Source organism: Peromyscus leucopus, chromosome 10 (assembly GCF_004664715.2).
Source record: "Peromyscus leucopus breed LL Stock chromosome 10, UCI_PerLeu_2.1, whole genome shotgun sequence".
NCBI lineage: Eukaryota > Metazoa > Chordata > Mammalia > Rodentia > Cricetidae > Peromyscus > Peromyscus leucopus.
The window spans coordinates 14,438,220-14,582,398 of NC_051071.1; the positions used below are offsets into that span (position 1 = coordinate 14,438,220).

At 46.7% G+C, this 144,179-nt stretch overlaps 2 protein-coding genes across 6 annotated transcripts; both read right to left on the minus strand.

Annotated features, from left to right (window-relative positions):
* Positions 1–4,618: 4,618 nt before the first annotated feature.
* Positions 4,619–119,524, minus strand: Sertad2 (SERTA domain containing 2). 5 transcript variants are annotated; one of them, XM_028876318.2, is made up of 2 exons: positions 119,457–119,524; positions 4,619–9,840 (listed from the first exon to the last, which is right to left on the minus strand). In XM_028876318.2, the coding sequence occupies exon 2, from the start codon at positions 9,834–9,836 to the stop codon at positions 8,886–8,888; it is 951 nt and encodes a 316-aa protein (XP_028732151.1). In that variant the 5' UTR covers positions 9,837–9,840; positions 119,457–119,524; the 3' UTR covers positions 4,619–8,885. The 5 variants fall into 5 exon arrangements, with proteins under 5 accessions (XP_028732151.1, XP_037064856.1, XP_028732147.1 ...); XM_037208961.1 differs by lacking the exon at positions 119,457–119,524 and adding an exon at positions 69,082–70,345; XM_028876314.2 differs by lacking the exon at positions 119,457–119,524 and adding an exon at positions 27,487–27,617.
* A 10,206-nt stretch (positions 119,525–129,730) lies between these two features.
* LOC114697924 (vegetative cell wall protein gp1-like) lies at positions 129,731–130,360 on the minus strand. The gene has a single exon (XM_028876310.1). It carries the CDS (start codon positions 130,358–130,360, stop codon positions 129,731–129,733), a length of 630 nt encoding a protein of 209 aa, XP_028732143.1.
* Between the last annotated feature and the right edge of the window lie 13,819 nt (positions 130,361–144,179).

Here is a 144,179-nt window from a genome sequence, read left to right on the forward strand (position 1 = left end):
CACAGCACAGCAGTGGGTCCCCAAGGTGCAGGAAGGAGCCGTATAACAAGTCTGGATGTCTCCCCCATGGCGGCTGTACCTTTACCCAACCTTTCGGGATTTGGGGTTTTCTGGTTTTTTGCCTCGGAAAGAGGGTGACCTGAGGCTGAACATGCTTTCCAGGGGCAGCTTTGCCCGCTTGTCTCCCCAAGGACCCTTACCCCAGCTGCTGACCCCACTTTTTGCAAATCCTGCAGCTCAAGATTGTACTATCGCCATGGTCTTCTACCCTCTTACCAGCAGGCGCTTCTCCACAGAACCCAGCACCTGCCGGTGCTGCCAGTCCAGCGTGGGCAGCCTCTCTGCCTAGGCTCTTCCTCCATTCCCTCATTCCTGTAAGTCCGAGCTGCTTAGACCAACCCCACAACAGGGAAGCCGTCTACCACACTGCCGGGACAGCTAAAGGGCCGAGGAGCTCCCAAGGAGGGCCAGGCGCTCCGGAAGCATCCTACCAGCCATGAGTCCTCCTGGGCCTCTCTCACGGTGAGTGACTCAGAAGTCCCCAGACCTCCAAGAGCCGAGCTCCAGCTCTGCTCGGCTTCCCTGGCTCTATCTCAGAGCCCAGAGCTGAAGGCCAGTCCGCCAGACCCCCAGATACAGGCCTCCTGAGGCAGAGGGCAACCCAGTGTCCCGTGGCAGCAAAGTTCGCTTCAGATAGGCCTGCGTGATGAAGAGGAGGGCTGGCTGAGGGAGAGAGGCCAAGAGAGGGGAGAGCGGTGGAGAGTGGGGCTCCCCACCACCAGGACTGGCTGGGGAAGACCTAGGCTTTGGCTCCCAGTAGGTCCTGGCTCTCTGGCTACATTATTCGTCTCACAGCCGGGACATTTGCATCCCCTCAACTATGGGTAGGCATATGTTTAGAGAAAGGGCGCTTCTCCAGGGAAAGGGCTAGAACCATCTCCCAGTGCTTCAGCCGTCCATGCTTTCTGTTGCAGCGCTCCAAGTGTGTGGCCCCGTTTCTGTACCTAGCAGAGGAGTCGGCTGCCTCAGGATTCAGCGGAGTGGCTGAAGTCGGTGCCCTGTGGCCCATAGTTCTGCAGTGACCTTGGGGGTCCCTCTGCCCCCGTGTACCCCCCCCATGCACTACCACCCTCTCTGAATTGTCACAGTCGCAGCTGTCTGAGAACCCCCAGAGCTGTACACACAGAGACTGCCCTGTCTCTGGACCCCCTCCAGACCTAACGGGCACACCGCACAGGAGACCACAGACCGGGCAAGGGCAGGCCACAGGGCACCGACCTCAGCCACTCCGCTGAATCCCGAGGCAGCGACTCCTCTGCTAGGTACAGAAACACACACTTCCGCATTGCATGGTCAGGAAAGACATCTGCAAGGAAGCCTGTTGGACTGTGAGGGAGGGAGGGACTGACTGTATGAGGGAAGGGCTGGGTTTGTCTCAGGACTTCTCCCCGGAACGCGGGCCAAGGCTAAGGGTGCCGAGAGCTTCCTCGGCCTGCCACCCCTCCCCCACGGTGCCTCCAGCCTTTCTCCCGTCTGCGCTCGCAGCCATTTCTTGTCACTGCTGAACAATAGGCCTTGCTGGCAGCTGGCAGCTTGGCCCTGCCTGGGAGGTGGGGGAGGTCTGGAGAGCTGCGGGCCGAGACAGGCAGCCTGCCGCAGAGGGTTCCCAGCTCCGGGGACAATATCACCATGTGTCGCCCCATCCCGTCCTGCACATGCCATGCCATGCCATCCCAGATGCCTTGAAGGCTGGCACCTCAGGGCATTCGGGAGCTTCTGCAAATCCTTGAGGCCTGTAGCCCAGGGCCGGCCCTCCCACTGTGATGAGAAACTGGGAGAAGCCAGCTAGGCAGTCTCCTCTTGCCCTCAAGGGGAAGTGACTAGCCTGAAGTCACACAGTAGGGCACGAGAGCCTGGCAACACCTGGATTGTTCAGCCCCGGTAACCCCCCCCCCCCCCAATGATGTAGGTAATAGTCAGGACGGACGGACACACACACACACACACACACACACACACACACACACACACACTGGGAAGGAGAGGAGTCTCCAGGCCTCCAGACTGAAGCCAGCCAAGGTGTGCAGTATTGAAGAGACCTCGAGACTGACAGCACCCACAGTCTGGGCAGCTCAGGAGGCCAGGACAGAAGCGCTTAGCTGCGGGATTTGGAGACCAGCCGGATAACAACCGTTTCAACGCCCACAAATCAAAACAAACTCCGTTTAGGGCTAGAGGGAGCGGGGTGAGCAGGCTCGGGATGGTGACGATGGTGACAATGGGTACAAACGACACAGACTCAGGTAGTCTGCTGAGGAGCCAAGCCGAGTGCTGTCCCTTTGCGGCCTCGGCCCCGTCACGTCCCTTTTCTGTCCTCACAACCGTAAGTCAGGCTCCTCTGAGCAGACACCCCACTCCCAGGCCCCTTACAGGTCCTGAGCTTTCCGAAGATGTCCGCTCCTATGTGACTTTCCTGACTGCTGTCCCCTTTGGCCCCTCCCCCCAGCTCTTGGTGACCCAGGCCTCCTCTTCCTAGAGGCCCCTTTCCTTACTGAAAGCCCTGGGCCTGTCTTGTCTGCGGCTGACACTAGCTTAAGCGTTGTGTGGGTTGTAAATGTCAGAGTCTGGCAAAGCTTTTCTGGAAAGGGCCAAACGGCGACTCTTTGAACTATGAGGGTCCACTGAACAGCGCAGCTGTGCTGTGGAGGCAGGCACCAGAGGTGACCCACAGTTAGGCATGACCATGACCTAGGACCCCTTTACCGCTTCTTAAAACAAGCCATGTGTAGCTCGTGGGGGTATGGTGTGCCAAACTCTGGCAAAGAGGATCGTCCCAGGGGTTCTGTTCTTTAGCACTGCCGTGTTGCAGAGAAAACCTGTAAGACAGGCCAGGATTTGCCAGTGCCAGAGCCCTGCAGGAACTCAGGGGACTGGCTCTTAGTAGCGGGGTGCAGAGAGGCATTCATGGACAGGCATTTGAGGTTTTGAACTGAGGTTGTTCCGCACAAGCGAGTGGGAGCAAGGGCAGAAAGGTGGGGTGCCGCTGTGTGCCAGAGATGGGGCTGTGCTGCTGATGAGCAGGGACCTGGGACAAGCAGAGGTGAGGGCTAGGTGCTGGGCTTCTCATTCTGTAGAGGAGCGAAGAGCTCCCCGTCTCCCCCCAGCCTTCTCCACCTGTTTCTCTCTGTTTTCCAAGACAAAGTCTCATGTATCCAAGGTGGAACTCAAACTCTGATCCTACTCTGCTGCTACTTCCTGGGTGCTGGGGACAGAACTCTGGGCTTCACGGACGATCTCTTCCAACTGAGGGACATCCCTAGCTCCTCCTGGAACCGCATGCCAGGAATAGGTCCTGGGCACAAAGGGCAGACAAGACATTCTGACCTTACTATCTTAGTCTTTAAAGGACTTGGGAGGCAGCATGGCTGATCTTGCCCTTGTATACCTGGACGCTGAATGGCTTACCAAAGCTGCATCACCGGTCAATAGCAAAAGCCCATCATCTCAGGTTTGAAGGGGTCTCCACTGGACCACCTGACCTTCTGTCCTGTGGTACTTTGCCAGGGTGTCAATAACAAAGGACCCAGACCAGGTAGACTCAACAAGAGACACTCACTTCTCTGGAGGCTAGAAATCCAGGATCAGGATGGCAGTAGGTTGTTCCTTTGACGGCTTATTTAAGAAAGGCTTCCTCTGTGTCCTCACTAGTGGCTTGCTGGCCACCTCATTGCTCCTTCATTTGTAGAAATAAATACTGCCCCCATCTCGGCCTCTGTCTTCACACGGCATCTCCACATCTGCATGGCTGCCCCGACAAGATTCCTGATCTCACTTATCTCTGTAAAGACTGATACTCAATGAGTCCCATTCTAGGGTACTGGAATCTAACCTCCGTGGAGAACAATTCAGTTTACAGCCCACCCCCAAGCCCTGCCTTCCACATTCCCAAGCTCATTTAATGGAGCACGGATTTTTCACTTCTCTCATACCTACCCCTGCTGCCTCACCAGCTAGCAGTGGCCCAGCTGTCAAGGAGTGCCTGGACACCCCCACCCCAGGCAGCCCCTGAAGATGGCAGGGTAGCCCAGACTGTCACTCACACATGACACCCAAACCACCAGGACAAGGAAGACCAGTGACGCACAGACACGGGACACCAGGAGGAGGTGAGGATGACAGAGGGTAAAGGTGTCAGAGTGGACAGAGAGGCTGGAACTGAAGGCAGGCTTACTGTGTGGGGCAGAGTTGAGCCCGAGGGGCCCAGGTGGCCTACTGGAGGGCAGGTGCCATGGAGAACGGCCAATAGAGAGACAGACACTGCACCTCTGCTAGACAGTCAGTCCAACAGTGGAAGGGGCAGGGGCTAGCCACAGGTTTTCAAGTCCCGGGTGGGGGTGGGAGATCGGCTCAGGTTACAGACAGGGTAGAGGTCAAGATGATGTCTGGAGAGAGCTGGCGCAGAGAAGGAAAAGGAAGTTAGGAGGGCCTCGAGAAGCCTGGGGAGCCGCAGGACAGGAGGAGTATGGGCAGAGCACACTGGGAGTTGTACCTCGGTGGGACCAAAGAGACACAACACAGGCCGGTGGGACTCCAGTCAAAAGAAAACTGTAAACACGTCTCATCCTTTAACTGTTTATTGTATAATATAAAACTACAAAAGACCGCTCATTTCCATGTACATTTAAATCTGTCCAATTGTTTAGAACACAGCCTGAATGAACCTACATTGAACACAGCCCTCTGGGTTCCGATGTGACATCTGTAATATTGCATAGAGAAGGCACAGCTCAGGTCTGTGGGGAAGGGTCACACCTCCTTTCGAGAAAAAGCCTTCCTCAGAATCCATGCACCCAGCATGTCCCTATGGACACTTTCCATACTTCAGTTGTACATACGGACTACTTTTCCCTTCCAAATTCCCCCAAAAAAGTCCAAAAATTGTATTGGCTTTGTCTGCAAGAGCATTTGATCCTGGCTAATTTTCAGGAACCATGTAGACTCATTCTTGGAAGCACTGGAGACAACGGCACACGGGCAGATGCACAGCCCGCTGGCATCCAGGGGCGGGCCAGCACGAGAACTAACCATTTACAGCTAGGACAAGTCAGATACGCTCTCTTCTTCCTGCGACTTTCAGAAACGTATAAAGGTCCAATTTGTAAGAGCAAAGTTTCAAAATTAAGACAATTCACACAGAGGTGAACAGTGGCTGCACACGCAGGCTCTTTTTATGCCTGTCATTTAAGAAGGCTGCCCTTGCAGTATTCATAATTCATTGTTTACCGCAAAGGTGGTTAATAAATTTAAGCTTTAAAAATGATCCGTAAGTTGATACTTTGGCTCTTTGGAGCTTACTTCGTTAAGAAATTTTCCTTGATTGACCTCAGGATGGTTGGGGCACTTCAAGGGGCCATGGCGGTAAAAAGCTCAACTGTTCAAGACACCGAGCGGTTGGGAGGCTGTGGCTGTTTCTCACCCTTTGGTATGAAGGTAGGTGCCTGTGTGTTGCCCCTTCTGTCATAAGCGAAAGTGCTACTAAGAAAACTTTAAAAAATTGTCAACCCTTTTATGCTTGATTTTCTTAAAAATTTAGAGGTATTAAAGCACTCCTCATCTACACCTTTTGCATATTTTAAATAGACCCATATTGGAGATGAGAGTGAAAATGAATGTGGACTGTGTATGTGATGGTGAGACAGGGTGGGGCTGGCTTGGCTCCCCTTTTAATACAGATTTACATTCCTACAAGAAATACATTCCTACCATACATTCTGCATCATACCACCCAGATGTTGTTAGAGCGCCACAGTAAAATAAATATATTTACAAAGGAAAAAAAAGGAATAAATAACTTATGGGGAAACCACCACTTTAAATCTCTCAGGATTCTGCTCTCAGCTTGTCACTTCATTGCACATCACTGTCAACAACTGCCTCTCAGGCCCCGGCACCCCAGGCTACCTGCCTGGCTCTGGAGGCCACCAACTGTCTTTGAGAAGGCAAGCCACCACGGCGGCCAGGGAGCACCTGGAAGCGAGTCCCACACTCACACTGGGACTGGGAGATTGCACTCTGGCTCTGCCTCTTTCTTCCCTGTTGGGACATCACTTAATATAAATAGGACACAAAGTCAGTCTGAACTTTTGATGGGCTTGCTCTTTCTGAAAACGGGCCGTTAGTTTCCCATGCACGTCCTGAGACTAAGCACGTGCCTGCCGCTGGTGGGGTGGCTGTTTTGATTTGGAAGCCCGGCCTTACGAATGCACTGGAGTCAGAGAACTACGTTTGGGCCACGCTTCTCTGTGCTTATTTGAACTGTTGCCCAACATATGGGATCGTTTAAAGACACGATTTGCTAATCCAACAAAAGTACAGTTGTTCTAAGTTACTGTAGATCAGTTTTTGACAATGGCAATCAACTGCTTTGTGCCATTTTTGTTGGGAAGAAGCAACACTACTGTATATGCACACGTATGCAGATGTGTGTGGCATGTGGCCAGTTCACAGGGTCCTCCAGTTCTAAAACACAGACGATGGGTAGACCTGCTTTCTTCAAGGAAGTAAAGTTCCTAAAATGGACCAGCACAATGAGAGCTGGAAGCATCACTGACCCTCGCCTTCTCCTGGTCCCTGCTCCTACACCAAAGGAAACACACACACACGTGCAGGGTGAGAGGTGCATGTGCAGGCTGCCTGCAGCGGACAGGCACAGCTGGATGGGCTGCTCACTGCTCCACAGCTGGGCAGCAGCCTTTCAAACACACGCACACGGGAAAAGGTAAACCAGGATGTGAAAGGACAGCCAGCACACCACACACAAATCTTCTCTGTGGATGAGCAGTTCCTTCATCACAAACACATTTGCTTGCCATGTGCATTATAAAAAATAAAACTATCTATGGCTTGTTTAAAGTGCCATTTATAAACTTATCTTTTTAATTGGCCAGAAAGACCCAATTTTATCCATGGCAAGAAGCGAGCAGAACTGGTGACTGAATATTGACAAATGACCGACAACAAAAACAAAAACAAAATCCCATAATTTAAAACGTTTTAAATAAATATAAAAGTTACTCCTAAGGAAGCCATCTGCATAACGATCTAGGCTGTAAGCTGTACTGAACAGCTGACGCCGCGACAGGAAGCATGGCCCACAAGGACGGCAGCGGCGGCGGCGGCGGCAGACCTCAGCAATGGACGTGACACCTGAAACACACCAGGACGACTTGGGACAGCACTGGGAAGAAGAGCCGCTTCAGGGGCCGGAGACCCCCGGGGGAGGGGGGCCAGAACACGCTGAGACATTCCCGTCCTGTATTCGGGTGTAAGAGCTTTGTGAATGAAAGAAAGCAACCAGACTGGACACCGTGACATGAGGCGACAGACCGCGGCTCCAGTCACAGATGTTGAGAGTGCATCCCGGCTGGCTGAGGTGAGCGGAGGAGCTCACGGTGGTGATCATGAAGATGCCATTTGTAGCTCTTAGTAACAGAGGAAACGAAAGCTCCGGGTGTGGAAAGGACACCGGGAAAGGCAGTTCAGCAACATGATGGATGCCTTCTGGGGAGAATTTCTTCTTTATGAGCCCTAAGCACTGAAGTAGGGCTCAGCTCCATGAAGAGGTCGGCTGCTTGTAAAACTGTTATGTAAAATTGTGGTCTCATCATAAAAGCTATGCCCAAGGGGTAAGACCGGGGTCTGCATTTTACAAAATTAAAACAAAAACGGTTAAAAGAGCAAACCTGGCATAAATACAGTCTTTTTCTTACTTCCCCACCCTTGAGACAGGGCTCTCACTGTATAGCTCTGGCAGGACTCGAACTCACAGAAATCCACCTGTCCCTGCCTTCCAAGTGCTGGAATTAAAGGGGTGCACCACCACACCTGGCCACAAGTACGCTCTTACATAAACAAGATGCTAGAGCCTCTGCTCTGAAGAGGAGATAAGGAGACCGTCGTAGCAAGCCCAGGACCCATAGCCATCTCCCGACATCTGCTTACTGCCAAGTGTGATGAGCAGACAGGGCTCTGGCCGCGGAAGTCACAGTACTGGCGGGTGATCGTGCCAAGGGCTGGTGCTTGTGAAATTTGGGTGTCAGATCACCTGGCCCTTTATTAAAGCGCGGTGTGTGTTTGCGTTTGGGGACGTCAATCTTCTCTTGCACCATACACATATAAAACATTATAAAAGTACAAGTGCAACGTGTACAGCTTATGTTTGCAGGAACTATGTGAGCAAATCCTATCAAAATAGCTATCTCATATGTATAAACAGCATTTGTTTTTAGAAAAACAATATCATAAACTGCAGAATCTGTACAAAAATATAAAATAAATTTGGGCAGCAGTTTTCTAAACAGCCATGTGAATGCAACACTTACGAGTAGTTAATGCCTCTAAAAAGGCGGAATTGCCAAGTCAACTTACACAGGGCAAAACGCCAGGAAGGTACTGAGATTATCCAAATAATATAGATATATACTCTTTTTACCTCTTGCAATAAAACTTATAGAAAAAATAGACAAATATGCACATGCAATTTACAGCTTTTCCAACCTAACCCTTGTGCTTCGCTTGAACTGTTCGACTGAACAGCTCTCCACTTGAACCTTTCAACATGAGCAACCCAGTCTTCAAATGTCGTCTCTTCTCCTGCGCCAGGGCAGCGGGTCTAGGGGGAGCCCGCCCAGAGAGTGTATTAAAAGTGGTCATACGCGAATGAAGGCACTCCAGCTCTGCTCAAAGGAAATACTAGTGTGATCCTTTTGTAAAAGTTTCTTTTTCTCTGAAAAAGGCAAGCAAGGTTCCATGCACAGTGAGGACAAACTGTCGGGGGGTGGGGGTGGGGGTGGGGTGGGGGGGGGTTGCGGCCTGCTTAGGCCGTCTTAGGACCCGACAAGCACCTCCATGATGTGGTCCAGCTCTGTGAGGTCCATTTTGAAAGGCTGACTCGGGGCGACAGGCTGACTGCTGTAGGGGGCCAGGGTCTTGAAGAGGTCATCCGCCGACACGGGGGCCATTTTTGAGGCTGTCCCCGAAGCAGAGGTGCAGGGGTCAAAATCGTACATGGATGTGTCAATGTCAGCAAACAAGATGTCGTCCAGGGTCAAGTCTGTCAGGAAACCTGTGGACGTTGTTATTTCAAAGTTCCCAGGCAGAGAGTCCATGAATCTCGAGTCATCTGTGCGGCCTTCCTGGGGCCCCTCAGGTTTCTGGATGCTGGACTCACCGGAGGTTCCTTTTGGGCTGCCGGGCGCCACTGACGCCAGGGCAGCCTCTGTGGAGGTAGATGTGGGACAGAGCTCCTCAATCTCGTCCAAGGCGGAGGAGAAGCTGTCCTTTTCGGGAGGGAGGGCTGGAGAAGAGAGTCTGGGGGGAGCCGCAGGCTGTGCGGCCTGCGAGGTGCAGAAAGCGTCATCGTCATCCTCTAGCAGGGAGGCGGGGGTGAGGCAGGCCTCCAAGGGTGTAGTGCTTCCTAGGTCACAGGGGTGAGCAGGAGGCGCGGCCAGGTGGGAGAAGGCAGGTGGGGCCTCCCTGTAGCTGTCGCCCAGCGAGTCGCTGGGCTGGGGAGTGGGGGTGAACGCAGGCCTCAGGCTGCCTTCCTGCTTGAGTTCCTCCTGGATCCGCCTCAACATGTTGTTAATTAAGACAGTCTTCTGCAAGCTGGGCTCCGTCAGAGGCCTGTGGTTATAGAGCTTCATAAGGGAAATGTTGAAGACAGTCTGACGCTGTAAGGTGTAGGACACCCTGGATGGACCGTCAGAGGAGGACACGACTTTGCCTTCCAGCCCATCTTCATGCTCCTCAAACTTCCGTTTTCCTCCTCTGCCCAACATATATCTGCGAAGGAGAGAGACAGGGAGCAGCGTGAGTCACAGGCAGGCTGACATGCATGGCTTCCACCATGGAAGAAGGGGCCGACTGAGAGGTCAGGATTAGAGGTTGGGGTTGGCTGCGCAGACTCCCGCCCAGGTTACGCAGAGAACAGGGGATTCACTGGGGGAAGGCTGCAGACAGAGAAGCAGGACATCCACCCTTGGACGCCTGCAGAGCGATTTTTATCACTAGGTAATCCTGGCCAATGTACTGTGTGAGTAATGTGTACAACACGAGGCAGAGAAGTTAGGCATTGCCATGGAAACCATGATTTTTACTTTCTCAGCTCATGCGCTTGCGTTCGCATGCCTAACATTATCACACAGGTTCAGGTTCCTCCCCCAAATGGATTTATTTTTAAGCTCCAGAACATACAACGCACAACCTCGGCAGACAGAGGTGTTACAGCTGGAACACGGCTCAGACGGTCAAAAGCATCAAGTGAGAGAAGGGAGAACACACACAATTTAGGTAGAACCGTGTGTGCTTTCAAAATGTTTTTCCTTCCTCATTATGCACAGAGCCTGCCTGCCTGCCTGCCCGTCGGGTGACACACGCGTGGTGAAGCTAATGACCACAGAGACTGAGCCACCGCCGCTGCCTTTCATTCTAGACCATGTGGAACGCCAGTCTCCCAGCCCGGGGCTCTGCCTGGCTGACCACACACGGCTTTGTATGAGCACACCTGCCTTAGTTTTAAAGTGTCTGCTCCGACTCCAAGTCCTGCCACTTGGACACCAGCACCACGTCATAACCAAACACCTCCTGTGACTGACTCCAAAGACACCTGGGTATCTAAGAGATACGGACTTTATACCAGCCCTCGGGACTCGGAGGAGGGTTAGAGTGAGGTCCCTTTGTGACCCCTGCTGCGCGGCTGGTGGTCACGCTCGTGGGGAACAGCAGCCCCCCAGTCCCCACAGGCACTGTCAGCCCCTCAGAAGGTCTGCTGCGGAGCCAAGCTCCCAGGACCAACCCTTGCCCACAGTGCTTACTGTCTCGTGTCTGTTTTACATTTCGAGGCAGGCTTTCAATATCAATCTTTGGATCGCGGTTCTTGGGTGGAATTCAAAATCCTTGCCGGGCGGTGGTGGTGCACGCCTTTAATCCCAGCACTCGGGAGGCAGAGCCAGGCGGATCTCTGTGAGTTCGAGGCCAGCCTGGGCTACCAAGTGAGTCCCAGGAAAGGCGCAAAGCTACACAGAGAAACCCTGTCTCGAAAAACAAAACAAAACAAGAAAACAAATCAAAATCCTTGTGCCTCAGTCTACCAGGCGCTCGGTTTACAGCCACTCACCGCCGCGCCCAGCCCAACCTGGCTTCCTAAGAACTCGGTCAATAGAGCTCTGCTTCTGTGGTTCCCGCCCAGCCAGGTCCACTGCTCGCTCCGCTCCGCTGCAGCACGCCCTCCCTGACCCACGGGGCCCTCTCCACAGGTGCCTGGGAGTCACTTCATTTTCCTCTCACTCTTAGGACACGTCACTCCTTCTCTAACACGCACTCGGCATCCACAGTCTCCCGGGTGGGAGCAGTCACCACGTGAACCTCTTCGTTTGAACTTCAGTCTGGTCCTGAAGGGGAATGAACACACTTGGGTCTTTCAATCCTGTCTAAAGGAAGGTCATGCTGTCCACCCCACAAAGCAGACAGACAGACACATGGGAGGCCAGGGAGTCTGGCCATAGCTGCAGCCTACCCATGCCAACACTGGTTTGAGATCTGTTGATGCTCATAAAGAATGTGGAATTACTTGTATGGAACCATTTCCCTCATTTCGTAAGCATTAACAAGATGGGTGTCAATCATCAGGACCAAAGACAGCAAGCAGCCGAGTGTTCTGAGACAGGAGGGTCTAGGAAAAACAACTGACCTATCCTCCACCTCTCTCAGAGGGTGTCTCCCCCCCCCCCACACACACTGGTGAGTCTCACTTGTACGTCTTCTTTGCATTGGATATTTCCTACCTGGAGTGTCTGTACTCATTTAAACTTGATAAATCAGAGAAGAGACAGTCTCATTTCACTCTGCAAAACACACTGCATCGGAAGCATTACCGGACAACTGGATCTTGAAGTGTGTAATTGTATTCACATTTATATGTGTATCTGCTTACAATTCAAGCATTTAATACTCTCAGAAAAAATGTTACTTTGGCTAAAGAGCTTGTAAGTGCATTTAATTTGCACAATTATGTCATGCACATCCTAGACCAGCATTTCTTAAACTACAGTTCATGGGCTAGCCTGTGAATGGTACCCATTCTGATGACGTACCCATTCAGATGACGTAAGCAAAGATACCGTATTACTTGGTGGGGGGGGTCACAGCAAAATCACAAAGTAACTGTTAGGTCTGTGAATCTAACACAAGCTTTTACAGTCTTTTTTTAACTTCACTTTTCAAATAACTGTTTTTATGCTTTACTGAAATTCACAACTGACTGGGCAGGGAGTGGGGCTATCTACCAAGATGGCCTATCAGCACAGAAGTTTGAGAACACTAAATACAGCCGTGATCAAATCAGAAACTCGCTGCCACTCTGCACTTTTACAGATTTTCTGCGGTAAAGATGACCTTAGGTAACAGGGTGTAGACGTCCAACCATTCATATAAAACTTGAGGAAAGGCTTGTTACCAGAGTAAAAGGTAACGTCTACACTTCTGTTTCCTCCCTTTGTTTCTCCCTCTCTGTTTCGTCAGACAGGTCTCTGCTGACCAAACTGAACAAAACTTCTGACTTAAGCAATCTGCCTTTCTTAATCTCCTAAGTATCTGGGGGACAGATCCACTACCACAGTACTTGTTCAGTAACACACTTCTTTTTAAAATTAATTTATAAGGCTGGACGAGGTGGTACATGCCTTTGAGCTCAGCACTCAGTGAGTCAGAAGTAGGTAGATAGTGAGTTCCAAGCCAGCCAGGGCTCCTTGGTGGGACCTTGGGGTTTTGTTTGTTTAGGTAAGTGTATGTGTGTGCGTGTGCATCTGTGGCGGTCGGGGATGACCGGCTGGAGGGAGTTCTACCCTTCCACCACGGGTCACTCAGAGATGAAGGCTCTCTCAACAAGCCATCTTTAGAAAGAATTGCCACTTCTACGGCAGTCACACCTACGGCTGCAGCGATGACTCAGGGTCAAGAGCACTTGTTACTGCTGAGACCCAGGGTTCAGTTCTTAGCACTTCCACGTGATGTACAACATCTGTAACGAGTTCCACGGAACCGGATACCCTCTTCTGACCTCCTAGAGCACCAGGCACACACATGTAGGCAAAACACACACACACACACACACACACACACACACACACACACACACACACACACACTAAATCTAAAACAAAAGAAACCCACCCCGGGCTGTGGGATGCTGCAGGCAGTTAGCACAATCCCCACAGCTGAACAGCATCTGTGGGGATGTTTTCCATGTGAGAAGCAGCGAACTTCCAATTAGAATGAGCATCTGGCTGCAGCTGCATGCTAACCCTGGTGTTTAGGAAAGCCTATGGAGGTATCTGTAATGCTGCCTTCAACAGGAGGGTGACAGGTCCCTGTAAGCAAAATCTGTGAACAGGACCAGGTAGACAAGTTGAATCTTGGGTGTTCTTCAAGTGTGTAAATAAGGACCTCTGGTGGATTATGTCTCAAAACAGACTGTCATTTTTCTTTTGTATTGGAAGCAAATAAAAATGGCTCCACACACCCAATGAAACTGCAAAATGTCCACAATCTAGCTAAGCCATATAGAAAAACAAAAAAACGCAACAAAACCAAGGGAGGATTCCCCAAAATCTGATTAATACACGGTAACAGCCTCACGCCTTGACAGCTCCACAGAGACCGGGCTTTGTACGCCCCGATCTCCTTAAGCAAGACGTAACTCAATGAAGACACGGCGTGCCCTCAACAACCGGTCCGCACACGGCAGGTGCATGGCCCCTTCTGGTCGATGGCTCTGGGCCTGGCTCAGGCTTACTGGGCCAGGGTGGCCAGCTCCTCAGACACTCAGAAAAAATAACAATAGCTCCTTGAGGGCGGTTGAGGAGGCACACGTGACCTTTCAAAAGGCCTCACACGGGCAGCCTGCCGAAGCAGTAGCAGGGGCTCATTAAGGGATTCCTGGGAAGGCTGGGAAGGGCTACCACCCTCCCGGGTAGAAGGGCTCCAGAGTCATGGCCCTCTGAAGAGGCACTGGATCCTAGCTTGCTTGCTGAGATACCTGGGCTTTGGTGCTGTACTTTGTCCCCTCTCTCAGCTTACAAAGAGCCAAATCTGCCCAGAGACCCGGAGAGCCACTCGGCGAAGTCAGGTGGATGGTCCTTCCTTTCCTCTCCCGCTACCCAAGCCTAAAAACTACCAACAGCTGCTTTTCTGGCTCTTACCGCCAGGTCTGAGATAGTGTGGCCCCTGCCTAGTGGTTAGGAACAAACTCTTGACATTGGAGCACTCTGCTGGGTATGTGCCTAGTCAGTAGTTTGTAACCCTGATCTAGGAAATACTAAGCACAGCAAACTAAAACGGAATAGCAAAGAACACGCATTGGTAGGAAAGCAAACAAAAATGAACTGTGTTTACGGGACATGGTCTCTACTGTCCAGCTTCGCACAGGATGCCCCTAATGCTCCAAAGCCTCATTCTGTTTACTCCTGGACTGGGAAGGCAGAGGCAGTGATCTAGCCTGTCCCAAACAACCAAAACACTGCAACAGAAAAAAAGACATTTTGTTGAGGTTGATGCCCCCAAAGGGACAAGAGTCAGGGCAACTTTTCTCAAAAGACAAAGGTCTAGACTCCAGACAGAAAGCTTTTACCTGCTACCCATGGTCCCACCATTCTGGGTCCTGAGGAATTCCCACAGTGTGGGAGTGTGACTTGTTGCCTGAATGATCGGCAGAGACCCTCTGGAAGCTGGCTTGGCAGTGCCGTGGCATGTGTGTCAACTACCTCCAGGCTGGAAGGCCCCTAGGGGCACAAGACATCTGTTTTGTTCACCTCAGTACTCTTAGGCCAGGGCCCCTCCCTGACACCGAAATAGTCCTCAGTAAGTGAACCGAGTGGGAAGGACCAACAGACGCAGGGGAGCAGCAGAGACGTGCGAATCGGAAGCAGAGATGTCTGGGTGGATGAGCTCCTGACGGGCGGGAATGAGAGGGGGACGCTTCACCCCTCAGCGTGGGAAAGAGAGAGCGAGCGAGCTCTAGCCTGGAGACCCCACCTGTGAGCCCCTCACACTCAGCCCAGTCTCCCACTCAGGCAAGCGCCAGCCTCAGCCCTGGGTCTGGCCAAGCACAGGCGTGGGCTCCTGGAGTCCCCAGGAGATGCTGGGTTGTCATCTCTGAGAACCACCACTTCCCTGGTCTTTGCCAGGCCACCTCACACGGCCTGAGCACACCCTCCCCACAGGCCTGACCGTGAAGGCCTCCCTTTCTGTTTCTAAGCAAGCAGGGCAAAAAGCAACGACCAGCACTTGATGATGACAGTGGACAAGCAATCATCTAGACTAGTCGGAATGCCGCATGCCCAAGGTCCAAAGATTAGGTTGTCCCTGTGTTTAAGGGGTGACACCCCAAAGCCTTTATCATTAAGGCATCCAGACTGCCCCCCAATGCAATGTGAATTTAAAAGTTACCTATAATTCTTTTCCAACTATTCAAAACCGATATCTTCCTTTTATTTTTTAAATCACTATCCTTCAATGTTATATGGACTGTCAAAATCAAACATCTATGACTTTCATGGGACAAATAGAAAATCTTACAAACTAACATTCGCTGTCCCCCTCCACCCCCTCACCAAAACAATGGCTTTCACCTGCAGGATTACCTCAGCCCATGGCCCCAGGGCTGCCTAGCTGACACATGCCAACTTCAGCATGGGCTGCACTATGAAGCTTTCTCCTGCCCAAGAAGACTGGCAGACTCTGTGCCAGTCGAAAGGAGATGTAGAAGTTTGTTTTAACTCAATTCATTCCAAACAGCAGTCATTATACCCGACAGGAGAAACACACTAAGATTTCTTTTACTTCTTACTCAAACAGGATCAAAACTGGTACCTGAGCCCCAATTTCAAAGAAAGGAGGTGACTGGACAAGATATAGCTAACCTCATATCCAATTAAAGCATCAAAGAGTTCCTAAGAGTGAGCAGATGGAGCACCTTATCATCAGATGGGGGCGGGCTAGGGACTGCTTCTGATGAGCCCAGCACCATCTCGAGCAGGACAAATGTGAGCATGCGTAACATCCACGATGGGGCAGGTTAGGATAAAAGGGGAGTTGGGCAGTCATCAATTACCACGAAATACCCTAGGGCTTAACTGGTACCTTGTACACATTTTCAATAGCGTGGACCAATTTCTTCCTGAACTTAGAAACTCAGGGTGTGCATTTCCCAGGGATATAGCATAATTAAGTAACATGGTCTTTCTTTTTTCCAATATGTATGAGTGTGTTGCCTGTACATATGTCTGTGAACCACTTTCACACCTGGTACCCAAAGAGTCTAAAAAAAAAAAAAAAAACGCTGTCAGATCTCCTGGAACTGGAGTTACAGACAGCTGTGAGCTGCCATGTGGGTGCTGGGAATCAAACTCAGGCCCTTTGAAGGAGAAACTATTGCTTTTAACCACTAGGCCATCTCTCCAGCCTCCTGATATGGTTTTTCAGACGTCAGTTACTACACCACACTAACTCATGGGGTCTTCAGGAAGTCACTTCAAAGAAGTTACAAGGCAGGCATGTAGGTCCTGTGAGGCTGGCCACATTCTCTGGTTTGTCCCCCTTTCCTTGTTCAGGTCCAGTGTGGCCACTCATGTGACCACGGGCTGCTGGAGAGACCAGCAGCACCAATGCTGACCCCTCACCCCAGGCCTCTATACCAACTGACTACTTCTGAAGAACAAAGGAGCCAAGAAAGAGAGGGCTCCCAAGAGAATGTGAGAGATTCCTCACCTGCGTCTGGTGCTGCCAGAGCCCTGGCTCTTGCCTAACTAAATCAACTGCATGGCAGGATTCCAGGTCTCAGAGGCAGAGTGGGAGAGGCAGTGAGGGCCGCCGGGTAAGGGGGACCTCCTGGCAAGTGAGTAGCACCTAACATTCCAGTTGTGCCTAAATCACCTGGCCCCGGACCACCTCTAGGAAGGGCAGCTCATACCTTCCACGGCAGCACTCAGCAGGCAGACAGAGCTCTGTGAGGACAAGGCCAGCCAGGAACTCCCCGTGCAGACCAGGGGAGTTCCATACATGGTGAGGCGGTCTCAAACAAACAGCCAGAGAGATAGGCAGAAGAATGGTTCCCTTTAATGAGATACTGTACTTTTCTCTTCCACCTCCCCCACCCCAGCCCGGCCCCTCCCCGCCAGCCACACTGGGTCTGCCGCCATGTCTGAGACCAGTCAGGAAAGCAGGACTCTTCCTCTTTTTTTCTGCCTCTCTTTCAGAGGCTGGTCAGAACCTAAGCATGCTTTTTCTCATACTCAGGCTTCCTTACTCTCTCCAAAGCCTTCCTCGTGCCCTGTGGCCACTTGTCCGGTGTCTGACTGCCATCCAGTGTGAGCCAGGGCTTGGTCACCTCTCTTCCAGTCTCCTCCTGTGGGCAGCTGATGACGTTTACAGCTTCTCGGCCTGGGGGTTTCTTTTAAACTCTGGTAAGTGTCCTTAAGCTTCCTCTGAACTCACTCTTACATTCTTTACTAAGGGGATGAAGACCCCACTCTATCAACAGTGGCTAAAGTTGGGCTAAGAACTGTGTGGAAACAACTTCTGAAACAGAATCTTCTCAGTTCCTTGTCTTCACTTTGGTGTCCTGTTTTGAGGTGGTCCAAATGAAGAGCTCTGTCCCTGACAGAGCACCCCTACCAGCCTGGCCTTCCCTGGCATGTGTCATAGGGCCGTGGTGGCAGCCGCTGGCAGAGAGGAAAGCCCCATCCCGTTTCTATGGGGAACCACACCGGCTTAGGTAGCTTTCCACACTTAACATGTTACACCCTGAAGAACACACCATACCAAGAAACCCGATCACATCTAAGCTTTTCACACTCTGCTTCCCCTCAAGGCACAAAGCCGCGCCAGAACAAAAGGGGCCCACGGCGAGGAGGTGGTGCTCGGGACGAGGCTGGCAGAGGGGTCAGGAGAGGTGGCAATGGCATCAGGCAGTCTTCAGACAGCAGTGAGGGCCCTGGTGTGGGAGCGGTGGCGGCGACAGAGAGCAGCCCACAGGGAAGGAGCTGCCTCCTGCACCCGGGAAGGACAGCAGCTCTCCTAACCCTCTCCACCACGCTAGAGACAAACTGCGAGGCTGTCGGAATCGGGAAGATATTATTTTTAAACTAAGGCCTACCCAGGGTTTCAGAGGTCTCTGCAGTAACATCCATGCTAATTGGTAAGTAAGACAAAGCCTCCCCTAACGAATCAGCGAGGTAATTATAAAGCCACTCTCTAGATCAGCCAGTCCCCCGTGCTCACCCAGGCTGCTGAAACCCGACACCCGCCTGGCGGCTCCACTCAGCCTGGCCCGCAGTCCCGCAGGCCAGCCCTGCCCACCCAGCCCCGGCACACTCCCAGCCCTCCTGAGGGCCACCATAGGCCAGGAGATGGTTGGGAGGCCGGCCTCCATGTATGTTTAGACAAACAACTTTACCATGGGGTGGGGGGTGGGGTTTTTAATGTCCACATTTTAATAAATTTTAGCTTTTTTCTTAGTGTTTTCACTTCTCTATTAAACTGGGTACAATTTCTAATGTTGGTTTGTCAAATAGTACCGTTCCCCTTAAAACAAAAGGAATTTTAACAGTGACAACCAGTCACACTGAGTAAACAAGAGTCAAATTCTAGAAGTCAATCTTTAGAATAAAGAAGATACGGACGAATGAAGATGTCTTGTTGGCAAAACTCTGGAAAGCAAAACTAGCTTTTAGAACATCAGCAGTGGAACATGTTCTGGTACCCTGACTCACTGGCTTTTCTGTCCTTGGAAACTTCGGGCTGCAGTGCCAACCCTGACGGATCGAGGACACTGGTCATCGTGGAAGGATGGCAGACGTGCTCACAATTCCGCTACTGCAGCCCCACAGCCCTGGCCAACGGCCATTTCTGAACTTACAGTTTCACAGAAACATACCCAACATGATTTGAGGCCTCAGGCTGGATAGAAAAATACTCCAGAAACAAGATCAACAGAACGGTGGTCCCTCTGAAGCGGGTGAGGAGCACAGGCTATGCACTGTACTTTAACTTCTGAGTCCGTCTGGAATTTTCCATCAAAGTTAAACAATACATTAAAAAAAAAACAAAACACCTCCACAAGTAAAAAAAACATCAAGTAAGCACAGCAAATTTCTCACAGGAGAACCGCATTAACTCTATAGGCATGTTTACACAGAAGAAAGCTCCTGATGTCCTATGTAAACAAGCATGCCCAGCGCAAACTGGAATCCTATAAAGCTGAAAGATAGCACCACATACACCCACAAGGGGGCGCCACAGAGCAGCAAGGCACCTTACAACTCCGTCAGTTCCCACCTACAGCATTTTTACATTTCCAATTCCAGCTCTGATTCAGGTGTCCACAGGACAGTGCTAAACGCTAGAGGCCTTGCCAAGACCAAACTAAATTATATTATGCTATTGCTTGTATATAAGTAACACCAGTGCTTCAGAAACCGTGGACCATAGAACCCCTGGAGGATTACTGAATTGAGAACACACACAAAAACAGGCACCAAGTCACGAAGCTGGACTTTGAGGAGGTGCCAGTTCAGACTTCCAGTGCGGGCTCTGAAGTTGACTTTAACAACACAGCCAATCACCTATGTCTACAACTATGAATTTTACCAGTATAGCCACTTTCAATAATCCTATTGCATCTTAATAACAGTAAATTATTTCCTCACCAAACAGATAATGCTTCAGGTAGCAGGTATTTGAGAAAACCCTCATCATGAACACGGAGGAGAAGCCACTTAATTGTAAAATGTAAGGTAGTTAACCTCAGGGATAGTGAAGCAAGTGACTGTGTAATAGCTGGGATCCCCTCTATCACAAGCTCAGGTTGTGTGATGTTTGTTCAGTAATAATGCTCTTAACAGATGAGCTAGTCTCCTCTTTCCATTTGAAAACCAGTAACTATAAACATATTATAATGCTTTACAGTATGAAGCTACTCCAATCATCCAATGTCCAGGGTACATCTTCAGCGTCCTGCATCCACAGTCTCATCAGCATCAAGGAATCCTCAGATTTGACTCTTTTTCCCACAGGACTGCGTGCCAGGGAAGCTGATCCAACTTTGCCCCCTCCCCCATTCCCAGGCATAATGAAAATATTTTTTTCTCCTGTATTTATAATTGCTTAGCTGGGATTCTGGTTTCAAGCCTCTTGTAGCATCTTTTCCCTAAAGATGCCTTGTTTTTCCCTCACTTGAGTGATCCTTAATAAACGATGTCAAGGGAAAATAAAGATGAGTAGAAACCAGATGATTTGTCAAAAAGCATGTGAAAGTTTTCCTTTTTGCTTAAAAAAAGGCTCACCAACAGCCATGCTAACACAACAACTTCAAGGCCAATTCAGTGAAAAACAAAAACTGCATTTTAGTTAAACCCAAAGGTTGCTTTCCAGGTTAGCTAACTACCCTATCACTAAATAAAACGGAAGAATAAAACTGAAGACTGCAACCACAGGAAATATTTATATCAAAGTGCTCCTTAAGTGTTCAAAGATTAGCCAGGCGGTGGTGGGGCACACTTGTACACTCAGGAGGCAGAGGCAGGTGGATCTCTGTGCGTTTAAGGCCAGCCTGGTCTACAGAGTGAGTTCTAGGACAGCCAGGGCTGTTACACAGAGAAACCCTGTCTTGAAAAACAAAAACAAAGACAAACAACAAAAAGTTAACAGATTTAGTTGAAAGACTGGATGTTAAATTTGAGGCCCATGTAAGTGACCTACATTTTCAGATATTTATTGTAATTACCTTTATGAATTAAGCAGACAAGGGCTGCAGAGGCAGCTCAGTGGTTAGTAGCACTGCCTGTTCTTCCAGAGGCCCTGGGTTTGATCCTCAGCACCCACATGGTGGCTCAGAACCATCTGTGACCCCAGTTTCAGGGGATCTAGGTACACACAGGTGCACAGACACACACGCAGGCAAAACACCCATACACATAAAAAACAAAATAATTTCAAATGGAAGAACTGGGTTGGTAAGGTTTTATAGAGGCAATTTCAATTTTGTATCATATATTTGGAATAGTTCACTTAGTAGAAAAAGGTAATGAAAATACAAACTGATACTTTGTAAAAACAGTAGTCATTTTTTTCTAGGCTGTTTTGAGATTAAAAAAGGACTTCAAGGACCTCAGAAATTCATAACTTATTGAAATTTAAGCAAAGTCAATTAGCTAAATAAATCAAAATAACCAGGGTGCCACATTAAATATAGTAAATATTTATTTCTAAAGAAAACAGTCAATAGCTCCACGTCCACCTCTTGGAGGGATCAACCCTTTCGGAAGGCTTTCCTTGAGCCCACCCAGCTAACCATCCCTAATGCTGTTTGTCCCGCTGGCCTTTGGGAGCTTTATGGAAGCAGAGGGCCATCTGAGAAACTGCACTTTAGACTTGTAGGTCAACTGCTGTCACACAGCTTAGAAGCACTCCCAGCAGAAATCCACTTCATTTTGTATTTCTGTTCATAGTAAAATAATTTTTTAAAACCAGGGCACACACCTTTAATCCCAGCACTTGGGAAGCAGAGGCAGGCGGATCTCTGTGAGTTCAAGGCCAGCCTGGTCTATACAGCGAGATCCAGGACAGGCGTAAAGCTACACAGAGAAACCCTGTCTCGAAAAAACAAAACAAAACAAATTGTTCTGTGATTACCTAGCTTATGTAAGACCCAGGGTTCCATCCTCGGCATTACAAAAATCACTTAATAGTCTGTCCAGGACTCAGCAGTCCTGGCACTTTCCTAGCCTGCCTGAGTTCCATCCCTGGCACTGAGGAAGAGGGGCGAAGACACACAACTTCAGAAAGGCTCACCACATTTCCCCAGCAGAGAGTAAAAATGTTCTGCTGAAGCCGTAGAAGCCAGCTTCTGCCAGTCAGGCTTCAGGGAGAGTGAAGACAGACCCAAGGACAGAGACATATGCAGGCACACAGTGCTCCAACAAAGTGTCCCCGTCAAAGAGGAAGAGGAACCTCAAGAGCTAGCACCAGGCAGCCACCACCTGAACGTCTCATCCGCGTGGCTACAACTGTCGGCAAGCCTGTTCTGGTTCAGAGATGACCTTGGGACTTTCAGATTCCCTGAGCCTAACGTGGGCAACGCTTCACAGCGCAGGGTGGGGGGCCCCAGCAGTCTCCTCCAAGCTCAGAGCCAGCATGGGCTGGGACGGTAGATAAGCAGCTGGCCACAGAGGAGAGCACAGGGCTGGAAAGCAATCTGCAGCCAGGGACCGTCGTGAGAGCTGTGTGAGCACAGTCCAGTTGTGTACCTTACTATGACACCAGCGTCCAGAGCCCACTGTCATCCCAAGCCTGTGTGCGTGTCCTGGCGACAGAACCCCCTTCCCTCCGCCAGTCTAAGGGAAACTCCTCAGAAGAAAATGAAGTGTGGGGAGCGGGGGCGTCTCAGGGAGTTGCTCATGAAGGCTTTTAAAGGTCCAAAGGAAAGCTTAGGTGAGTTAGGAAATGGGCGAAGTTTTCCGCAAAGACACAGCTGTAGTATTGCAGATGTGCCTGAGCTTTAAGAACTTAAGTTCGCTGCTACTTAGAGTTACTGGAGAAACAAAGCTGCCTTTGGGCACCTTAAACTAGTCAGACTGGCTGTAGCAGTTGTACAGCCTGCCTGCTGCGGCCTCCTCCGCCCTCTCCCTCCAGCCCCCACCCCCACGTGCCCACACAGTTCAGTCCACTCCTGAGGCAGCGCCGCCAGCTCCACCTCACCCATCCCTGCTCCTGCCATGCCTGCTGGGATGCAGGGCCAGCTCCACCGAGAGAGGCCAGGCAACGCCACTCTCCACAGACAACTGCAGCCGGGCAGCAGGCAGCTTGGGCCACGCTGGATTTCTCCAACAGACCTAGAAAGCCATGGTGCTTGCTTCTGCCAATCACAGCAAGGATTTTCAATTGAGTTCAGATGACGGACAGCGGCCCTGAGAGGGGACAAATGAACTTTCCCGGCTTGTAGGACCCTCAGACTGCAAACGGTCACCTTTCCAGAAGCAAGTCTGTACGGTCCAAGAATGTATTTGTTTTATTCCATTAAAAATCATGTATTTTAAAAGATATCATGCTGTTTGTATCTTGAAATGTAATTTACACATTTTTCAAAGGAAATTTTTGGACAGTCAAGCATGTTTTTGTCTCATGATCTTGGGGGGGGGGACAACAACAACAATGAGTCTCTTTATTACCCAGAATAGGAATGCTGTCTTATTAGGCTGACATATGCCATTCACAGACTCATACAAAGAATGAACTGCTAGTCAGTGCTAATGGAGAAAGACGCAGCTCCACACAATGAGTGATGGACGCTCTGGGACAGTTGTGTTCATACGGCTTCCCAGTATTTGTGCAGGACAAGTTTGCCTTTAATACCAACTACACTGGCTAAGACATTTTTTTTTCTCTTTAAAAAGCAATCCAACTTTGGTTGGTTGTTTCATTCTGAAATATTAAAATCAAATTAAATACCCAGACACTTCTTAACAGAAGTCACAGCCTGTTAAGTTTCTGACAAATGTTTAATGGATATTCATTCATTCGTGGCCGACAGAACATGCATGCATTACTGTGCACATGCAACGGGCACAGTGTTTTCAAACTTTCGTGTGTCACTGCTCAGAGCTAACCGCTGAGCCTGAGAGAGCTCAGATGGTAAAAGTGCATACCTCTCTAGCATGGAGACCAGAGGTCTCCCCAGAACCCAAGCAAAAGTCGGAAGGAAAACTGATTCCACAAAGTTGCCCTCTGACCCCGCATGAATCCTTCCTCCATCACACACACACACACACACACACACACCCCTTTTTAAAAAATATCTAATAGAGAGATGTGTGAAGGCCGGCATGACCCTAAGTGGCAGACCCTTTTCACTTAAACTGAAGCTTTGTCTTCTGGTATCTTTAACATAGGTCTGATCTTTGGACTCAACAATCAGACACGCCCCTCCCTACCTCCTTCAACTAGAGCGCTCTCTCTCTCTCTACAATATGCCAAAACAATTAAAAAAAATATCCACAGCTGCTAAGTTTAGGAATTCTCCAAGTTCACTCTTCTGAATACACACTCACCTACTGTTCTCTAAATAACACTGGCTAAGTGGTCTTCATTTTGAAAATACAAATAAAATTACAACAAAACTCACACTTTGGCCGGGTGGTGGTGGTACACACCTTTAATCTCAGCATTCAGGAAGCAGAGGCAGGCGGATCTCTGAGTTTGAGGCCAGTCTGGTTTACAAAGGACAGCCAGGGCTACACAGAGAAACCATGTCACAAAACAACAAAACAAACAAACAACCCCCCCCAAAAAAAACCCAACAAAACTCATCCTTTCACTAGTGTTCTTTAATAAGAAACCACAGCAAAAGGAACCTGCAAACGTGTGCGGCGGCTCTTACCTTTCTTCGTCTCTAGAGTCTAACACATCTTAAGTGAGGACATTCTTGAACTATGGAACCCTTTACCATCAGAGCACTGTTTAAAGTAGTGGCAGCCATAAGATATCAGCTGTCACACATAAATTTAAGTGACTTAAAAACAGAAAAGCATATGTTGCTTACTATGCCGTTATTAATAATCAAGTCTTAGTGACTGGGTAAATTTTGTATTTCTGTTCCTTAATTAAAATTAAAAAAGCTTTTATGCAGGATAATTCAGCAATGGCAATGTAAAGATTTTCTAAATCGGAGTCAAAATCCTTCTCTCAGTTCTTTACCAGAAGCTGGTCTGAGCAGCTGTTACCTAGGAGTCCGTGATACCCGCCTGACAATGAAACTCTTCTAGGACCCCTCCTGCTGTGTAGTGGATGTGATAAAATGAGTCCCTTCTCCTACCTGTTGAAATAAAGTAAGGAAGAGAGCCAGGTGGGGACGGGGGAAGTAAGCTACCGAGTCCATTTCCTAAGACTTCTCACCAGAGAGCACACACTGCTGGACATATTTCAGTTAGGAGAGGAAAGACACTGAAGGCCTCTTAACCTGAGACCAAACACTTGCTGGCCTGGAACTCACTGTGTAGCCAAGCTAGTCTTCAACTCCCACAGACCCACCAGTGCTGGGGTTACAGGTTTTTGCCACCACACCCAGGCCAGCTCCATAGATTTCTAAGCGAAGAAACGTACAAAAATCCATCAGGAAAGTAAGGATCCACGATTATTCTTGTTCATGCCAGAGTTGGGATCTTAGTATCTTCCCCCTCAAATAAAAATAAAGTGGTACTAGAGGAGAGTAGCACCTAGGGTGAGGTAAGCAGAGTTTGTTCGTACACGTACGTACACACACACACACACACACACACACACACACACACACACACATCCCATCCCCCACAGCAGAGCAGCCCAGTGCTCTCAGGTGTGTAGCCCTCCAGGAGTTAAGTAGAGCCTTGGTCTATCTCACTCTTGTCAGTAACAAAAACTAGAAAAAGCAACTTTGAACAGCTAGGGCCTTGGCAATCCTACGGGTGACTACAATTTCCAGGCTCTTGACACAGGTTCTGAACACTTAACACATATTGGGAAATCAAAAGCATGTTTCAAGAACAAAGCTTGAAAACACTGACCCTCCCTTAAGGTCAACTAAGGTTTGACCAATTCTACTCAAATACAAACTGCTATTTCTGAGGGTGAGTGTCTTAACCTGCTGCCTGGAAAAACCTACTTTCCACTCCTAAAACTACTTACTTACAAGCAAAAAGTTACTCTAAAACAGACCAGACCGCCTCATCCTTTGGCGAAACTTAACATTCAACTCTCAACTCTACTGATTGCTACTGTTTCTGCTAAAGCTAAGACAATTTATGGTCAAGAAAAAATATGAACAATTCAGGACTTTCTCCCGACGCAATGGTTCTCTGAAGGGTGCCCAGTGTCAATGGTACAAAGTCTACGCGTCGGGACAGCTGGCTCCCCTCAGCACCGCCCCCCCTCTGCCCCGTCATAGGCGGTTACCACCAAGATGACTTGTAGATTTCTAATTTAAAAACCAGGGAGGCGTTAAGTTTAATATACATTTGGTTCCAAAATCAATTCACTTAGGTACGGGGAAAAAAGAGGGTGAAGAGAGCTGTTTTAACCCATGACCACTGGGAAACTCTCAAAACACAAGATAGCAAGTTGGATGCAAACTCAGACACGGAACTCAAAAGTGAAGCAGCCTCCGGGCCAGCAACGCGAATCTTAAAAAAAAAAAAAAAAGTCTCGCACGTCCGCAGCACCACAGCCACCCCAGCGAGCACAGCCACCCCAGCTAGCTATAAAGGCAGCAGCTCCCAGCCCCGGCCCCTGCCCCGGGTCGTGACAGTCGGGGTCTCCAAGCGGCCGGCGGGTGCGCCCCAACCTGCCCAGCCCGGCCTCCTCCGCCTTGGGCTCCCGCCTGGCCCAGCCCAGCACCGCCCCCCGCCCGCCGGAGCCCAACCCCGGGGAGCCTCAAGCTCGGCCGGGAACTCACCACAGGCAGGTCCGCCCGGAGCTAACGCATCCGAGGGGTTTCCACCCACCCCTCAAGCTATGCCCGCTCCATGCGAGGCGCCCCGCCACGGGGCCGACGGTGGCTGGGAGCGCGCGGAGAGGCCGGAGCTACCACTCCGGCGTCCTCTGCCTGCGCGTCAGGAACATTATACAATGGTGGAGGAGGCGGCGGGCAGCCGGGAGGAAGCAGGAGGCGGGCGGAGGGGACGCCCGGGCCGAGCGAGCCACGGCTCGTGCTCCAGCACTAGCCGTGCAGGAGTGACGTCCGCCTGCGAGCCTCCGGCGAGCTCCAGCCAGGCCCCGTAGGCCCCGCCCCCCGCCTGGCCGGGCCCCGCCCTGGCAGCCCCGCCCCTGCAGCCAGGCCCCACCCTGCCTCCCTCCCACCTCAAACCGCAGGCCCCGCCCCGCCCCTGCTCCACAGGTCCTGGCCCCCGCAGGGCCCCGCCCCCAGCTGGTCCGGCCCCGCCCCAGCACCGCAGGCCCCGCCCCGGCCCCGCCCTCCACGGGCGGTGCCATAAATGCAGATTCCGGCCCGGTGAATGCTCAGGAAGGGGCAGGCGGGCACCAAGCTTCTGCAGGCAGCTCTGTGGACAGAAAGCACAAACAGGAGAGGAAGGAACCGGGGCGCTCAAGCCGAGGGGCCACTACTACCACTATGGAAACCCCCACACACTGGGAAACAGGCAGATGAGGGAGCGGGTGGGACAAAGGCGCAGCGCAGGCAACAATCCGTAGAGGAGCGAGACCACAAATATGACAGGCATCTGAGCTATTCGGCCCTTGGGCCGGACGGCGGGAGGGTAGGGTCCACCAATGGCCCCAGATGTCGGAATGGGGGGAGGGGTCAAGAGCTCCATGTGGAGCTGGCGACGGAAAAAAGTTCGACAGTCGAAATGGGTCACCAAGTAATACCTTTGGAGCGGGACAGACCTGAGTTGCATTCTGTATGGAGACCCAGCAGCTGGGCGGAGGGAAACCAGGCTTGGAGAACACGGCGAGCCAGAGGCGTTGTCCTCTGCCCACAAGTTTCACGCTGATAGCCTTAACGTTCCCCTTTAAGAAACAAAAAACAAACAAACAAACAAAAAACAACCTAATGTTTTTAACTACTCAAACTTATCAGGGGACTTTGCATTGTCCTTAGTATTAGTATGGAGTGCATGTGTCTAAGTGCTTCGAATTTAAGAGCACTAAGAATTTAAGAGCTCAGCTGGAACATTTATGATTGCTTTAAAAATGACAGGTACATTCTGCATAAAGATATTACAAAAGTAATTCAGGCACCTTAAATTTTTGGCTGCCACCCAATCAATACTTTCTTCCCACTTTGCTGTTTAATGGTCCACTACACTAGTTATATTTAAGGATAATAAAGCTTTAAGACTTAACATAAAGGTCTTACACATAAAGACACATTTGGACCAACTGTTCTGTAATGATTTATCAACCAAGTTGATGATCTTATCAAAATTAAACATGAGTTAGTGCCAGGTGTGGGATACCTACACTAGGTAGGCAGATCTTAGTTCATGGCCAGGCTGGTGTGTGTGTGTGTGTGTGTGTGTGTGTGTGTGTGTGTGTGTGTGTGTGTGACATAGACAGTTCTAGGCCAGCCAGGACTGCATAGTGAGAAGCTGTCTCAAATAATAATAGTAACAATGTGGGCCAAAATGTTAAAGGAGACATCAGATTTTATCAGTAAGGGAAGTAAAAAGGTTTTGTTTGTTTTTAGTGAACTCTTGGCATCATCAAAATCTCATACAGATGTTTCATTGGGTATAACCAATATCAAAAGCTAACTGTCTATCTCTGGCAAGTCATTATAATAGCACTTAAAACTGGCATCACAGAAAGTATGCTCATGAGGCCCTATGAGGTCTTGTTTGGTTTATGCCTAGGTGGCATAAAATTTTCAAACGTTTTGCTAGAGAGCCAAGCTATTTTTCATTTCTAGAGTTCTGCCTTTGAAGACAACATAACTACTCACAGCTCCCTACCCACCCACTCAGACTTTCAGCGCTCACTTTAAGAAACAGCCATTGAAATAGACGCCGCAATAATCTCTTCCTGTGATGTCTTTGTGGGAGGCCAGAGGTATTTAGTTCTGTTGAATTTAAAATGAATCGAAACTGTTATTCATGAAGTTAAGAAAAAGACACAGAATTTTATACCACTTGGCTATTTCCTAGCAAATGGCTTCCCATATACAGTGGTCCTGTACAAAAGAGCCAAATGTGAAAGTCACATCTTTGCGTGTCCACAGAATGAGCACATGGTTGCCTGGAGTCTACTCTGGGTGCTCAGTAAAAGTTGGGGTTCTGAGGAAAGCAGCCCACGGTTGCTTCTGGGGTGAGGAGCTGTCCAGGTTGTATTTTTGAAGGCTTGATAGCCGAACAGTGCAGGCATTACATTTTCACTTTCCCAACTTTTAAAATCTGGTGGATTTGCCCAGTTGGTCAGAGGGTGACGTGGCAGCCTCACAGCTGCCGGTTTGGTCCAGCACCAGTTACCCCTTCCCTGCTCCTTCTAAGGCTGAGTTCCACGGAGGCCAGCACAGCAATCCCTGCCTAGTCCCAGACATTCAAAGATAAAGGAAGAGCCTCCCTGTATTTAAGAACAAATGATTGCTGAGGAAGAAGGTTAGGACTGCATATATGTTTGTGAACAATGTGCATGCCCCGGTCCTGTGGAGGCCAGAAAAGGGTGTTGGATCTTCTGGAGCTGGAATTACCAATAGATAGCCGTAAGCTGCCATTGGTGCTGGGAAGCAAACTGGAGTCCTCTACAAGAGCAACGCGTGCTCAACTGCTGCACCATCCCATCAGGCTCCCTTCCCTGAACTTATGAAGTACACACAACGACCAGTTTTTTAAAGACAGTCTCTGCACATAGCCCTGCCTGTCCTAGAACTCTGTAGCCCAGGCTGGCCTCAAATTGAAAGAGATCTGCCTGCCTCAGCCCCCAGAGTGCTGGGATATAAAGGTGTGCACACCACAGATGGCCTAATTTTATTTTTTAAAGAAAAATATTAGTTATTCCTACAAAATGATGAAAGAAATTCTAAGGGAAATATAAGTTTGGACTATACATTTAAAAAGTCCATTTAAGGGGCTGGAGAGATGGCTCAGCAGTTAAGAGCACTGGCTGCTCTTCCAATGGACTGGGGTTCAATTCTCAGCACCCACATGGCAGTTCACAACTGTCTGTACTTTCAATTTTGGGGGATTTGGCATCCTCACACAGACATACATACAGGCAAAACCCCGATGTACATTAAAAAATAATTTTTAAAAGTCCATTTAAAATAATCTTACTCTCAGAGCTTCAAGAATTTAGAATTTCTCCATCACATGTTAGGCAGTCACATTTAACTATCACACATCTGTTTAGGGAGAAGAGAATCACCCCTTTCCTCATCCCAGACAGTGGTCAATTCTGAAAACTGTGAAATGATAAACTCATCCAGAGAGGTCCTCTCACAGTAGCATCCTAGATGCTAGTTAGTTAACAGTCCGTGCTTCTCTTGACATTCTGTGACCTGATCCCACAGACTAGTCTAGCACTGTACTGACCCAAGGGTGCTCTTAGCATTCCATTAGCATGGACCAAAGAAACAAGGGACAAGTCAGGCGCACCAACAAAGACTACTGATTTATTTGTGTCTACATAGGATGGTCTGTGTGTGGAGGGGACAGGACCCAGGGCCTGCGGCTCACGCTGGGCAAGCCCCCCCTCCTCCACTGAGCTATACCCCCAGCCGGAAAAAACAAAAACAAGCTTCCAAAATTTTACTTACTTTTTTTCTTTCAACTTACTTCTATTCTAGATCTGAGGCTAAAATACTAGCAATTATCTGTCTATCAACATTCTTAGTCTTGGTTTTAATGTCAAAAAAGGACAAATGTTTCAATTATTAAGCCACTGTATAGAACAAGATGGGCTAGATGTCTTTTCATGGAAAATATGATATCAACTGTAGAATTACCATAATAACAGAAAATGAGATAGATTTCCAAAATAAAATTCTGGAAGTCACATCCCTTACCTGAGCCGCAGGGAACTTACACAGGATGTGAGTGAGGCCAGGAAGCAGCTAGTCGCACACAGATGGAACCTGATGACACACTAATCTACTGCAAGCTTCTTCATTCCACCTCTTGGGCCTTGTCAGGCCTTTTCCCTGCGTCTCCCTCAAGTCTCAATCCACACAAGCAGAGCTACTGCCCCAAGCTAAGGCCCTTTCCCCAAAAGTTACCACGTTCTTAAAAACTGGGTAATGGCAGCCAGTTTGGTTCACAGGTACTTCATTCTTTTTCTTTCCTAAAGATCTGACAGCATCTAAATCTTAAAAACAGTATTTTGGGGGTGGGGAAGTGGGGGCTGGGAAACCAAACGTTTCCATTTCTCAATCTAGCACTATCCGGCTGGTCTCCACACACTGGCGTTCTATCACAGGAGGGGTCTATAACTACCTACCCTGAGCAGGTAATACACCTTCTGCTCACACCCTCAGAACATCTAGCTCTCACGTTAGAAGGCCAGCCTCCAGGCTTTTCTTGTCCTAGGAACCAACTCGGTGATGAAGACTCTTGACAGAGAATCTGAAGATCTACAAATCCATTATTGACTTACACATTTTTAGCGTGTGTGTGTGTGTGTGTGGTGTGTGTGTGTGTGTGTGTGTGTGTGTGTGTGTGTGTGATCCTGCCGCATGCAGAGGTAAGAGGACAACTTCTAGAAGTCTGTTTTCTCCTTTCATCATGGCACCCTGGGATCAAACTAAGATGTCACAGGCTTGCCTTATCCACTGAGCCATCAAGCGGCCCAACCTGTGACTTGTGATTTCAGTGTCATTTACTGTGTGTGTCACAGATCTCAGGTCAGTGTGGGTTCTGCTGAAACAAGCCCAGGGCTGTATCAGGTCATTCTGGGTCTAGCTCCCCGCCCCAGCCCCGGGAGGCAGAATCCGGCCCTCAGCAGCACAGGGCTGACTTCTGCACCTTGACTCTGGTTTCCGGAGCCCTTTTAGAAAAGAGCTAGGAGTCTCTGAAAGGGGAAGTTCACTCAGGTGCTCGTGGAGGAATTCTAGGGCTGAAAATGATACAATACTTCATAAGTTGCTCAACTTGTCCAGAAGAATAGAAAACCAAGTCCATATTCACACAATTCTAAACGGAAGTAGAAATATAAGTGTTCTCTTCAGTAGGCCATGTTCTCAAAACTTTTCATGTCCAGATGACTCAAGCCATTTTCTGGTTTCAAAGTCTAGAGGAAAGTAGGACATTCTCCAAGGCCTCCCACATGAACCACGGGCTCATCTCGGCAGCACACGGCTGGGCCGGACACAAGGAGGGCAGTTGTAGCTCTCCAGGTCTCCGCAAGGAGGAAAGGAACTCGGAGAATGGCCCGATACTGGTGTGTACCAGAAACTGCATATCACTTAGACCCGACTAGAAACAAAGATATAGATAAAAATAATTCTTTTACCCCAAACTCCAACCCTGCCTATCCTTGGCCTTATTTGAATCCACAGAATAAACAATCCCTAACCACAGAACAACAAATAAATAGTTTCATATATCTGCCAGCCCTTCACTCATCTCCAGAATGCCCATAAACCAGCCATTTTTAATCACCCCATTGCTAGCCTCCAGGACAGGAAGCAATCATTAGGTATGTACTGGAGAAGTACTAGAGGAATGAGTGGGGAAATTAAGGAGTTAATCCTTTACAAATATAAATTCATAAATAAACTGGTTCTAATCTTTTACATAACCTAGTTTCAAATTTGTGAGCTCATGTGTTCCTGCTACCTCTGCCTCCCAAATAAGGAACCACAGACCCATGCCACTATGACTGATTTTGACTGTGTTCCCACTGTGTGTGTGTGTGTGGAACCAAAATACTCATACAGCTTTTTCCAACTTTCCTAACCACAGATCACTTGTATTTCTAACGACTTTTCAGCCTCTCTGTACTATATATACCACTCAGGTGGAACCTAGTTAAAAGAGCTAACCAGCCTTACAAAGCACACTCTTGAAAGTTGATCTGTACAGACTTTCTATTGGGGAATGACCTTACTGATAACCACCAATTTACTGCTATCATTTTGCCACTGAGTACTTCCTTAGAAGATTTTTCTGTTCTACTTACCCTAACAAAGTGTCAATTAAGCCATACATACAAATACAGCATTTGGGGGCTGGAGAGGTGGCTCAATGGTTAACAGAATTGGCTGCTCTTCAAGAAGACCTAGGTTCAGTTCTGAGCTCTCACATGGTGGTCCACAATCATCAGTAACTCCAGTCCCAAGTGATCCAATGCTGTCTTCTGACCTCAGTGGGCACCATGCACACATGTGGAGCACAGATGTATGTGGAGATAAAGCACCTATCCACATAAAATAAAAATAAATAAACCTCAAAAAAATTAAATGCCAGTAACCAAACATGTACTAAAAATTAACAGCCAATTTTAGGCCAGCCTGATCTACATAGTGAGTTACAGGACAGCCAGAGCTAGACAGTGAGACTCTGTCTCGGGCGGGGGGGGGGGGGGAACCAAACAACAACAAAAAATTAGCAGTCATTTTAACTGCAAAGAAAACTTGCAGCCGGGCGGTGGTGGCGCACACCTTTAATCCCAGCACTTGGGAGGCAGAGGCAGGCGGATCTCTGTGAGTTCGAGGCCAGCCTGGGCTACCAAGTGAGCTCCAGGAAAGGCGCAAAGCTACACAGAGAAACTCTGTCTCGAAAAACCAAAAAAAAAAAAAAAAACTTGCCTAAAATGATGACAGAAGAAAAATTTTTGTAAAAGCATTACTCTAATGCCAGATGCTTCTCATATTTCAAAATCAAGCATATTTATACGATCAGCTAGACTAAATTATACTTTCTGTAGTATATTTTTCATCTCCATTGTAGTAACTGTCTAGGATCATCTTCAAACCATCCATGAAACTCAGATGTGGTAGGGCACACCCAATCTCAGCCACCAGGAAAGTGATAGAGAACTTGAGCCAGGAGTTCAAGGTCAGTCTGAGCAACACAGACAAGTCAACAACAAACAAATGAAAAAATATTTGTGAATAAGGAGGCCCTTCGAGGAAGAATATGTTGATGTTAAACTACAGCTATAAAATTTCTACTTTGAGAAGTTGAAAATTCAAGACTTCAATGGAACTGTCTGAGAAAAAACACAGGAGCAGGATATCTACAGCCCCTCCCATTTTTGCCTTGCTGGGGACTGAACCAGGGCCTCACGCATGCTAACTAGGTAAGCCCTCCACCACTAAGCTTCATCCCGTCTTACGGTTATCTTTACTTTAGTCATGGACGTAGAGTCGTTGTTTAAACAACTGCTAGCTGGGAATGGCGGCGCAGGCCTAAAGCCAGAACACACACAGCGATCCCCCAATTCTTCATGCCAGCACTTGGCAGACAGGGACAGTAGGTGCATCTCTGTAAGTGTGAGGCCGGCCGGCCAGCCTGATCTACATAGTAAACTTAGGCCAGTCTGAGCTACACAGAGAGACCCTGTCTTAAGACAGCCGCCACCAGAAAAATAAAACAAAGAATAACAACAAATATCCTATTGCCAAATGAAGGAGACAGTTTCAAAATTATCCAACATCTGGACCAGGGAGCACACCTGTAATCCCAGCAGTTCGGAGGTCAAGCCATCCTCAGCTATGAATTCAAGATGAGTTTTGGCCATATAAGACCCTGTCTCCAAATTAAATTAAATTAAGTAAGCAACTGTAGTCCTTTGCTTGAAATCAAAAGTTGTGAAACTATATATATTTTTTTATATTTGAAACTTCAGAAACACATAAAATCAACTAGGGAGAAAGAGAAGTAGCCCAGACACCAATAGTACATTATTGTCTGGTTAGCCAGACAAATTTACACATGCTTTAAATAGCGAGTAAAAAAATTTAATCTTGATAAGGAATGATTGTTTCAAAACTGTTTGTTTGTTTGTTTGTTTTACAAATCCCACTTATGTCATAAGAAATTCCTTAAATGGGCAATTATCAGAAAAAACCTGTCTTTAAGGAGAAGAAAACAGCAGCAAATGATCTATGTACAACTTTACCTTTTAAAAAGAAGTTGAAAGACAAGTGGCCAGCAGCAAACCCTGAGGCCACACGCTACACGCTACACCCAAGCGCATGCTGTCACCCCTCTGCTCAAGCCGCACATGGACGGACATGGACTTAGTCAGCCCAGCAGCACTCAGGACAGTTTTTGAGAGTCAGTCCTTTCCTTCTACTGCGTGGATCTTGGCTGGGGTTGAACTCAGGCCATCAGGCTTGGCAACAAGCAACTTTACCCACTGAGCCATCTCGCTGGCCCAAATTCAAGGCTTTCTGATGTATGTTTCACATACAGAACTGTTCCACTAACAAGCAAAGAATCATCAAAACCTGCCTAGGTGGGTATGTCATTGTATCAAGGTGTCTGTTAGTAAATAGGTCACTGGACACTAGGTTAGCTCCAATAAGAAATAAAACTAAGGTAAGAAAAAAGGAAGCCGGGTGGTGGTGGTGCACGCCTTCAGTCCCAGCACTTGGGAGGCCGAGGCAGGCGGATCTCTGAGTTCAAGGCCAGCCTGGTCTACAGAGGGAGTCCCAGGACATCCAGGGCTACAGAGAGACCCTGTCTCGGAAAATGCAAAAGAAAAAAGAAACTAGGTTAAGAAGAGAAGCTCACTAACAAGCGGCAGGGTGAGGATCAGAGCAGCGCTCAGGGGGAGAGGCACTGGCCATGAAGCCTGATGACCTGAGTGTGGTCCCCGGAATCTACACGCACGCACACAGGCGCGCGCGCGCGCGCGCGTGCGCGCGCGCACACACACACACACACACACACACACACACACACACACACTCTAATATTTTCTTAAGAGGCCAGGATCCAGCTAGACTGATGGCAATGGTGGTGCATACTTCCAACCCCAGCACTAAGGAGAGTGAGGCAGGAGGATTGCAAGTTCGAGGCCGGCCTGGGAAAGCAGCATTTGTGAGAGTAACCTCCTGGGTAAGTTCCACACCATGTCCATTCCTGTGTAACTGCTTTAAGAGATTAATGCCCGGTCCAGGTGTGGTGGCGCATGCCTTGGATTCCAGCTCTCGGGAGGTGGAGTCAGGGAGTTCTGAATTTGAGGTCAGCCTGGCTTACAGACTGAGTTCCAGGCCAGCCAGAGCTACACAGCGAGAGTCTGTCTTTTTTTTTTTTTTTTTTAGGAAAGGAAATTAAAGTCTAAATTACAAAGAAGATTAGAAAAAATTTTAACTAATTACATATCCATCTTTAATCCATTTCAATTTGTTATAACGTTAAAGTTGTTGAACATTTTGCTTTCTAGTTTTAATGATGAAAATTAATAGCTATGAGGATAAAGTCTAGAATTACTATTTCTATATTATAACCAGAAATGAAAAGTAAAATGAATAAATGCCTTTCCCAAGTTATCAGATGAAAGGATCCATAATCAGACCCATGACGTTTTATGGACAAGAATACTTCATCCTATATAAATGCTAATGTTCCCCTACACCCATGAGAACATTAAATGCAATTCCAGTTTTCAGCCTGAGGGTGCACTACGGTGGCAAGGGGCTGGCCTGCCATGCGGGGCCTTGGCTTTAGCACCTAGTACCAAACACTTCATTTTTTTTTCAATTTTGTGTCGGGATGCGGCTCAGTGGGTAGAGGGTCCAGTTAACATGAAGCCTTGCCTACTGCTTTGCAATCAGGCTCAGCAGAGAAGGCAGCAGCAGGTCACTGGGTCAGAGGAGAGGCTTGGGTCCCCTCACTGCGCCTGGCTGGGCCCCACTGGTGGTGGCCACCTCTCCGTCAGCACAGCTGCTTCTGTGTGGCCCTCCACCAGGCCGTCCAGCCTCCCTGCGTTTCCTGGAGGCCTTTCCCCAACATCACCATTCCCTCCTGCTTCCACTCTGCATGCAACCACTCTCTTATCACTGACAGTCCACGTCTCCACTGTCCCAACTCTGTCAAAGTCCTCTCATTTACATCTCCTTGGTTGAGTCATTTATGTAGAACTCCAAGAGAAGATACTCAAAGCACAAACTACAGAGAAAACAATCAATAACTCTGATTATGTTAAAAGTTAAGTATCGCTGGGTGGCGGTGGTGCCACACGCCTTTAGCACCAGCACTAGGGAGGCAGAGGCAGGGGGATCTCTGTGAGTCCGAGGCCAGTCTGGTCTACAGAGTGAGTTCCAGGACAGCCAGGGATACACAGAGAAACCCTGTCTCAAAAACAAACAAATAAACAAAAAAGTTAAGTATCTGTTAAACAAAATAAAGCAAGCTAAAGATTATCAAATAATATGTGAGGAGGTTCACACACTCAACAAAAGTACTTAGAATTCACAAAGAATACTTGAGCTAATTTTTAAAATGATAAAAAAATACAATAGTAGGAAAATGGATAAAACAAAAAATCGAATGTCAAATAAACATGTGAAAAGTTAGGAACTCTAGTAAAATAAACATGAAAACTATATAAAAATAAATGTCATAGATTTTAAATTGGCAGAAAGCCAAAATATAATGAACAATTAAGACAAAAAAACGGAATCTCAGAACTGAGGAGATGGATTCAGAGGGTAAAGCACAGACCTATGTTCAGATCCCCCTCTGTCTTTCTTTAGCCCCAGCATCGGGGAGCCTCTAGACATGTGGGTCCCTGGATCTTGACAGGTAGCTAATCTAGACAAAACTGAGCTCCTGGTTCACTATGAGAATTTTTCTCAAAAAATAGGGTAGAGGGGCCAGGCGTGGTAGAATACTTCCTTAATCCCAGCAGAGGCAGGTGGATTTCTATGAGTTTGAGGCCAGCCTGGTCTATACAGTGATTCCAGGACAGCCAGGACTGGGAAGACGGCCTGGTGGATAAGGCACTTGATGCACAAGTGTGAGGGGCAGAGTTTGGGTCCTCAGAACCCATGTCAAATATGAGCAGGTGTGACAGTCACCTACAATCTCAGCCCTCAAAGGCAGAGACACGAAATGCCCAGAGCAAGCTGGCCAGCTAGAGCAGCTAGACAGAAAGCTCTGAGCTGGGTGAGAAGCCCTGTCTCAATGTACAAATTAGAAAGTGATCAAGAAGACAGTGACTGTCAACTTCAGGTCTCTACATGTGCTCACACATGCACCCCCACCAATCAATAAGGTAGAGAGGTAACTGAGGACATTCCAGTGTCAACCTGTGCGTTCCAGGAAGGGCACAAAGCTAAACAGAGAAACTCTGTCTGGAAAAACCACACACACACACACACACACACACATGTGTTACAATTTAAAAATTCTAATTTACTAGGTTAAAGAGATACATTTTCTTTGTTTTCTTCTTTATGAATCCCACAAAGCAGAACTTAGGAGATTTTTAGCTACAGTATCTAATGCCTGTTTAAAAGAAATGCTAGTCCCGGGGTTAGAGAGATGGTTCGGGGTTAAGATCACTTGTTGCCCTCATAAAAGAGCCAGGTTCAGTTCTCAGCATCGATGTGATGGTTCACAATTATCTTCAACTCCATTTTCAAAGGTACCAGGCACTAATGTGGTTCACAGACATACATGCAGACAAACACTCACCCACAGAAAATAAAAAAACAAATACCGGATATATATACAGAACTTATCCATTATCTCCCATGATTTTAGTAGCAATTTAGTCTTCTCATTAATTTTGCAGTATTACCCTACACTAAAAACATAATTATTATATGTTTATATATTATAATAGTATTATATAAGTATTCTTAATAAAGGGCTGAGCAAGAAGCCTGGTGTCACATGTCCGTAATCTGAGTACCTGAAAATTAGAGGCATAAGGATGTTAAGTTTGAGGTCTGGGTTACACAGAGACACCCTGATTCAAAACAAACAACAGCTAAGCTCAATGGTGATGTTAAAGTGACCTAAAATTCTTAATGAGAAGGCCGTCCAACAGGGTTCATAGTTATGTTGGAGTGTATTTCTTGATTGCTAGCTAACTTCTACCATGCCAGAAAGATTACAAGCTTCCTCGAAAAATCTGAAGGTCATTTGGTTGCCTCCTCAACACTCCAAAGAACTTACTTAGCACATGAATATATACATACATACATACACACACATGTATGTATATGTATGGATATATATATAATTTATTTTGTGATACTGCGGTTGGACTAAGGGCCATCCAAATGCCAGGCGAGCACTTCACTGCTGGGCTGTATCTCTGGCACTATCTTTTAAAAAGTTTTAGTATCGAGACAGTCTTGCTAAGCTGTACAGGCTGGCCTCAATCTAGCTATCCTGCTGCCTCAGACTCTAGAGTGGCTGGGATTACAGGTGCATGTCACTAGATCCAAGTTGGTTTTCAACGTAAACAAGATCCTGCTGTTACGGGATCTTGATGTCCGCGCACATCATACAGTCGGAGTGCATGAGCAGTGTGAGTCTTCTTAAAAGAGACTGTCTGGAGACAAGAGTCTGCTCTAAGTACACACTTCCCTCTGCAGCGAGCAGGCGTTCTGAAGCTAGGTGGGTCTAAATAAAGAACTCTAGTCAACAACAGGAAGCGACCCCCACAGAACGAAGGGCAGCACACAGACTCTTGCCGAGGCTCACACACAGCTCACAGCAGCCTTTTGTTCTTCGCAGGCCGGGCCTGGAAGCTCCAGTGTTCAGGTTGGGGCCTGTGCGGAGCTGTGCAACGCTTCTGATTCTCCTGCTGGTGTCCTTGCTCTTTTCCCTCGGAGGAAGTGAACCCATAAAAATTTCTCACTCTTGCCTTGGTGGGAATGGGGGGTAGATTGGTGGGGAACGCTGGGGGTGGGAGGGACAGGGGAACCCGTGGCTGATATGCAAAATTAAATTAATTATAAAATAAAATAATTAAAAATAAAAATATATATCCAAAGAAAATTTCTCACTCACTGGGAGAGAGCAGACCAGAAACAAGGCAGTTTTTTATTCTAATGTTGCTTTCTTTTAATGGGACTCCTAAAAAAAATGGTGGTTTTTTTTTTTTATTTTCCTTAAAATTTGAATTTTTCAGCTAGGCTGTGATGGCACACGCCTTTAATCCCAGCACTGGGGAGGCAGAGGAAGGTGGATCTCTTGAGTTCAAGGGCAGCCTGAGTTTCAGGACAGTCAGGGCTACACAGAGAAATCCTGTCTTGAGAGAAAAAAAATCACTTTTTTACCAGGCATGACGGTACACACCTTAAGCTGACTAATTATGTCAACTTGACCCAAGCTAGAGTCATCTGACAGGAGAGAATCCTCGACTGAAAAAAATGCCTTTGGAAGCTAGGGCTGCAGACAATCCTGTAGGGCATTTTCTTAATCAGTGGTTCATGAGGGAGGGCCCACCTCATTGAGGTTGGGGCCATCCCTGGGCTGGTGGTCCTGGGTTCTATAAGAAAGCAGGCTGAGCAAGCCATGAAGAGCAAGCCAGTAAGTTGCACCTCTCCATGGTCTCTGCATCAGCTCCTGCCTCCAGGTTCCTGCTCTGTTTGAGTCCCTGTCATGAGTTCCTCCAAAGATGGACTACAATGTGAAAGTGTAAGCCAAATAAACCCTGTCCACCCCAACCTGCTTGTTGGTCATGGTGTTTCATCACAGCAATAGAAACCATAACACACATTACACAGTTGTAATCCTAGCGCCTGGAAAGCTGAGGCAAGAGGATCATGAGTTCAGGCCCACCTAGACCTACAGATGGAGAAAGTGATTCAAAACCAACAAATAAACAAACAACAAAACCCCTCTGTTTCCCATCCAATGCATATGACACCACACACTCCTCTCCTCCCTCTCTCCTCTCTCCTCTCTCTCTCTCTCTCTCTCTCTCTCTCTCTCTCTCTCTCTCTCTCTCTCTCTCTCTCTCTCTGTCTCCCTCTCTCAGGGAATGTGTTCACTCGAAGTGTTTGTTTTTATCCCTCTTAATAAGGATGCATAGTATCAGCCCATAAATCTAGGTTAATAGATTATCAGTATTTTACCAGTGAAATTTCAACAAAGCAATGCAACCAGAAGACACACAAATATTCTTTTGCAAGGTGTCTGTCCATCTTGAGTCTTGAGAGAAAGAGGAAAAACTCAGAGTTCAAGCCAACCAGACAGAAAGAGACCTGGAGGGTGCTTTCCTTCTTCTTTTCCTCCGGAATCAACTGCTGCTCAACCACCATGCAGGCGCTCACTCCCGACAGGCAGCTGACCGCAGACAGGCGTTTCTTACGTCTTGATCTCTCGGTCTCGCTCTTTTCTACTAGTCCCTTCTAGTCAACAAACCACAGACTCAGCGAGCTCAAGCCATCTTCACATAAAACAAGGAGGAATCCTCTCCCACGTTAATGCTGTACTGCGGTGGGGTAGGTGGGTCTTCCTGCCTTTACCCTTCACAGCTCTGTTTCCTGCTCCAAGACAACGGGTACTGGCCACCATAGAAACAGGGTCAAGGTGGCTTCTAAATGCCCGGCCAAGTGACACTTCCTGTCCCCTGCAGCGCCTGCTGCCACTGCCCACCTCCCACTGGTTCTCCCAGCTCTCCCCCTCTGCCCTCCAGAAGTTCGCTTTGCTCCTTCCTCTTCCTCCAGCCTCATTACAAAGCTGCAGCTTTAGACCTTCCCCCTGGACTGCAGATCGAACCCAGGCCACTGTGCACACTGGGCAAGTGCTCGACCGCTGGGCTGTCCGCAGCACCTAAAATGAAAACAACAAAACACCCTCCAATAATCTCTGGTTGCAGTCTGAGACCAAAGGGAAGTATGTCCTGGGAGCGGGGCTGAGCAGTGGGTATGGTTGCTTATGATACTCATGTATAAGGAAAACCGGAGCATAAGAATTTTGAGGAAAACTTTTCCCAGTTGATAACCAACAAATGTTCCTATTCTCACCCTGTAAACCCTCACTTGGTAACTGTGCTCACTCTCAGGCCACCTATATGCTAATAACTTACCTCTGAGCCTTAGGCTTGACTTTTCCCCTTTTAAAGTGGGAAGAAGACCATACACACATCCCAGTTCAAATCAGAGTCATCCTGGCATGTTTGATAACCTAATTATTAACAGCATCCTGTTCCAATATGAGTGTCCTTTGAACAGTACCACTATATAATTAGCCTATTTCTATTCCCTTGCATATCGGGTATCTCCACTGGTTATCATAAGGGCATCTCCAACTCACAGCACAACTAAAATTGGCCTAGGAGATGGTGAGAGGACGTAGAGGCCTGATACCTCAGTTCAACCCCTGGATCCCACAAGTCGTCCTCTGACCTCCACACACACCATGTATACACTTCCCTTGTCCCCATTCCCAAATAAAGCAATGTTATAAATAAATAAAACCGGCCTAATCATACCCTTCTTAAATACCCACTCGTGTTCGGTTGGAAACTGGGGTTTCAGAAGAGCATCCTCACCAGGCATTTTCTCTCTCATTTCCCAGACACATCCTATTTCCTCCATCACAACCTTAGTCAAGCCCCTAATTCATCTTCACACTGGTTGCTGCACAGTCTATTTTCAAATTTCTAGTGCGCTATTTTCCTCTAATCCAGGCACAGCACAAACTATCTGAGGGCAGCATGGTAGATACTACGCGACGGAAGGAAGGTACACAGCTCAGTGCAAAAACTCCGCCTAGCTGGCGGTGGTGGTGCACAACTTAACAGCCAGCACCAACGAGAGACCACACAATGGGGCTGGTGGGGAAGGAGGCACTAGGATGGGGATCCATCTTAGGGCAGTCAGACAAGGACATCAATCTAGGTCACCAGAAGCAGATGGAGCGGCTGAAGCAAAGACAGGGAGGTGGAAAAGGCAGGGCACTAGCCTGTCCTTAAATTCCAGGAGGGTGGTAAACGCAGAAGATCAAAGAGATCGATAGGGGCAGGTCCCCGAAGGCGAGGAGGAGTCAGGAAGAGCCTTCCCAAGGAAGGATGGCGAGACCAGATTTTAATTCTGGGACATGAAATCTATAACTATTTCTCAACTTGACAGAATGATCTTAGAATTTATTTAGAACCAACAGATGAGGGAGAAGATATATATACTGGAGACAGAGTCTCAGCCATGTAGCTCTGGCTTGCCTGAGAATTTACTGTGTAGACCAGGCTGGCGTTGAACTCACAGAGATCCACCTGCTTCTAGCTCTGGAGTGCTGGGATTAAAGCTGTGCACTATCACACCTGTCCCCACTCCACCCCTGCCCACTGAGACAGGGTTTCTCTGTGTAGCCCTGGCTGTCCTGGAACTTACTCTGTAGACCATACTAGCCTTGGACTCAGAGATCCATTTGCCTCTGCCTCCCAAGTGCTGGGATTAAAGGCCTGTGCCACAATGCCCAGCCACACCTGTCTTAAAATAATTTTAAAAAAATTTTAGATTAATTTATTTTTACTTTATGAGTATTTGGCCTGCATGTATTACTGTACACCCCATGTTTGTGCCTGGTACCCACAGAGGTCAGAAGACGCCTTAGAACTGGAGAGACCAACGGTTGTGAGCCACCAGGCAGGTTCTGGAAATGGAACCCAAGACCTCTGCAAGAGTAACAAGTACTCTAATGCTGAGCCATCTCTCCAGCCTCTTAATACTTTTTTGAAAAGGAGCCCAAACCATATTTAAAAGCTGCAATAATTAAGGGTTGGGTTCTGGTGTTTAAAAAATAAAATGAATCTGAACTGAATATGTGAAACTGCCCTATCAACTGCAAAGGCTTAGCATTTTCAAGGTGTCACTGATGGCCCAGACCCCGCGGCCATGGGAGGAAAGTGAGCATGGTGGTCCTCTTCCAAGCAACACACCAGAGAATAATAACATTAAAAATCATAAACATGGCCCGGTGGCGGTGGTGGCGCACAACCTTAGTCCCAGCACCTGGGAAGCAGAGGCAGGTGGGTCTCTGTGAGTTTGAGGCCAGCCTGGGCTACAGAGTGAGTTCCAGGACAGTCAGAGCTGTTACACAGAGAAACCCTGTCTCAAAAAAAAAAAAAAAAGTCATAAACATAAGAAAAGTTGAAAGAAATCATAGGTGAATAGTTGATTTCCGAACTAGGTAAGAGCTTTCCAAACAGACAAGGGGGAAAAGATAAAATGACTGTTTAAAAAAATCGAATACATAGGAAAAATTGGGAAAAAAACGACAAACTAGGAAAAATACTTGCAACACAGACAACAAAGACTAGCCTTTAGGTTCCCAAGTCAGTGAGGAAAACATCAGCACTAACTTAGAAAACAGTGAAATCAGGCTGTCATTAGAGAATGGGCAAGACAGACGCCATTAAATACCATAAAAGCGAGTCCACCTAATAAAAGCCACATCAACGTAAAAGAAACAGAATTTCCATGTGCCAGGCCGGCTGGGGTTGTTTATAACTGATGAGTATAAAGCGGACAGGGCTGTCTCATGTGCTGATGGGATATGAATTGATTTGACCTCGGGCACAACAGGGTTTGGTCACGTGTACCAAGAACCTTTTTAAACGTTCCTGTCTGTAATGCAGGCATTTCACTTTAGCAATTTGTCCTACTGAATTAATCAGCATTCTGTATACACTCAGCAACTATGTACTTAATACCCACTCTGTGTCCTAGGTCCCAGAAGCCAGGAACATGAGAAAAACAGAACAAAGCTAAACAATAAAGCTAAACAGAGTCAGGACCTGCAGAAGAGAGGCTGCAGGCCGATCAACTCTCAGGCAGAGGGTTTGCTGAGAGAGAGAAGCAAATGCAAGCAGGCCTTGGGGGCAGGCGGATGAGGGGGAGGTGAGGGGTGCCGGGCTGGGTTAATATGGGAGAGCAGGGCCCGCTGTGGAGGACCCCAAGTCAGACAGGAAGCAGTTACTCCAACGACCTGCCACCCAACTGTGTGTTCTCAACACAGGGTCTGGCCATCCGATGACAACCTTACTCTCTTTAGCGCTGGAGGCCAGAGGTCTAGAATCAAGGTGAAGAGGGCTGATTCCTCCTATTTCCTTGTCTTTCCTCACTTCCAGCGGCTGCCTACATTCCCAAGCTCCTGTCCACTCCCTGCAGCTTCAAGGCACTGTTTGCTCCCTCATTTCCTCTGCCTTTCATCCTCCACCCTCCTCCGTGTAAATACTCTCACAATGATGACAAATGCAGGGCAGAGAACCCACAGCACGCCCCGTCTCCAGAGCTGTGGCCAACCACAGTAAGTCCCCTTCCCCATGTACAGTAACACAGGAGGAGCATTACCCCAACCACCACACCAGCCAATTACAGGACAACTGAATCCTAGGTCCGAGACACTGTTTGCTGGGTTCTCTGTAACATACGAAGCAGAGGTAACACAGTAAACCACATACTGGTCACAAAAGCCTAGCTTGGTGACTCCCAGTGGAAGCAGAGGTGGACATAGAAAAATGCACAGGAATGTCTGAGAAAGTAATGATTTTCCCCCCAAAACGTATCTTTCTGTTTCCTGCCCAGACCCATGGAACTGGGATATTCAGGTATAGGCATTAGGCACATATGGATGAGCAAACCTCCCTATGAGATTTGTAACCTCTTAAGATTCAATTATACCTTAGTTTTATCTGAAAAATATAATAATAAATGTCCCACCAATCTCTCAGGATCATGAGAAATCAAGGTAAGTAATGTATGTGAAAGCATTTTGCAAAAGCTTTGTATCACTGATGGTCACTAAATGAAACTGAGGCAGACAGGAAATGGTGGTGGTAGACAAAACAGTTCCTTCTGAGACTCCAGTTAGTCAGAACTCAAAAAACAAACAAAACTATACTCTTGAGAAAGAAGAGTATCACAAAGCCAATGTACCACACCACATACATTAATATTAATAAATAATATTAATATGCATTCCCCTGTAGCTAGAGTTTTCCTGCCTGGCCCACGGTCAGGACAAATCTCTCTCATCCGCCAGTCCCACAGCTTCTCAGACCCAACCAAGTAAACACAAACTGTATGGCCGTGGCAGGCTTCTTGCTAACTGTTCTTGTATCTTAAATCAACCCATTTCTATTAATCTATTAGTTTGCCACGTGGCTCATGGCTTACCAGTACCTTACATCTTGCTTGTCATGGCGGCAGCTGGCAGCATCTCCCTGCCTCAGCCTTCTACTTCCCAGAATTCTCTTCTCTCCTTGTCCCGCCTATACTTCCTGCCTGGCTACTAGCCAATCAGTGTTTTATTATACAGAGCCATATCCACAGCATTCCCCAGCCATTTACTCTTCACTTTTTCTTTCTTTCTTTCTTTCTTTCTTTCTTTCTTTCTTTCTTTCTTTCTTTCTTTCTTTCTTTCTTTCTTTCTTTCTTTCTTTCTTTCTTCCTTCCCTCCGTCCCTCCCTCCCTCCCTCCCTCCCTCTCTCTCTCTCTCTCTCTCTCTCTCTCTCTCTCTCTCTCTCTCTCCTTTTTTGACAGCATTTCTCTGTGTAGCCCTGGCTGTCCTGAAACTCACTCTGTAGACCAGGCTGGCCTCGAACTCACAGAGATCCACCTGCCTCTGCCTCCCAAGTGCTGGGATTAAAGGTGTGCACCTCTACTACCCAGCTTTTAATTTTCAATATATTTATCCCCCTCCCTTAAACCAAAAGCTGTAAATGGACGTTTAAAAGGGAGAATGAAATAGGCAAGAAAGGGGGGGGGAAGCTAATTACAAGGAGGTTTTTTAAAACACTGATTTTTTTTTTTTAATGTCCTGATTTGAGTTGGTTTAAAGCTCTTATTTCAACTGGATACCTTAGCACTCTAATGATTCCCAATAATGAGAAAAGGAAATATCAAAACTGCCTATGCAAAGTACGTAATAACACTGACCATAACAACATCTGTATAGAGAAAGATTTTCATAGGACATCCTCGTGTCAACCAAGTCTGAGATACCTGGAGAGAAATTTAAGGTCTCTATAAAACTCAAGAGTATAGAATGCTGGTGCGCTATATATGGGAAGTTCCTGTAGGAACTATGGTTACAAACCTCCCCACGTTCTGTTGATGCAAAAGAAGCACCCTAAGGCCTCAATAAATGGGTGCTGTTCAGGAAACCACTGAGACACTGTCATCCCACAGACGAGGACGGTGACAGTCCAGCTGTGTAGACGGCAGCAGCAGCACACCTTTGGAACTGGTAACTACTCTTCAGACTGCAGAGCATGCATCCATCACAGAGCAGGCAAGAGCCAGCAACTACTGCTGCACACTTGGGCCACCAGGGCTCGGAGAGTCCTCTCAGTCCGGGCAGCAGAGCCCACACCGGGAATTTGCATGATTGAAAATTTACGGTATTACTTTGGTTAAATGTCGAATGAAGAAGGCTCTTTACCAAAGCACATTTCTAAAAACAAACTCAGATGAGAACTATGTGTGGTGATCTGTCTGTCTACCTACCTATCTAGCAGCATGAATCAGAAAAACTTTAACATATCTTTTTTTAAATATAGCCTGTCTTTTTCTTTTTAGTATGCCCACACACTAGCTAGTTTCTATAAACAGCTTTGGCTTAGAGTGAAATTTTACAACTGAATCTTAGACACTTAAATAGAAAACGTTAAGTTGGCTTTAGCTGGTAAAAGCATTAGCTGTAAAGACAGAAGGCCCCAAAGCACAGATTTCACAAGCATTTGTGCTGTATGGAAGGCCGCAGGTCACCTGTGTTTCTTCCACTGGTATTTGCGTTTCCAGAGGCCTGCTCCTCCGCTTGCCTCCGCGCTGTCCCAGCCTACATACGCTGATGACACACACAGAGCCTAAACTGCCATGATGAACCGTCGGGTGGGGCATGACGCTGCTCTGCCCCACCACACAATGGGTTCGGCTCTGCGTGTGACTCCACAGGCAGCCACCCCAATCCACCCTCCCACCCCAGACAGTGTGCAGTCCATTAAAGGCACCTGAGTCACACATCATCCTGACTTCGTGACTGTGTCCACAGAATCTTCACTGAGTTTGGCTACTGGTATGCCATTAGGTTTTGGTTCTTTTGTAGGGAAGCCATACAGAGCATTTTGAGATTATTTATAATGAAGTGTAATTTAGAGCAAGTAGTCAATATATTTGACAATTCTAAGAACACTGACTTTTAAGTCAGATATTCCTAGGACACACAGGGTTTCAAGTTCTAGCTTGACCTGGTACTGACCTTAATCTCCTCATCTGTAAACAGAGGCAATTATTATGGTGGCGCACTCAAGAGCTGAGGCAAGAGAATCGTGAGTTTGAAGACAGGCTAGGCCACATAGCAAGACCATGCCTCAAAAAGGAGGCAGAGGCAGGAGCCACAGCCAGAGCCTGGTGTTGCTGTTGGGGATGGTGATGCTGACCGGATGGGTTGTGTGAGGAGAAGAATGCAACCTGAGAATGAGGAATGAGGCGGGGGCTCCATTGTTGGCCATTACAAAGGACTGCTCACTGAGTTGCCCGCCATGCTGGTGGTCACTGGTGCTGATCTCCAGTTCTCAGTCAGCACCGCACTGTGGCAGATCTTACTGAAGGGCCGGTGAAACGCTGTAGCGTCTTAGAGAGGAGAAGCAGCTCCATCCCGGTAGTAAGTCAGGAAAGGAAAAATAGGATAGGGAAGGGCTGGAGAGATGGCTCAGAGGTTAAGAGCACTGACTGTTCTTCCAGAGGTCCTGAGTGCAATTCCCAGCAACCACATGGTGGCTCACAACCATCTGTAATGAGATCTCGTGCCCTCTTCTGGCCTGCAGACATACATGCTGTATACATAATAAATAAATAAATCTAAAAAAAAATTTAAAAAAATAGGATAGGGAAAAGTTACTTTTACTGAATAAATGTTCTCAGATGACGACCATTCAAATGTCCTCTGCCACTAAGATTCAGTATACAACCAATCCCACTAGTTTTGTCTGACGTTATCTGAATGCACTGATGCCATTATGTATACAATGCACATAGTGTAAGACAGTTGTGAGGTCCTAGGCAAAGCTTAACCAAGACTGTCTCACAGACCACCAAGCGAAGGTTAACCCTCAACTGTGTGTTGTTGGTTTAGTCTGCATGGGTTTGTTTTCAGATGAGGTCTCACCACTCTCACCACGAGAGCTGACAACCTCTCTTAGACTTTGAATTGCTTTCCCACATCCTCCATATGCTGGGATTACAGGCATGTGCCAGCCTGTCAGCTGCCATGTCCAGTTAAACCCTGAATTGTTAATGATCTTGTCCCTTTACTTAATTATGCTGCAAGAGGAAAAAAAAAACAAAGACTAGGAAGAATCAGCTACTTTCTTCAATGGCTTTAAGATGCAAGAGCTCAGAGATGGTGTGTAAGCCTTTCAAAGGCAGGCGGATCTCTGAGTTCGAGGCCAACCTGGTCTATATCGAGTTCCAGGACAGCCAGGGCTACATAGAGAAACCCTGCCTCGAAAAACAAATCAAACAAACAGAATGCAAGTAACAGGAGCTTGGTAATCGAGCCCTGAGAAACAGAGAACACATACAAAAAATACAGAGCTTTAAGCCCTGCCTGGAGTAGACACCTGTCCTTCTGGTCCCCTTATGCTGGTGCTAATCACAGACACAGACAGTCTCTGGTCCAGCTAGTTCAAATGACTTCAGGTCTCTGCTATAGAGGTATAAGGCTAAGGACTGAAGGGTGGTTAAGAGTATATCCGCATGTTCTCAGTGTCCCCAAAGGCTGCTATTCATTAGGAACTTCATCTACATTCTAGGTAAGAATAAAACTAGAGCCCGGCGGTGGTGGCACACGCCTTTAATCCCAGCACTTTGTGAGTTTGAGGCCAGCCAGGTCTACAGAGTGAGCTCCAGGAAAGGCGCAAAACTACACAGAGAAACCCTGTCTCGAAAAACCAACAAAAAAGAAAAAAGAAAAAAAGAATAAAACTAGATATGTTGTCTTTTATGAGGTTTTGTGTTTTTATTAAAAAAATATAACCTACATGTTACTTATATGGTATGTAATAAATATTTTTTACATTTTATATTTATAACATAAATATAGTTTTGTGTATTATATAAATAGTTATATATAAATATATAATATATATCCTCCTTAGGGACTGCTACTAATACCTCTCAGGCCAGAACAACATGACTGTAGACAGCTCAGCTATGCGAGTCTAAGGTATCAACAGTTTTTTTTTTTTTTTTAACCTTAGCACAATACTACCCAAATAAAATCAGTCTTCCCTTTAAAAGCAGGGAAGGCTGTGATACAGATCCATGGTACAGCACAGATGTTATTAACATGTATGGGACTCTAGGTTTAATCCCCTGCATCATAAAACAAAAAAACACAAAGGACAAACTAAAGAGATAGAACACAGGTAAAGACTTTATCAAACCTGGTTGCTTAAATCTATGGTTTCACCGAGGAGGAAATGAATTCAAGTACCAAAGAAACAAATGGCTTTGAATCGGTTGGTAACTGACAGCAATGACCACAGTGGCCCCTTGGATTTATTCACTGGCACTTTCCTCTAAGGCTCTCCGTGCTTTTCCGCACACACTAACTTTCCCGAGGATATCTGCTAAGGGAAAGACATCTAGAACACAGGAATACTCAAGAGTCCCCTGCTCAGCACGCAATACAACACCTGCTGTTCCCTGCTCCTCCAGGACACCCTGGGAGGGGACAGCTTAGCCTCTGGCAGGGCAGGGACAACTCTGAAGTCCTATGCTGTTCTCACATCTACGGCAGACAAGGGTCAGATCACACACAGGGCAAAGCGCAGTAAAATGGGTGAGAGCAAATATGAAAACCCAAGAAGTGAGACAGGTTGGTAGGGCCTTCAAAGACAAATGCCATCTGAGCCTAGGGAGGCCACAGCAACTGAGCGTGGGCTGAACACTTCCATGAGCTCAGTCACCCTCTACCCAAGGAGTCTACACATAAAGCCTTGTTGAACACCCTGTACAGGGCAAAAAACGTCTCAATAGTTAGGGTCACCTCATGAAGCTGACAGTGCTAAACTCCCAGAGGAATACAGGGGAGCTAGGATGAAGATGGGGGTGGGGTTTGATGGCCATAAAGTAACTCCCTAAGATTCAGATGAAGTAAAACCACATCACCTAAGCTATTACTCCCTTTATTTCTAAAATGTTTATGTATATGGGTGCTTTGCCTACACGTATGTCTGCACTATGTGTTCCTGGTCCCTCGGAGGTCAAAAGGCATTGGATCCCTTGGAGCTGGGGTTACAGATAATTGTGAGCTGCCATGTGGGTGCTGAGAAACTAACCTGGGTCCTCTGGAGGAGCAGCCAGGGCTCTTAGCTGCCAAGCTCTCTCTCAAGCTCAAACAGTATCCTTTTAATTCAAGTACAAATTCACAACTGAGAGCTTTGCTCTGAGAAAATTAAGCTTCAGAGAACATGGAGGCAATATAACCCAATCCCAGAACGCATCCAAACTGAGAAGGGCACCATAAAGTCATTCATTAATGTTATCATTTAGTCTTGAACATACGGGCTTTCTAACTCAGCGTTTATTCCCAAATCCTTTAACCGTTTTACAGAATAAAAATACCTATTCCTAAGTCAAATACTAATAAAAACCCCGAAGAACAACAGAAGCCACTCGCCTCCAAGGACGGCTCCCACTGCTGTGCAGAGCTGAGCACACACGGGTTGGAAGGGAAGTGTCCGTAATGACTCAGAGCCCGATGTGTGAGGCGTTCCTAAGACTAAAGAAAAGCAGGGACCGGTGCAGGCCCAGTTCTCAGATACGTACACGTCCAACCAATCAGCAACTTTGTGTTACTTTTGATGAACAAAATTACTCTCGATGAAGTAGTTGTATCACCGATACATTAGGTCACAGCCCTCCTTTTCAAAGGTAGTTTAACAAGTTTAAAAATTCACTAAATACAGGCTCCTTTCTGCAGACAACAGACAGATGCACGAAGCTTGCTCTCTGGAGTCAGTGTTGTCGTTACTTATGACCCCACTAGGAGTCGGAGCAAAAATCTTGCATTAGAACTTTCTGACGCTCATTACTATGTGGCCAGGTCCATGTTTCACCACTAACTATGCAGATCACACGGTCTCAAAACCACACAGGCTTTCTCCCGTGTAGACTTGTGTTCTGTTCTGTCACTGCTGGCTTGTTTTGGAGACCGAGGGACAGTGACAGCAGGGACAACTTTAATGCTGGACGAGGCCTGGCGCGTCCATCTCAGACTTGCACTTAACATAGTCATCGTTCCATTTATCAAGGAATATCTGCCTGGCTGTGACATCTCTTAGGGAAGGGTGTGCGCACTAGGAAGTTGGACATGATTTTTAATTGCAAACTACCCATATGGGTTTAATGAACTTTTTTGTGGTTGTTGTTTTAAAACTAACAAATAAACAAAAAATGAAAAGAAGTAAAATTTTCTTCCCCAAGTGGACAAAGACTTGGGCCCTCTCCTGGCTCAAATGCATTGTTTTTAATAACGTGGAACCTGACTGGGTGACAATCCCCGAGATGAAAATCACTTGTGAATATTGTATTGCTCCACAGCTCTCACGGTCATTTTGGCATGTGGGCCCCACAGTGCTGCCGCCGCTGCCGCCACATTCACCAGCTAATGAAGCCGAGCCTTGGAGCAGCCGCCTGAACCGATGTCAAACTGCATCTGGCATCCATCTATCTTCCAGCCACCGAAATTCACCTCTGAAGTCACACAGGGCAGTGGGAGCTTGCTCCCCAGCCACCACACACACCAGCCTTTGTTTCATCAAGAAGGAGAAGCAATTTTATACTCGTGTTTTGTCACTTTATTTTAAATTTGTCACATATTTTAGAATGGTGGCTTTTGAGAGGAATAGGGAAAAGCTGTTTTAAATACAGATACCACCGAGACCTGAAAATGTTCTGTAAACATTTCCTAGCCCATCACGGGCCCGGCTTTGGCTGAAGCAGAATGCTGAAGGGTTTGCCAGTAGACACAATGCTGCCGGCGGGCCCCAGACTAGGAGGCGAGGCTGCTTACAATTCTTGAGTTGTCACGGTTGTTAAGTCCACACCACACCACAGAACCTCCCAGGCCTCGAGGCGTCCTCCCTATCAGCTCTGTGCCATTAGCAGAAATGCTGTTTTAGCAAGAAAATTATTGACGTGCACTTGAGACACTGTTTTCAAAAACCATTATTTGAGAGAATAGTTTTCCTTAGTGTACACACATTATTTTAAAATACAGTATTTAAACGATATACTCTTGTGAGCATGCTAACACTGTAGTGCAGCACTGAGGAAGCAGAGGCGAGAATACCCCAAGTTCAAGGTCTTCCAACACTTTAGTTGGCTCACCGTAATAACCGTTCTCTCCTGATGATAAGCGCTGGTATAGTCAGAGACATGTTTTCTTTAATTGTGATGATTACAGTATGAGCCACAAAGGAGTGTAAGAAACATGCACCAAAGACTCTACAAGGAGATTGAAGTCACCACAGATGATGCCTAAAATTGACCTAGAACAGAAATAATGGGGAATTTTTTTTTCCTTATTTATTTACTTTCACTTCCTGAGTGCTAGGATTGAAGGCATGCATGCACCACCATGCGCGGCTTCCTTACACTTTTTAACTACGCACTGGGGATTGAACTCAGGTCCCTGGAACATGCTGTTCAAGTGCTCCGCTGATGAGCAGCTCGACACTTTCAGAAAACTCTGGGTTAACTGCATGTACTATTTCAAGATTTTTGTCAGTCTATAATTTAGTAACAGAAATTTCGCATACACTAGTATCCACTGTCCATCTCTGGACCTTTTTTCCTATACTGACTGACTACTCCTCGTTGTCCTGTCCTGCCCACCTCTTGTAGCCTGTTTTACTGAACTCTGTCTCTCCGGGCTTATTTCAGGCACCTCCCATGACAAGATATAATATCTGTCCTTTTATGTCTGGTTCCTCTCACCTGTCATGTTTTCCAGATTCATAAATGTTGTGCCATTATATTTTTTTTCTGTTTGTGTTTTGAGACAGGGTCTCATTTTGTAACCCAGGCTGGACTCAAACTCCTGGTGGTCCTCCTGCCTCTGCCTCCCAAAGTTAGGATGATGAGCATACATCAGGTCTAGAGATGCCCAGCCCCATCTTCTATTATAGGGAAAGCAAGCCCACACTGTGGTTACCTACTCAATTCTGGATGAAGACTTGGGCTTTCTGCCTTCTGGTTATCGAGGATGACGGCGCTACACTTCCACACACCTATCCGTATGAACTCTTGCTCTTTCCATTTTGGGAGAAACATACCTAGAAATGGAATGGGACTGTTGGATTATAATTTAATGTCATGCTTAACTTTCTCAGGAACCAAATGGTGGCTTTCAAAAACAAATCCTTCATTTTGTCCTTTAATGGATCATACATTTCAGTAGTGAGTAAAGTGCTCCCTGTGTTCTGGAGGCCACCAGTCGCGGCCCTTTGCTAATTCAACGGCCAGTTCTCAGAGCTTACCTGACCTTCGCAGATCCCCACTCCCTCCTCCACGAACACATGGCTTCCTGAAGCACGAATCTTAAAGGTATTTATTAATAAAATCAAACCTGAGGCCAGGTATTGGGGTGACTGCTGGAAGATCAGAGAAGCAGAACAAGCCACAGCTTCCTCACCTTGCCAATTCCTCAGCCGATCCTGTTTCCTCAGACTGGAAGCCTCTCAGTCCTCATCTGAATGGCTCTCAGCTGAACTGCTGCTCGAAAGCCTGAAAGCTTAACCAGCCAAATACTACTAGTTTCTGGTCTTCACGCCTTATATACCTTTCTGCTTTCTACCATCACTCCCTAGGATTAAAGGCTCACTTCCTGGGATTAAAGGCGTGAGTCACCATGCCTGGCTGTTTCCAGTGTGGCCTTGAACTCACAGAGATCCAGAGGGATTTCCACATCTGGAATGCTAGGATTAAAGGCGTGTGCTACCACTGCCTATCCTCTATGTTTAATATTGTGGCTGCTCTGTTCTGTGACCCCAGACAAGTTTATTAGGGTGCACAATATTTTGGGGAACACAGCACCACCACACTTCCAGGACTGCTCACCCCGGGTTTCTTCCCTTTTCTCTAGTCCACACTTCCAGGACTATTCACCCCGGGTTTCTTTCCTTTCTCTAGTCCACACTTCCAGGACTGTTCACCCCGGGTTTCTTCCCTTTCTCTAGTCCACACTCCCAGTCTCCCCCAGCAGGCTCCTTTGCTCTCTCTGGCCTCTGAAATGGTCCCAGTGGCTCAGTTCCTGGTCTCTGCACTAAACTTCATTCATTCAGTCTCAGCTTCAACACAACTTTCAAATGTGTATCTCCAGCGCGCATTCATCCCTCTGAACTCCGGACTTGAACTTCCCTTCAGAGCTGCATTATTGATGCTTATTCCTTCCTAGCAAATGCACTTTCTAGCAAGTCCCCAGCTCCAAACACCTTGGAGTTGCCATCATTTTCTTCATCCAATCTGACAGGAAATCCTGTTCTCATCTCACCCCCATCCATCCACCCATCCACCTACCTATCCACCCACCACCCCCCCCCCACCCCCCACCCCCCATGCACCCCCACCCCCCACATCCCCATCCACCCCCACCCCCCACATCCCCATGCACCTCCACCCCCCACATCCCCATGCACCCCCACCCCCACATCCCCATCCACCCCCACCCCCCACATCCCCATGCACCCCCACCCCCACATCCCCATGCACCCCCACCCCCACATCCCCATCCACCCCCACCCCCACATCCCCATGCACCCCCACCCCCCACATCCCCATCCACCCCCACCCCCCACATCCCCATCCACCCCCACCCCCACATCCCCATGCACCCCCCATCCCCCCATCCCAGTGCTGAGAGGCAGAGAAGAGGTAGAAGGCTGACTTAGTGTGCACAAGGCCCAGGCTCCAGCCCACAACCACAGCACACAAAACAACCACCTGAACACGGATGGACCACCCCACCACACTCCAGTACGCGGATGGACCACTCCACCACACTCCAGTACACGGATGGACCACCCCACCACACCACACTCCAGTACACGGATGGACCACCCCACCACACTCCAGTACACGGATGGACCACCCCACCACACTCCAGTACACGGATGGACCACCCCACCACACCACACTCCAGTACACGGATGGACCACCCCACCACACTCCAGTACACGATGGACCACCCCACCACACTCCAGTACACGGATGGACCACCCCACCACACTCCAGTACACGGATGGACCACCCCACCACACTCCAGTACACGGATGGACCACCCCACCACACTCCAGTACACGGATGGACCACCCCACCACACTCCAGTACACGGATGGACCACTCCACTCCACCACACTCCAGTACACGGATGGACCACCCCACCACACTCCAGTACACGGATGGACCACCCCACCACACTCCAGTACACGGATGGACCACCCCACCACACTCCAGTACACGGATGGACCACTCCACTCCACCACACTCCAGTACACGGATGGACCACCCCACCACACTCCAGTACACGGATGGACCACCCCACCACACTCTCTGCCTCACTGTTACCTCTTATGCCGGGAGCTCCGAGACAGCTTCTCCAGGTTGTGCTTTCCGTGTCCCCAAGTTTCATCGTATTTTTAATTATGTGTGTGTAAGGGAGTGTGTATGTGAATGCAGAGTCCAAGGTGCCAGAAGAGGGTTCCGATCCTCTGCGGTTAGAACTACAGGTGGCTGTGAGCCACCCATTTTGGGTGCTGGGAATGGGTCCTCTGCAAGACCAGTATGCATTCTTAACTGCAGAGCCCTCTCCAGCCGGGGCTGTTCTCTCTCCTCCTCCTCCTCACCATTGGTCCTCAACTGCCTCATCTCAATAAAGCCAGAATGAGCCTTCTTAATTTTACTTTTTAGACTTCATGTGTTGGAGTGTTTTGCACACGACATATGTGCACCATGTAGGCCTGCTGCCCTTGGAGGTCAAAAGAGGGTAGTGGATCCCTTGGAACTGGAGTTTGGGACAGTTGGGAACCACCATGTTGTTCTGGGAACCCAAGACCTCTGCTATAACAACCAGTGCTCTTAAATGCTGAGCTATCTCTCCAGGCCCCAGAATTGCCCTTTTCAATAGGTTGGGTCATGGCATTCTTCTACTCCAAATCCAACAATGACCTCCCATTTCAATCAGTAGAAGATAAAAGGCTCAACACCTTCTCCACTCTTAGTGCTCCTGGAAGCCCATCACAGATTGCTCTCCTTACTCATTCTTATTCTACTAACACCTTCTTTCCTTTGCTAGTCCTTGAAAGTTTATGTGGGCAGCTTATTCCTCCTTGGAGCTTTCCTCCTCCAGGTCTATATTGATCATAGCTACATTACAGTTCTCTAGAGTAACAGAACTTATAGATGAATATCTCTCTCTCATATACACATATATACATACATATATACATATATATGTGTATATGTGTGTATAATATATATAATATACACATATATAAAATAAAGGGATTTACTGGCATGACTTACAGGCTGCAGTTCAGCTAATCCAACAATGGCTGGCTGTGAATGGAAAGTCCAAGAGTCCAGTAGTTGCTCAATCCACAAGGCTGGGTGTCTCTGCTGGTCTTCAGTATATGCTGGAATCCCAAAGAAGTAGGCTTCAATGCCAGTGAAGGAATGGATGTGTTAGCAAGGCGGGAACAAGCAGGCAAAGAGCAAAAGCTTCCTTCTTCCATGTCCTTCCAGCAGAGTGCGTGGCCCAGATTAAAGGTGTGCCTTCCCTCCTCAAGATCCAGATCAAAGGTGTGTATCTTCCTAACTCAAAAATCCAGACTAGAGGTGGATTCACCCATTTCAAACTAAGCAAAAATAATCTCTCACAAGTGTGCCCTCCATTTCTGTATTGTAGTTCATTCCAGATACAGTCAAGTTGGCAATCAAGAATGGCCATCACAAGTCCACCCCTTTTCAACTTGACACAATCACATCTCCTTATGTCATGATTAATTTCCAAATGAAAACAACAATCAGGTCATAATAACACATGATGTAACTATCCCATGTACAATCGCAGACACATTACAAATTTAACCAGGTCATTATTACGCCTAATGTGATATAACTGTCCCTCATACAACTGCAAGTGCGTTATAAACTTAGAATAGGTGGCAATGTCCATTGGGAGACATTCCTTTAGTATCTCAACCTTAAATATGATAACCATTGACATTCTCTTAATTGACGTTACATCACAATGGCTATCTCCCTTACTTCCTTCAGGACTTGGTATAAATGCTCCCGCTCTCTCTTCAAACCCTACTTAAACTTGCAATTCATGGCTATCGTAGTTCTTGTCCTAGCTCTACCCCCTAAACATTGCTTTAATTTTTTCCCTCTAAGTACCTACCTCTCCTAGCAATTTAATGCACTATGATTATTATTTTCTGCTTCAGTTAAACTACAGGCTTTGCTGGGCAGTGGTGGCACATTCCTTTAATCCCAGCATCAGGAGACAGGGGTAAGTGGATCTCTGTGAGTTCAAGGCCAGCCTGATCTACAAATCAGAGTCCCAGGACAGCCAGGGCTGTTACACAGAGAAACCCTGAAAACAAAAAACTACAGGCTTCACAGAGACAGGAATATTTCCCTCAGATTGTTTTAAATTTTATTTATGCTGTTTTTGATTCTGTGTAAGATGGATATAATCTTGTCATTTTATGGTTTCTTACTGAAATTTTATACACAAAACAAAAATTTCCCTAAATATTTATTTATTCAATTATTGATTTTATGTGTACGCATGTTTTGCCTGCAGAGGTCAGAAGAGGGGGTCAGATCTCCTAAAACTGGAGGTCCAGAGAGGTGTGAACCACCTTGTGGTGCTGAGGACTGAACTGGGGTCCTCCACAAGAACAGGTGCCACCTCTCCAGCCCCTGCCTCAGACTGGGTTTATGTTTTGTTCTGGCTTTTTTTTTTTTTAAGTTTTTCAAGAGAGGGTTTCTCTGTGCAGCCTTGGCTGTCTTGGACCTCACTATCTAGATCAGATTGGCCTTGAACTCAGGGATCCCCTGCCTCTGCCTCCCTAGCACTGGGATTAAGGTGTGGACCACCACCTAGCTTTTTTTTTTTTAATTAAATATTTCTAGCTGCTACAGACTGGATCAGCACTGTTCTGGCATCCTGTCAACCATGGCTTGTAGAGAGGGGTGGTTTGAGAGCCCTGCTTCTGTTCCCAAAGCACCACGGCGTCTTCTCCAGGTGTCTTACACTCAGGCACTAGATTAGCTGCTGGGAAATGCAGGTCCCTCTTCTCACCTCCCACCCCACCCCCATCCTCAGAGTTCACAGCCTAGTGGAGTTCTAAAGAGATATTTATCATTTTAAAGTTGTATTTCAGTTTGAGATTGTGTTTCTACGTGCACTTGTAAGAAACACTCCTAAGAGACCCATCTACCCTTTACCCAGCTTCCTCCAACGGTAATTAACTTGCACACCTATGGCACAGGATTCTGACACTGATGTAAGACACGTAACTGTGCCACTGTTACACAAATCTCTTGGGCCGCCATTTTACAATCCTAACCACTGTCCTCCTTCATACTTTCCTTAAACCCTGGGTTCGATCTGTCCTCCCTTTCTGTGATTCAATCATTTAAAACAATGCTACACATATGGACTAATGCAGTATGCAACGCCTCTGGCCTGGCTTGTTTCGCTCAGCACAGTTCATCCAGCTGCGCCCGAGCCATGAGCTAGCTCCTTTCTTCACTGAGTAGTATTCACTGAATTATGCTTTCATCATTTACTCACTGAAGAGATTCTGAAATGTTCCAGTCTGGGAACATCACCACGTCACTGTGGAATTTGTGTCTGGGTTTTTGTTTCTCTGGAATAAATGCCCCCAGTGTGCACCGATTGAGTCGTGTGGCCCTAGCATATTTAGTTTGTTTAAGAGAACAATAATCTGCTGAGGTATTCCCCAGAGCACCTGCACATTCTACATTTCCTAGCAGCGCAATGGATCTGTGAGTTTCTTTGCATCCAGGCCAGCAGTTAGCATTTTCACAGTTTTTGATCTTAGCCATTTTCATACCCTAAAATAAAAAGTTCATGGACCAAAGGATCGGTCCCTAAGCGGTGAATCTAATTAACAGGAGGTGACTGGGCCATGAGGGCTCTTACCTAAGTAATGGTTTCATCATTTGATGGCAGTATTAGGAAGTGAGACCTTTTGGAGGTGGGACCCAGATGGAGGAAGGAGTCATGGGGACTTCCCTTGAATGGTATATGCTATTCCAGGCTCTCCTTTCTCTCAGCTTTGTGACCATGTGAACATCTCCATGATGTTCAACTCACCACAGCTCAAACACAACAGAGGAGGTGGACGGGCTGAAACCTTCAAAGCTTCCTCAAGTTCTTTCCTGGGCCATGTGTCACAACAATGAAAACTCTGACGTGTGTGCGTGTGCGTGTGCGTACATATACACATACACTTACACATACATACATGTATATATACATAATATAATATAATGTATCATTAATATGTATGTTATATATAATACAATGTTATTATTAATATAACATAACATATTATATAATATATATTCCATATATACATATATTCCTCTCATCTTAATTAGTATTTTCCTAACAGGGTTATAGACAGCATCTTTAATGAAGTCTTTCTCTCTTCATGCCTTTTACTATCTTTCAATTAGTTTTTTTTTTAACAGTTGGGATTTATAGCTTTTTTTTAATGTTTCCGGTGGGAACACAAAAATTCATGCTAAGTAAGAACTCTACCATTGAACTACATCTCCCATCCCCAGTGCTGAATTTTGGCAATTTTGTGTTGGTTTTATTTATTTATTTATTTTATTTTTTTGGTTTTTCGAGACAGGGTTTCTCTGTGTAGCTTTGTGCTTTTCCTGGATCTCGCTCTGTACACCAGGCTGGCCTTGAACTCACAAAGATCTGCCTGTCTCTGCCTCCTGAATGCTGGAATTAAAGGCGTGAGCCACCAATGCCCCGGCTGTTCTTGTTTTTTTTTTTTTTTCAAGATAGGGTTTCTCTATGTAGCCTTAGTTGTCCTTGGCTCTCCTGGAACTCTCTGTAGACCAGGCTGACCCTGAACTCGAGGAGGGGAGGGGAGGGGAGGGGAGGGGAGGGAGGGGAGGGGAGGGGAGGGGAGGGGAGGGGAACTGAACTCACAAAGATCTGCCTGCCCCTGCCTCGAGTACCGGGATTAAAGGCGTGCACCACTACCGCCCCAATGACATTCTTTATGTATCCTAAATACTAGCCCATAGTCAGATAAATGTTTCCAAATATTTTCCCATCTGTAGCATTCTCAATCCCTTAACAAAGCCTTTCATATAGTAAATTTAAACTTCGATGGACTAATCCTGTTATTGATGGTGTTTTACATGTATGATAGAATTGACTTTGTGATGGACCCAAATCTCAAATGGGCGAGAGCCTGCCACAGGTATGAAGGGGAAAGAATGTTCAAAGTTAAGATCTGTAAAACTAGGTAGGATGCAGGTAGACTCCAAGCGTGTGAAAACAAGAGAACACTTTGATAACCATATTTCCAACAATACTGCCTGAAACCAAAAAAGTTCTGCTCCTTATAGGATGATGAGGTGCAGGTGGGGGTAACTGTTCCGGGATTACAATCTGTAATGTTTGGAATTAACAGATATAAACACCTCCTTTAAAAACAAAGAACTCACTAGTACCAAATACTCCTAGACCCCAGAAATTGGCTTTGGAAAACATCTTCCTATAGGAACAGCATGGAAGTAATAATTAATAAGGATGAAGAATACAGTGAGGAGAGGGACCACTCCTTTACTTGACAGTATTTTTATAGAACGTTCTACACAAATGAATTTCCTGGCTAATTGATGAAGCTTAACTCCAAAGTTTAGAGTGCCAAAATCCTTTTTCTTTCAACCACAGTGGAGAGAGTCATCATCATCATCATCATCATCAGTCAACGTCAGCGTTTTCCTGTGTGTACAAAGCCTCCAGGCCCCCACCAGTCCCCAGGACTCCTGCCTCTGTCTCACACTCCTCGACGCTGCCAGCTTGCCTTTGCCTCAGTCTGTTGTCCGTCTAGACTAGCTACTGGACGTTCAGCCCTCAGTTTTCATGGCTGCCGGGGTGCCTGCCTTTCCCTAGGCTTCCTCTCAGTCTCTAGAGGTTTGTGAAACCCCATAACCTAGTTAGTGACCACCAGTGCTAGTCAAGATCGTCAGCTCTGGGGCTGGAGACATGACTCAATGGTTAAGAGCACTGTCTGCTCTTCCAAAGGACCCACGTTCGACTCCCAGCACCCATGTGGCAGCTAGCAGTCACTTCCAAGTTCAGTCCCAGTGAACTCAATACCCCTTCTGGCCTCTGCAGGCACCAGGCACACACACGGTGCCCTTGCAGACATCTAGGCAAAACATCCAGACACATAGAAATAAATTTTAAAACCAAAACCAAACGAGTAAGCAGCTCTGAGTGGGGACAGGATTTGCTCGGCTGTGGGCGGACTACATCATGTGCAACCGTGTGGTTCCCACTTGTGCGCTCCCGAAAGCTTCGGCAGACACTCCTGATTTCCCCTCCAACACTTGCACTCCTTTCTTCCACAGCAAAATGGGTTCGAGTCCGATGCTGCTCAGACGACATGTCCTAGCCTCTGTGGTGGCTGGGCGTGACATGTGGCAGTGTTTTGGTACCTAGGATACAAGAGCTGCTACTTCTGGCCTGGTCCACCCACCTACTCAGTTTCTCCTAACTGCGATTTTGTTTGAGAAGGGATCTCGTTTCACTCACTCCTGACTGGCTTAAAACTCCAGAAGTCAAGCAGCCCTCCGGCCTCGGCCTGGACTCCAGGCCCTGGCACCCCAGCCCCAGCTGCTGTGTTCATGAGTTTGAGTCACCCCAGACAGAGGAGGAGACGGAAAGTGAGACAAAGTGTGGTGCGCCGTCACCCCGGCTCCCATCTGCTTATCTTTGAGCATCACTAGTATTTTCAAGATACCTCAGAGTCAGTGGTACAAATTAAATCTAAATTAAAACACATGTTATACAGAACTTTCTGAGAGGAACAGGGTACGCAGGCTCCGGGGTGATTCCAGTGACTCCTGCCTTTGGTACTCACTTTCTTGTGAAATGCCCTTCCTTTGCTGTGACAGAGGGGCCTTGCTTTCGAGAGGAGGCTCAGACTGTGGCTTTCATCTCGCGGGCCTTCTCTTACTCTCGCGCTTGCTGATGGAATCCAGCTGCACACCGAGCCGCTCTCGATCCACGTTCATATTAAGGCGCTCCGTCCAACTGCCCTTAAGGAACTGGAACCTGCGCCTTGACCAGGTCATTCTAGCCTTTAAACAAGACTGTGTCCCTTGTCTGACACGGACACACCTATGACACAAGTGTCCAAGAAGGCCACACTTAAATTCTTCTTTCAACATTCATTTGTCTTCTTTTATTTACATGTGTGTGTCTGTGTGTGTATGCCATGTGTGTGCCTGCTGAGACCAGAAGAGGGTGTTGGATTCCCTGGATCTAAAGTTACAGATGGTTGTGAGCCCCCATGTGGGTTCTGGGAACCAAACCCAGGTCCTCTGGAAGAGCAGCAAGTGCTCTTAGCCACTGAGCCATCTTTCCAGCCCTGAGACTCGAATTCTTGATAAATAAATGTTTATTGTTTTAAGTTAATTTGTTACATAGCAAAAAATAACACAAATATTACAAAAACTAATGCCAGTGGTAAGAGATTACTATTTTGGAAAGGTATATATACATTTCATTTAATGATTTTTTTTTTCAATTTTTAAAAAACACTGGGAACTTAGAAGAAATGTATGTGTGATAATAAGAGAAACATACAGCTCTCAGGCAGGAAGGTTGGAAGTTCAAGGCCAGTCTGAGCCACACAGTGCGATCCTGTCTCTGAAGAGTACTACATTATCTGGAGTGTCATAGCAGCTTTGTATATGAGCTGCTAGTACAGAAAAGGCATTAGTAGTGTTATTACTAGGCGATGAACTCTGAATGCTGCAATGCGGACGTGCCAGGCAGGATGTGTGCACTGGGCAATAATGGCAGGATGGTTCCGGGGGTAACCAACTGCTTGGATTGGAGGCCTGCTCCCCAGGAAGGAATTCATGCCAGGCACTGTAAACCCGGTCAAGAGCCACGGTCCAGAGGTCATAGGACCTAAGAGGAAATCCACCACTATGGTTTTGCTAAATAGATATGTTGTCTAAATGCTTACCCCTCAACCTTGGCCAGAGGAGCTTCTTCTGCATTAGCAGCAGGTAATGTAGAGACTCACAACTGGTCAAAGTGCTGGGACTCAGTGACTGCGGAGTGCCCAGCTCTAAACGGAACATCTGTATCAACCCCTCCAGGGCTGAGGAACATCTGTATCAACCCCTACAGGGCTGAGGAACATCTGTATCAACCCCTACAGGGCTGAGGAACATCTGTATCAACCCCTACAGGGCTGAGGAACATCCTGAAAGAGGAGGCAGAGAGAAGAGAAGGGCTGGAGGCGGGGAGATGTGCTGCAAAACGCTGTCTTCCACACAAGACACGCACGAGATCAAGCCAGTATCGAGCAGGCAGCATGAACAGGACTCAGTGGGCTACCCTCCCACCTCCAAAAGAGAGAGGACATGTTAGAGGGGTGCCCAGAGGGAGTGAGAGGAAAAGGTGAGGCAGCCAGGACCAAGACACTTTGTATACGTGATCTGAAAAAAGAATGTTTACAGCTACAATTTCTACACCAGCAACTGGTCTTTGAAAGTTGCTCAAATAATTCATTTTATTTTAATCTTTTGGACCAAGGACTTCATTTCAAAGTAATAGCCTATATTATGTAATTATAAAGATTCCATACTCTTTTCAATCAAAATAAAATATCATCTTGATTATAACTGAATGGAATTCTGTGAGATTTACAAAATGCTGTAAAACTCATGAGAGGTATAAATAACAACAACCACATTTCTAAATGCTTTAGATTTGGGGAACATTTAAACACCAGCAAATTAAATATCTGTATCTTCAGTCTCTGCAGTTCCTACCTCCAAACAGACTCTTACACATACACAATAGGTGTGTGTGTGTATGTGTGTGTGTGAGAGAGAGAGACAGAGAGAGAGACAGAGTGAGGGAGTTCCTTCAGGTTGATTTCTGTAAAGCTCAAATGAGCAGAGCAGCATTTTTTTAAAGTTTCATTGAGAAAGAATTCATACTGTACAATCCATCCACATGACTCATCCAACTCCAAGGCTTTCACAATACTGGCGGGGTTGAAAAGCCATCTTTGCACTTGGTGTTTAGGGAGGATGTGATAGAGCGGAGCCGGAGTGGGGGTGGCAGGGGTGGGTGTACAGAAATCCCTTCCCTTTTCAGAGGTAAAGATCTCTTCCAAAGTGAACCTGCAGAACTTTCTTCCTGGGGTCCTTCTTGGTCTTTATTCCAAATGACTGCCCTGCACCTTCCTCAGGCCTTGGAAAGAATGACCTCTAAAAGCACACAGATTCCCACAGAGCCTCTGCGCCTTGTGCAAAGTGCCAGAAGGGACCTAAGTGTACAGAGATGGTGGCCCATCAGGGCCCCTGGCAATGGAAACTTCTGCCGGGACTATCCAGGGCTCCTGCTTTGGAATTTCCTGCTACAACACAGAGGAAGTTCTAAGACCCTGCTGTGGTTTAGCTGATCCAGTGAGCAAATCTATCTTGATACCAGCCGTGTTCCCATTACTCTGCTAAGTACAAAGGCAAGGTACAATCCAGAAAAAAACAGGAAAAGTACATGTGAGATGAGCTCCCGGTGGAGGCTAGACACTAAAACAAGCACACTTCTAGGACCGGCTTGAGAAACCCACAGAAGGGAGAGAACACAAACTGCCTCTAGGTGAGGGGCAGCTCCGTCACGTAAGGGACAGTTCCTACCACGATCACCACCACATTCCAACATCAGCACGAGCTGAGCGTCTGCCCCCACCCTCCTCTTAGGCAATGTGACCTAATAAGAGCTAGCCTGTGAGTCTCCATAGAATTACCAAACTACACTGGAAATATTTTCTTCATCTTTTATCTGCAGGATCGATGATTGCTCTCTGTGAACTCGACAATATAAATTTCTTAGTTCTACATTAAATTTAAGTGCTAGAATTAATTTCACTATTTATGGCCCACTATATGCAAAGGTATTTTACTGGAAATTCTACAGATTTCAAAAAATTCATTTGAAAGATGCCATTTGTCAAATAAGCCTTGGTAAGAAAATTAAGGTCACCATAAATGCCAGCATGCACACGCGCACACACACACACACACACACACACACACACACACACACACACACACGGGCAGGACTAGGAGACCCTTAGGACTAATACAGCAAGGCAGAGGCGGCAGGGTGGGGAGGGCGAGGCACACACTAAGAATGACCTGAGAAATGAAAAAGTTCATTATCACAAAATCAAGAAGCACCCAACCTTCACCAGTATAAATGGCTCCAGAGGGAACAACCAAGCTGGAAGTTACAGGACCTTTTAGGAAAGATTTGTTTTCACTACTTGTAATTATGTGCATGTGTATGCAAGTGTGTGCTGGTGCCCAAGGTAGCCCGAGGCATCAGATCCCCTTGGGTCCCCTAGAGCTGGAGTTACAGGTGGTTGCTAGTCCCCGTCCCCCGTGCCCGTCCCGTCCCCCGGCGCCATGGGTGCTGACCCACCTCCTCTAGGAACTCTCAGCCACTGAGCCCAGCTCCAGCTCCTGCCATAGCACCGTCAGTCACCAAGTTCAATCCACACTCAAGGAGAGAATTCTACTTCTTAAAAAAGTGTAAAACAATCTGAGGACATATTCTTTAAAGTACTATAATCATTATAAAATGTCTTTCTTATTCCTGGTAATATTTTTTTTTTATTCTGAATCTACTTTCTCTACATTTATAGTCACCGATGTTTCTTTCTGACACTTGGGTCCGGCCCCCCACCCCACGCCGGCTCCCTGAGCCATCGACAGCTAGTGTGTTTCCTGGTGTGGGTGGGTTCAGGTCTAGCACCTTGCTATTTATTTTCTTTCTTCTCAGAAGAAACAACAAAATTGTCTTTTGTTTATTTTTTCTTCTCTTTTTGGACTGAGTATTTTATTTTTCTATTTGCATATCAGTTATTTTATTATGCTTACAATATACATTTTAATTTAAAATTTTTATTTTATTTGTGCATGTATGTGCATGTGCATAAACAGTTGCATTTGTGAGTGAATGCCATGTATCTACAGATATCCAGAGGCACCAGAAAAGGGCACTGGATCCCTAAGTAGCTGGAGTTAGAGGAAGTTGAAAGCCATTTGATATGGATGCTGGGAAGTGAACCCAGGGCCTCTGTAAGAGCAGGAAGCATTCAACCACTGAGCGGCCTTTCCGGCCTCACACGTTTTAAACTGAGGATTCAACCTTCAAAGAACACCAAGACCACTCTGGATACATTTGAGATTGTTCCTGGTCTACTGGTTCCATATATTTTATTTCCATGTAATTTCTAAATACCATAATACAATGCTATTATATTTGTTTTAACTATTTTAAGATTTATATTTGTGTGTGTGTGTGTGTGTGTGTGTGTGTGTGTGTGTGTGTGTGTGTGTACACAAGTGCATGTGCGGCTATGTGCAAGTGAAAGTCAAGTACACAAAGGCAAAGGCCTTAGACCCCCTGGAGCTGAGTTATGGAGGACTGTGAGCTGCCTGATGTGGTGCAGGGCACTGAACTCAGTCAGATCCGTTCTCGAGCAGAAGGCACCCTTAACCACTGAGACATCCCTCCAGTGCTGTGTTCTAGAATGGAGTCTTTCACATTTATTTAGATATTCACCGCTTCCGGTGCTATTATTCTTTGTCTGCGTCTAAGTTTCCATCTGGGCTCTTGTTTCAACTTGAGGACTTCCTTCATCCTTCCTGATGTGCAGGTCTGCTGCTCGCTCAGCTTTCGGTGTTGAAACGGCACGGTGTATCTTCATTTCCGAGGGCTTTCACCTCATCTGTGGTTTCCCGCTGGCTTTCCTCCAACACCTTGAACACATACTTCTGCTGTCTTAATTCTACAGTCTTCTGCCTCACGGTTCCTGATAGGGAGTATTAACTCTCTAGATAAAACTTTTATGCTTTTTATTTGACATTTCTGTCAATATCATGGTCTTTTTCTTTTCTTTTTTTAAAGCAGATGTGGTTACAATGTAGTTTTGTGTCACTCTCTTTCGGTTCACAGAGCTTCTGATTTTCATCAAATTTGAGTACTTCGAGTCTCATTTTATTCCATTTATGTTTGCCCTTAGACTGTGTCCTGGGTCACTTAATAAGATTCTCTGTCCATTTCTTTTACAGCCATGTTCCCCCAAGTACCACACTGGCAAGTCCACAGATCTTCCGCTACAGTTTCTCATCTGCTGTGATGCCCAGTCAGTGATGTTTTCATTTCAGATGCTGTGTTTTCCAGCTTTAGAAAGTCTGGTTTAAATGTGCTTATGTGTTCATGTCTTTATCTTAAACCCTTGATCACACTGATATCGTATCGGTCCTGCTAGCTAGTCACTTCCAGGCCTCTTTACAGCGATCTCTCTCTCTCTCTCTCTCTCTCTCTCTCTCTCTCTCTCTCTCTCTCTCTCTCTCTGTGTGTGTGTGTGTGTGTGTGTATTTATATCCACAGACATAGATTTTTTTATATTTATATCCACAGACAATTGCCACTCTCAACTGAATCAGAGAAGTCTCTCTTCCCAATAAACTGTTAATGAATGCAGACTCATGGCTGCACAGAGTGCTGAGAATAAATCATGGATGGGTACTCAGTCCTAAACCAAGCATTGGTTATATCCCCACCAAAGTTCAAGGAAAATTGTGGGGGAAGGGGGAGCGGGGGGGGGCCCCCCGCAGGGAGGCAGGTAGAGAGAAAGGCTGCAAAATGTTATCTTTTGGAAATACACAGCCATTGCAGTCATTAATGCGTTGCAGTCATTAAGGCAACAACTAGAGATGTAGTGGGTCTGTAAAACACGGTGTCCACGAACAGACTGCTGAGCATGGGGAGGCCAGGCAGGGCAGCACAGGCCTCTAACCCCAGCACTAAGAAGGCAGAGGCCAGTCTGGTCTACATAGCAAGCTCTAGACCAGCCAAGTGAAACTGTATCTACAAACAAACGCCCCCAAATAAATACAGAGAATGGAGGACGGACTCGGGGGGCACTACCTCTCACTGCTGAACTATTTCCTACAGGAGATTCAGGCAAAGGGGGGTCACCGCCTTAGCTGCTGTGCCCAATGGCAGCCACGCCGGGCTGGAATCCAGGGTTACACTAAATGGGTCCGGAAATAAAACCACGAGTCACAGATCTGGGAAAGGAACCTCCAGGGAGGAAAGGAAGCTGGCAGTGGGGGGAGGAAGTGAGGGCCGGGAGGAGAGCATGACCAGAATGCCTTGCATACAGGTATGAAATTATCAAAGAACAATCATTTTTTTTAAGTTGGCCAACATTTTAAGTCACCTGCAAATTAACTTGATCTTTTCCAACTTGTTCTTAAATTCTGTCAGAGTCTGGATGAGGGCTTCTCAACGTTGGCTCTACTGACATCTGAGGCCACACCATTCCTGGGGCGACTGTGGAATGCAGCTGTTCCACAGCATTCCTGGCTTCCATCCCACATGGCAGCAGCAACTCCCAGTTGTGACAATACAGAATGTCTCCAGATATTGCCAAATGTCCCCTGGAGTCTCTCCTAGTTCTCTGCCCAGCATGCAGAGTCCAGTTAACAGAGCAGGACTGGCCCTAATAAAAACTCGAGCACCAAGGCTCGGAGAAGCTTCACTAGTAGTCAACATTTCATACATACCCATCATCACAACTCGTTGCTAAGGAAATGAAGTGTTCTGCATCCTGTATGATGTCACCGGGAGGGGATTCTTAGAATCTTGTGCTCCTGACTTCACTCCACATGCCTCTTCCCTTTGCTGATTTTTTTTGGGGGGGGGGGCTTTGTGTCCTTCCACTGGATTACATCGTAGTCATAAGTGTGATTGTATGTTAGGTCCTGTGAGTTCTCCCAGCATATGACCAAACTCGGGGGTGCTCTGGGACCCACCCACACACTGGCCATACAAGTTTAACTGAAGGTACACCCAGCTTTGTGTTCTCCTGACTTAAGGGACCCTATGTAGATATGTGGGGCTCTTTTTCTGCATGGTTCCGTCCTCTCTGGCATCTGCCCTCACACACACCAAGCTCTTTAGCTTCACTGACCCCTACCTCTTTCTTCAGCTCAGGCACACTACAGATGGGTCACGCTTTAGCAGAACCAATGGTGACCTCAGGACTCACTCTGTCAGACATTAGGCCCACGCTGCCTGGTGTCTAGTATATGAAACAGTCCTTTCATGTATTTCTGTCCAGTTTGCTAGTTATCTGAGGTATTTACTCAATGGTGATGGACAAAAAAATCCTCACTGTAACGTATTTTAGGGCCAGTGAGGAAGGCTCAGTAGGTGGACACTTGCCACACACACCTGAGTGTGACCCCAGAGGCCAACTTGAAGGTGGAGAGACCAGACTCTATAAAGCTGCCCTTCACATACATACCATGAAACATTAGCATATGTGTAGAATACTACAATTTAAAAAGATTTGTTTTTAATCATGTGTGTGTATGAGGGGGGCATGTACACGTGTGTGCTGGCACCCACGGAGGACAGGTGCCAGATCTCCTGGAGCTGGAGTTGCAGGTGGTTGTAAGCTACCTGATGTGGGTACTGGGATTTAAACCTGGGTCCTCTGCTGTAGACGAATTTCTACATGGTCTTATTAAATAAAAAATAATCACGGAGCCAGATATAGGGGTTAAAGCCTGAGAGAGATCAGAGGAATAGGAACAGCCACAGCCAACCTCACCTCACTGATACCTCAGCTTCCAAACGCAAGTGACTTCCTGTCTACCCACGCCTATGGGCCTTGCTGATTTGCTCTCTGTCCAGCTACATCACTTCCTCTTCCTGCCCAGCTCTGTCACTTCCTGTTTGTCTGTACAGACCTTCATGGTTAATTAGTGTTGGAATTTAAAGCGTGTGCCACCTCACATGGCTGTTTCCAGTGTCTTGAACTCACAGAGATCCAGACAGATCGCTGCCTCCCAAGTGATAGGATTAAAGGCGTGTGCTAACATTGCATGACTTTTGTGTTTAGTTAGTTATAATAGCTTGGTTTTTTTCCTCTGATCTCCAGGCAAGCTTTATTTATTAAAGCACAAATAAAATATCACTCTGCAAGAGCAGTAAGCACTTTTAACCTGAGTCATCTCTCTAACCCCTAAAATAAAATTTAAATTTTAGGGGTTTTTCTTGTTTGTTTTTTTGTTTTGTTTTGTTTTGTTTTGTTTTGTTTTGTTTTTCGAGACAGGGTTTCTCTGTGTAGCTTTGCGCCTTTTCCTGGAACTCACTTGGTAGCCCAGGCTGGCCTCGAACTCACAGAGATCGGCCTGGCTCTGCCTCCCGAGTGCTGGGATTAAAGGCGTGCGCCACCACCGCCCGGCTTAAATTTTAGTTTTAAACTAATCTGAGGTATTGAGTTTGTGTTCTTCTTTTTTTGGTGTTTTGGGGTGTTTTTTTTTTGTTTGTTTGTTTTTGGTTTTTTGAGACAGGGTTTCTCTGTGTGGCTTTGCGCCTTTCCTGGAACTCACTCTGTAGACCAGGCTGACCTCGAACTCACAGAGATCCGCCTGTCTCTGCCTCCCAAGTGCTGGGATTAAAGGAAGTTTGTGTTCTTAATGAAGCAGCATTCAAACCAAGAAACATCTGAAAGGACCAGACACACTCTTGGTCATTAGCACTGGTTATTCCTGGTGTTATGGTTATAAGTGTTTCTTTTACTCAATCTTTCTCTTGATTTGAGTGGTTTCAGCTTTGGAAAGCTTTTGTTGTTTATTCTTTGTTTCTTTGTTGTTGTTTTGAGACTGAATTTTACCGTGTATCTCCGGCTGGCCTGTAACTTTCTATGTAGATCAGGCTGGTCAGAACTCACAGAGATCCACCTGCCTCTGCCTCAAGAGAGTTGGGTTTAGCTGGGCAGTGGTGGCACACGCCTTTAATCCCAGCACTCGGAAGGCAGAGGCAGGAGGATCTCTGTGAGTTCGAGGCCAGCCTGGGCTACAGAGTGAGTTCCAGGACAGCCAGAGCTACACAGAGAAACCCTCTCTTCAAAAAACAAAGAGTGTTGGGATTAAAGGGGTGCACCACCATGCCTGGCCTGATGATTTCCTTCTTAGCCACATCTCTTTCTGTTAGATTTTGTCCACACTCCCTCACAGGCCTATTTATCTGGCTCTCATTTGTTCTAACATATTTAAGAAGCACTCACTAGGAGGTAGCCTGGTGTGGTGGTGAAGTGCCTGAGATCAAACTTGATTCCTCCTTTTACCAGCTCTGTGGCCACAGGTCTTAAACCCTCCATGCGCCCAGGTTTCGTCATCAGTTAATGGACAAAATGGTCCCTCTCTCATAGGGATCTGAACCCAGGTAGTGTAATTCTAGGGCGAGAGCAAACTGGCTCACCACAGTACAGTTGTTAGGGGCATAAACTCTGGAGTCACAAAGTCACAACTGTGCCTAGTGAGGCCAAGGAAGAGAGAACATTTAGATTGTGCAAATCTGACCTGCAGAAGCAGGGAGAGGCAGAGAACTGATGGTCAAGACCAGGATGAAATGGCAAAGTCCATTTAGGACACCGAGACTTTTCAGATGCAATTATAACATTAAATGCATTCAGGAGGTGGCAGTGATGAAGCCAGGAGTCACTGGGGCATCGTGTGTGTGTGTGTGTGTGTGTGTGTGTGTGTGTGTGTGTGTGTGTTTGTTCCAAACTTCTCCATGCCATGGTACAGAAAGAAAATGGAATCTGCAGTAGATTACAGTAGATAAATGTCCCTGCTTATCATTGCTGGGTAAGACAGCTGAGGACGAGAGGAGCCAGGACCTAACTGCACCATCCCAAGAGGTCAGGGGACTGGATGCGAAGAGAGGAGGGCGGGGAGGCTGGAGTGGGATTCCAGTTTAGATGACTGCAGGACAGAGGGGAGGAGGTAGAGAACTTGGGAAAGGAAGGCAGGGGCCCAGGGGAGAGACAAGGAGTCTGTCGGGACATACTGAGTCATCTGCCTGCCAGACCTTAGAAGATATTTTGCAACACACTGCCTTGCCGGAGGTCTGGAGGAAGACCTACCATTTCATCTGACTCATCAACCAAAATCTTTGTTTTCTTACCTTAATTAATCATTACCTTTAGAGCTGTTTTCAAGCCCTGTCCCAGTGTCTTTCAGATACAGGAGAATGACAGACAGTTTAGGGAACCGGGCCTATTGGTTTGAGGAGAGAGCAGAAGGGTTAGAAGAAGTTGGGGTGATGTTTATCAGACATTTAGAAAAGGCGACAAGAAATGCTTCTGGTGCACCCTTACAGGATCGCAGTTTAGCATGGCTGTTACAGGTGGGAAGGACAGGTGGTGGTGAACACTGGGCTCCTCCGTACTCAGGAAGGCAGGACGATGCAATTGTGCAACACTGAATTGCCAGGACCACCAGGGTCAGGTCGCTAAAAGTGCACAACACTTCTGATTGCCTAGAATGAAGAAAACGTCGTCTTTCCTATGCATTAAAGCAACACCTCATTAACATTGACTTTCGTTCTCTTGTTACTAGTTCCAATGTGATGGATGACAGGAAGTAGTGTACGAGGAGAGAACATGATACCCTAAGAGAGGAAATTCTTCCAGAGATCTCAAGAGCTTGATCTACTACCAACTGTGGTTCTGCCATGTGGAGACTCTACCAACACTAAGATGATGTTTTCACAAGTGTGCTCTGACTATCCTGTAATTAAACTGCACGGAGTACCACAGCCAAGGCTGGAACGAGCTCACACTGTTGACCGTTACAGAAGGCTGAGGGCCACTTGCTAATAACTACCATAAAAGGAACAGATGACTAAGAACAGAGAGGAAGTATGACTAAAAAGTCCCTCCGTGTGTGTGTGTGTGTGTGTGTGTGTGTGTGTGTGTGTGTGTGTGTGTGTGTAAGTCCCTGAATAACTAGGCATACCAAATGTGGTCTGTCATAAAATTATTTACTGCTAAATTCTGTACTTAGACACCAAATATAATGTTTGCCCAAGAGCTAAAAATTGTATAAATCATTCAACTGCAAAGTGTCAAAATAATAAGACCATCAATACGCAAAAGTGCTGATCAACCCACACAGGCTGGGCTGGGCTGGGCTGGGTTAACTCCAGAGCACTCCTTCACTTCAGAAGCAGAGACCACTATGGTCGCACACCAGGGCCCCATGTCACGGAACCTCAAGCACTGGGGAAACCCTGGCTGGGACATGGCAGCCTGCCTTTGGTCCCCAGAGAAGCTTCTACCACAGCTAGACCACACCTATCAAGAGAGACTGAGGTCTGGGGCCACAGCTCAGTCAGAGCTCTTGTTCTTACAACCAAGGCCCAGCCTAGATCCTGGGATCCAAAACTAAACAAGTCCGTGAACAAGCATACCCAAGGCCATGTTCAGAAATGCAGCCTGGCTTATTTGCTTATTTTGTTTTTGTTTTTCAAGACAGGGTTTCCTGTGTAACAGTCTTGGCTGTCCTGGAACTGGCATTATAGACCAGGCTCTCAGATCTCAGAGATCTGCCTCCCATGCTGGGACTAAAGGGGTGTGTGTGTGTGTGTGTGTGTGTGTGTGTGTGTGTGTGTGTGTGTGTGTGTGTGTGTGTGTGTGAGAGAGAGAGAGAGAGAGAGAGAGAGAGAGAGAGAGAGAGAGAGAGAGAGAGAGTTTTGTTTGGTTTGTTTTTTTAAACACAACTACCTATGAATAATATCCTGGACCTCACAAAGGATATTCTAAGAAAGTGGTACTTTCCTCCCAAATGTAACTTCAAATTACTGTGACAAGTTACTATTATTACATAACCATTTACCCTTACATTTTGAGGTTGTTATCACATCATTTCCCCACCAGGGGACACACTCAAGACCCATGTTTGTTTCATGACAGCACGGTGTTTTCCTGATGTTTCTCTGCTTGTCACAGGACATTACCGACATTCATGAGAGAAAATGTTTATAAGAGAGCAAGCGGCGACTCAAACAGGGGAATGGCCTAAAAGGACTGGAGGACCACCTTGTCCCACATAGAGAAGTGACACTTTTAGGCATGTGATTGAGATTGTTTTTTTCTTTTTCCTAGCTTTATATTTTTAGCTTTCCTAGTATATGCTACTATCTAGGCCTCTAACCATGTCTATATCAGATACCACACAGGATTTCAATAAAATTTACATCTTTACCGTATACGAATCTTGCATATTAAGAATCCATGCTGCGGGTTGGGGATTTAGCTCAGTGGTAAAGCACTTGCCTACAAGACCCTGGATTCAGTCCTCAGCTCCAGAAAAAAAAAAAAAAAAAAAAAAAAAGGAAAAAAAAAAGAATCCATGCTCCCTGTGTACAATAAAAAGCAGCTTTCTTTCATTTACTATAACTGATTATGACCCAGGCTGGCCTCAAACTCCTGATCCTCCTGACTCCACATCTTTAGCATACCCTACTGAAGTCTGCCACTACAACCAGCTCTTTTTATAATTAATTATAGAGAGTGAGACTCACTTTCCATATTGGCATTTTACTGACTGATCAGTTGATACTAATTTTTTTAAGGTAGGCTCTCATGCAGCCTTATTGGCATTTTAGTATCCTTCCTCCTAGTGACTGATGTATAGTACGAAAAAAAACAGATGTAACAAATACATTGTGCAGCGTTCTGCACAGCTGAGTGTAGAAGCCCGTGAATTCTGCAGGCGTCACGGCGCAGCATAGAGAACACTGATTCCTTTGCTGCACCTGGCCCCTTCCTTCCAGAAGAGCTCCCTGCGCAGTGCAAAGTCCCGCTCCTCCCCGGTTTTCATTCCAGTCGATTCCACTCTCAATACCAGGGATGGCTATGTGACCCTGGCCTGGTCAACCCAAGACTGCATGCCCTTTGCCATGATTGGCTCACTGATGCCTACACGCCCAAAACAGGTCAAAAGACCGAACACCAAGGTGTTTGCACACCCACTGCCTGGGATGTGCCCTCTAGAGACTGAACACCAAGGTGTTTGCACACCCACTGCCTGGGATGTGCCCTCTAGAGACTGAACACCAAGGTGTTTGCACACCCACTGCCTGGGATGTGCCCTCTAGAGACTGAACACCAAGGTGTTTGCACACCCACTGCCTGGGATGTGCCCTCTAGAGATTGAACACCAAGGTGTTTGCACACCCACTGCCTGGGATGTGCCCTCTAGAGATTGAACACCAAGGTGTTTGCACACCCACTGCCTGGGATGCACCCTCTAGAGACCGAACACCAAGGTGTTTATTTGCACATCCACTGCCTGGGATGTGCCCTCTAGAGATTGAACACCAAGGTGTTTGCACACCCACTGCCTGGGATGTGCCCTCTAGAGACTGAACATCAAGGTGTTTGCACACCCACTGCCTGGGATGCACCCTCTTTCTACACGGGATATTAAGATGGTGAAAGCTGGTTCTGGCTGTCTTTGCTACCACAGCAGACAATGAAGCACAGGGTAAACACCGAGATGAAGTGAGAACACACACTGACCCCACCCGTCATGTGCGCGGCGGCAGCAAACTCAGGCCATCCCTGTCGTCACTGCCCTCCTCCGATGCCGGCCTGCAAACTTCCTGGACTCTTCCCGTCCAGCCTTCTAGCATGCTGGAGGACCCAACACCGCTGTGACTGAAGTAGGCCACTGTCAGTTTCTAGTTTTGCAACCAAAAAGCCTGGTTAGTCCAAGGGATGAAAAAGTGCGTGATTTTAAGGTGGAGAAAGATAGACATGACTATGTAACAATCAATAAATAGTAATAAAATAAAAAATGATGGCTGTAATTGGTGAGATTACTAGTTAATAAGTACACAAAAAGGTACTGACATTAATGAGGAATAAATGAAGTTTTACAAAATTCTCTTATTATTACGATTTATTTTACTTTATGTGTGTGAGTGTTTTGTCTGCAGGTGTGTCTGTGCATCACAAGTGCCTGGTACTCTTGGAGGCCAGAGGAGGGTGTCAAATTCCTTGGAACTGGAACTAAAGCTACACGTTTGTGGGTTGCAATGTGGGTGCTGGGAATTGAACCCGGGTCCTCTGGCAGAACAGTTACTGTGCTAAACTGCTGAGCCGTCTCTCCAGCACCACCCCTTTTAAAAAATTTATCTATTCTTCTTTTTTATGTCATTGGTGTTTTGCCTGCATGTATGTCTGTGTGAGGGCGGCAGACCTTGGAGTTACAGACAGTTGTGAGCTGCCATGTGGGTGCTGGGAATTGAACCCCAGGCCTCTGGAAGAGCAGCCAGTGCTCTTAACCACTGAGCCGTCTCTCCGGCCTTCCCCCCCCCCCCCCGCCCTTTTTTTTTTTTTTTTTCCAGACAAGGTTTCTCTGTGTATCATGGCTGTTCTGGAACTGGCTCTGTAGTCTGTAGACCAGGCTGGCCTAAAGCTCAGAGATCCTCCTGCCTCTGCCTCCCGAGTGCTGGGACTAATGATATGCATCACCACTGCTCAGCTTCAGTCCCTATTTTTATGTTTTTTTTTCCTTCTCTGAGTGTGTGTGGAGGCAGGGGGTGTGCTGGGGGGTGAGGGCAATTTTGGGAAGTTCTTTCCACTCTTTGCGTCCCAGGAACTGAACTTAGATCGTCAGTCTTGGCTGCGGGTACCTTTACCTGCTATTTCATCCTGCAAAATAGAGTAACAGCAAGCAAACAATGTAGAAAGATTGTAGTTTTCCAAAGTAAATCCTGGCAAGGTTAAAAAAAAAAGTATCTATATTGTTTGTCATTAAGACACCAACATTCAGCACATAGGATGGGAAAGTTACTAAAATAATGAATTAGTCACATCAGGAAAGAAGACAGTGAACAGACAACACAGGCCTTCTCATGCATTGCTACAGTTCCCGGAGCAAACCAACAACATTATGAACTAGTCTAACATGTATCGATAGACTCTTCAGAATTTATCCTATGGAGAAAAATGGGAACATACGCAAAGACAGAAGAGTGTATGATGTTTCCAGCACTCTGTCGCTTATAAAAAACGAATGAAAAACAGCACAAATGCCCAATAATAGACTTTCTGAATAGAATACAGCCAATGCTAGAATACTATGCTGCAATGGAAAAAGGTCATCTGTAGTGCCAGAAAGAGATCCTCATGACCGGAGGATATCATTTATATATATGGATATCCTAAGGAAAAAGAAGTTTGGGAGTCGGGTTAAGTTCCTTTGTTGTTTTGTTTCGAGACAGGGTTTCTCTAGGTAGCTCTGGCTGTCCTAGAACAGCTTTATCTTGCTCTTCTGAATTGTGCACAGCAAACTAAGGCAGCTGAGAAGCTCTGAGGGACGAAGCTGGGCCAGCAGACAGGCTCAGAGGCTCGCTGCCTCGCTTGTGAGCGTCAGGGCACGCATGCAGCCTGGGGACTGTGTTCTTTCACAGCACAAAGACATCTCTTTACTTGCTACCATGATAAAAGAAGACAAGCCTGGTGCTGGAAATGCTTCCACTGTGGATCTACAGGTTTCCCTCTATCAAAAGAGGTTGCTTCCTTTTTAGCAATTCTCTGCTGTTCATCTATAGCCCAGGTCCAGGCTCACGGCACTGCCCCTTTGAACAGGGACACACTTTTAAAGTAAAGCCTCTCCTGCCTGGCCCCACACTCAAGACCTAAAACCTATCAACTCATCCTTCATGTTGCCAGAAAAGTCTGCCTTTGATACTAGAGTACCATCTTTTGGGGTTGAAACAATCCACAGAGTAGGAATCTACTACCTTAATTACTTACCACTTGCCTGGATGCAAAGATTGATTTTGTGTCCTGACAAGTGTATTTGTTTTGTTCTGAGTTTTAAGAGTGGTCTCTTCTTTTAGGTAGGTTCAATCCTTTTAAAGTCACAGCTCTGTCCCTTTTCATAGTAAGCATCTAATCTCGGCCAGCAGCTCTTTCATGCAATGCTTGACTGGAAAGGCAAGATGATCTATGGGGTCACAGGTCATTCTAATAAAACTCTGGCCTTGTAGTCTAACACCACACTCACAAATCAGCACATACCATCACTACAGCCAGATCTGTGTCCCTGGCTCTATACTACACAGTAGATATTATTTTCACGCTGACTTTATAGAGAGGTGATCAGAGGGAAAGACAGGAAGTGCCGTGAGCACACTGTGAGTGTCGCTGTGTTAGCTACTTCTCGTTGCTGTGACCAGAGGAAGGGCTTATTTGGCTCTTGGTTTAAGAGGGTAAGTTCCAGCACAGCAGGGAAGACGTGGGGGAGAGGAGAAGGCAGCGGCTGTAACTGCACTACAGAGAGATGGGACTATTCAGGATGGCTCTCCATCAGTTAATCCTCTTCAGAAAGCTCTCACAGACACACTCAAAGACCTCACTAAAGCCCTAGGTGTTTCTTAATACAATCAAGTCCACAACCAAAACTACCTGTCACCACCACGGCAGCCCAGGCTGGCCTGCAAATCAGAATGTGTCCCTGGCTGGACTTAAGCTCACACCTCCTGCTTCAGCCTCACAAATGCTGGAGTGGAGTTACAAGCATGCTCTACCACGTCTCAAAGACTAAGCTCTCAACTAGTACACGTTCTTAAAAATAATTTTGGGCAAGCAGAAACTACAAATACAAAGCCAGATGTAATGGCACATGCCTGTAATCCCAGTACACATGAGCAGAGATTTAAAGTTATCCTTGGGTATACAGCAATTTAGAAGTCAATGTGGGCTACATGCCAGCCTGTGTTAAGACATACACATACTATACAACACACACACACACACACACACACACACACACACACACACACACACCAGAAATACAAATACAGTGAGTCATGCATTATCATGAATTTAATTCTCAAATTCTATTATATATGCTCAAATTACAAAAGAAAGCTGGGAAATAACAATTTAGGTAGTATCGTTATCCCGTTTATATACTCAGTGCTTAAGTATTCTTCCTCAGTAGTCTGAGTACTTGTCCTTAACAACAATATTTAATTAAGCTGAGTAAGTTCTTTCAGTGTAGAGAGTCACTTTGTTTGTTTGTTTGTTTGCTTGTTTGTTTTGAGACAGGGTTTCTCTGTGTAAAAGAGCTGGCTGTCCTGGAACTTGCCTTCCTAGCCTCGAACTCACAGAGGTCCTCCTGCCTCTGCCTCCCAAGTGCTGGGATTGAAGGCGTGCTCACCGACTGTCTGAGTCACATTTTCCCCACCGATGTCACTGTATGAACTATTCCATCTTGCTGCTGGGGAAACTGTCCCCATGTAGATGGAATGTTAGTCCCTACCATTTACGTTCCTAAGCGATTTTAAGAGCAATTTTGAACAAATGCATTTTTGCCTCACAGGCTAACTTGAAACCCTGTCTCCTGCTTCAGGTATCACCCCACTACATGCACAAGCACTATATGTTACTTCAATAACAGAGCAGTAAAACCAGATAATTACAGAACGCAACTCCTGGCCATCAAGGCCATCCCTGTGGCTTTGCGGTCTCTTATATTCCTTATAGCTTTAGTTCATTTTCAAGTCTCACGTGAAGTCTCAAAGAGAGCCACACACAGGCAACAGCTGACAATGGCATTCACTCTGTGAGAAAACTGGAGAGCACCTGGCACAAATTTCTCCATTTACTTGACTTGCACCCCAAAACTGTCTGCACCTAGCTTCCCTGCTACAAACTGAAATAATCCTGTCTGAGGATTTACTGACACTATACTCCGTCAAATCAGCGACAACTCACTTGCCAGGTCCAATCGCTCCCCGGTGTGTCTGCCCTCCTCCTCATTCTCTCCCACGGCAAACGTGAAGCTCACGGTATGAGCAGCACCGAAGCCGGGTCCCACTCTCAGGTCCCACTCTCGGTGCTGGTGAAGGAGAGGGCGACCCTTCCAGTTCTGCGAGTGGTCCTGAGGCACAGCCAGAGTCATCACATCAACCGGTAACCCTTCCCTCCTATTTGAACCTCTTGGTGGCTGTGGCAGTTTGAATGTAATTGGCCTCCATAATCTCATAGGCAGTGGCACTATTAAGAGATGTGGCTTTTTAGCCGGGCGGTGGTGGCTCACACCTTTAATCCCAGCACTCGGGAGGCAGAGCCAGGCGGATCTCTGTGAGTTCGAGGCCAGCCTGGGCTACAGAGTGAGTTCCAGGAAAGGCGCAAAGCTACACAAAGAAACCCTGTCTCGAAAAACCAAAAAAAAAAAAAAAAAAAAAAGAGAGAGAGATGTGGCTTTGTTGGGAGTGGCTATGGCCTTGTTAGAGGAAGTGTGTCTCTGTGGGGGTGGGCTTTGAGGTTTCCTATGCTTAGGATAACACCCAGTGTCTCAGTCGACTTCCTGTGGCCTTCATATCAAGATGTAGCCAGCCAGCACCATGTGTTGTGGAATATTAGTTGAAGATGTGCTACATTTATGCTGTGCAATATTTTGTTTAATGATGCAATGATGTGTTGCATTCTTTTATGTTGCATTTGTTTAACTCGGTGAAGCTGTGTTACTGTGTCTGTCTAAAACACCTGATGGTCTAATAAAGAGCTGAACAGCCAATAGTAAGGCAGGAGAGAGAAATAGGTGGGGCTGCCAGGCAGAGAGAATAAATAGGAAGAGAAGAGAGAGAGAGGTGGTAGCAAGAAAAAGGAGAGGAAGATGCCAAGGACCAGCCAGCCAGCCAGCAATGAAGTAAGAAGTTAAATTAAAAGACATAAAGAATAGAAAAAGGTAAAAGCCCAGAGGCAAAAGATGGGATAATTTAAGTTAAGAAAAGCTGGCTAGGGGGCTGGAGAGATGGCTCAGTGGTTAAGAGCACTGGCTGCTCTTTTAAAGGTCCTGAGATTGAGCCAGGCGGTGGTGGCGCACGCCTTTAATCCCAGCACTCGGGAGGCAGAGCCAGGCGGATCTCTGTGAGTTCGAGGCCAGCCTGGGCTACCAAGTGAGCTCCAGGAAAGGCGCAAAGCTACACAGAGAAACCCTGTCTCGAAAAACCAAAAAAAAAAAAAAAAAAAAAGGTCCTGAGTTCAATTCCCAGCAACCATATGGTGGCTCACAACCATCTGTAATGAGATCTGGCACCCTCTTCTGGCCCGCAGGCATACATGCAGGCAGAACATTGTACATGATATAAAAAAAAAAAAAGAAAGAAAAAAGCTGGCTAGAAACAAGCCAAGCTAAGGCTGGACATTCATAAATAAGAATAAGTCTTAGCCAGGTGGTGGTGGCGGCGGCGGCGGCGGCGGCGGCGCACGCCTTTAATCCCAGCATTTGGGAGGCAGAGGCAGGCAGATCTCTGTGAGTTCAAGGCCAGCCTGGGCTACAGAGTGTGTTCCAGGAAAAGGTGTAAAAGCTACACAGAGAAACCCTGTTTCAAAAAAACAAGAAAAAAGAAAAGAATAAGTCTCTGTGTATTTATTTGGGAGCTAGGTGGCAGGCCCCCAAAGAGTAAAGAGTAGGAAAAAAAAAATCACCTACAACCATGCCTGCCTGCACACCACCACGCTCCCTGCCATGATCATAATGGATGGAACCTCTGAAAATGTAAGCCAACCCAATTCAATGTTTTTCCTTTTTAAGAGTTGCCGGGGTCATGGTGTCTTGTCACAGCAACAGGAAATCCTAACTAGACAGCTACCATGACCTCCTCCTCACTGGGGACTTCTAGTCTCCGACCTCTCCTTCAATAACCTTGCCCAGACATCCTGCGGCTGCCAGTTGTCCATGTTCCACTGAGCAATCCCAAATCTCCACCTAGCCTTGAACTCAAGCGTCAGCCCCACAACTCCGCCTCACACCAACGCTGCTCTCTAGAGTTCAAATCCCACTATGTCCACAAACACCTGCTACGACAGCGTGCTTTCCTTTTCACTCAGAAGCCATTTTAAACATTCTCCCAGACCCTGTCCCTTCTGTACAACAGAAATGCTTTCTCCTGGGACAAGCAAAAACTGGGATGGCTCAGTAGGTAAAGCACCTGCTGAATGAGCTTGATGACCTGAGCTGGATCCCCAGAAACCACAGAGTAGGAGAACCAACTCCACAGAACTCCTCGAAAAGCCAGCATGCCTAAACATTCTCCTCCCCTACCCCCCTCACACATAATTTTATTGTTTTCCTCTGATTGAATAAAGAAAACAGAAGGCATCACACTCTTTGAACTTGACCCACCCTGATCAGGTCCTTCATGGGAGTCGTCCACAGCCTATTACCTCCTTCACCTCCTCTGTCTGAGAGGAGTTTGCTTGGATGTTTTGTTTGTTGGTTTTAGCTTTTTTGGCAGGAAAGGCTGGGGTGGTAGGGTGGTGTTTGCCTTTGAGATGGGGTATCTCTATGTTGCCCAGGCTGGTCCCAATCCCCCAATTCTCCTGCTAGCCTCCCAAATCATACCATTACAGGCCTGAATGACTATACCCAGCCAAAATTCTTAGGTTGACTACATTGTTGCTCTGCCTCTCAGTCTCTGGGAGGCTCTGCTCCCTCGGCATTCCCTCCTTATTTTGTCACTTAAATACTCTTCCTGTATAACCACCTCCGACTGTCAGCTGTGGGCTCTGTGCTGATGTCTCCCAAGTGCATCTCCACTAGATCTTTAATGAGATTCAGAATTACAGATTCAAATACCTGACTCTACATCTCCTTTGAGACATCTTATCGGTATTTTCAGTTCAAAGGGTCCAAGGCAGAACACACTCTCCTTTCCCTGTCTCTTCTGTCAGCAAAAGGCACCATCACCCACCTAGCTTCCCAAGCCAAGAAGAAACCCACGTCGGAAAAAAACTGACTCCACAGTTGTCCTCTGGCCACCACGCTGGTGCTATGGCACCTTGTGTCCATGCGCCACACACACACACACACACACACACACACACACACGCGCACATACAGAGAGACAGAGGAACAGTAAACAACTTTTTTAAAAATTCCACTACTACTTTTATTGGGCTTGCATTAATCTCTAGACCATCTGGTGGGGGGTGGGGATCCCATCTGAAAATATATGTTTTTCTATGTATTATCCCTTCAGCAAAAGTTACTTACAGTTATGTATCCTACAGAACTATTACTAAGATCCCCCCATAATTTATAATTTTAATAGATATGGTTACTAAGACTTTTAAAATTATGTTTTCGAAGTGACCTTAATGATCTACAAGGAGACTCCTCAACTGTGACTTAGGCGGTGTCTGAGCACTCTGCTGGGTTCTGCCTGTGCTAATGGCTGGTTCTCCAGGAGACAGAGGTATCGGGTTCCACAGGAAAGAAAAAAAACAAGCAGCGAAAGCAGGTCTGTATGCAGCACAATGAAGTCCATTTAGGAGGGTCTGAGCTTAAAGGGACAAGACACATTTATCAGAGAGGTTTTCAAAGTACACAGACATTCAGAAGTCCAGCCAGGGGAGAGGTCAGGGCTGGACAAGATGACCGAACTATACATGTCAGGTAAGAGTTGAAAATTATCCTCAGGGGCAAGGTTGATGCCAAGACTAATGAAGAAACAATGTTTCACCGCTCCAACATCTGCTGTGCAAAACAGAAAGACAAGTTTATATATACTGCCTGGTGGTGTCATGTTACAGTTACAGAGTACAGACCCCTCAATGTACTTTTCCAAAGAATTTCAGGAGACCAGGGTGGGGTCTCCTGACTGTAGCTCTGGCTACCACATAACTAACTGCCCTGGGATTCAAGGGGGGGGGACCTCAGTGATCAAAAGTGAAGGGAGGAAACGGGTGGAGGGAAGAGGAAATGCTGAACTACAAGGTCATGGTCAGGAAACCAATTTGGCAAGGCATATGGAAAAGCAAGGCGTATAGCATCAAGTACCCCATCCAGCAATGCGCAGCCCACAGCCAGCTTTGTTTCCAGTAGAGGGACTCGCAGGACAGGGTGAAGGCCAGGGCCTGCCATGTACTGAGGAAACCACTTCCAAACTCTCCCCAACCCCGTAATTTTTGTCTTCCAGTTAGTCTTCTGCTTGAGACAGAATCCGAAACGGAGTTTGGGTAGAAGTCTATGTAGGTCTTACTAAGAACATGTTAGTAATGAATGCCCAATGGTGACTGTCAGGAGCGTACATAAATTCTACCTTCCTTTTACCTCAATTATTTTTAAACCAGTCAAGAACAATACTTATAACTCATACAATGGAATAACACTAAAATAAAGTGTGTATCATTGGTATCTAACTTTACAGAGGCAGTAATTAAATTAATACAAGAAGCACATTTATCAAAATGTTAAAAGTGATTATCACTAAGTAGCAAAATAAAGCCTAGTCTATTTGTTTGTTTATTTGTTTATGTTTTTCAACACAGGATTTCTCTGTGTAGCCTTGGCTGTCCCGGAACTTGCTCTGTAGACCAGGCTGGCCTCAAACTCACAGAGACCCACCTCCTCTGCCTCCCAAGTGCTGTTATTAAAGGTGTGCACCACCATCGCCCGGCCATAGTTATTTTTTAACAAACTCTTCTCTGCACTTTTAGCTTCCTGTGATGCTTTGCTACTGTTCCAGTGCTGTGAGACGCCATGACAACAGCAACTCCTATAAAAGAAGCATTTAGCTGGGGGCCTGCTACAGTTTTACGGGGTTAGTCCATGGCCATCATGGCAGGAAGCAGATAGGCGTGGTGCTGGAACAGCAGCTAAGAGCTTTATATCCTGATCCAAAGAAAGAGAGAGAGAGAGAGACAGACAGACAGACAGACAGACAGACAGACAGACTGACTGGAGACTAGGCCTGGCATGGGCTTTTGAAACCTCAAAGTCTACCCTCAGTGACACTTCCTCCAACAAGGCCACACCTCCTAATCCTTCCCAAACAGTTCCACTAACTGGGGACCAAACATTCAAACATATGAGCCTACAGGGGCCATTGTGATTCAAATTACTACATGTAATGAGCATATATTGATGTGGTAATAAAAGAGTGCTGTAAAAAACAACCCTCCAAATCTTAATATCAAAGCAAAACAATGATTACTATAAAATGGGATTTCAGATTACTTAAGGAAAGGAATTCTGATTAAATCAAGTTTTAGATTTTAAGTGACATAGGATACGTGCAGACCTCATTTTTTTCCCTTTGAAGAATGCTAAATATAAAGGGGCTTTCAAGGAGTGACCCCAAAGTCCACAGAAGCCAGTGTGGCGACATGAAAGGAGAGTGTGGCGGCATTCTTCCTCTCCCATGAAGCAACCAGAGCAGAGGGGGCTGGAGAAGACAAGGGGCTCAAAAGCGCCCCTGAAGGCATCAAGCCAGACAGCGTCAAGTCTCTTCTACGCAGGAAGCGCTTCTTAGGTGCCACAGGGAGGATGAGGAACTGTCCACACCCTAAACGAGACAGTGCTGACCAGGCGGGTGGTGAGGGAATAAAATGAAGACGCCAACGATTCAACACCACCACGCCATAACGAGAAGTCTCACTGCGGGCAGGTAGGAGTGGGCTGGGGGTCTGAAGACTGAGTCCCAAATCCTCAGCCTTTAGCTGTGTGACCCTGAGAAGCCACCTAACTTCCCCGGGTCTTAGTTTTCCCTCTGGGAAATGGTATTAGTGGTGTACTTCACAGGGCAGCCAGGCTGTGTAGTTAAGACACAAAGGGTTTAGAACTGCCAATATATACCAAACATCTGCTCTGACTTTGTGCCCACACGTGCTAACATTTCATGTTCATATTGAATGAAGTAGCACTATTTTCAGGCCTATTTGTAGATCAGGGCTGGGGAATCCTGCAACTTTGAGAAGGTCTAGATAGACAGGCCTGTGGCTGGAGCGCCCATCTGCTAGACCACAAGACTTGTGACACTGTTATTACTCTGCCTCACTAACACTGACTTGGCGACACTTCCCCTGGGCCCAGGATTGCTGTATGTACAACTCAGCTATTCTCCTGAGGCACAAGGCCCCACCGCCAGGGCAGAAGCCCACCATGGAGAGGCCTGCTCCAGGCCGAAAGCCCCGAGCTGTGGTGTAAAGCCAGCATGAGAGTGTCTCCAGGGCCATGAGCCATGGCCCTCACTCACGGAGCTTCAACTGGCTAGCTTTAAAAGGGGGTGAGGTTTTAACTAGGTAAATCTGGGTGAGGAAGGAGCTGCATGGCACACTGAGGTTCCTGTGCCATTTTTGTGATCGGCAGAGGGATAGTTCTGAAGGCCAAGGTGAAAAGCGTACCCTGAATTCATGTAGAAATGGAGAGTCTGCTAAGGTATGCCAACAGGTAGTGTGTTAGGAAAATGAATCTGGGAGTGAGGAATAAATAGATAGGCTGGAGGGGACAGAATGTGGGCAGATTGGCAGGCTACTCAGCCACACAGGACACAAAAGCTTATTTCAGGCTTACAAAGCTATGTATGGAACATACAGAAAACAAGTCCTTGGAAAACGAGCCTCCTGAAAGCAAGGTAACTGAAAGCTTATGGAAAACACTGTACTTTCACTTATCAGATCTGTATATATCAGCTGAAATAAAGCCAGGCTGGTCTGTCCTTCTATCGTCCTTCTGTCCTGCCTCCCTTCCTTCTTTTCTTCCTAGACACAAGGTCCTGACCTTGAATTCATGGCAATCCTGCTTCGACTTCCCAAGTGCTGAGATTATAAGTATAAGCTACCACATCAAACTTTAGAAATTTCAAAACATGCTAAATGTGTAAATATGACTGAGCTGACATAGCATATTATGAAGAAAACTTTTAATTTTACACAGATTTAGAGCTTTAGTAATAGTGATATAAACCTGAAAACATCACAGAACAGAAAAGGTAATACACATGGTTTTATGAACATAATAAAGGTTGTGGCTCACTTAGTTACAAATTAATGAACTAATTTTTAGTTTAAATTGTGAGTGAATGAAGATATATTTTGAAGATGCTAAACTGAAGGACTAGGGCCGTGGCTCAGCAATAGAGCACTTGCCTCGCATACATGAGGTTCAATCTCTAGTCTTGAAAAAAAAGAAAAAAATTAAAAAATTAAATTAAGGAGATTATACTTTGTCAATGTGAGATTTAAAAATTAACATCAAAACTGTGGTAAAGGAAGATAACGTCATAGTTTCTAGGTGGATTACCTGAGTGTTGAGCAGATACAGGGTTTATTTTCAGGGAAGAGCTGAGGCAAGGACCTAAGGATAGTTACCCTTGACTCCACCTGTGGGGTCAATTCTAGGGAAATAACTGAACAAAAGTAGAAGACATATACAACCATGTTTAGGATCTAAAAATAAGAAATAATACTTTAAAAACATTAGGGATGGCTTGATTGACTCTGAGTTATAAGCACAATGGAATTATTCATAACAAATTTCTACTATAAAAATGATCTTGAAATACAATAAAATTGTTATTACAATTTCAAGTGCACACTCTGGGATATAGCATATACTGAGTATTATTTGCACCTACATAAAAACACACATATATGAAATGAGGCAAACTGCGAAAACACAGTGATTAAATGGTTATGACTGGGCACTTTCTCCAGCGTTCTATTGTCTTTTACTGTTACATACGGACTTTTCAATTCCTTCCAGACGGAGCAGGCTTCCTAGGGAAAGCCACTGCCTTAGTCCTGATCTCACCCACTGCAGACTTCTGTGCGGTTCTGCCTAATTAGTGTCCCTTCTAGGGCAGCACAGCCAGCTCTTCTCATCCTGAGCCCTTTCACTGAATGGAGTCACACAAATCTCCACCTTCCCATGACGGGGTCCAGGGCAGCCAGGCAATGCACACCCACACCCCTCCTGCCTTCCTGGAGATGCTGGTCGGGCTGCTGTGTGCTGTGTGCGTGGGCTCACAACAAAACTCTTCCTACTTTGAAATAAAGTGTTCTCTGTGCTCCTACATGGAACTGTGCTCATATTCTCCAAAGGGGTTCCGTCCGTCCGGGCCATCACATAAGGAACACCTGGCAATGGAGAATGAGATTTAAAGAGGAAGTCGGACAGTCTTCCAGAGGTGTCTACAAACAGTCCAGCAGAAACCGGTAGTCACAAGCGGACTGCAGTGGCCACACTTGAATGGCCTTCCCAATTGTCTAGGTGATAGTTTTCAAAACAATTTCTCTTTTCTATACCTTTGCATCTCCTCTCTCTCTCTCCCTCCCTCCCTCCCTCCTCTCCTTCCCCTCCTCAAATGGTGACTAAAGCCAGCCAGCCTAGATCTTGCACAGTAACATGGTGACACTATGCAAGGGTGGGTGGAACAGAATGAGCTTCTTGTCCCATGACCTAACGCCTGTTCTCACTCAGTTATCTGCACATCACCCCAACGGCCACTGTCCACGGCTCACCACACATCCCACCTTCACAGCGACTGTCCACAGACACCATACCTTCCCAGCCACTGTCCACGGCTCACCACACATCCCACCTTCCCAGCCACTGTCCACGGCTCACCACACCAGCCCACCTTCACAGCCACTGTCCACGGCTCACCACACATCCCACCTTCACAGCCACTGTCCACGGCTCACCACACATCCTACCTTCACAGCCACTGTCCACAGCTCACCACAACTTCACAGCCCACCTTCACAGCCACTGTCCACGGTTCACCACACCTTCACAGCCACTGTCCAGGGTTCACCACACCTTCATAGCCACTGTCCACGGCTCACCACACCTTCACAGCCACTGTCCACGGCTCACCACACCTTCACAGCCACTGTCCACAGACACCATACCTTCCCAGCCACTGTCCACAGCTCACCACACCTTCCCAGCCACTGTCCACAGCTCACCACACCTTCACAGCCACTGTCCACGGCTCACCCCACCTTCACAGCCACTGTCCACAGACACCACACCATCCCAGCCTACCTTCACAGCCACTGTCCACAGCTCACCACACCTTCACAGCCACTGTCCACAGCTCACCACACCTTCACAGCCACTGTCCACCTCACCACAGCCACTGTCCACAGCTCACCACACCTTCACAGCCACTGTCCACGCTCACCACCACACCTTCACAGCCACTGTCCACAGCTCACCACACCTTCACAGCACTGTCCACAGCACCACACCTTCACAGCCACTGTCCACAGCTCACCACACCTTCACAGCCACTGTCCACAGACACCACACCTTCACAGCCACTGTCCACAGCTCACCACACCTTCACAGCCACTGTCCACAGCTCACCACACCTTCACAGCCACTGTCCACAGACACCACACCTTCACAGCCACTGTCCACGGCTCACCACACCTTCACAGCCACTGTCCACGGCTCACCACACCTTCACAGCCACTGTCCACGGCTCACCACACCTTCACAGCCACTGTCCACGGCTCACCACACCTTCACAGCCACTGTCCACAGCTCACCACACCTTCACAGCCACTGTCCACAGCTCACCACACCTTCACAGCCACTGTCCACAGACACCACACCATCCCAGCCCACCTTCACAGCCACTGTCCACAGACACCACACCTTCACAGCCACTGTCCACGGCTCACCACACCTTCACAGCCACTGTCCACGGCTCACCACACCTTCACAGCCACTGTCCACGGCTCACCACACCTTCACAGCCCACCTTCCCAGCCACTGTCCAGGGCTCACCACACCATCCCACCTTCACAGCCACTGTCCACGGCTCACCACACCATCCCATCCCACCTTCACAGCCACTGTCCACGGCTCACCACACCATCCCACCTTCACAGCCACTGTCCACGGCTCACTACACCATCCCACCTTCACAGCCACTGTCCGTGGCTCACACACTCTGTCCCATTCCATCTTCACAGCCACTGTGCACAGCTCACATGCACCTTGGCTCTCACACACAGTCCCATTCCACCTTCATGTAGCCTCTTTTCTTCAAGAAAGATATGTCCATGAAGGCTGCCTGTCTCCAGTCCTCTGTCTACAGAAAGACACTTCCTCTGGCTCTACTTATCACCCCTCTTCTGCACTTGCACCAGCTTGTCCAATTCCTTAACAGAAGCCTCAAGTCTCTCCTTACCTGGTCCGCCTGTTTTTTTGTTAACCCCTTTAAAGTCAGAATCTCTGCCCTTAGCACCACCCAGAACCAGTCACCTATACTGCCTTGAGGTGCACCATCTCCAGGTTCTCTCTATCACATTCCCCCATCTCTGATATGCTTCCCCTCTTCTCATATCTATAACCTAGACCCTGTTTATTTTGAGACAGGGTCTCACTATGTAGTCCTGGCTAGCCTTGAACTCACTCTGTAGACCAGGCTGGCCTTGAACTCACAGAGACCCACTTGTCTCTGACTCCAGAGTGCCAACATTAAAGGTATATCCATCACCACTCTGGACCTCTGTTGTGCAGCCCAGGCTGACCTCCTGCCTTAGGCTCTCTCCAGTGCTGAAATTACACCACACCAAGTCTAGGAAACTACCTTCCTTAAAATCCAGTTCAACAGGTATGCAGCAGAAGACTTCCCTGTTGGCACTGACTACATGTTCTGCACTGGCTTAATAATGTATGCCTCTACTTGGCATGCATGGTACCTTGGACATCTTGTCGCCACTTGTGAATAAATGTTTTTACCTTAAAAGCTTTATCCCCCAAAGTCATGTTAAAGGTGGACCACACGCGTGTGAGGTGTGTGTGTGGTGTGGGGAGTTCTATTTGTACAGAAGTCAAGATGGTCAAGTTCCAGGCTGTCCTTCACAAATATCCTCACTCTACCCCACACATATTTCAAAAGCTTCCCAGTCCTGACCACAATACCACTGCTGCTGGATCTAACAGAAATTCACTTGGGAAATGGAGACAGGAGGGTCAAGTTTAAGGCCAGTTGGGCTACATATTAAGTTCAAGTCTAGTCTATGCTATGTGAGGGAGGCTCTGTGGAGGAGGAAGAGGAGGAAAACTAGGAGGAGAAAATGATCAGACTGATGGATTAGAAGGGCCCAAACACGGTGGTTTGTTTTAATCTCTGGTTGATTAACTGAGCAGTCAATATGCAGAAACAGGACTCATTACTAATAGCTCATGTCCTGGCAACAATGAGCATAGGGTCCAGTGCAGGCAAAACATCTCCTCCCACCTTTAGAATGTCCCGCCTCTCCCCGTTTCCCAGCTCCACATGATGCTCTGGATCTCCTGAGCGCCCCATCTCCACCTGCCCTTCCCTCCAGATCTACTGCCTTCTCCATGCCAACTGCCCCAGGGAACAGATTCAACGAGACCCCTGAAACAAAGCGTTGTCTAAGAATAATCTACACTGCACAGATCATTAATAAGCTTTCTTTTGGTTTGAAATCTCCCAAGAGTTATCATGTACTGAGAGTGCACCATGTCCTAGATATGGGATGATATAAGCTGAATGGTAATTCTGGGAGGTAGCTCCAAAATTTCCTATTCACAGAAGGTAAAAGAGACTTAACTGGGAAGACGAAGGAACCCGTGCAAAGGTCACAGGGCTGGGAGGTGGTATATCCCAACTTTCTGCCTCATGTTATAACCTCTTTGCTATGTGCTAAACACGAGTGTTAGGCTGGACCCAGCGCCGGGAAGCTGAAACAGAAGGACTTGCTTGGACATGTCCTTGGCCAACCTGGGCTACATAGCAAGACCCTGCCTCAAAAAAAAAAAAAAAAATAGAAGTAAAAAACAAACAACAACCAAAAAAGCAGACGCCCATCACTGCAAACCTGCCACCGAGTTCAGCAGCGTGCGGCAAGGGTAAGGTAGGGGAACAACAGCACGCAGGAAGGACCTTACAACCCCAGCCCAGCTCCCGGTCCACCGCCCTGGGAACTGCCTCACCGGAGAGCGCCTCCCTTCCTCCACACCAACTGACTCCCTGTGAGCGCCACAACTGCAGCTGCAGCCCCAGGGCCTGCTTAGAAGGGCAAACTGGGGCAAGAGCTGCAGCCATTTGCAAGGAGGGGCTGCTTATAATTAGAGACTGCCCTATTTGAGATGCATTAGGAAGAGCACAATTAGCAGATTCATTTAGAGTTCTGTTATATTTAACTTGTGAAACACTCAGACTAAGACCATATGCTTACAAATAATATCTATCGTGGCTGAGGTTGATAAGGAAAGTATTCACTGAATCTGGACCCTGGTTGTTAAACAAAGGGCCTGTACTGGCCTCGGATGCTATTACATATTCCTGGACGGTCCCGCTCGTTAGTGCATGATGGGTGGAGGCCAGAGTCGATGTCAGGTGGTCTCACCAGGTAAAGCATTCTCCACCTTATTTTTTGAGACAGGGTCTCTCACTCAATCTGGAGCTCATTAATTTGGCTAGCCAGGAAGCCCAGGGATCCGCCCATCTCTGCCTCCCTGGGCTAGAGTTTCAAATACTTCCAACATGCACCACCATGCCTGGCTTTGTGTGGATGCTGGGATCTGAAATTAGCTCAGGCTCACACAAAGTAATTCTTAGTTTAAACAAAACACAAATGAGTATGGAGGATTAAATTGTGGTATCAGCACTTAGGAGGCTTGAGGCAGGAGGACTGCTGTGAGTTCAAGGTCAGCCTGTGCTGTAAAATGAAGCCCCAAAGCAGCCCACAGAGACTGACTACACGGAGGCATGCTTTCTATACTGCCAAGCACGGCCTTCATGTGTGCACAGTGCGGGAAGCAAAGGACGTTTATCCTCCTCCATGGCCAAGGTAACTGGACCACAGTGGAGCTGACCTGTGAAGGAAACCCATGAACTTCCCATTCTCCGAGCTCCCAACAAGAATATCTTCTCAGCAGGCAGTGGTAGTGCTTGCCTTTAATCCCAGCACTCGGAGGCAGAGGCAGGCGGATCTCTGTGAGTTCGAGGCCAGCCTGATCTATAGAATGAGTTCCAGGACAGTCAGAGCTACACAGAGAAACCCTGTCTCGAAAAACCAAAAAAGAAAAAGAAAGAAGGAAGGAAGGAAGGAAGGAAGGAAGGAAGGAAGGAAGGAAGGAAGGAAGGAAGGAAAGAAGGAAGGAAGGAAGGAAGGGGGAAAAAGAAAAGAGAAGCCTGTCCTCTCGTTCCTTGGCACTGACCGGCTCCTAGCATGGTTTGGGTGCAGGAGTGTATGTACTAAAACAATCATCCCGGTTAGCGTAGGTTTGGCAAGGATGCCGGTTTTAGTGTGGTGAGTAGGGTCCTAGAGCTTACTGGTTAATTTGTATAGAAGTCTTCACCAAAGTGCCAAGAATCCCCGACACAGAGCGAGAAAATTAAAAAATAAATCAAAGCTCTTTTATAGTTAGCCTATTCCAAAACAAGTGTTCCTTCTACAAGAAAACACACAACATCCCCAGCACCTGACAAGGCCCCTCCAGCTGTGTGTTCAATCTTACATGCCCCAACCCAGTCTGCAGGGATCCCAGGCGTGAGAGCTGTGCAGCAGTTCTCAAGCAGCCCCCCAAGGGGAGACGCAGGCCCCGGGTGCTCCCTGGACTCTTTCAAGGGATGCACAGTCAAGACCACTGTCGTAATTCTGGTGTATAACTCCTTCACGGTGGGAATTTTGAATAGGTTAAAGGGCTGGGGCCTTCACACAGGCAAAGTCAGGAAGAACCACAGTGGTACATCCCTCATGTCCAGATCAGCGTCAGAATGCCCAGGTTAAAAAAAAAAAAAAAAAACAAAGTATTTCTTTTATGAGTCCTCTCCCTTGAGCAGGAGGCCTGGCCACTGTGTGAGGTAACAGGAGAGCACACAAGCACAGGACTCGGCAAGGTCCACAGGGCACTGCCCTTGTTTGCCTCTGAACAGACGGGGCTGCTTTGGGTCAAGCAAGGGCCATTCCTGCTTGCTGGCGAGCCAGCCACACACACTGTGGTTATTCAGAATTGAAAGGACTGGCAGGTAGTTTGGGTGGCAGCAATAAAGCTCAGGCCTGCATGTGAAAATGAGAATTTGGGACAATTTGTATCTGCCACCCACGTATGACACCTCCCAACCCTTGGTGTGTTCCTGCTGAATTCAGTGGTGAAGTTAACAGTGTGATATTTTAATGCTGGACAATGAAAAATGTCAGCTGTGGGAAGTTCTGCATAACTCAGTAAGTCAGTATTTTCCAAATAGTCACTGGGTGATATTCCCTAGTCAGGTATGAGTAAAAGCCTATTCAACAGTCAAGGCAAGTCACATTTAATGTAACAAATAATAACAGTTCAGGAACCTGGCTTTAGGTCCTACACCACACCAACCTTTCAAGTTTTAATTGAGTATAAAAGAACATCCATAATTATCTGAAAAGGTTATTTAAATACTCCTCCTTTTCCCAATTACATGTCTGTGTGAAACCACATTTTCATTATATACTTCAACCCAAAGAACACATACATAACCGCCTTAACAGAAAAGCAGCTAGGATTATCTAGCTGTCCTCGATGAAGGCTGATGTCAAACAGATTTGCCACAGTAAAACAACATGTTCTCATGGGAATGGTGACTCACACCTTCAGTCTCAACGCTCAGAGGCAAAAGCAGTGAGTCCAAGGCCAGCCTGGTCTACATAGCAATTACCAGGCTAGCCAGGGCTACATAGTGAGATCCCATCTTTAAAAGATTCTATCTGTTAGTATTTTGTCTTGGAAAACTTAGGTATTTCTTAGAAAAACAAAAGAACAACAACAGCAGCCTGTGTCATCTGGGATGAAGATGAGACCAGAGGCAGAGGACTCTCAACACCTGCTCAAAGTCGTGGGCTGGATCCTCTGTCCCAAACAAAACAGTGCAAAATGTTCGTGTCCACAACTCATCTTCTTGTGGTGGTGGTTTGGTTGGTTTTTCCACAGCAGACACTGACTGAGTCCAGGTCTTCGAACATGCTGGGGAAGTCTCTCTGCTAAGCTACATCCCTAGGCCCATAATCATTTTCATGGAAAATAGTCAATTTTTTTACTTAAAATGGTAGGTAACATGTGATTCACATTAGTGTAAGTTCTTTGAGGTCCCCGATAGCAGATTTTAAATGTGGAGTGAGATCAGAGGGCAGGAGAACTGCATCTGAAGGATGATACCCAGGAGAGGACTGTGGAGACACGGCTCGGGTCCCGCCCCCCTGCTTTCTAGACACTGCCGACTTTATCCACACGTGGCGAGGACATCCCCCATCAGCAGTTCATTAAATATTCTGAAAACAAGCTGCTTCTATATGGGTTCTAGATACTCTCTCTAATCTGTCTTTCAACGAATAAAAATTAATCAGAAAGAGTCACACTTATCACTCTTTCCTTGCTATGTTTTGACGGAGAAACCTTTCCCTCTTCCTAAGTCTGTGTCATCGAGATAGTCTAATCTTTCCATTAGAGCCACAGGCTGACCGAGAGCAGCCAGAAACTACCTCTCCACCCGCGTCCTACATGTTCCACAGGCATGACCGCCAAGCTTCCATTTCAGTCTGTCAATGCAGCTGAAGAGACAGACGGGAGGCTATGGATGCAAACGCTTCCACCCAAGATCGAAGGTTATTAATCTTTGTCTTAGCTACTGTTCTACTTCTGTGAGGGGACACCATGACCAGGGCCATTCTTATAATAGAAAGCATTTAGTTGGGGCTTGCTTTCAGTTTCAGAGGGTTAGTCCATTATCACCATGGCGAGGAGCATGGCAGCATGTAGGCAGGCATGGTGCTAGAGAAATAGCTGAGAGCTACAACTTAATCAGTAGGCACAGAGAAACCGGACCTGGCATGGGCTTTTTGAAACCTCAAAGTCCACCCCCAATGACACACTTCCTCCAACAAGTCCACACCTCCTCCTCCTTCAAATCCTGTCAATCAACTCTACTCCTTGGTGACTAAGCATTCAAATCCATGAGCCTATGGGGCCATTCTTATTCAAACCACTTATTACTTCTTCAAAGGATGGGAGTTGGATTCTCAGCACCCCACTTGGTGTCTCACAACAGTCTACAACTCGTTTCATGGGATCTCACACCCTTTTCTTGCCTCAGCTGGCACTGCACACTTGTGGCACTCAGATGCATATGCCAGCAAAATACCCAAACACATACAATTAAAAATAAATTTTACAAAAACATTTTATTGTAGTTCTATTTTGGTCTTTACTGCTAAAATGAAATAAAGAACATCTGAAGGTAAATTTGGTAATGAAAGCAGGAACTTAGCAAAATTCATGTATACATACATCATTTATACTCTTGTTTTTGTCTCTGTACTGATTAGAAGCCAGTGAGATACATGGTAGCAGAAGGGCACTGCAGAGACCATTGTCAAAGCCTATCTGGGGGTTTTGGTTTTGGTTTTTAAGCAAACTTGAAAACTATGTCAAGTTCTGAAGCCCTGGAGAACTTGGTGAGGGCAGGGTCACTGGATTCTAGCTGAGTTCTCCTGAGGTATTTGCTGTTGGATGAGTTGGAGGCAGAAATGTTGAGGGGATGGCTGTGGAGCAGAACCCAAGACAGAGAAGAGCATAATCCAGACCAAGAAGCTGGGAAACTGAACGCTGGTTCCTAAACTAAAGAGGAGCCTTTCTTCCTCTGAGCATATAACAAGCCTTCCTCCTTCAACTGCTGTCCTGAATGTTAGATGGCCTTTGAGACATGCAGTCCACGGTCTTTGTGTCTGTCTGAACATGTCACGCAGAGTACAGCACTGACTGAACTTTTACATGGCACTGTTTGTCCCTCTCTGGAAGAATCTACCAATAAACACAAGGTGGGACTATGTGGTGCTCTGTGAGGGTATTGGCAAAGTGGTCTCTTGCACAATGAAACTTGTAATTATCTGACCTCCTTCTCCAGCAGGTTAGTGTACCTTGGAGACCACCCAAATGATCAGTGGCACATCTAGAGAGGCTCACCAGCGCTCCTGAGCAGCCAGTCTACACTGCTTGGTTCTTTGACATTAGTTCTTTGACAATGCATTCCCAGGAGTTAAAGGCCAGGTCAGAACTTTGATAACATCGTGAGTAACATGATTTTCTCAGTTAAAATACGGAAAGCTAGGAACATGCCTGGAATCACAGTACTCACAGGAGGTGGGGGCCGTATTAGGAGTTCAAGGCTAAGCTCAGCTGCAGATCAATTCCAGCAGTCACTAGCCTAGAACCCACTAGACGGCCCAAACTGTTAGAATTCTGCCCTCACTCCAGCTGCATGACTGCACATGCGCAGTTCAGGAGTTAAGCAAAGGGTCTTGCGTCTTATGTCATCAATGTGCGCTGGCGACGATGTGCATGCAACATGGTCACGCAATCAGCGCATGCATGGTGTAGCTCCGTAAGCCCGCTTCACCAGGAGCCCTTAAAAAGCCAGATGTAGACCCCACCCTCTCTCTCTGGTCTGCTCTCCCCAACCCTACCCCCACCCCCCGCCACCATCTTTCTCTCTGCACATGCTCTTTCCCAGGCCTGGTCCCCGCTCCCCCAATAAAGCTCTAAAACTAATACTGGGTTCTGTCGTGATCATGACCTTTCCATGAGGTAACCAGCGCCGTTTATCATTCATTTCACAAACTGACCTCAAACCCAAGATCTTCCTGCCTCAGCTTCCAAAGTGCCAGAATTAGACCACAACACTAAGCAAGAAAGGGCTTCTCCCTAGGTGTCCTCTCTGAGGCTTTGAAATGGTAGAACACTTAGCACTAGGGCCATTTTCCTTGGATCTGGTCTCCCCACAATACCCTAAAACACAGCACGGCACACGTTTCACAGGAATGCCTGCTGCAAACTCAAGTCATTAGCTCCCAGGACAAGAACTGCAACCTCCACTACGGGAGTCCTTCACAAGAAAGGGCATGTAGGCCCAGTCTGAGGGTAGTGGGCCCACCATAGCCCATGCACACACATGCACAAACACACACACACACACACACACACACACACACACACACACACTTTAAAATAAAATCAATCAGACTGAAGAGATGGCTCAGTGGTTAGGAACACTCACTATGCTTGCGTAAGACCAGAGCTGGATTCCCAGCAACCACATCGTAGCTCACAACTGTCTATAACCCCAGTTCCAGGGGATCCTACAACCTCTTCTGGCTTTTGCAAGTACCAGGCAGGCACATAGTGACAGACATACAAGCAGGCAAAACACCCACACACATAAAATAAAAATAAATGTTAAAAAAAAAGTTTTTAAGTGGGAGGTAGCGTCAATGTAGCTCAGTAGTGGAGCACTTGCCCAGCAGGTCCTAGGTTCTGGCCCCTAGAACTAAAAATAAACATAAACACTTTTAGTGGTACCTACTATTGACTCTAAGAAGTGGCACGGATCCTATTTTTAATCTATTATTAAGGTCAAAGTTTAATCAAGAAGCTGCCCCTTGGCAGGCATGTACTTTTTTGTTTGTTTAAGACAGGTTTTCTCTGTGTAGTTTTGGTACCTGTCCTGGATCTCACTTTGTAGACCAGGCTGGCCTCGAACTCACAGAGATCTGCCTGGCTCAGCCTCCCGAGTGCTGGGATTAAAGTCATCCACCTGGTGGCATGTACTCACAGCAACGTGAAATGGCCATAAGGTGGACTGTTCTGTGACGGTAGGGAGCACCAGGAAGACCAGGGTAGCTCTAGACAGGCTGGACAGTCTAAAACCACAGGGTCTCATTCCTAACACAGGAAGGCAATGCTTCACAAGGCAGATGTTGCTAAAGTGTTCACAGGACAGAGCTCGTGAGAGCTCTTAAAAACTGTAACCCGGCGGGAGGGCTGGGGGAGGGCACCTGCTGTGCAGGCTTGACGAGCTGAGGACAGTCCGGAGAAGCCACGCTGTACAAAGAGGGATCGAACTCCTAAAAGCTGTCCTCTGATCTCCACACACATGCCGTGGAACTCACACAGACTACTTTTTTAATGAGAAAAAGAATGCAAAAACCATTCAAATCTCATGGTATTAACTAACATTTCTCTTCAAAAATAGTATTTTTCAACAACTCTGATTTCTTTAAGCTAATACCTTAGTGAAGAATTAAAATAAAAAGTCTTTGTGTTCTACTGTGGAAGAGACAGTAAGATCATTTGCTTTGCGCATTACGGTGGAAGCACTATTTGGCTGGACGGCAGTTATCTAATTTGGCCTCTGCCCGGAACTTCTATTTGTTTCCAATTATAACAATCGCGTGCAGAGCTGAAAATGTCCACTACTGTAAAATGGTAAGCTGGGACACCTTAGGAATCTCTTTTTTCCTTTTCTTTGTCTTAAACAAACAAAAAGCAAAACTTAAAGCTGGCTGGGGCAGATCCTGGCTGCTGGCGGCTGTCCACGCTGCACCGGGCGGGCTACGCCCAGCTGCATGGCCCCGCCCTTCACAGCAATCAGGCCCCGCCCAGCACGCAGGCCGCCCAGCCCGCAGCAGCCCCACGCTGTTCGACTCACTGCAGAACCGAGTCTTTGGCTGGCAGCTGTTACCTACTCCTTTTCTTTGTCACTCAGAGAACGAAGGGAACAAGGGAACGATGGTGAACAGTCCCTTGTGTTCTTTGTCTGGGCCAGATCTGAGTGCTTCGCCTCTCTTCTTTCAGCCGCGAAGGATTAAAAACTGGCAGTTTCATCTTTCAGGGCACAACTTTTTTCCCGTTAAATGAAATAAAATGCAAAATAAACAGTCCTTTTGGTTCTGGTAAAATTATTCAGTAAGATGTTTCTTTTACTCCAAATTTGCTTTTGTTCCTTGAATACACTGTCAATTGTTGTAGAGATTCTAGTTGAGTTTGCTAATATTTCATGATCATGATAACTATTTAAATGTATTTCTGAGTACCTACCGTGTGTCAAAGTTAATTTTAAAAAGCAATTTATAAAATAGTAATCTGTGCATTTTTTTCTTTTTTGAGAAGGGGCCTCTGGTAGCCTAGGCTGACCTCAAATTCACTCTACCTTTAACTTCTGCTCCAGCTGCCTCTTCCTCCTTAGTGCTGTGACGACAAGCACGTGCCACCATGCCCTGCTTTATGTGGCACTGCGGATGGAGCCCAGGGCTTGTGTATGCTAGGAGAGCACTACAGAGCCCTGTAGTTGCATTTTAAATGGATAGGATTTTAAAACATCTTGTTAGGGATAAGTGAAAATCAACATTAATTTACATTCCCTAAACATAAGCCTCGAAATCAAGCAAGCTGGGGTCCTGGCTTCTAGTAGAGAGACGTTAAGGTCTGCACAGTTTACTGTGGTTAATCAACACCTATCAAAACATGTCTTCTGTTTATTCCTTCTGTTTTGTTTGTCTGAGCCAGGGTCTCTCACTGGCCTGGAGCTCATCAGGAGGACTACACTGTGAGCTCCAGGGATCCATCTCTTGCCCCTTCCCTGGCACCCAGACTGCAAGCACCACACGCCTTTTTTTATAAATGTGGGTTCTTGGGGGCTGAAGAGACGGCTCAGTAGCTAAGAGCCCTTACTGTTCTTCCAGAGAGCTCAGTCTCCAGTACCCACATCAGGCAGCTCACAACTGTCTGTAAATCCAGTTCCGGGGGCCCCATCACCCTCTGACTTCTGGGGGTACCTGCATGCACATGGTGCACATAAACTCACATAGACACACATACACCCAAATAAAAATTAATTAATTAATTAAAAAAAGGAAGAGAAAGAAATGTGGGTTCTGGGAGACCTGGGCTCGGGTCCTCTTCTTTCTCAGCAAGCACTTAACTGACGGGACTATGGCTCCAGCCCAAACAAGTCTGATCTTAACCAGAAGTCCTTCAAACTCCTGCTTCTCAAGTGAAACGCTGATTTCTAAACCTTACTTCTGCCCCTCCAGTAGCAACACAAGAAATTAAGTTCATCCTCTCAATTTTTCATATTTCAGAGGCAAATGAGCCATGGGGTCGTCCAGTTAATAAATCTTTCTAACTACCTGGGGAGCATAGACTTTTGCTCGATGTTTCAGAAGACTCAGTAGCATGAATGGGCTATCTCGCTGTCTATGGGTTCCTCACTGTACATGATTTTAATTCCCAGAGGTCTTGACAGAGGCAGGAGAGGGTGATGGATGGTGGGGAGGAGCCTCATAAATCATCTTCCCATATCGTTTAAATGGGCGAGGGCGAGGGCGAGGGCGAGGGCGAGGGTGGCACACGCCTTTAATCCCAACAGGCAGAGGCAGAGGCAGGCAGATCTCCAAATTCAAGGCCAGCCTGGTCTACAGAGTGAGTTCCAGGACAGCCAGGGCTACACGGAGAAATCCTGAAACAAAACAACAACAACAACAAAAGAATCAAAGTGGGGGGAGACACCAAAGGTTTGGGTCTGAGTCACTGCCATTGGTACATTCCTGAAATATGACTAACCACAACTGTCTAGCCTTGCTGTACTGAGTGCTGTTTAGACTATGTATGAAAATCCAAGGGTAAGTACTATACCTTTAAAACTTTTAAAGGGCTACCCCAATATTTCTGACATTAACCAATTGCTCAACACTACATTTGCTTGAGTGTGCCAGAAGAGAACCAGAGCCAGGCCCTCCATGGTCCTGCGGTGGGTCCGATCACATCCTGGGCTGATGTCAGGCTGCTGTTTACAGGAGGAAGGCCGTCAAGTGGAAACTGGGCCCAAGAGCAATGGCCAGCCTCCCTGGGTGCACGTGAGCAAGAATGGACTCTTTATGTGGCATGGGTGCGTACACACCAAGTCATGCTGAGGGACACTAAAACAATAAAATCTCTTGGTGTGTGCGCACCACACTTCTTACGTGTCACTAAGATGAAGCAAAACTCATCAAAGCACAACGTTCACTCTGTTTCTCAGAAGTAGGGGAACTGTCACTCACAAACTTCACCCTTTCTTTAATCTTGAGAAGACAATCTAAATGCAGCCGTTCTAGTCCTTATAGAGCCCTCCACCAAGTTCTACAAACACTCACTACCGAGAATTATGGACAAACCCAAAGCTCTAGTGATCAGAATTTGTAACAACTTCATCTGAAGAGTTGTTAGGGCTTTTGCATACAATTCCGGAAGCAATGGCTCCAGTACTAACACACTCTGACTGAATCCACCCAGGGAGAGATTTTGTTACATTTCTTACTATAAAGGAAAAATATGGCTCATGAACATTTGCCCATTCATAAAGTTCCCTGACGGAAAGCAACCTGTGCTACCAGTTAGAAGGGTGAAAGGGAACAGGAGCTGCGTTCATAACGTCCCCCAAGTGCCCCCCACTTCTGGGGCAGCAATCTGACCAAGACGCGAAGCACATCCTGCTCACACCTGGGGCGAGCCTGCTTCAGGGACACACCTAAATCCTAATGCTGACACACTAAAGAGACATGGGGATGTTACCAATGCTCGGACCGCATTTTCTTGTCCTCTATGGCTAGCTGGAACGGGGAGAAAACACAGCTCAGCAACAAGATGAAGTCCGGTGTTCTGCTCCGGCTCTGTGGCTGACGGGAGCAAATCCTTAACTGAGATGCGCTTTATTTTCCGTCTCATTCCGTATGCTGGGAATGAAACGGCAAATGCTACTCTATGATTTGCAGAAGAGCATTAACAAAGAAGCTGAAGAGCGGACGTTTTATACGTTACATGAGGAATTAGAAACAGAAACAGGCTTGGGCGCTGCCTGTCCTGGCCAGCTCCTCTGACTGCCAGGGAAGCAAACCTGCTAAGTAAGTAGGAAGTGTTATCAGCACTCCCATTTCACAGTTAGACACACCAGCAGCCCAAAAACCAGGGCACCACTTCAACGATGCCAGGGTCGCTTCCAACAAGTGACACTGGCCACCGTTCTAAAATACCCCCAGGAACTGGAAGGGCCACCCCGAGTTCCTCCTGACCAGAAGCTCCAGAAACCGATGCCAAAAGCATTCACAGAGAAATATACAGATGCGGCTTCAGGCTAGAAAATGGCTGTAACCAGCGTCACACAGTCAAGGACACCCGAACACACAAGTCAACGGCAGAGAAAGGACTCCGATGACAGCCTGGTGGCAGGAGCGTTGACACCCTTGGAACAAAGAACGACTGCAGAGGAGATTCACCTCCAGAAGCAGCAGAAAGTTCATAAATTCGATCTTACTTATCTACCTCTTTATTTTTGACAGTAAAACATCTTTTTTTCCCCCTTTTAACTTAGGTACTGACCCTAGGGCATTATGCATGCTAAGCAAGCAGTCTATCTCTGAACTATGTCGCAGCCATTTGTAAATTTTATGTTTAAAGGAAACCAACTTTTATATAGAGCAAAGCAGTTAACTTGAAATTGACAGCAACAGGCAAGAAGAACAGTAACACAACACACACCAAGTGAACAGGGACTCTCACTCATTCTCATTACATTTGGTGGGGGTGGAGGGTGCTGGGAATCGAACCCAGAACCTTGGGTATGCTAGGTAGCATCCTCAGCCCTCTCACTCATTCTTAATAGTTTCCCTTCCCTAACTTAAAATTTCAAGAGCAGGGATTCAGTCAGTACAGTGCTTGCCACACAAGCCTGAGTGAGAGCCTGAGTTGGGTCCCCAGCAGTCACATAAGAAGCCAGCACAGAGGACTCCAGGGCTCGCTAGCCGGCCAGCCAGCCTGGCCAGTTCCTAAGCTCCAGCTTCAGAGAGAGAGAGAGAGAGACAGAGACAGAGACAGAGACAGAGACAGAGAGAGACAGAGAGACTCTGTCATGAACAGTAAAGTGGAGAGTGGCCATTAAGAAAGACACCTATAATCAACCTCTGGTCTCCAAACACATGCACTCAGACCTATGCCCACGCACACACAGACAAATTCTAAAATTGGCCTTTTGGATTTTTTGTTTCCTTTACATTTAGCAATTTGACAGTCTCATTATAAAGCAATTAGAGGTGTACACAGAAAAAAACAGGACATCTGAAGCCCAGGAATTTATAATCTGATTGACCAACTGTCTAGTTTCTACTCGACACCCCATGGCTGAACTCCTGAACTTCAGCATGCCCGAGGATCACCTGCCATTTCCAAGCACGTTGCTTAGGAGGTCACAGGGCACTTGCTCAATACCCAGCGCTACAGGCCAGCTACCTGGGGAGCATGAAGGGTTCCGGAACTCATGTCCTTCACACCCACAGGTGACTGAAGCAGTCAATCATTTCAGCTTCCAAGACACAGCTAAGGAAGGGCTCAGTTCCGGTTCTGCAGCTGACTGAACAGAGCCTTTTTCCTCGTCAGAAAAGAATAATTATTCAAAGGGCATCATCTCATTTTGTACCGGAGGAGGGGAGATGCTGCTAGCTGGAATGTCAAGAGTCTACAGTGGAGACAAGCTGATGGCCTTGAAAGAATAATACTCAGGGCAGTGATGCCAACAGCGCAGAAATGACCAACACAAGATGAAAAATACAAAACCCAAGTGTGGTGCTACAGGCCTGGAGCCCCTGCTGCTCTGTAAGCTGAGGCAGGAGAACCACCTGAACCGAGGAGTTCAGGGTCAACCTGAGCCACATGGTAAGATCCCATCTCAGAAACCAAAAACATCTATTGAGGATGCAGCTCAACTCAGTGCTTGCCTAGTGAGCACAAAGTCCCAGGTTCAACTCCCGGCACTTTAGTTAACTAAGTCTGAGGGTGCACACCCGTAATCCCACCCCTAGGGAGGTAGAGGCAGGAAGATCAGAAGTTCAGAGTCATCCTCAGCTACATGGCAACTCTGAGACCAGCCTCGGATATCTAAGACACTGTCAAAACACAAACCCAAAAAAAAAAAAAAAAAAAAAACCAAAAAAAACAAGACAAAAACAACAACAAAAAACTCTTTTCAAAAACCTTATTCATGCTGGGCAGTGGTGGCACACACCTTTAATGTCAGCACTTGAAAGGTAGAGGCAGGTGAATCTCTGTGAGTTCGAGGCCAGCCTGGTTTAAACAGTGAGTCCCAGGATAGCCTGGGCTACACATAGAAACCCTGTCTCGAAAAACAAAACAAAACAACAAAAAACCTTATTCACACAAATATTCAATACTTCAGTCAGAAACTATGTGAAATGATATAGTGCCTCTCCTCCAAACACCCCACAGGATCCTCTGTCCGTCTCTCTTCACCATCACGTGTTGTGGTTACACAGGAGAAGGTCGTGAGCTCAGGAGCCGCACTGAGGCCCTGACTACAGCGCCGTCATGTTAGTTTTCGTTTAATACAGGGAAGAAGGAAGCGTGCAGGGGGAGCGGCAGAGAGCGAGGGCAGAGAGCGAGTTCGGCAGGAGGCTCCTCACCCGCCAGTCCAGGGCAAGGACAGAGCGTGAGCTGGATCACCCTGGCAGGTTTTCTCCACATTTGAAAAGGGTGGCTGTGGGTGCGAGGATGGCGAACACTGCATTCCCAGCACTCAGAGGACAGAGGCAGAGGCAGGCGGATTTCCAAGAGCTCAAGGCCAGCCTGGTCTACATAGTGAGTTCCAGGCCAGCCAGGGCTACACAGAGAGACGCTCTCTCTCTCTCTCTGTCTCTCTCTCTCTCTGTCTCTGTCTCTCTCTCTCTCTCTCTCTCTCTATTTTAAAGATTGGTATGTGTAGGGATAAAGTATCAAGACAGCACTACAGAGAGTGTGTCTGTGCACTCGAGTTACGGGGGACCTCCAAAGCACCCACCCCAGGGCCTCACTCCTGGGCTGTGGCCTGCAAAGGGCAACTCTCCATGTGCTCTGCTTGGACGTCAGAAAGTGCTTGAGTTGGAAAGTCCCAGCTCATTGACACTCTGACAGTCCTGATGCCAGAGTCGAAACTTTGATCATGTTTCTTGGTTATTTTTAATCAATGAGAAGTTAACAGTGTTTTTAAACTTAATGTAGGCATTAAATACAACAAGAAGGAAATGTACCCAGAACATACACTGGGTAACTTATGAGATGCTGCATTAACATGAAATCATCACCTGATAAACTTGTATTGAGCCTTCAGTACTGTGCACTTTTAGCAATGGAAAGGCCCTGGGCTCCATTAAAACAATAACAAGAAGACCTGGCGGGTAGAAGAATGGAACAGATTCATTTCTCCTCTAAACAAGGCTACCTGGAAAGTCTAGGGCTCAACTTGCAAATTCAGTTTAGAGAGCTGAAAAGGAGGGAAGAGAAACAATGTATTCTGGAGACACATTAAGCCCTTTACCCCATTCACAAAAAGCAAGGGCTGGGGTGATGGCTGGGTGGATCTGAGTGCTTGCCCTGTGAGCATGAGGACTCGAACTCAGATCCCCAGCACCCAGAAAAGGCAGGCCCAGGCAATGCTTGTCAGTGACCTCAGTGCCAGGGACTGTAGGTGCACAGGCAATGTAGGGGGAAGCTCAGTGAGAGAACCCTCTCAGAAGGGGGACAATAGAGGACACCCAGCGCTGAACCCTGGCTTCCACACATGAATGCACACAGAGGCACGCACCAGACACCCTCCATTCCCCCAACACATACTTTTTTTAAAAGATTTTTTATTTTATTTTATATTTATGAGTGTTTTGCCTGCATGTATGAATGTGTACCACACGCATGCCTGGTGCTCACAGAAGTCAGAAGAAGGCATCAGATCCTCTAGAACTGGTGGTTACAGACGATTGTGAGCCTCTACATGGGTTCTGAAACTGGAACCCAGGTCCTCTGAAAGAGTAGCCAGTGCCCTTAACTGATGAACCATCTCCACCCCACTTTACCCCCACAGAATTATTATAAAAAGAACAGAGAAGCTTGACTAAAATTATATTCTTGTCTCTGTGTCAAAGATGAGTCATAACCAGTAAACCTATAAGGAAAGGATCCCTTGGAGAATATACAACTTCAATTCTCCACATTTAAATTTGTGAAAAATTATTTAAAGATACTCCAGTGAGTCTTAGATATGAAGAAAAGCTCTCCAAGGTCCAATACACAACTTCAAACCAACACCCATTCCTCAGTGCCTCCTTGGTTCTATTCATCTTTCTTATTTAAAATGTATGTATGGCCTAAGATATAAAACATATGTGACTAAAAAGCACATAAGACAGATAAATGATTAAAAGTCACAAGCTCAAAAATATACCTCAAAGCTAGGTGTGGTGTTCACACGTGTTACCCAAGCACTTGGGAAGCTAAGAAAGGCAGGCCAGCCTGGGCTACAGAGTCTGACTCTGACCCTGTCCCCTCACTTGATCTTAGCCAAAAGGGTGAGAAGCAAGAGATCCTGTTGAGGAAAAAAAAAGAAACAAAACAAAAATTCTAATAATAGAGATTGTCATAACAATGGACTTATAATCTAGGTAGCTTTAATAAAAGTTTTATTGATTATACATTAAGTGCATGCATTTAAAATACTGAATTTAGTAAAGTTCATTTATTTTTTGATGTGCTGTCTTTCCTAGGTTTTTTTTTTTTTTTTTTTTTTTTAACTCAATCCTCCCATCTCAGCCTTTCAAGTAACTTAGATTACAGGCATGCACCACCACAGACTCAATTTGGTAAATTTTCTCTCTTTTAGAGATGGGGTGGCAGCACTCGGGAGGCAGAGGCAGGCGGATCTTTGTGAGTTCGAGGCCAGCCTGGGCTACCAAGTGAGCTCCAGGAAAGGCGCAAAGCTACACAGAGAAACCCTGTCTCGAAAAAAAACAAAAAAAAAAAAAAAAAAAAAAAATAGAGATGGGGTGGTGTTGGGATTGAACTTGGGACTTCATATATGCTAAACAAACGCTCTACCACTGACCTACACGGCAGCTTGTTGTTTTGAGACAGGGTTTCATACAGTTCAGGCTGGTCTGAAACTCACTATGTAGCAGAGGATGACCTTGAACTCCTGATCCCTCCGCCTCCACTGGGATTACAGGCATCATACAACATGTTAGACTACGAGCTGGTATGTTTTGACACAGACACAGATCCCTGAAATCATTAGCAACAGAGATAACACACATGGCTATGCTAGATGGGCTTTTTAATCAGAGGACTGAGTGGCAGGTAAAAGGGATGATGCCCTCTGCAGGAAAATAAAGTCTTCAAGGGGTGTTTTTCTTCCTAAGTCTCCACAGAAGTGTCTAAATATTTTCATTAACAGACAGAGGTAGGCAAATCTCTGTGAGTTCAAGGCCAGCCTGGTCTACAAATCGAGTTCCAGGACAGCCAGGGCAACACAGAGAAACCCTGTCTTGAAACACCAAAAAATATGTAAGTAAGTAAATAAATAACATAAAATATGAGATTTTAGACTTTTACCCCCAAATTGAAATCTAAGAGACAGGAATGCATTATATTATTCTATCTTAGACATAGTTCCAAATAAAGAAACATGTGGTCTAAAAATAACGTTAGCATTTCAAAACATTCAGAAAAAAAAAAATTAAACAAAACCACAGTCACACAGCATTGTGTTTGAATTTGAATCCAAGGCTAGAACACCACTCGTCGGAAAAGTGCTTGCCTGGAGTTCACGTGGCCTTAGGTCCAGATTCCACCACTAAATAACAACAGTAAATTTAAGGTACAAGCTTGCCTGCTAATTTCAACGCCAAGTAATTTAGAAGGATTATTTACAAATTACAGCAATATATTCAGACGTCTTAAGTTTGCCAAATTAGGCCGAGGTATACCCACCTGGCAGACAGGCTATTCCAGGCAACACTGGGGGAAGGTATCTTTAGTAACTGCCAAAGGCTGCATCCTCATCCTTCCTCAGGAACTCCCCGGCCTACAGCATCCTCGCTGCTGTTTCCCAGTTCCCAGCAGAGGGCTTCTTAATTATTTATTTTTTACTCAGGAATCTAAAATATACCCCACACCGGGTCTCTAAACTCTGCTCACCTTGCTGCTTCCCAAGGGGACAGGGGCGTCGTTAAGAGCCAGGACGGCTGCTCCATTTTTTACCGCTTCCCTACTGAGAGTCTGTGCAGTAGCTGGAGATGAGACTATTCTTTGTCCAAGACACAAAAGCCCTCTAACCAATGTTGCTTAACCTTAAAGAAAGGATGGATTCCCAAGAAGGTCATCCAGCACTTCCAGAGGGCAGGCCCACGGGACCTAGGACTTGAGTTCCTGCTGTGGCGTACACCAGACCTTCCATCATGCTCCATTACATACCGCCCAACACGAGGGGTTTAATTTCTTTGCAGGGATCTTTTGTCTCCAAGTGGACCATAAGCATTAGTATGGGGAGATACCATGGCTTACTATAACTCTAAGAACCTAGGGCATGTATGAAATCCTAATAAATGAAAAACAGTAATTCACAATGATCACTACATGCAATGTGCAATGCTACTTGCACTTTATAAAAATGGGTATATTCACTTTGTGATTTGGGATGGAACCAACACTAACAGTTTCATTGGTGCAGGAAATGACCGAAGTGCAGTCACTGAGACAAAACCTTAGCTCCCACCGTACACCAGGCAACGCAAACTTAAGCCAACTTCTTAATTGGTTAATGGCGCTGGGAGGACTACATGGCTACATTCCCATTGTGAAACATTCATTGTTACCATTTTTTTCCGGCTCTGTCACAAAGGAAACAAAGGAACAAGGGAAAACAACTTTAAAAGTCTAATAAAAATCTAGGAAAAATTCCAGACCATGGTTATTGTAAAGTTTTCCAGGATTAATAAATACGGAAGATGCATAATTTCTGGAAGAAACTGACATTGCTGTGTTTTGATGTCTCAACTCAAATTCAAATAAAAATTGTTTACTCAAATGGATTTTGTGGTCGGAATTGGGATTCCCTTTATACAAAATCAAAGGACATAAAACCCACATTAAGATTCTTTCCTGTTATCATTTCATCGTTCTACAGTGTTTAATTGTAGCTGCTCCAGACAGCAGCTACCAAGCTCCGAACTCACCAAAGCCCTCTGGAATCTGATTTCCAGAGAGGGGATATGCATCTCCTTTCTCCACAGCAATACCAAACTGCCTAGCTGGCCCACATTAGGGACCAAAATACTGTGTGTCTAATGTTATCTGAATTAAGTAAAATGTAACAACAACAGGGACTGGGAAGATGGCTCAGTAGTTAAAGAGCACTGACTGCTGCTCTTCTAGAGGACCTGGGTTCAATCCCAGCAACCACTTGTAACTCCAGTTCAAAGGGATTTGATGCCCTCTTCTGGCTCTCATGGGCACCATGCACACAAACTGTGCACAGACATACATGCAGGCAAAATACCTACACACATAAAATAAAATAAAATAAAACGTAAATTAACAGATTGTTTTCTAAATCAGAAGGAAGAGCCAGGCCGCCTTCTGGGTGCACATCTATGATTCCAGCACTCACTGAGGGGGCTGACACAGCAGGATCAGGAGTCTCAGGTCAGTCTGACTACAAAGTAAGTTCAAGGCCAGCCTGGGCAACATAGTGTGACCCTGTCTCAAAAGAAAGGCCTATTCATTTTACTGAATGGGATTTAAGGACACCTGATTTGTGATGTCTAAATAATGTGAAGAAGATTGAGAAATCAGCAAACATTCCCACCAGGTCAAAGACTGTGGTCCTTGAGAATTTTTTTTTTCCTCACAAGATTTTTATGGAACTCTTACTTTGAGAGACGAATTTGGGTCTTCAGGTACAGCTTAGCGGTTGGGCATCTGCAGTGTGAGCTTATGGGCTAATTTTTAGCATCACAAAGAAAGAAAAAAAGCATTCATTTCATACTCTAATTTTCTAGGTAAAAGAACCCTTAAAATGCAACAACAGTTACCCTAAAGGAGACACTGTGTTTGAGTTCAAGCCAGGGAGGACAATAAGGCTGATGCGACTTCAGCAGGGACATTAATCATGCAGCAATGTGAGTCTGGAAAACTTCGCAGTGGACAAGGCCTGATGTCCCGACTCAATTTCAAGAGTTGAAAACAAAAGGAGCCGCTCCTCCCCACGCTGTGGCGCTCTCAGGAAAGTCATCTCAACGCGGTTGGGACAGTCACCACACACAAAAGAAAGCTTACAAACTCACCAGTCACTTGGCGTGGAGCGAAACAAAGCTTGAAGTCTGAGAGACACTCTATAGTAATGTCAACAGGAAAGCAGGCTGTAGGCCTCCCCCGTAAAACAGGCTAATAGAAAAATCAGTGAATAACAGAGATGTTTTCCTGTCGCCACCTCTCACAAACTTTGAGACATATCTTGGGTTTACAGTGTAGCCTTTGAACCTGTGCAGGTAAGATAACCAATACTCATCTTTCCATAAGACAAAAAAAATCTTTCTAAGGAAAAGGCTTTTCCACTGGTCTAACGAAGCGATCTAAACTAAATGAAAGCTCCAATTCTGTATGTTCTGCCCTGGAAGACGCACAGAGAGCTAATGATCACTACTGTGATCAAGCAAAAGAACTGCAATGGCTTTGAAAAGAGCAAGGAAAAGTAAGAAAAACATCACAGGAATACACACAAGAATGCAGGCGCGCGCGCACACGCGCGCACACACACTCACACACACAAATGAATCCAAACTCATTCAGAAATAGTAAGAAATTGAAAAGAATTTTATAATAAAGGGAAGAGGACTGTGGGAAACAATGCTTAAATAAAAGGTGGGATTTTTGACTAGTTAATATATCAACAGTAAACATTTGGCGCTAAAGAGTCACCCCGCCATCACACAAGCCGTCAATACGGACTTTACACTCCAAAGCAGAGAATGGATGGAAACTGCTGTTTCCGGCAATTGGCTGTTGAACCGTAAGAACCAAGAGGGAAGCGTATTTTGTTTATTTGGTTTGGGTTGTTTAGTTTTGTTTTTGAATCAGGGTTTCTCTATGTAACAATCCTGGCTGTCCTAGAACTCACTTTGTAGACCACGCTGGCCTTGAACTCACATGGATCGGCCTGCCTCTGCCTCCCAAGTGCTGGGACTAAAGGCCTGCGCCACCACCGCCTGGCAACTTGGTTTCTGTTTTTGTTGTTTAAATTGATTGCTGGGAGCAGGCTGGAGAGATGCTCAGCAGTTAGGAGCAAATTCAGTACCCAGCATCCAAGTCAGGTGGCTCACAACTGCCTGGAAGTCCAGCTCCAGGCAGTCCAACATTTCTAGCCTCAGAGGTACTGTGCTCATGTGCACAAACCTACACAAATAAAGGAAATATGTGCACATAATTAAAAATAAAATAAATCTAAAACAAAAAAAAGAGTGCTTCCTAGAGGACAGGGGTGTAGCTCAGTGGCAGAGCATGTGTTTGGCGTGCACAAAGTCCACAGTTCAATCCCAGCGGTCAGAAAAACAGGATGTCTGCTTAGAAAACTCACATTTGGGAGATTACTACTTACTATCCTGAATACTGAATAGACTCAATAATATTTCTGTGTGGGGCTCACTTGTTTAAATAGGTCCTATTCTGAGTACACTAACATCTCACTTTCACTTTAAAAGGTGAATAATACCATAAGGCTGTGAAGACTACAAATCACTAGAGAAAGAGTAAAGCTGAATTCTGATGAATTTATATAACAGGCTAACTCTACGCCTATATATAACTCTCTACATTGAGACAGTGTCTCATGAAGCCCAGACTGACCTTGAACACACCAGGTAGCTTGAATTCCTGATCTTTCTGCCTCCACTTGCCAAGTGCTAGGATTCTAGGCATGTGCCACCATGCTCAGCTACCTTCTAATGTTTATTTATTTATAATTTATTTAACTTTATTTAATGTGCATTGGTGTGAAGACATCAGATCCCAGGGAATTGGAGTTACAGACAGCTGTGAGCTGCCATGTGGGTGCTGGGAATTGAACCTGGGTCCTCTGGAAGAGCAGCCAGTGCTCTTAACCGCTAAGTCATCACTCCAGCTCCCTAATGTTTATTTTTATATTTATTTGTTTGTGTGCCTGTTTGTCATAGGGTTCTCTCTGTGCAGCCCTGGCTGTCCTGGAACCCATTTGTAGTGAATCCTGGAACTCAGAGATCCTCCTGCCTCTGGCTCCTGAGTGTGGGGGTTAAAGGCGTGCGCCACCACGCTCAGGTTTATCTTCTAATTTTTAAAGACTCCTAAATCCTGGTGTGGTGGTACAGCCCTGTAATCCCAACACTTGGGATTACAGGAGGATCGAGAGTTCAAGGCCAACCTGGACTACATGAGACCCAGTCTTAAAAAACAAAAGAAGAAACCCCCACAACAACGAAGACAATCATAAAGCATCCCCATCCATTTTTAGAGGCAGGCAGGGGACCTCTAAAGTGTACCCTTCTGCACATGCCTTTGCTTGTCTACCGAAATGAAAAGAACTGCCTGGGACAGACAGACGACCTCCTGCGAGCCACTCTGTCCTCCTGTGCATATTCCACTACACTCAACTGGCACACTATAAATGCGTCCTAAGACGGGTCCCAAAGCCAAGTACCCCCTTTGAAAGGAAACAATGAAGGAATTTTCGTTTAACTTTCTTTTTAACGTTTTCTCTTTTGTTTGTTTTGAAAAGAAGTCTTAAGCCTGGCTCTATACATACATACATACATTCAATTTATTTTTATTTCATGTTCATTGGTGTTTTGTCTGCTCACAGATTTGGGCTTAAAGATATTAAATGCACCAGTTTGGTGGTACACGCTTTTAATCCCTGCACTGGGGAGGCAGAAGCAGCCAGATCTCTGAGTTTGAGGTCAGCCTGGTCTACATAGAGAGTTCCAGGACAACCAGGGCTACACAAAGAAACCCTGTCTCGAAAATAAATAATAAATAAAATAAAATAAATGTAAAAAGGCATAGAAAGAACTATAGAAGTATAGTTAAGAAACATATTTCAAGTCAGGTATGGTGGCACACACCTTCAATCCCAGCACTCTAGAGGCAGAGACAGATGGATCTCTTGAGTTCAATGCTAGTCTGGTCTACAGAAAGAAAACCTGTCTTGAAAACAGAACAAAACAAAAGCCATCTTTCAAAACCAGGCATGGTGCCCATGCTTATAATCACAGCATTCTGGAGGCCGAGACAAGAAGAGCTGCCATTAGTTGAGGCCAGGTGAGGGCTACAGCGGGAATACCAGGCCACACCTACTCAGCATAGTAAACGGAAGGAGCACAGGGAGAACACAAGGAAAACAGTACCATGCTAAAACATCTTTAGTGAAAACTATGAGGCCTTCCATTTCCAGACCAGACACTTAGAGTGCCTATGCATTCTTTGATATTATTTTATCTCATTTATTTAGTGTGTGTGTGTGTGTGTGTGTGTGCACAGGACGGTCCTTGAGAGTCAGTCAGTTCTCTCCTCCCACCATGTGGGTCCCGGAGAGTAACTAATCATCCTTTATGTGATCATGCCTTTACCCCATCTCACTGGCCTTATAAACTCTTTCTTAAAGTTTTGTTCAGATTGACTGGGTGTAGTGGCTCACACCTATAACCCCAGCACTCCGGAGACTGAGGTAGAAAATTACTAAGAGCTCCAGGCAAGCCTGGACCACACGGTTCCTGGCCAGTCAGGGCTCTGAGGCTCCCCTCTCAAAGTAAAAGTACACGAACAGCAAGATGTGGGGTACATGGCTGCAATCCAAACAGTCGGAAGGCTGAAGCCAGAGGAGGACCACAGCACAGCCTGGCCTACACAGGAGAACGGTTCTGTCTTTAAAAGGAGGACACGTTTTCTAAAATCTGATTGTTTTAGCCAATGAAAATACAATATGGTCAACTAAATCTTGTAGTATGATTTGATTAAACAAAGGATTGAATACACAGAACTAACTACCTGGTTACGGTAACCAGAAGGTCTAACAATCTTATAAAACTCAGCCATACTACTGATTTTTTAAATGAGGATCCTTCTTTTAAATCATGCATTTATAACTGCAGAGGGCACAGTAGCCAGACTGGTTTTATTGACATGTAAAGTAAAAGGATTCTATAAACAATGCAGGTAGTAGTAGCCCCATCAAATTTACTCATTTCAACAACAACAACAAAAAAAAAAATCACCATTGTGTAATACCTATAAAAACGTGGGAAAGTTTGAAGATTGCTTCAGTTACTGACTCCACATACCTCCATTATAATTCCTACCACACTATTACTGCAACCACTTAGCAGCTAATTATTATCAAGACTGCTCAAGAGTTTTCTTCCTGAATGGAACTTTCTTCTTTGAGGAAGTGATGCCATCTTACCTTTCAATGGGAGGCTCATACAATCTCTTTATTAGTTCTGAAGCAGAGAATTATATCCTGTCACCATTTGAGACTTTCCAAAATCTGATTTGTATGGTTAACATTAATGAATAACAGCATTCAACTTAACGATAGAAAGCTTGAAAGTCAGAAAGGGTTGATTAAAACTTGGACATGTCAGGTAACAAAGGAAGATATTAGACATGCCTTTTCAGATTATTTCAATTTAATCTCCGGAATTAAAAAAATCTGTTAATAAAAATAAATTATAAATTTCATTTACTCTTTAAGCATTAAAATAAAAAATTTTTTTTTCCCTGAGTGCTGATATTAAAGGTGTGAGCCACCACATCAGACAAAGTAAAAATTCAGTTCAACAAGAAATAATATTCTCTACAGTATCACACTTAAAATGTACATTCAATTATTCATAAATAATTTGGAAAAAAACATTGTTCAATTAATTCCACATCGTTATCCACTTTTTATATGCCAGGTACTTTGCGAGGCACCAGCAATGAACTCAGAAATGAAACGCTACTGTTAGTTTTACAGGCGAAAACCATGAACAAAAACCACCATGTGATTTCTATAACAATTTTATAATGGCGGTGGGTACGGGCTACTATGAAAATTTAAATGAAAGAATGCAAACAATGGTACCTCGAACTTGTAATCCTAGCATTCAGAAGGCTTAAACAGGTTTGAGGCTAGCCTGGACTAGAGTGAGAGCCTCTCAAAATGAAAAAAAAAAAAAAAAAAAAAAGTGAAAGTGTGTGGACAACTCAACTCATCCAATAAACTAAAAATCATTTTTCAAAACAATGTCTCACTCTATAATCCCCGTTAGCCTTTAATTTCAATCATTTGCCTCAGCTTCCTGAGTGTCGGGGTTACAGGTACATTACAGTATGTCTTGCCCAATAACTGAGCTTCCTCCCTCTACTTCTGCGTATGCATGTCCCCATGTGCAGGTACGTGCATACAAGTAGAAGTCAGAGGACAACCTCAAGTATCATGGCTTCGGCGTTGTCTGCTTTGTTTTTGAGACAGCTGCCTCTCACTGGGCTGGAACTTGCCAAGTAGGATAAGGTAGCTGGCCAGTGAGCAGCAGCCTGTTGCTGCTTCTGCAGACTGGGACTGCAAGCTTACACCACCAGACCGGGCTTTTAATGTGGGGTCTGGGGACCCAACACAGGTCCTCACGCTTATAAAGCAAGCAATTTATTCACTGAGTTCTCTCTCCCGCCTCTGTGAAGGGGGTTTTGACACAAGGTCTTGTTATGAAGTCCTGGCTGGCACAGAACTTTATATAGAGACCAAGATGGCCTCAAACTTGTAGCTTTCTCTGCCTCTGGAGTGCTGGCTTACAGGCATGTGCCACCAGATCTGGCTTCTGATAACTGAATTTCTTAAACATTTCACATAAACTATAGTTCAAACATCAGGCACATGATAAAAGCCTGCTTAACGCCAATGATTCTTTATAAAAAAAATTATACCACAGAAGCTAAGAGTGCCAATCAGTGGTGGAGTGCTTGCTTTCACTTGGCAAAGTCCTAGGTTGGATTCCCAAACCCACTTCTAAAGTCACCTGTATACATAACAGAGCTAAACTTGGGCAGACCTACCAAACACTATTCAAAGTCCCTGCACATGTGAATCCATTCTGTCCTCATAACAGTATGGAGTAGACATTGCTACTGTTACAATTTCATAGATCAATAGCCTGGCCAAGAGCACACAGATGTGCAGGACCTGAGTCAAGAGCCTTTTCATTTTGTTTTGGTTTTAGTTTCTTTGTTGGTTTGCCTGTCTGAGAAAAAGTTCCACTATAGTCTGCATCCTGGACTAGGTCATCCTCCTGCCTCAGCCTCCCTGGCAGATGGGCTCCTGCTGAGCACTAGCAGCCTTGTTCCAGAGCCCTGCTCTTTTTTTCCCCCCGTGTGTATGGTGTGTGTGCATGTGTTTGTGTTCACACATCTGTGCAGATGCACATGTGTGTGGAGGTCAAAGGTTGACATCAAGTATCTGTCTCATTCTTTCTACATCTTTTTATTAAGCTAGGGTCTCTTGCTTGGACCCAGAGCTTGCCTGCCAATTGGCTAGTCTAACTTGCTAGTTTGCCCCAAGAGTCCCTGTCTCCCCCTCCCAGTACTGGGGTTACAGGAAGGCTGCCACATTTTTGTGGGTGCTGAGAATCTGAATTTAGAAAATGGACTACCAACTGAGCAATCTCCCCAGCCCCCGGGGCTTCACTATTAAATACTACACAGACACCTATCTTCCAACGATGATGTAGACTATCGCAAGCATCTTACTAATCCTTGAGAGAAAAAACTTTTAAAGAGGAGTCTTTCTGGAGAAAACTACCACAGTCCAGATTGTTGGAAATTTGTCCAAGGTCACAGAGCCAGTGAGAGACAGTGACAAAATTCAAATTCAGACAGCAGGATACCCTGTGCTATGTGGCTTCACCCTCATGAAAAAAGTCACATGGTAAATTTACTAAACAATTCAAAGTCTTTGTGTGGGTCTTCCTGAAACACACGGAAAGGCCTGGGAGCTGGTGACGAGCATGTCTCTAAAACAGCACTTTTACATGTAAGTTACTTTTCAGCCTCACCGCTTTGGACTGATCATAACCACATTTCTGCTCTTTAAAAAGAAATCTTTCTGTAGCAACTTGGCAGATTTCAGCACAGGAACAGTCTATTCTTTAAAATTAAATTTAGTAACAACTTATTCTGGTTAGTCTGAAAGAGAAGTCGCAAACGAACTATTAAGAGGCCAATGCTGTACTTTAATATTTCAAAACATGTCTGGTTTGGCCTAATTTAAATCTTGTGGACGACTAGCATAGAACTCGATTTAAAGAAAGCAATACGAACTTAAAACTACTGAATTCTAAACAGCAACCTCAGAATCCAGGTCGGAGCAGCCATATCTTATTCTTTTACCTCAAAATAAATATTAAAGATCCATAAGGTAAGATTCTCATGAAGCAGATAGCTAGGTGTAGGTATGTGTAGTTTGGAGGCACTTAAGATAGAGAAGCCAAATTTAAAATTGACGAAATTCTGCAGAGTAACGTTGTTTAAAGAATAGTCAAGAATACAAAAGGTATACCAAAAGAAACAAAATCTAAACTGCTTTTCAATCCATACAGCTCTGCACCGTGTCCAGTGACTGAGAAAGACACAATTGTGTTGTAATGCCTCCCTAGAGCAGAGGAAAAACCGAAATGGACATACCATGCTGGATTCCCATCTTACCTTGCTCTCCTCCAACAGGTTCAGACTTCATAACCTTTAATACTAAATTCACATTTTTCCCGAGAAAACCCATAAAATGTTTCAAAATAAAAGCACTAAGCAATGCCACTAGGCAACCAGTCTTCTCCTCCTCTATCACCATGCATTCAAATTAAGAACACCTTTTGCTTTGCCTTCATTGAATGAAAGTTAACTTTGATTTAGAGGAAAATGTGCCCATTAGGCATTTTACACTTTTTGCAGGACACTCAGTCTATCAGATCACATCGCTGACTATTACTGCTCACTTAGGCATTCAAAAGACAGAAAGCATGCCAGCACCAATTATTTTACAAGCGGCATAATGCCCCGCTGGTGGAAGTCTGGCAATACCTACATGTACAGCAAGACAGGAGAAGGAGGGCGTCAAGGGCGGGGGAAGAGCGAGCGAGGGAAGGAGGGAGTCGACGCCTCAAATCCACGCCGGACCGGGAACCTCCAACCACAACCTGATCCCTACCCTTCCCAAAAGTGGCCCGGCAACCACATTTTTTTTTTCCAGACCACCCCACCCAAAATCCCGCGCCGTACTCACCTTCCGCAAAGAAGTGGGTGCCGGGTCCAGCTCCCGGGCGGGTCGTACGGCCGCGGCGAGCGGGCGTCGGTCGGAGCGTCCCTCGGTGCGGGACCGGGAACCCGACGGGTGGGAGCGCGGAGGAGCGGGAGGAGGAGCGGGATGGGGGCGCCCGCTCCTACCGAGCCCGCGGGGACTCCACCGCTGCCCCGCGGAGGAAAGCCGACCGGGTGATGGACTGACTGTCGGGGGAACGGCGGGGACGGGGCGAGGAGAGCTAAAGGGGCGAGACCGCGCGCGGGCTGGACGGGAGACGGCAAGAAGCGGCCCGGGGTCTAGCCCATGCCGCGGCGGCCTGGGGGCAGAGGCTGGCCGAGGGGAAGTTGCCGTGGCTGGCGAGATGCGGGAGGAGGGCGCACCGGGAGGAGTACAGCCAGCCAGCCATGGATAGCGGGGCGCCGAGAGCAGGGGCGGCCGGCGGCGGGGAGCACCGCCCGCTCAGCTCGCTCAAGACATTTAATTGGATTGATGGGTTGTGCAGTGACTCACAGACTTTAAAGAGTCCTAGGGCAGTCCCCGCCCAGCTGGACCGGGAAGAAGCGGCGGGGCGGGCGGGGTAGGGGGCCGGGGAGAGCCGCGAGGGAGGAGGCGGCGGGGCGGGAGCGCAGCGAGGATGCCCAGTGGCGGGGCGCGCCGCCTTGACGGGCGTGACCGTCGACCAATGGCGGTGGGGCTCGCTAGGTGGCTGGCTTCGCCCCTGGCCCAATGAGTCTTCTAAGGACACTGTCGCGCACCGGGCGGGGGAAGGGATGGGGGTGGGGAGAGGTGGGTGGACGTTGAGCGGGGGGGAGGAGAAAAAGAGCCGCGGGAGACCCGCGGAGTCACTCTGCCCTCCTCGTTCTGGAAGTGCGCTTTCCACCAATCCGAGCGCCACGTGGGGGTGATGGATGCCGGCCCGTGGCCAATGAGGAGGAGAGGCTGGCGGGAGGCGAGGAGTGGGCGGGCCCGCGCTCTCGCTCCCTCCTCCCGCGCGGTCCTCCAGCCCTCCCGGCCCGGGTCAGTCACGCAAGTAACCGTGTGAGAGCGGGGACGCGCGGGGCGGGGCGGGGCGGGGCGGGCGGGCGGGGCGGGGCGGGGCCGCGGGCGGGGTAACCGGGACGGGCTGGAGGGGTACCGGCGGGTCCCTGGCGGAGCCTGCAGGCAGACCCTGCGGCCAAGCCCACTTTCCGGGCGGTCGGACGGAATCCGAGTGGATCCGATCCAAACTTGATCCGCGTCCACGCAGCGCCCACTCCTAAGACAGCCCGGTGGGCATGTGCACTGAGATTCGAGGAGGCAAGGACGCGAGGCGTGGCAATCACTTCGGCCCAGGATTCGCCCGTTTTGTGGGGCAGTCACCTAGGGTGTGGACAGGTTGAAACAGCTCCTCCGTACACACGCGTCCCTTTATTGGGTTTCTGGAAATGGCACTTCTTAACCTGGCGTGAACGACACTCTTCGGGCTTTGCAGTACTTGTGTGTAGCTTAGCTTTCTCCGCATGCCCCTCTGCACTCTCCCCCACCTCCTCACCTTGAACCGTAAGGTAGTGCCTCGGTGCGATGGTACTCGTTCCCGGAGCTATGGTGTGTCTCAATACTTTGGCTACTGTCCAGTAATCACTTCACAGACTTTAACCCTTTGCGTGCACTAGTACTCGAAGGAAGTCCCCAGAAACAAACACACTGGCAAAACCCATCTTCTTACCCTACAAAATGCATTGTTTGTTTTGGGTGTTGTTGGAAACGGGGGTCTTGTTACCTATCCCTGGCTGTCCTACTTGCTGTGTAGCCCAGGCTGGACCTTACACCTGTTTCATCCCTGCTGCCTTGGCGTCTTCAGATTCGGAGGTGATTTCCTGAGGCTTAAAACAATTTGCGTTCCTATTCAAATCTACCTCGAATATCCAACATCCGTTCCTGACAAAGTCCAGTAGTAGTGAGACAATGTTGCTGTAGGTTTTCGAAGTTAGATACAACCCCCATCCCCAGGTAACTGAAATCTACAGTGGTCTGGAAATCAGAAAAGAGAGAGACAAGGGCAAAGGTTTGCTCTAGTCACATTGGGGTCTTCCTCAGGAGTGGTCAGTTTAGGATACAGACCGTTCCAGGGCAGAGTTGTGACATGACCCTAACTCATGATTTCTTTCAGCAGCCCAGAGTCTGCTAATGAAAATGAGCTGTGCCAGAAACTTCTTGAAGCACACAACCTGTGTATGCATTTTCTCTTAATGGGTTGAAACCACTTTGGAGCTATGCAGGGCAAGGGACCCAGCATTGGTAGTAGGTGAACAGTATTGGTCAGGTCAACCTATGAAAAGTTAAACCAACCAGATCTCTCACAGTGGCAGAAACGCTGTGTTTCTAATCTGGGTTACTGTACTACATTTTATTTTATGCATATGAGTGTTTGATTATATGTATTAATGTGTGTTACATTAGTGCCTGGTACCTGTGGAAGCCAAAAAGAGGACATTAGATCCTCTGGAACTGGAGTCAGAGAAGGCTGCTCACAACTGTAGGTGCTGGGAACCAAACCTGGGTCCTCTGCAAGAGCAGCCAAGCGCTCTTAACTGCTGAGCCATCTCTCCAGCCGGCTGATGTTATATATAAAACCTTTTTCTTATATGAGGTCATTTTATAGATAGGTGAATATAATGAATTATTCTATAGACCACACTAAAAGCAGATTTTGACTATGTGGAAGATCTTCAAATTAGGATTAGCATCTTGTGGTAGAAGAGATATGGCTTACCTCCAGTCCTTACCATGTGTCACTTTAGAATTCTGTGCCCTGCCTCTTCCAACAGTTCTTAAAGTATAGAAGGCCCACTAGATTCCTGGGCCTCCTCTCAGGTCTCTAGGTTATTTATTTGCTGCTTAAGCAAATAGCTCAAGTGACCTGAGTATTAAAATACTAAACACTTCATTGGAAACCTCTGCTTATTCCTGTCTGTACTCTTTTCCTCTCACATCCATTTCTCTCATGTCTTCTACTTTATGATCTTTTTGTGATCACTTGCATAGTTCCTGTGCTCAAGTCTGACGGGAGACTGTTGCGTGACACTGTCCTTGAGGAGACAGTAACAAAAGTCTAATTACCCAGAGCAAATCAAAGTGACACTATCGTGTCCAACTTGGTGAACTAATGAATTTCTCAGGGTTTCTTAGAACAAGAGTATGGATAAGGGGTTACCTACAGGAATGGATTACTCAAGGGCAATTATGTTACAAAAACCCCACCCCAGCATGGGTGACAACTCATACCTGAAATCTTGGCGCCCCCTGCATGACTCGCTTACAGTCAGAAAGTCTCTCTCCTCCTCAATCTTCACTGCTTTTATAACCCCGGGGAGGGAGAAGCCTTGTGAATCTGGTATGTTTGGGGGACTTCTGAGACTTGTGAGTTGTTTACTTCCTGTCTTAATAAGCCTCCCTTTAGAACTTCCTCAACTCTCAGGAGCTTTGTAAAGGTCCATAAGCTGACGGTGAGAGGTGTGTGTTCACCACAGCGGTGCTTGTGACCGCGTGGTTTGGGCAACCTTACTGATGCTGTTGAGGTACACACACACACACACACACACACACACACACACACACACACACGCTGTGGCTCTTCTGTCTACATTCCTGGACAGTTTCTACTGCCATGGCTTCCCCCTCCGTTTCCTGATGTTCCCTTTCCAGTTTTAAAGAGTGGGTGCAGCCGAGCGGCAGCCCTAACATGGAGCAGTCCTGCCGCTCAGCGGCCCCTCCTGCCCACCCCTGTTTCCTAGTTAGAAACAACCAAGCAGTCCAGGACTTTTAAAAGCTTTATTTCAAGACTAGCCCAAACATGTTTACTTCTGGGTTGTTGTACACGTCTTAGAACGTGTGGGTGCTGGTCATCACCACAGTGATAAGCAATGGCTACAGCGGTGCCGTCCACCCTGAGCTGGGAAAGCAGCAGACACAAAGGCCTTTTAAAGCTGGCCCAAAGGGAGAGAGAATTAGCTGTGGAGAGTCAGACTAGACAGCAGGTGCAGCTCCCTTCTGAAATCAGGACTGACTGATTGACAAGTGAAATTGTCACCAGGCAGTTTGGGGGTACATTCAGGGTGCGGCTTACCAAAGGCAAGGGTGGGTGGTGGAGAAAATCTCTTACAGTGTTTTCCCAGCACTGTTAGGGTATATATCTCTCCTCCACAGGCAAGCTGAAAACAGTCATTTCCCACAAAGGAACGTCCAGAATCACCCCGCTGGTTATGGATCCTGCTGCTTTAAAAGCTGGGCTCCGCTGATTCTGTCCTTAATGGCTCATTACTGGCATACTGAACTCCGACCTTTAGTAATGGCTACAGCTTTTCATGGCCCTCAGATGTTCATATGCAGGAGCAGGGCCTAGGCCTAAGCTGGGAGTTCTCCGGAAAGGTACATGGTGTGATTAAGATGAGCTGCCTGCACCCCTTCCTGATGGGCTGAGAAACTTCAGGCAACCCCACTAGCTATGGGTCCCCCAAATCCACAGAAGCCAGACTGGGATCCTGTAGAGATGATTTTTGGAAGCACATTTCTCAGGCTTCCCACTTACGGTCTCCACTGTGCGTCACCACTTTCCGATACTGGACCACTCAGGTTCATAAGCGTAACCTAAAGGGACCAGTGTCTGTACATCTGCCCTCCCAGGATCTGTATGGGCTCCATTACTGCGTTTGCACATCGACCAGGGACAGCTTCGCCATCCCACAGGTCTGAGGCATCGGGGTCCTTGACTCGACTGTGCTCATGTTAACAACAGGCATTCACTCAGGACTTATCTGCTCCCCTCCACTGGGGGGTGTGAAAATAAAGTCAGGGTAGGATCTGAACCCAGTGTATAGGCTTCCTGTAATCTGTTGTAACTTTGGGAAAAAACAATAGCAAAGAAAAAATTACCCTATTATCCAGAAATAGCTATTAAATATTTGGTCTATATGTGGTTTTAGGTCTATTTAAATATATCATAAATATCATATCATTGAATATGATTTTTGAAATAAAATGTTTTTTGTTTTGTTCTGAGATAGTCTTGTAGCCCAAGCTGGCCTCTAGCTCACTTATGTAGCCAAGAACACATGCACCACCATATTCAGCTTCTAGAACATGATTCTTAGTTTTTGGTACTTGTGATTGAAACCATGGCCTTGCTAGTCAAACACTCTCCTACTAAGCTACATCCTTGGCCTCAACTTTGTTTTTTTAAGGTGACTATTTGGCTGTGGGTGGTGTGAACAAACAATTTTGGAGAGGAAGATCTCCCGACAGAGGACTAGTCAGGAGATAAATCAAGAATCCTCGAGGTCTGTGGTTGGAAGACAGAGGAGTGACTTGGACAATGTTATCTCAAAAAAGACAACTTTAAATGAAAAAAGCAGGATTCTGCTTCTTTGTGGTTTAAGCACAAGCAAGGCTAAACATGGTTTTAGAAAGCCACGTGTCAGCATTCAGTCAAGTTGGGTGTTCCCTGTGCCTGCATTCCTACTTAGTATGGAAGGCTGGCTCACCCAGGACGATCACAAGATCGAGGCCAGCCTAAGCAGCACAGGAGACACTGTCTCAATGCTAATATTAAAAAAGAAAAGGGGGTGGGGGCAGGTGGTTGTGTGGCATAGTGGGTGAAGATACTGATACCAAGCTTGACAGCTTGATCCCTAGGACCCACGTGGTAGAAGAAAACCAACTACTTGCTACAAGTTGTCCTATAACCTGTGTGCCATGGCACATGCAAACTTATACATGCATACATACACACACACACTAAGTAAATAAATAAATAGATGATGGATGGATGGATGGATGGATGGATGGATGGATGGATAGATAGATAGATAGATAGATAGATAGATAGATAGATAGATAGATGACAGGTAGATGGAATAAAATTGAAGGTTTTTAAAGAGAGAGGAAGGGGCAGGCAGGGAGAGAGCTCAGTCAGTAGAGTGCTGATTTCTAGAGTGCTTGCCTCGAAAGCACAGGGACCTGAATTTGACCCCCAGTTTAAAAAAAGAAAAAAAAAGTCTGAGCCTTGTGGCATTTGTTAGTCCTAGTGCTGATGAACTGGAGAGAGGTGGATCTCTAGGGATTGCTGGCCAGCCAGCTGAGCCTACTTGGTGAGTTCTAGGCTGGTGAGAGACCTTATCTCAAAAAAAAAAAAAAAAAAAGGAAAGGAAAGTGGTGCTCAATAGCTGAGGTTGACCTCTGACCTCTGCATGCACATACACATATATAAACATGCATATAACGTGCAAAAAAAAGGAGACTGACAAGAAAGAGAAAAGGATGAAAAAGGTGACAGACTGCTTCTCTGCAATGAGGGGGGCTTGGATTTCATCCCTATTTAAAAATAAATAAAATAATAAAAAAAAAAACAACCCAGGAAAGTAAAATTATGAACACAGAACCAAGAGAAGCAATCTTTTAAAAATGGTTATTATAGTGGCTTCTTGGGGCTAGTATTGCTCTCTTTATTAAAATGGGTGGTAGACACATGAGTATCTCTTTATAATGGTGAAATGTACACCTTGCTTTTATATACTCTTTGGTATGCATGATAGAACATAGGCCTATATGCAAAACATCAGGCTTCGTCAACCTCAACCAAAAACTGTAAGGGCTTCGGCTATCCCAGTGGCTCTTCCTCAGAAAGCACTCAAATCACCACTCACAGAATTTAATCTTGTTGCTCGTAAGCAACTGGCAGGAGCGCATCTATCTTTAGAATGGTTTCTGAGCTGAGACGGGCAGGAGACACGGAGTCTGGATACAGAAGCACGCAAGGAAAGCAGTGGGGCTAACCAAGCACAACCAAGCACGGTGGAGCTAGGAGAGTGTCTGCCAAGGGAGTGGGGCCCACGTTCCTGGCTCCCAGGGCCATTTCCTCCAACCAGACGCCGAAGGAGAAAAGCCGGGCCAAGTGTCGCCAGGGTCTCAAGTTGTCCGAGTGACGAGGTGAGGCTGCCCACTGCCATTCCCAAACCACAAACCCATGTGCAGTGGATTGGGAAAACAGATAGATACTCGAACAACTTGAGACCCAAGAAACCATTTTAAACCTCTCCAGATTCCAGTGATAATTCTATTTTGAACTGTTTTCTGCCAGACTCTGGGAGAATGCTATATCCACATTACTCACACGCAGGTGAACGACAAAAACCATTTGTTTGTCCAGAGATCTCCCCCTCTGCCCCCAGTCTTCATTATAGTAGTGACCCTTCACAAAGAATTCAGCAGACCCTCACCCACTCGTGCTAATACCAACCAAAGGAAGAAACATCCACAGTGGAACGGCACAGCCAGGAGGGCTCGCTGTCGTTCCAACGTGTGTGCATTGTCAGTTTCATAACAAAAATAGAAGCACTCTCTGCACATCACCTCACTGGGGTATTTTGAAATCTCACTGCTTGATCTATAGCATAGGAAGACATTGTGGGAAATAAGAATTTTGATTAACAGTCCATTGTTTTAAATGTGTGGTGATGTAAAACAGATGAGTTATAAATCTCAAATAATTATTTTATAATGGATACTCAGTCTGCCTCATTCCCATCCACAACATGCCACGGAATAGAGAAAAAAAAAAAATCTGCACGACAGCTCCTTTTGAAGTGCTCATAACACAATTCTAGGAACCTTTCAGCATGTGATGCTTCAGGGTGGGTCCAGCTAGGGTAAAGAACTCTGAGGACCAGAATGTAGCTCTTAGTGGTTTCAAAATAACAACAAACTAACAAAATAACAACACTCCTCAGCACAGAACTTCCACAAACGCTGAATATCTGCAGTGTCTTCTGAGGGCTTCACAGTCTAGAAAAAGAACAATCCAAAGACTTGCCTCCAAAGATTAACATGTCTATAAATGAAAGAGAGGGCCTAGCATATGTACGTAGATTTATAAAGGAATTATAAGTACTTTTAGTTTAAATTTCAAGATGCTCATGGAACACATTTCAGAAATAGAAAAGGACAGATAATAGACATAGTTTAGAAATAGAATAGAAAATAGTTTCGCTCTCTCTCCCTATTCCCCTCCTCTCAGTTACCTACCAGGAGGCAAGCACTGTGGCCTACCAGGAGGCAAGCACTGTGGCCTACCAGGAGGCAAGCACTGTGGCCTACCAGGAGGCAAGCACTGTGGCCAGTTTCACATACATAAAGTGTATAGAAGTTAATATATACATGAGTGTGCATCTTTCTAATGTAAATGATAGTAGTGTATATTGTTTCTGTTCTTTGCATGTGTGTAAGATGAGGTTTCTCCATGCAGTCCAGGATAGCCTTAAACTCTTCATTTAAAAAAATAACATCAAACTTTCCTTTCTTTTTCTTCCTTCCTTCCTTCCTTCCTTCCTTCCTTCCTTCCTTCCTTCCTTCCTCCCTCCCTCCCTCCCACCCCACCCCCAGCCTCACTCACTCTGTTGACCAAGCTAGTCTGGAAGCCCTGGGCTCCAGTGTTCTTGCCTCCGCACTAGCTGAGACTGTAGATGTGTCTGCACCAGGCTGTTTCTGTCCTTTTCTCAGTACTGTGCCTTGAGTCACTTCCCTGTTAGTACTGAAGGGCTACAAAGCAGGTCGTACTGTGGATGTACCACATACAGAACGTTTATGTTGCTTCTTGTTGGTTCCTAGGGCAAGCACTGCAGCAACCATGACCTCCCATGTGCCCTACATGGGAATACTGGAGTGGAATTGCTGTTCCAGGTACTTTCTGTTGTTCTCTGGGAAGGCCTGGCTGTCCCAGAACTTGCTCTGTAGACCAGGCTGACCTGGAATTCACAGAGGATCCACCTGCCTCTGCCTCTCAATGCTCAGATTAAAGGCATGAACCATCACCACTTGGCTATGTGTTCTTTTTTTTTTTTTTAAATTAAAAGCTTTAAAATAATTTTTTGGTGTATATGAGTGTTTTGCATGCATGTATGTATGTGCATCATCACATGCATGCCCTGTTCCTGGAGGAAGCAGAAGAGAGCGTCAGATCTCCTAGGACTGGAGTTATAGATGGTTGTGAGCCACCATGTGCTGGAAACTGAACGCCAGGCCTCTGTAAGAGCAGCCAGTGTTCTTAACCACTGAGCAATCTTTCCAGCTCCATATGCACATTTTAAAATGTGATAGGAATCGCCAAATTGACTGTACAAGGTCCTGCCATTAAAAGAATATTTTATAATGCATGTACCAATTATTGTGGTGGTCTTTTTAAAGTACGTACACGGTGCTCTCCACAGGAAAACCACGTCATCTCGCGATCACCGACTTCCCTGCAGTACTTTCATAGCCTGTGTGTTAGCAAGAACAGCATATTGTACTTTCTCTGCTTGCATTTTGAGTTGCGGATCTACCCTCATGGGGACTAAGCTGTGGTTTGCTAGGCTTTTAAAAACAAACCTGCAACTGGCGTTGTCTATTCAAGCCTTTTTCTTGAATCTAAATTACTCTGGGATTTCTGGAGTTGAGAAAGTGAAACTGAGTAGAAGCCAAGACGAAAAGCTAAAGGTCAGGCTTCCTCTTTAGGTTGACTGGAGAAAACAGCAGGGTTATGAGAAATAAATTAACAGCCTTAAATTTTCAGTTCTAGTTACTACAAACTTTAATGTGACTAGGTAGGATTGATTTTTAACCATTTATAATTACATGAATAGTGCACATGTAAAAGCATAAAATCAATAGCTGAAAGCCACAGTTAAAAAAAAAAAAACTTTCCTGTCATTTGAAATGTGTAATATTGTCCCTTTATTTGGGTTCCTTCTCCCAAATAAATGCTACGTTTAGAACTGTTAGATTTTAGTAGATTCATAAAACCATCTAGAAACCCAGAATTCAGCCAGTTTAGGGCTTCTTTGGCCTGGTTAAATTCTTGGAGAATATTTCGCGAACTCACAAGAGACAGATCACATTTACTTGACACGTTTTGGGCGCATGTAAAAATAGTCGCGCAGGTTTTAAAGCTTTAGAAAACTAGGGATTCCCTGCGCCCGAGAAACGCTAGGACCTGCAGTTACTCTGCTAATTGGAACTGGAAGAGCACACCTAACAGAATTCCTCACTGCTGTAGGTTAAGGTCTTTGGTCCTCGGTGAGATTTTTTTCACGTACGATGAGGAAGCCAGGGAATGCTAGGTTTGCGGTCGGCGGGGTGGCTATAAATAGAAAGTGATGTGTTCTATTGCCAGGAGGGTGCGTCACAGAGTCCCTCCAGCAGCTCAAGAGCTCCGGGAAGCCACCTAGTAACTAACACTGCACCATTCAAGTCGGCAGGGGCTCCGGCTGAAGGGGCTGGGACAGCAGGGGGGGTGGACAGGAGGGGCGTGGGCTGCAGGGGGCGTGGGCAGGAGGGGCACGGGCTGCAGGGGGCGTGGGCAGGAGGGCCACGGGCTGCAGGGGGCGTGGGCAGGAGGGGCACGGGCTGCAGGGGGCTGGGACAGCAGGGGGCGTGGGCAGGAGGGGCACGGGCTGCAGGGGGCGTGGGCTGCAGGGGGCGTGGGCAGAAGGGGCACTGGCTGCAGGGGGCGTGGACAGGAGGGGCACCGGCTGCAGGGGGCGTGGGCTGCAGGGGGCGTGGGCAGGAGGGCCACGGGCTGCAGGGGGCGTGGGCTGCAGGGGGATGCAGGAGGAAGGCACTAGAGGGATGCGGGCTGCCGGATTGTGGGCTGAAAGGGCGCGGGCAAGAAGGGCGCAGACCCCGCAGACCGGAGCCTCATTGGAGTCACAAGCGAAGCACAGGCGGTCCCACCCGGTCCCACGCTGCGGGGCAGAGGAGGAAAGAACAATAATCCCGAGGTCTCGAGTGGCGTTGGATACGAACGTCTGGGTTCCCAGCGCACGCCATTCCCCACCGAGCAGTTGGGTCCTGTGAAACCCACAATCTGAAAGCATCTGCTGGGCGGAAGAACTCCCTTTAGCCTAGACAGAGAAGCCGCCCCAGTGCCACACAGTGCGTGCGTGCGTGCGTGCGTGCATGGAGTCGCTGTTGAAATTTCCACCGGCATTTTTGTAAATGGCCTGTTCTGGGATTCCCCCGCCCAGGCGCCTGTCTTCACTCTGCATGTTCCTGCAGCTCGACCCTGTCTCTCTTCCCGCTCTCTGTCTCTCCATATGTCTGTGTGTCTGTCTCTCCGTCTGTCTCTGTCTCTGTCTCTCTCTCTCTCTGTCTCTCTCTCTCTCTCTCTCTCTCTCTCTCTCTCTCTCTCTCTCTCTCTCTCTCTCTCTCTCACACACACACACACACACACACACACACACACACACAGGGTCTGTGGCTTTGCCCCCGTGGTGCACTGTTTATTTTCCTCTCCCTCTCGGCCCCTCCTCCACCCAGCTTTCTTTCTGACTGATGACTTTGTGGTCCCCTTGCCCTTTTCCACGTGTTGGTTTTATTTCTATATCTCGTCACTTACTCTATCCAACTCTTTCTATTTTTCTGTTACAGCTGCATTACCTTTTCTTCTGCCCTAAGTCCTGAACTCAAGGATTCCTGGAAACAACCCAAGAGTTCATAGCATGTTTGCCTCAGCAAAGGATGCTGAATTGCACTTGTAAGGATTACACTCAGGTTGTGCTCTTGTAGCTGGAGAAGTCACAGCCCTCTGAACTGTCTGACGTGTTTGCTTAAAGTAGGGGGGAGGGGCATGGTTCCAGAAAAGAAAGGGGGACTTTTGTGTGTTTGGTTGGTTGGTTTTGAATTCTCAAAACAGTTGCACTGTATGGCCCTGGCTGTGCTGGAACTAACGTCATAGATCAGGCTCAAATTCAGAGATACCTGCCTCTGCCTCCCGAGTGCTGGGATTAAAGGCGTGCGCCGCCGCCGCCACCGCCGCCACCCTGCTACAGGGCACATTTTCAAGTTAAGATTTTATAGACTCCATTTGCTTTTTTTGTTTGTTTATTTGGTTGGTTTTTTTTTCTTTTCTTTTAAATAGTTTACCTCTTAGCTGTTTTTTTTTTTTTAAGATTTATTTATTTATTATGTATACAGTGTTCTGTCTGCGTGCCAAATCTCATTACAGATGGTTGTGAGCCACCATGTGGTTGCTGGGAATTGAACTCAGGACCTCTGGAAGAGCAGGCAGTGCTCTTAACCGCTGAGCCATCTCTCCAGCCCCGGTTGGTTGGTTTTTAAATTGTTTTTGCAGTTGTTCGGTGGTGGCGCACGCCTTTAATCCCAGCACTCAGGAGGCAGAGGCAGCTGGATCTCTGTGAGTTCAAGCCCAGCCTGGTCTACAGAGAAACTCTGTGTAGCGTGACTCCTAATTGGTCTTAATAAAAATCCGGAGCCAGATATCGGAGTAAATGCTGAAAGATCAGAAAGACAAAGGAACAAGCCACAGCCACCTCTCACCTCACCAACTCCTCAGCCGAAAAGACTGAGCTCCTCTCTCCTCCCGCCTTATAGTCTGTTTCTCTGCCCAGCCATACCACTTCCTGTCTCAACCTCCCAAGTGCTGGGATTAAAGACCTGTTTGCCTCCCAAGTACTGGAAACAAAGGTGTGAGATCCCAAGTGCTGGGATTAAAGGTGTGCCCCCACTGCCTGGCCTCTATGGCTAACTAGTGGCTGACTTTACCCTCTGATCTTCAGGCAAGCTTTATTTGTTAGAGCATACACAAAATATCACCGCAGCTCTGTCTCAAAAAACAATAAAAATTGTTTTCTTGGTCTTTAAATGTTTTCATTACATCTTAATCTATTTTTCTTTTTTCTCATTCTCCCTCTGGAATTGTGAACTGAAGCCAGGGCCTTGCACTTGCTAGACAAGTGCTTTAACACAGGACTAAATTCCTAACCCCATTTTATTTATTTTGTGTGTATGAACATGTGAGAGTGTGGACACACCCATGCCATAGTGCACGTGTGGCGCTCAGACATCAAGGTGTGGTCCTCACCTTCCACCTTGTTTGAAATGGACCCTTTGGTGTTCACACCTGCGTCCACGAGGTTCTCCCTGCATCAGGTTTCCGGAGGCTTCTCGTAGCAGCACAGTGAAAACAGACCTTGCATAACTGGCCTGGGTTTATATTGTTCCTGGATTTAAACTCAGATCTACATGCCTGTGCAACCTAGAAAATTGTTTTAAATTAGATGTATTCATTTTATTTTATATGTGAATGTTTTGCCTGCATGTATGTATGTGCAACAGTTTGTGTTTGGTGCCCTCAGATGTCAGAGGATCTTGGATCCCCTGAAGAGGTCATTGGATCCCCTGAAACTGAAGTTATCCATGACTGTGAACCACTCTGTGCATTCTGGGAATTGAACCCAGGTCCTCTACAAGAGCAACACATGCTCTTAACCACTGAGTGACCTCTCTGGCCCCTAGAATTGTTTTTGGTTTGTTTGTTTTTTAAAATTGTGCGTGTGTGTGTATGTATGTATGCAATATCCCAAGAACAAAATTTTGATCATACATAGTTTAAAGTTATGACACTGGCGTCTTCCGTCCTTTTTACACTTGTTCCCGTCTGTGGGAATAACTGGCTACTTTGCACTGTGGCCTGGATTACCAAGTGTACACATCTTAACAGTGCACATTTGAGATAGCTCCTGGGGACTGGAGAGGTGGCCCAGTGTTAAGAGCACTTGTTTCTCTAGCAGAGGACCCAGCTTCACGTCACAGCAGCCACATGGCAGCTCACAACCACCCATAACTCCAGTTCCAGGAGATTCAATGCTCTCTTCCAACTTCTGTGAGTACCAGGCATGCATGTGGTGGCATACCAATGTATAGGTAAAACACTCAGACACATTAAATAATTTCTTAAAAATCAAGAAGAAGAAGAAGAAGAAGGAGGAGGAGGAGGAGGAGGAGGAGGAGAAGAAGAAGAAGAAGAAGGGAAGAAAGGAAGAAAGGAAGAAAGGAAGAAAGGAAGAAAGAAAGAAAGAAAGAAAGAAAGAAAGAAAGAGAAGAGAAAGGAAAAGAAAAAGTCCCTAGACTTGAGACATGAAAAACCTCAGACAGGTGGAATGGTTCAGTGAGTAACTGTGATTGTCACTAAATCTGAGGACCTGAGTTCAATCCCCAGAACCCACATGGCTGAAGGAGAACAGGCTTTGGCAAGTTTTCCTCTGGCCTTTCATGTGTGCGCTGTGGTACAGGAACACCCAACACATACAAACAGATATATGTTAACAAATGTAAGAAAATATTTTAAAGCAACTCAAATAAGCAACAAATAGTTAAAATTTTAACAGCCGGGTGTGGTCTGTGTGGGAGTCTGCCAGAGTCCAGCTCCCACCTTTTGAAGGGTTCTTAGGGGAAGGAGAGAGGACTGAGGAAATGATGGAAAGATAGAAAGAGATGACAAGAAAGACTATGCTTCGGGAGGGCCCTAGGTCAATACCCAGCCACAGAGCTTTATTCAAAAGGGCCTTTTATAACATGCCAAGGGGAGAGGCAGAAGACCTCCTCCTGCAAGATAAAAGCACACCATACAACCAAGTGTAAACCCTTCCAAGCATGTGGTAAATACACCCGTGGCCAAATCATCTCCTTATGCAGCCCTGCTGGGTAAAGCAAGCTCAGATTCTCTGACCCTGAGTAAGGTCTCACTAGATAGCCTCTGTGAGCCTCCACAGTCTGGCACCCCTGTAATCCCAGCACTTGGGAAATAGAAAGATGAGAAGTTCAAGGTCAATCAGTGTTACATGAGAAACACTCAAAAATAACAGTAAAAATAAAACTTCAACAAAAAGTGGGCCTTTTGCGGCAAAAAATATTTAGAGGTGAGAAGGAATTGGAGTGAGTAGCCAGGATAATTAGAGGAGAGTTGAGCATTTCCAGGAAGCACTGTGATACAGGAACACCAAACACATACAAACAGATATATGTTAACAAATGTAAGAAAATATTTTAAAGCAACTCACTTGGAGCTGTCCCTGGAGCGGGCGGCACTGGGCGGAGAGCACACACATTCTTAGCAGGTGACACTGGATGGAATTGCAGGTATGTATAGCCATGGTAGGAAAAGGAGAGGTAGCAGCATGCAGAGGTGAGTGGCCCGCTTGAGAGGAAGAAAGGCAAGGCACTGGCGGGTTCATTCTGGACGGAACCAGCCGAGGATGGGACCCCCTCCATCCTGCCTCCACTTCTGCCGCATTCCTAAGCTACCAAACTTGCTCTCCCCAGACAAGGCCTAGATGGAAGGGGCCTCAGTAGCAAGCAGTGGCTGGTGACATATTTATTCCCGTAAGCCAACCTCATGCCCCTCAAGAAAACTGTAAAGATTTGGGAGCCCAGATTCTCAGACAATAACGATCATTTGCTGAATTTTACTTCATTCGAGTCACTTTGTGATAAGCTTTAACACGTGCATTTGGTCTTCATAAGACTGAGAAACCCAGGTTTCGAGGAGCAATTAAAAGCCTCTTTATCCAAGCTCTACCAGTGAGTTACACTCCAGCCCTTGATTCAGGTCCTAGAGCACAAGGCCCATGCGTGATACAGCAGGACCCAAACCCTTGTCTAGCTTTCTTTCTGGGAATCAAACCAGAGATTTCATACATGCTAGGCAAATGCTCTACCACTGACCCCTCAATGCACAGTCTTTAAAATAGGAGAATCTGTCTGCTTGAAATAGCAAGGCACAGCCCAAGCTTTGTGGCCAGCCGGCTTTGAGAAGCAAAGGAGTTTTGTCCTCATTCAGGGCCATAGTTGGCCCTTCACAGCAGCAGGAGACAAGCTGGACTTTCCTGTTAGGGGCAGTGGGAGACCAGGGGAGGGACAGCAGGGTGACAACTGAATGGCCTGGAACAGAGACAAGGGCAAAAGGCATGAGGCAGAGCTGAGGGAGCACTTAGGTCCTGAGGAATCAGAGGAGTCATGGACCCTGTGTCCTGGACTGGAGGTCTTTGTTGAACTGCACAGTCCAACAGCAAGGATTTGGTAACAGACTGCCCTAATTCAAGTCCTATCTCTGACTTTTAACAAGCTTGTGGACTTCTCTCTGCCTCAACTTTTTACCTGTAAAATGGGGATAATGATGGTAATGCTAATCACCCCTCTTGGAGGTGTTTTGAGGGTTACAGAGTGTTTAGTTAAGGTTTGTATTGCCGTGAAGAGACACCATAACCACGGCAACCCTTATAAAGAAAACATCTAATTGAGGTGGCTTGCTTACAGTTTCAGAGGTTTAGTCCATTATCATTGTGGTGGGGAGCAGGGTGTCATTCAGGCAGACATGGTGCTGGAAAAGAAGCTGAGAGTCCTACATCTTGCAGACAACAGGAAGTCGACTGAGACACCGGGCAGTATCCTGAGCAGAGGAAACCTCGAAGCTCACCTCCACAATGACACACTTCCTCCAACAAGGTCACACCCACTCCCTGTGAGATCATGGGGACCAATTATATTCAAACTACCACACAGAGCACCTTGAGCAGACACATGTAAGGGCTCTTTCAGGATAAGCTGTCACTATGGTAACCATCGAGCTTTACACAGGGTAAGCCTTGGGGACTAAGAGAAGAGGGTTAATGGTGGTTCCCATATCAGGTGTGTATTTCCCAGCAAGAAAAAAAGGGCAGATGCTCTCCCACTGACCACTCAATGCAGAGTCACGGACAAACAGGAAGCCTAGGAGAAGTCCTGCAAAGCCCAGGGGGAAGTCCAAGCAAAGCATGAGATCCCCAGATCTACTCCCCCCACCCCTACTCCTCACTACCCCTGCACTTCCTGTGACTGGAGAACTAAAAGGGAATAAGTAGGGCTCGCCGTTAATCCCAGCACTCAGGAGGCAGAGGCAGGTGGATCTCTGAGTTGACCTCTGAGTATGGTCTACAGAGCGAGTTCCACGACAGCCAGGGCTACATAAGGAGATACTAAGTCAAACAAAACAAACAAACAAACAAACAAACAACCCTGAAATGAGGATTCTACGGAATGAAGAGAACATCGGGTGTGGTGTGAGCCAAGTGTGGACTTAGAGAATGGAATAAAGACAAGCTGTACCTTTAAGTAAGCTACCTCACTTCCTTGAACCTAAATTTCGACATCTGTAAAACAAACCAGAGGGCATTTTTGGAGGGTGGGTCTTTCCATGTCTCTCTTCTGGACACACTCTCTCATAATACTCCAACTATTTTCTTACCTGGCAGTATCTTTCTGGTTACTATAGACCAGTTCTCAAGTGGAACCTCACCTAAATGGGCCAATGAGAAAATTTTCTTGAAATTATTGCTTTATCTTTGGAACTCACTGTGTAGACCAGATGGGCCTTGAACTTACACCATCCATCTCTACCTCCCAAAGCTGGAGTTAGAAGCCTGGGCTACCATGTCAGGCTAGTTAGTTACTTAATGTAATTTACATTTTAGTTTTCAATAGTAATTTTTTTTTTTTTTTTGAGACAGTGTTTCTCTGTGTAGCCCTAGCTGTCCTGGAACTCACTCTGTAGACCAGGCTGGCTTTGAACTCACAGAGATTTGCCTGCTTCTGCCTCCCAAGTGCTGGGATTAAAAGCATGTGCCACCACCGCCCAGCAGTAAAATACTTTTTTACTTAGACTTGTTTTGTTTTGTTTTGAGGCAGGGTCTCACAATGTAGCCCTGACTGTCCTGGAACTTTCAGAGATCTGTCTGCCTCTGCCTCCTGAGTACTGGGATTAAAGGTGCGCATCACCATGTCTGGCTAGACTTCTTAAGTATTTATGGATTCCAGTATATAAAAATGTGCATGTTTGCCCACTGTGAAATGGCAAGGATGTCTGATAGTAATGAACTTTTCTATTTTTAATAATCTCTGCACAATATGAATTTTAACATGTATGCACATGTCCATATTTATATCTGAAATTGTATTTCAGACTTTAAAAAAAATTATCTGCATGTGTGTATGCTCTGTATGGATGTGAATGTGAGTGTAGAGGCCAGAAGAGGGTGTTAGATCCTCTGGGGCTGGAGTTACAGGTGCTTGTGAGCCACGCATCCTAGGTGCTGGGAACCAGTTCAGGTCCACTGCAAGAGCAGTGCTCACCCTTGCCAGCTGAGCCAACTCTCCAGCTCCTGAATGCATTTCTAGTTTTTTCATTCTAGAACAGGTTTTGTTAACTGTTGTTATTTTTGAGGCAGAGTCTCCCTTTCTATCCCTGGCAGGCCTGGAGCTCCCTGTGTAGATCAGACTGGCCTAGAGCTCGTGGCGATCCACCTGCCTCTGTCTCTCAAGTGCTGGGATTAAAGCATGTGCCACCACATTTGGCTTTGCCCTATACCAGTGAATTCTTGGTAACTGATGGAGTTAGGGACAGTGAATTCATAGATGATGTTAATCGAAAACCTACAAAATTATGAGATCCCACTGATTTTTGCCCTGTTATTTAAATCTTCCTTGCAGGAGGTTGGGAGAAAACATAACACCATTTGAATTCTGAGCTTGCCTGTGTACTAGTAAAATTATCTATTTGGGGTTTCGTAGACTCTTATAGCCCACTTTTCTTAGTGACTGAGCTTCCTGTTATAAAATTGCAGGCAATGAAAAAAGACAGGAGGAGGAGATTGGGTTTGGAAATCACAGCACACATGTGCGCGTGCGTGCGTGTGCGTGTGCGTGTGCGTGTGCGTGTGCGTGTGCGTGTGCGTGTGTGTGTGTGTGTGTGTGTCAGAGGACAACTTTGGGGCCATGGCTCTCTCCTTCCACTATTTAAGTTCCCAGGAGCAAACTCAGGTTGTTAGGCTTAGCAAGCACCTACCTTTAACTGCCACCCTGATGGTTCAACACATTTCAATAACAAAACATGGTTCCGGAAGCCTGAGGCAGGAGGGGTGAAAGCCAGCCTGGGCTAGATGATGAGCCCCTGTCTCAAAACTAAAACAACACACAGATTGTGTGGACTAGAGCTGGATATAGTGGTACCTGCTGACTGGTGCCCGACTCTGTGAGCTTCGATCTGGAGCCCGCAGGAGTCTAGTTACCAACCTCATCCTACATAAATGTTGGGTCCAGCTATCTAGAAACCACGTTTACTTTTTTCCCACTTAGCCCTTCCTGCCAGGGAACTCCTAACCAGAGGCTAACTGAATCAGCAATGTGGTACCTGGGTAGCCTATCTAGGCTATATCCTCCTTCATACATATTTGGGGGGACGGGACACGCACATGGTAGGAGTTAAACCCAGGGCCTACCCATGCTAAGCCCCTCCCTCCCCCTTCCCGTTCTCTGCACTGTCCCCTGCCTTTCTCTACATTGAACTTCTGCTTGGGGACCTTCTTGCTCTCATGGTCATCACGTCTGGTCTCAGTTGGGTATTTCTTGGGTCTTGGTTCCACCTCCTAAAGTAGTAGATGGGCTTCCTAGGAGATAGCAAGGGATGGTCAGTGCAAGGAACTCTTCTAGACACATGGCTGATCATAGTTTTTAATCTTCTCTCTTTGACAACCATACAACTTAGCACCAGTATTTTAAATAGGCCAGGCCTGGTGGTGCACACCTGTAATCCCAGCACCTGAGCGGCAAAGGAAGATTGTCCAAAGTTCAAAGCCAGCCTGGTCCACAGAGTGAATTGAAGCAAAGGAAGATTGCCCAAAGTTCAAAGCCAGCCTGGTCCACAGAGTGAATTGAAGAAAGAAATGCCAAAGTCAAAGCAGCCTACAGAGAATTGAAGCAAAGGAAGATTGCCCAAAGTTCAAAGCCAGCCTGGTCCACAGAGTGAATTGAGGCCAGCCAGGGCTATATAGCAAGATCCACCCCTCCCAAAAGAAAGGAGGATGGTACAAGGCTAGAATGTGGATATCTGTACAGACATATGGGAAGGAGGAGAGCTAGTGATGCCCCCACCCAGGAACTACTCATTTTTATAGCTGCCATAAGACTTGACTTTAAAATTAGTATCACATATGTAGTCTTGTTCTGAATCTTTTAATCTCTTCAAGTTATGACCTTATATCTGGAAACTTGAAAATAGGTCATGGGTACAAAAAAAGGAGCCCGGATTATTAGAACAACCATGCCTAACCAAATGCATGGACTAAAACATAAAGCCCCAATAATTAGTGTTAGGACTGGTGAAGAGAGGCAGGAGAGAGTGGAGAAACCGTGGTGAGTGTCAGGCAGACCGAGCTGCCAATCAAACATCACACAAGAAGGGGGAGGAGGAAAGGAAGCCCCATAGCCAGTTGACTCTAACCAGGGATCCAAGGAGTGCCTGTGTCTGAGGAGCTAGTCACTAACTTATTTTAAACTGGTCAGTAAATCTTACTGGGCACCTATAGTTGATGGGCAGGGGAGTCAGGAGATCTGGATAACTTCTTGTGAATGCTAACTCCGTGCCAGCTTGCCCGGGCCAACAGATGTCTAGTTAACAATTAAAATATTTCTACATGTGAAAGCTGGAACGATGTCTCAGCAGTTAAGAGCACACTGGATACTCTTCCAGAGGACCAGGGTTTGATTCCCAGCACCCATATTATGGCTCTCAACCATCTGTAACTCCAGCCATTTGATGCCTTCCTGGTCTCTGTGGGCACCAGGCGCACATGTGGTACACATCTATGCAGGCAAATACCCATACACATGGAAAAGAAAATTAAAATATTTCCACATGTCAACAGGGCTATCTCCAAAAAGACTAGCATTCATTTAAATCTGTGGTCTGAGTAGAGAGGTTACCGTAATTGTTGACAGTGGGCATAGTCTAGTCACTAAGGGCCTGAATATTGAAGAAGGATGGAGGAAGAGCCAGTCTGGTGCTGTTTAAGCCACACCCACCTTCTGCTGTAAGAAATGTCTTCCTGGTTCTCCACCTGTGGACTTGGACTAGACCTATACCACCAAGATGCATGTGACTGGCTTGCAGATGGCAGTCTAGGACTTCTCAGCCTTCAGCTTCTTGTGAGCCAATCCTAGGTAATAAATCTCATTGAGCTGCCTCGCCCTGTTTCTCTGGAAAACTGTGACCAATGCAAGTCCAGACCCTTCTGTGTTCCAGTCTCAGCCTCTTGTAAAACTGTAGTATGTTCTGAACACAGTAGCTGAAGTAAGTTGATTTAAAATATATATATATATATGTCACTGGAGAGTCTAATGGCAAGCTCAGGAGGTGCTAAGTCAAGGAGAGAAAAGAAAGTACTAGAAAAGGGGATAAAGGTGTGCAGCTTCTGGGCCTCACAGGCAAGAACCATCAGACATGCTCTGCGCAAAGACACAGCAAAAGCGTGGAATCCAAGGAAAAGGGAAAGTCTGCTTGAGTGCCAATGGAGTGGCCACACAGTGTAGAGATAAAGCCGTGCTTGGGGAAACTTGGGTTGGATGATCAGAGGGCCCATGTGGCACCATTTCAAGAAGTACATGCGTCCCCAGTAAGAGTGAAAAGTCTGCGGTGAGCTGGCAGTTAAGACAACATTTAGACATATAGTTGATACAATATTTATATTAGAGTTGAAAGGAAAAGACAAAAATCACAGGAAGGACTTAAAAATAAGCATCATCTTCCTCTTGAAACCTTTCAGTGACTTCTTGTCTTTATTTCTAGTGAAGCCACAGCCCTCCCAGCAAGGAATGCCCTGCCCTCCCCTTCTCTCTCTGTCTATCCCAGCATCCCCTCCTTGCTCTTCCCTGCTGGGCTGACCATAGTGCCTCTGTGCACTGGGGCTGGCCTCTGTGCACTGGCCGATGGTGGGATCTCTTCCCTGTGCAGGGCTTTCCTCAGCCGTCATCTGTACAGGCGTTCCTCTCGGGTGACTGTAAAGGTCCCTGAATTTCCATTCTTTCTCCTCACTTACTCCTCTTCACCTGTCACTGTCTGGCATGAAGAACGTTGCAGTTATTTTCTCTCTGCCCCTTGGGCATAAGCTCCCCAGGGACAGAGATTTTTGGTCTGTTTGGGCCACTGCTCCATCCTGGACCCAGAAGTGGCCTATATCGAGCAAATGCTCAATAAACTGTTGATGGCTGACTGTACGTAGACAACTCTACATCTAAATGTTGTCTTAACAAGTCCTTTGGACACATAGATTCCTTCATGCCCTAGAAAGGACCTAGCAAGTGGCAGGTATGGCCGATGACCAAGTACACTGTGGGGAGAAGGTGATCTTTCTGGGTTATTGTTATACTATCAAACTACAGCTCCCAGCTGAGCTGTTAAGTGATGGGAGGGCTACAGTCTGGCTAGGTGACAGGAACCCTGGTGGAGAATGGTAATTCAGCAAGGACACTGCCTCTAGGTAGTCAAACAGGCAAACACTGAAGAGTTAGAGTGGTGATGCACAGTGATGTCTCAGCACTCAGGAGGCAAAGGGATCTCAAGTTCAAGGCCTGTCAGGGTATACAATGAGGCGTGGTCTCCAACTTTTTTAATGTAGCTGAATGGTAGAACACTTGCCTAACACGTAAGTGTAGGCTCTGGGCTTGAACCAGCACAAGAAAAAGAAAAACAGACAAGCAGGCAGGTAAGTAGGCACTTGTGAGGCCAGGATCATTCTAGATTCCCTTTGTGAAAGAGGCTGATAAAGCCTACTACGCAAGGTTGTTGGAAGGAACAGGCAAAGTGCCTGTGGCAGCTTTGAGCATGGATTGTGCTCCTTAAATAGTGACTATTGGACTGTCAGCCACTGTCCCCATCCAGTACAACCACACCTTGCTGACAATGAATGTGCGACCCACTAGAAAGCCTAGGGGCACTCAGCTACCTTACCTGATACAGCTGTGAGGTCACAGATTCTTAAAACACGTGAGGCCATGCCAAGACCCACTCAGGCACCTTCCACAGTCCATGTCCAACTTTGTCCAGAAACATCGATGACTTTAGACGTTAAACATTGGAAGAATGCATGTGTCATATTTCAAAACTGATTAGGCAGATGTTTAAAACCAACATCAAACGAATTCGCCAGTTCCCAGATGTTAGGTGTCCTCCACACTCTTCTAACACCACAATTCCACAGGAGGGGTGCTGTGTGTTTCTCTGGCCGTGGATCTTTTCCAAGGGTATGGAGAGAAAACCGTCCGAAGTGAGCAAAGCCTGTACTTTGATCGACCTGTCTTTTCCTGTGGATGTTTTCCTTTTTCTTTCCCAAAGTCGCCCTCCAGTTACGACAGTTTCTGGGCTCTCCCCTTATTATTTAGTCACATTCCTGTTTACTCCTCACCCCTCTCACCTTTTCCTGATTCTTAGACTTTGATGATTGGGTGAATTTCTTCTTCACTTGCCTTCCTGAAAATCCTTCCAAGTGTGGCCCTAAGTTCCCAACCACCCTTTCCAACCTCTGCAGCATTTCTGGCCTTAAAGTGCAGCCCTCGAGCTGGGGAGATGCCTTAGTGGTTGAGAGCACTGGCTGCTCTTCCAGAGGCCCCGGGTTTGAGTCCCAGCCCTCATGTGACAGCTTACAACCTTCTTCAACTGCAGTTTCTGTTTTAGTCTTTGTGGGCACTACCCACATGTGGTGTACAACATACATGTAGGCCAAACACCCATACACACAATAATAATTTGTAAAAAATTTAGCTGCAACCACACTAGCTGAGAATGCTTCTGTCCTACCCTTTCACCAAATCCATTCAGTTTGAAAGTTGCTTTGCTTCCTTCCTATTTCACACTGGCAAGCTTAGTGAATGCCAGGCCCTTACAGCTTGAAAGAGTTAATATGCAAACAGTACTTTTAAAAAATATTTATTTTGTGTGTATTTTGCTGGCATGCATATACATATATATATATATATGTATATATATATATATATATATATATATATATGCACCATGTGCGTCCCTAGTGCCATGGATGTACTGGAACTGGAGTTACAGACAGTTGTAATCTGCCATGTGAATACTGGGAATTGACCCTGGGTCCTCCAGAGGAGCATCCAGGACTCTTAACCACGGAGCCATTCTCCAGCCCTGGAAATGGCATTTTTAAAGACTTAAGAGAAACTGCAGCACTTGGAAAACCAAGACTCTGTGTGAGTTGCTGTGGCCTAAGAGCAGTTGAGGCCGAAAGTTCTGAAACCATGGCATGTTTCTGAACAGGGAACCCAGGAGAGCCACTGACCTCAGGCATCCAATTCTGAGGTTTGGAGAAGGACTCTGTGCTTCTTGAGTGACCCCCTCAAATTTCCAAGTCATATTACTCGCTCCTGCCCCTTGGCCAATGTAGTACATTAGGGAAAGGCAGACCCCAGCCTTTTCCTCACTTGCCAGCCAGCTGCCAGAAAGCCAGCTTCTCATTCTCAGAGCCCTGGGAGTTTTCCTGGGGGGAGGGAGGGGCGACAACCAACTCTTGCCTTATTATTCCTCCGATTTTCTTTCTCCCTTTGCTAGCTGGGCTATAGGAGGGATCCCAGAAGTCTCAAAGCTCACTCCTGCGGTACAGGTTCACCCCCGAGGAACACACTACCCGGGCAAGGAGGAAGCGCCACATGGACAGCTTACGACTCTGATTTGTTTAGCTCTATCTGCCTTTGGTTGGCATAAACACTTCTGAAAAATGGGCTACAGCTGCAGCCTTTTACTTTGGTTCCCTTTAACGAGGGTTTATAAAACAACTCACTATGCAGAACACATGTTCTAAGTATAGAATTACTTGGTGGATTGAACAGTGTGGAGGGATGTCAGACACATGTGTAAAATATTCTTAAAATACATAATTATGCCGTGGGCCAATCAGGTACAGAATGCATATTTGGACGTCCCACTTAATTGCTGCTTACCTGGGGGAAAGGAATCTTGCTCATCTCCTGGACTAAACTGCAGATTTTTAGAAACCCTCCAACCACATA

Bases quoted from the DNA above. Each gene is read 5' to 3' on its own strand.
- Sertad2 (XM_037208959.1), bottom strand. From the start codon at position 27,497: ATGCAACTCAGGTCTGTCCCGCTCCAAAG. The intron at 9,841-27,468 runs GTATTACTTGGT...TCTCCTTCGCAG, and splicing joins AGGTCTGTCCCGCTCCAAAG to ATATATGTTGGGCAGAGGAG.
- LOC114697924 (XM_028876310.1), bottom strand. From the start codon at position 130,360: ATGCTTTCAGATTGTGGGTTTCACAGGACCCAACTGCTCGGTGGGGAA.